General features: G+C 38.4%; 3 protein-coding genes and 1 long non-coding RNA gene across 5 annotated transcripts; 2 read left to right on the top strand and 2 right to left on the bottom strand.

The window, feature by feature from the left end:
* Positions 1 to 11606: 11606 nt before the first annotated feature.
* LOC120514605 lies at positions 11607 to 13214 on the bottom strand. The gene is made up of 2 exons (XR_005630495.1): positions 12904 to 13214; positions 11607 to 12450 (listed from the first exon to the last, which is right to left on the bottom strand). It is a non-coding gene; the product is annotated as an uncharacterized LOC120514605 (long non-coding RNA).
* Positions 13215 to 15415: 2201 nt separating this feature from the next.
* On the top strand, positions 15416 to 16759 carry id1 (inhibitor of DNA binding 1, HLH protein). Its single transcript, XM_039735081.1, has 2 exons — positions 15416 to 15905; positions 16313 to 16759. The coding sequence occupies exons 1-2, from the start codon at positions 15534 to 15536 to the stop codon at positions 16346 to 16348; spliced, it is 408 nt and encodes a 135-aa protein (XP_039591015.1). The 5' UTR covers positions 15416 to 15533; the 3' UTR covers positions 16349 to 16759.
* Positions 16760 to 34059: 17300 nt separating this feature from the next.
* Positions 34060 to 43246, bottom strand: LOC120514427 (MRG/MORF4L binding protein). Of its 2 annotated transcripts, XM_039734804.1 has the most exons (6): positions 43035 to 43246; positions 40422 to 40543; positions 40135 to 40216; positions 35732 to 35806; positions 35543 to 35579; positions 34970 to 35153 (listed from the first exon to the last, which is right to left on the bottom strand). In XM_039734804.1, the coding sequence occupies exons 1-6, from the start codon at positions 43168 to 43170 to the stop codon at positions 35075 to 35077; spliced, it is 531 nt and encodes a 176-aa protein (XP_039590738.1). In that variant the 5' UTR covers positions 43171 to 43246; the 3' UTR covers positions 34970 to 35074. The 2 variants fall into 2 exon arrangements, with proteins under 2 accessions (XP_039590737.1, XP_039590738.1); XM_039734803.1 differs by lacking the exon at positions 35543 to 35579 and having other exon boundaries at positions 34060 to 35153; positions 43035 to 43243.
* Positions 43247 to 66689: 23443 nt separating this feature from the next.
* On the top strand, positions 66690 to 96682 carry LOC120514258 (elongation factor 1-alpha 2). Its single transcript, XM_039734538.1, has 8 exons — positions 66690 to 66790; positions 70935 to 71155; positions 82212 to 82391; positions 85863 to 86159; positions 93343 to 93493; positions 93630 to 93886; positions 94634 to 94868; positions 96332 to 96682. The coding sequence occupies exons 2-8, from the start codon at positions 71012 to 71014 to the stop codon at positions 96457 to 96459; spliced, it is 1392 nt and encodes a 463-aa protein (XP_039590472.1). The 5' UTR covers positions 66690 to 66790; positions 70935 to 71011; the 3' UTR covers positions 96460 to 96682.
* The last annotated feature ends 47497 nt before the right edge of the window (positions 96683 to 144179 follow it).

Here is a 144179-nt window from a genome sequence, read left to right as displayed (position 1 = left end):
TATAACATTTATGATACAATTGGTTACATTTGTTTTGGATTTTCAGTTGGAGTACAGTCAGGTTAAGTTACTTGCTCAGGGTCATGCAGTGTCAGTAGCGGGATCTAAACCCACAACTTCAGAGTTTCAAGTCCAAAGCCTTAAACACTACACCACACTGCCTGCCTGCAACTGTGGGTATATCTATTATAATTCAATGTGGTATAACAATAAAATGTGAAAAGATAAGGGGGGCTGAATACTTTTTATAGGCACTGTACATCCTGGCGTCACCATCATTGTTGTCTGGCTATTTGTTTCTAAACACCAAAGCCCTTGTTTAAACTGAACTCACAATTTTCATTTCTCACACAGCTATGTTAAAAATCACAAAGGAGCGCCAAAGCAGCATATGCTATTCCCAGCCCTGCTTGAAAGTGGCATAAAAATGCTAAAATGTGTTTATTTATTAAGTAAAACACTTGCTGTAAAGATGCAAAATGGTATAAAAAATAAGATCTATATATTTATGTGCAAATTTAACTAATGTTTCCGGGCTCTTAAGTTTTTAGACTTTTTTTTTTTTTTTGCAAATTGGAACATTTTGTTAGCAGCCATCATACTCTGAACAATGCTGAGGAATCCAAGGTGGATTTATTACACAAATAAATACTAGGGAAGAATGAATGCAAGGAGAACACAAAGGAGTGACTAAACAAAGTATAGGACATCAAAAGCCCCAGCCTACAGATGTGTAAGTGTGACACCAGATGGAGTGGCTTGCTCACTTGTCAAACACTCCTGATCTCACCTGCTGTCTCTGTCTCGGTCCCCTGGCCTCTCTCTTCCTCCTTCCAGTTGAGCATTTGTTCCCTATTCACCTCTTGACTTCAAGATTAGTGGTTTTAGCGAGACTGCCTAAAGTCAATGGTCTCAAGACACTTCTCCCTTTCTAACATTTGGTTCTGCGTGGATGGCCCTGCTCTTATGTGCCACTGCAGCGTCCTCTACACATACAGGGCATACCACACCGTGTAGATAGCTTACATTTGTCATCCATACTGGTGAGTGCTTCCCACTCCTCCTTAGGGTGGTGCTCTGTGCCAGCCTTTTCTGCCTGCTGTTCCCCTGTCATTACAGTTTTTATTATAACACTTTAATTTACTATGTGCATTATGCATTGCCTTAATTCTGCTATTACTGGTGAAAAAGCTATGATAAGACAGACAAAATGGTATTAAGCCTGCATTACCTTCTCCCTCTTATACTGTGTGGCACAGATACCACAACTGACTGCTAATCTGGAAAAGGAGGAGGAGGAGGAGATGGTAACAAAACACCTGACAGTTTTTGCAGTGACTTTACACTTGACTTCTAGGCATTTCCTTTGTTTTGAATCTTAAAGTTAATCTGATAGATATGTTTTGGTGTTTGGTTTTAAACTTTTTTTAATGCTACTTTTCATCATCACAGCTTCCTATTTTACATCTTTTCCTTGTGACGTCTTGCTCTGGGAAAGCTGTGGCTGCAAAGTTAACGGAAACCTTTAAAAAAGGAATGTGTTTCCCTTCATTTTTCTTCTGCATGCATGATTCCTGTCAATCGTCGGTGACACACCATCTTGGTATTCAACATTTTCAGTGAAGGCCTAAGCAAAATTTATGATGGAATTTTAAGAAATCAATAAGGTCACATTATAATTTATTTTTTTTAATTTCTTCAACTAATATAAATTTAAAAAATGGATATGATGCAATTTCCTTTGCTTCTGAATAGTAAGAGTTCATTTTAAAAAAGAAGGAAAAAATATCCAATCAGGATATTATTTCAGGTGCTTCTCATGAACCTGAAAACTATATGTTGATTATATATTTTGGTTAATATTTTTTGTACTATTATTTATATCAAAATGTTATTTTGTTAGTTAATTTTATTGTCATCACCATTTTGTTCTTCTGTTAATGGCAGGCCACTATGGCAGGGAGAGAAGGACCAGGCATGTGTAAATATGAAATAATTAAATATTGTGCACCAATCTCCAATACATAAACCAAACTCAAAGCCTTACAAAAGTTTCACAACTTAAACAGATGAGTAAGAGAAATGCACACAAAAAATAATCTTTATCCAGAAACATGGAACACATTAGTGTGTCACCAACTTTTATACTGACGTCACTTTCTGCCACTTCCGGTAATGACAAGATAAAAACAGAAATCAGTTGCTAATAACAAAGCCTACAAAACAGTGGCACCTATAAAATGATATTAAATAATGTTAATGATTTACCAAAGTCTTAGAATCAAAATGAAATTTGAAAGTGAATGTAACGTTAAACAAAACATGCAAAAATCGTAACATTTGTTAGCAATATTTCATGCTCACAGCTATGTTGTTGACGCCTGCTGTGCGTATTGCTAACACATGACGTGACGCCAAAATTGCATGCAGTGTTAGTGTATCATAGCTATTTATGATAGCGGTGTGCATTGTTTGGAATCTTTAAATAAGTTCAAAGTGATCTTTATGATTTTCAGTCTATGCAGAGAAAGAATTTCTTATTTATGGTTATGCACCATATTGCAAACTTTTTTACCTGTCATTGTGTTTTAGTAATCACATTCTCTGGCTGTCTTGACTCAGATCTATCTGAGCTTCTTTTTTTAACAACGTCTTGTGCATTGCCCATTTTTTTCGGTTTTCATCAACTGCTCCTTTAAAAAAATCTTTTTTGTAAATATCAGCCATAGCCATTAAAACTTCTGGCCATAATGGTGTATAACTGCTTACTTGCCTGATAGAAAGCATATAACGTTCAAGTGTTTTGGAGCAAATTTTTTTGGATTACAGTTGAATTATGCAATCCTATCTTGCAGTCAGTGAGACCTTTTCATACTCTTGTCACATTTAGGCCTTCATGAAAGCCTTGTACCATCACTATATTTCATCGAGCTAGGCATATCATTTCCTGTTGTTTGTTACAGCTTAGATGAAGTACTTCAGCAATTAGTACTTTCAAACATTTTTCACTTTTTTGATATTGCAGCATATTTCCTCTGGACTATTACCTATGTCTTTAGTTTCATTTTACCGGCACTTCCTCCTCCCCACTGGTTAAGAATTGGCAGCTATATTGATATTTTTGAGATTAATGTATCTGGCACATTTCCACTCATTTGTTATGTTTTAGGAGAAGTATTTTCTGTTTGGGCATGAATCTATAAAATGCTGCTGTTCACACACCAAGGTCTCAGGATTGTTGATTTCCTTCTAAAGAGCTACAGTTGAAGTAAAAATCTCAGTAGCCATATTTGAAAGATTGGATCCCATCATTATGGGGCATTCTAAGCATTTCATTGTTCTTTATCCACCTAATATACTGAATTTTAGGCTATAAAAGAACCTAACACTGTCATACCACATGCACGTTAGAACAGGTCATCCATCTGAAGCTAAGGATGTTGAAGCTCGGCCAGTACTTGGGCGGGAGGCCATCTATGAAAAGCTTGAGTTGCTGCTGGAAGAGGTGAGGCCAGCAGGATTCACTGACTCTAACGTCTGAATGTGGATCCCAATGCCCTAGTATAGTGATGGGGTCACTGTGCTGTACAAATGGCGCCGTCCTTCAGATGGGATATAAAACTGAGGTCCTGACTCTCTATGGTCATAAAAGATCCTTGGGATTTGTTTGTAAAGAGCACATAACAGCCTGATGACCAGACTAAATTGTTGTCCATGGCCTAGTCATTCTGTAAACCCCCCAAATCATCCCCTGACTCTAATTGTCTATCTCTTTCACCACTTCATCACCTAACAGCTAATGTGTGGTGAGCATACTGGTGCATCATGAAGGTGAAGGCTACCCATTAGTGGTGGTTGAAGTGGCTCCCCAATCACTATGAAAAGTGTTTTGAGTAGTGAGAAAAGTGCTATATAAATGTGAATAACTGCTATTATTAGTTCACCTAATACTGTATACTCATCAGACTGCAAAAATCCCAACACTGATACAGTGTGAATGTACAAACTACACACAGATGGCATCAGTAGAGAAGGCCTCTCTATTAGGATTCACAGTGAGTCTGTGGGCAGTTAAGGATAAACCAATCAACTGCTTAAATGCCAAAAGAACACAAGACAACACGCAAACCACAAAGATGAAACTGTCTCCAGAAAGTCGAGTGAGAAGTAGGTGCCCTAACTGACGTTCTTATAATCTTCTGCTTACAGGACATACGTTATTAATGTTACCCTCCTCCAGCCTAAAATACAACCTGCACTGTTGCAAAGAAGTATATCTGTGCACAAGAATGCAGCACTGAGTATCACTGATGAGAGGACCCTACAAGGAACTGAAATTTGGGCACACTAACGTCAGCCTAAGCCTGTCCTCACATGACAACCCTGTTGCTCTTGCTTGTCTACTGGCACACTGTTGATGTGTCAGGTTTCAATCTCTGGGCACGTATCAGTAAACAAAGACAGGAGAAGCAAACCGGATTGACTCATCGCTTACCTGGAAATATGACGTAACACCAGGCTCTGAGCCCCCACTGCACAGGTGCACAGGTGGTAGTGGCCGCCTCGAGTCATGGACAGGTGGTGCTGTGGTTATTCAGACTGATGGAATGGAAACTGCCAGAGTGGCATTGCCTAATGTAACTACTGTACTATTAGCAAGATACTGTCAAATTCAATCTTTCCAATAGACAAACCCAAGAGTTGTTTTTTTTTATAGAACCTTCTAGAAGTGAACATCCTCCTAAGGCACTTGATATATTCAGAACCATGTTATCATTTTTATAAATGTATATATTTTACACCTGGAGCGCAGCAGGATTTGTTCACGATCCTACATTGAGATAAAAGTATGAACCACAATCAATCCTAAAGACAATAATTACTAAACCAACATAAACACTCAACAAACCTGGAATTACAACACATTATTTTGACCGAATTGTCCAGGTTCTGATGTAATGCTCACCTTTCACCTTAGTCAATTGATTAAAATAGAACATATAACCTGGTCAGCCTGAAATGCTTTTGCACTGAAGTAATACACATAACTGTAGATTTATTTTGGTCTTTATTTCCACAGTTATTATAATTATTTTTATTATTGGTAGACCAAGTACAAATCAACAGTGTTCTGACATATTTTTAAACAGACCAACCTGTGAACACAAGTGGGACGGTTGGCTGCCGACTGAAATTTACTACCTGTGTGTGGCTAAGTGCAGGAGTGAGCCCTGAGATGTTCTTTTCTTATGCCTATTGCTGCTGACCTCTGACCATCAAGATTTTGTCTTAAAGTCAAGAAAGAGACAAGTGTGTTTCAATGTTGTGCTTATGTGGATTAAGTGTGAACTGCTTTGTGTTTGCATTTCCATGATGCACTGATGTCCTGTTAATGGCACATTTTACACTTTTGCCTGATGCAATGTGACCACGTCTGAGATAATAGCTTGAAAATGGAAGGATGAATTCTTTGTGGTGGCGGCCTGCGCCACCACCACCTATTCAAAGCATCATGACGCACCAACATTGATGGACTGAAAGCCAGAAGTCTACGTGACCATCATCATCAGGTCCTTCCATGAAAACCCTAAATACAAAGAGGACTGTTTGGTTTATGTTAGGTAGAATGCCCAGAGGGGACTGGGCGGTCTCTTGGTCTGGAACCCCTACAGATTTTATTTTTTTTCTCCAGCCTTTGGAGTTTTGTTTTTTCTGTCCACCTTGGCCATCGGACCTTACTTATTCTATGTTAATTAATGTTGACTTATGTTTATTTTTTATTGTGTCTTCTATTTTTCTATTCTTCATTTTGTAAAGCACATTGAGCTACATTTTTTTGTATGAAAATGTGCTATATAAATAAATGTTGATTGATTGATTGATTAGCCATCCATTCATTATCCAACCCACTATATCCTAACTACAGCATCACGGGGGTCTGCTGGAGCCAATCCCAGCCGATACTGGGCACAAAGCAGGAAACAAATCCCAGGGCAGGGTGCCAACCCACTGCAGGGCACATACTAGGGACAATTTAGGATCGCCAAAACACCTAACCTGCATGTCTTTGGACTGTGGGAGGAAACTTGAGCACCCAGAGGAAACCCATGCAGACACACGGAGCAAACCCAGGTCTCCTAACTGCAAGGCAGCAGTGCTACCACTGTGCCACTGTGCTGCCCTAGTGGGCATTATACTAAATAAAAAAAAAGAATTCAAAGAGTGCTTTGTATGATCATTTGATGAGAACATGGTGACACTCTGAAAGGTTAATAGTAGAATAATCGTTTTGTGAGATCATGTGTATGTGCAAAAGTTTTAGTCAGCATTTCTTTTAAAAAGAATGAAAAAAAGTTTACTTCATTAAAAGAATATAAGAATTCCAACAAAAAAAAGAAAATAATGAAACGCTACAGAAATATGGAGGGTATTTCATTATTGCTGTTGCTTGAAGGTGTGACCCTGAGGCATTCATGAAGTGAAAATAATGCCTGATCAGCCAGAAGGTGAAACAAAAGGAATAATTATTACAAAAATAATAATACAGGGAAGGGGCGTAGACATGAGGAGGTACAAACCAATAAAATAAACAGAGAGAACAAACATAATGCTGTCCTACTAGGGCTAAGCAAATAGGGCTTGGACCCCAGCCCATTAAATAGAGTGCCTAGAGCACTTGCTCCCCTTTAATACAATAAATGCCTTCTCTGTCACACTTTCTGTGGCTTTTTTACAAAACCTCTGGCCTCTGTTCCTCATTTCAGTTGAGCATTTCCCTGTTATGCGTTAGCTGCTATTTTCTTATTGTTTGCTTATTGCTATGACTCCATCTTGATTTATACACTCCCTGACATTTTTGTTTCACATTTGTTAGATACATTGACGGTTTGTTAGGGCATGGTTGCTGAAAGTCTCAAAAAGCCCGTACTTGACCCATCTCAAGTATACAGTTACAGACCAGTCTCTTCTCTTTTTTACCCCAAAACCTTGAACATACTGTCTTTATCCAAGTATCTTTTTTCCTCCAAAAGAAAAAATTGCATAGTCCTAACCACTCAGGCTTGAAGAGGGGCCATTCCACCGAGATGGCTGTGCTGACTGTTGTTGACATGCAATGGCTGGCTAAAGCTACCATTATGTCATCAATTCTTAATCCTCCTTGATCTTTATTCTATCTTTAACACAGTTAACCATCCTCTTTGACCTTGGCATCACTGGGACTGGCCTGAGATGGTTTGAGTTCTTCCTGCATCATGTGCATCCTACCATGTGTCCCAGAGAGGAGAAGTGTCAAAGTTACAAGCACGGTGGGGTCCCCAATTATTGGTACTGGGCCTTCTCCTCTTCTCCTTGGACACAGCCACCTCATCAGACCCAGTCATACAGTCCAATTGATTTTCATAGCAATACTATACTGATGACGCCCTTGTCCTGTAGCACTTGTCTCAAAATAGTCCCCAGGCTGATGTTTACTCAATTATGCTTACTTGGTTTGTAACTCACCTTAAGTAAGAGCACCTGCTGAATGAGTAAATATAAATACAAGGCACACTTGGTGACGTCAGTAGCGTGATGGTATACAAACTGATGATGCACCAAAAGTAACTCTTCCAAAATTCTACATGACTCCTTAAAAAGAATTTTGGTATAATCGCTTTCAAATTTGACTCAGTTTTAACAATTTTTTCATTAGTTGTTTGACTTCCGGTGTTTTCTTGCTTATTAACCTGAGAACATTTTCTGACCATGACTTATGTCTTCCCCAGCTCCTGATGCATTGCAATCAATATCTGCCTGCATGTCATCTGTGCAATCAAAACACTGCCAAATCTTTCCTCCACTTGCTGGTGTGGTTATCAGATGGGGCTTTTAAGACCCAGCCAGGATCTACACCTGCGAGAAGCCCAGTTATCATTTCCAGGATAAGAAATAGCCTGCGGGAACTAACACAGCCATCCAGATAGAACTCATCCTAGAAGCCTGTGTGTCCCTTCAGTTCTGGAACCCAGTCTTTTCTTAATGGGCTAGGCCCCCCTCTCCATAAAGTCATGTTAAATCAAGTAAAGACTTGTATGACTCCTGAACCAGAGCGTGTCATTCCCCACTATCCACATTTACATCTCAGGAGTGATTGTATTGGAACATCACACATCTCATTTATGGTGGTCTTGTGTCCCTGACAATTTTGACATCTCTACAGCGAAACTAAATTCCTTCACTAATAAAAACCCCGTGCAAAGGAAACCCTGCAGGACCTTTCAATAATATGCCTCACCCACATCACTAATATTAAAAATGACTGCAGTGAAAAGTGATGTACATTAATAGTTAGTTTGTGACTAATTCTCAGGCAGCTTATATGTTTTCTAAAAACATGATAGCTGCTCTCTGGTCTTCATTGATGTATGAGATACGTGGTGCACCTATGCTCACCTCACTGCTGGCACAGTAATCACTTTACTGCTGGAAAAGGCTTCAGTTCCTGACTGTGTAGAATGGGAAGAGCACAGTTCTGAAAATGTATGAGTCAAGAGAACTAGCAGAACTTTCTTCATTCTCCACACGAGACCTGCCTTGAAACTGGTATTTCAAATGAGTGCACCAAGTTTCATTTCAAGTTTGAGAGTAAAGCAGTGTGTGATGGTAACCTTAAAAATAAACAATTCTGTAGTCTTTCTCTTTATGTAATGTGCTCCAATCTGCAAGCCATACTAAGATATAATGGTCTTTCATCCATGACTTAACCTTCTTAATCCAGTTCAGGGTCACAGGGACTGGAGCCCACCCTGGCACTGGGCACAAAACAGGGACAATTCCTAGTCAGACTGGCAATCCATCACAGAGGACCCACTTATACACACACTGAGTTCTTCAAGAATAGGACCATGACACATCTGTGAAAAATCTATCCTTGAATGCATGAACTCAAAGTTTACATTGCATATTATGAAAAACTTGTGATTGGCTCTGATCAGAGCAATTCTTCAATTCTCTCTTTTCAGGCTGTCAAGCAAAACATCTTAACATAAGGGAGGCATATTGAAAAGAACCTATATTGTTATATTCAACATAATACCTTGGGTAAGTAACAGAAGTTATTGGCCAGTTTCAAAATGCACATTTCAGGGTCATGGGGAGCCATAGCATATCCTTATATCATCAGGTACAAGGCAGAAATAAGCCCTGGGTGAGAACCCAGTGACACATCCATGGTTACTCACTCCAGGCCAGGATTTAGACATGCAAAAGAGACTTCAGGATGTGAAAGAAACTGGAGTACCAGGAGAAAAACCACAAGGACATGGACAGAACATAAGCACTAGCTAGGCTAGAAGTTGATATCATACAGTGCTGACTACTGCAACACTATACAGCCTATAAATGATCACAAATAAAATAACACGACATAAAAAAAAAAACTTGATAATTAGGATGAAAGTCCAAGTCCAGAGAATGTTCAGATTTAGGAAATGCATTTAGATTTGATGGTTACACCCAAAACTACTGCAGAGTTTTTGACACACCTTCTTTATCTAAACCTATGAAGTCAACTGTTGCTCCTTAAAAGGTATTTTGGCTGGACACCTGTTGTTCATTCTTTATTCAGGTCTATAATTCGGAAGGTTGGCTTTACTACCTTTAGATTTCTTAGAATGAAAGAACATACCCATTATGAATATAAGATGACAAAGCCTCTGTTGATGCAGACAGGAGGAGTAAAAGAAAAGAGGTACAAAGAAAATCTAAAGGAAAATCAAAAGATTCCTTGATGTTTTTATGAAAATTGGCATTTCAGCAATCCAAAACTCACAAACACATAATTTTCCTGGCAGTTGGCATGTTTTAAAACACACTTGATTCAAGGTTGCAAACATTTTTGTATAACGTCACATAAATATGTTGTCAGCCAAGGGAGAAGCCAGGTATGCACTGCTTCCTTGAACTCATGGTTACTGGCAAAGTCACAGCCTCTGACAGCATCTCTCACATAAACCAATGATAATCTATGGGACCAAGGTCAGTGGACAGCCTCTCTGATTGTTCCTCATCACTGACACTTCTTTAATTATTCTGAACATGACAATCTATTTGTAAATGCTTTATTGTAGTAAACCATCATCGTTGTACGACATTAAGAGATATTCAATGTTTCCTGAAAACTGAATAACTTCTCCCTGGTCTTCACTGGCGTATGAGATAATTAGAACACCTGTGCTCACCTCACTGCTGGCACAGGTATACCGAATGGCCAAATAAGCAAGTACAATAACAAGACTGTACACTAATTTTGCCAATAGTAAGTTCAGAAATTGTGCCATAACATAAACAAGCAAGCAAACAAACAAACAAATAAATAACTTTCCACCATAATACATTCACTGAATGAGAATATGTTAACGAGAAGCAGATCACAGACTGCAGCTTGGTAGGACAGTTTTTGTCAAAATAGACTTATAGTATATTAATAAGTTAAATTCACACATGAAAGTACAATATCACTTTCACCATGGTGTAGCTGTGATCAACACAAAAGAGCAATTCCTAAATCCAAGCACATGCTTGATATTTGTTTAGCTGTTTATACAGAATCAAACACTTTACTATCACAGCAGAGAGATAAGAAGCATTAAAGGCTTATTATAATCTCTAACTGTAAACTGTATGCACCTTTGCAGCCAATCCAATGCTTAGCTGTTGTTATCTGGAAAAAGCTGGTTGAGGAATGTAGTATTTGGAATGGTAACAGTCATTCTGGAATGATTATAGTTAGCACATATGAGTTCTCTGAAACCCATAGCATGGGGTCATGAATAACAACAGGTTTCTCTACTGCCAATCATTAGACAAGGAGATTTTAAAAAAATATATTATAATAAGAGAATTGAATTGAGAGGAATAGAATAAAAAAGAATATTGTTATTCCCATGTCTGTTTCAATGTTTTCTCCAAAGAAGAAATCTTACATCTTACATCTTGCCTGAAGAAGGGGCCTAAGTTGCCTCGAAAGCTTGCATATTGTAATCTGTTTGGTTAGTCAATAAAAGGTGTCATTTTGCTTGGCTTTTCTCTCCAAAGAAGAAGAAGAAGAAGAAATAATGCATGTTAGGTAAATGATCAATTCTAAATTGTCCCTGCATGAGTGAAAGTGGATGTGTGTATATCTACAGTCCTCTGTGCCTTGTAATAGACTGGACATTTTGATTGCTCTCTTATTGCATACAAAATGTCTAACACAGTACAACACCCTACTACTACAGAGATGGTGGAGAAAAAAATCCACATAGACAGGATGAGAATATGAAACTGGTAAACTGGAAAACAAGAGGACACAAGAAATAAGAATAAGAATATGGGTTTGTGAGGTGGAGACACTACACACTGCACCACCCATGAAATAATAAAACAATTAAATATAACATAATGTTCTGCAATCTCCTTAACTCAGTTTAGGGTGACCAAGGGCCAGAGTCTATCCCTTTAGCTTTGAATGACAAGCAAGAAACGAACATGGATAATAATAGATAGATAGATAGATAGATAGATAGATAGATAGATAGATAGATAGATAGATAGATAGATAGATAGATAGATAAACCATACATGAAAACAGTTCAAGCATTTAATGCAGCAAATTATTTATAAAAACTGTGAAAAAGAATAGCATTCTAGCAACATATTTTGATTAATTTTAAGAATGATTTACAAGATTTTAAAATAAAAAGTACAACACAGAATGGCTTTCTTCACAATGAAGCATGTCATTAAATCTCTTAAGATTGCACTTAAACATCACAACCCTAGGCAGATAACAGAAGCAATTATGGCTTTCCCTTCACCCCCTTGCTATAATGCGAGGCAGTAACGGCTGCAATATGCATTATTGGTCTCTAAGGCTAAAATATTCACAGCTGGCACAGTGTGGTTTGAATTATTCCAACATTGCAATGTTCATTTTAATTTCATCCAGTTGCAATAAAATGAGAATGAAGGGTCACTGATGGGGAAACACAAGGATCATTTTCTTACACATCAGTTAATTGCTCATTTAAACCTCACCACGAATAATCTAAACTTTTCTAATTAACCATTGTAAAAGGGCTGACCCGTAGGGGGTAGTTCTTCACTGTCCGTTAAAATCAGGAGCTAATATGTTTCACTTTTTTTTCCGCCTTGATGTGCTGTAAACAAGATTAAAAGGGCCCAGTTCTGTGGAGTTATTGTTGATGTCAGTAGGAAGTGCTGATAGCTTTTGCAGCTGAACAAAGGCTAGATGAGAGAGCAAAGAAGACTCCCAGACACACTGGCACCAGCCTGGATTTCTCCCACAATCCTTGCTCTGATCTCTCATTGTTCTCTCAGCGCCCTCAACTTTCTGAGCCATGACCTGGAGATGAGTAGCTGTTAGGACAACAGGATGCAAAACCCTGCTGGTGGAGAGGTGTCACTTTGCTGCACAAAAAATAAATAAATAAATAAAAGGAAAACAAAAATGTTGCAGAGAATAATACAATTATTTAACAAATCAATGAGAAAATCTAAATCCATCACCTTTCTATTTAGGTATAGATATTTATTTGGCATTGTTGACAGAAACAAAAGAATAGGATACTTAAGTTAGGAAAAGGGCATATGGAGCTTTTCAGAAAAAAGAGCAGAATATTTACCTCTTCATATAAAGGGCTTTTTTCATTCATTTACTAACTTTCACAAACACTGATCCAATGTTCCCGTGACTGCAAGAAGATAAGCAAATCTCCACAACCACTATCATTGATTGGATCCACTATTAACTTAATTGGTGGTACTTCATTATACATTAAAATATCAAAATACATAAATACAAATCCATTGAAATGCATGTTGCATTCAGATACTCACAGTTTATCTAGGTACTCCACTTACCTCTTACATCTCAGAAATACTGCACTGTGTGAGGGTGTCAGTAAGGACTCCTGTGATGGACTCGTGTCCCATCCCTGGTGAATTTATGTCCTGTGCCTTTTCCTGCTGGTGACAAGTAAACTGTAAAATTATTTAAAAGTGATAAAGAAAACTATGCAAATAAAACGAAATACCCAATACATATATACATTATATACAAATTAATACATAACCTATACAAAATATACAATTCATACAAATGTACTTGACATATTTGCACTATATATTAGCTTATAAAATTAATCAATATAGCAGCAAAACGCATACATATATGAGCAATTTGTTTTACCTTTAATAAAAGGTGCGTTATTATTTTCATTTTGGGACATGAAATAAATACAAAAACAGAAAACTAGAGCAGGCCACCAGTTAAAGTTTGGGAAATTTTAAGTGAAACGAGGCACATGTAGTAGAATTGTTTCTTAGCAGTACACACTTCAGAGATAGATAGATAGATAGATAGATAGATAGATAGATAGATAGATAGATAGATAGATAGATAGATAGATAGATAGATATTTTCCTCAAAACTAAAAAGCTGAACTCATAAATTGTGTTTTCAGTTGCGAGTAACGCTTTAAATAGCAATATTTAGGATATGATTATTATTATTAGAGTGTTACAAGGGGCTACCATCGACTTAGCCTTGCAGATTTGAACATAAACTTGCCGCCGGAGCCGTACGCTAAAGAATGTTTATAAAAGCGATCTCCCCTCTCCCTCCTTTCCCCCCTCTCTTTTATTTGACTTTCCTGTTTGAAGCTGCGAGGGAGAGCTCGCAGGTGCGCGGGGCGGAGAGCTCCGCTCGGCCGGTTTGTTCTCAGGCTTCGCGCAGCGCAGGTGAATGGAGGAGTGTTTGTGGTCTCCATGGAGACCGCCCGCGCGGCGCCAGGCTGACAGGCGTCAGGGAGTGTATGAATGGGTGACGTCACGAGGCTGGCGCCTGCCAGTCTGCCTCAGCTTGTTTAGACAATCCGGGAGGCTTCAGAGCGGAGCGATGCTGCGTACAGCGCTAAACACACACTGGGGAGAGAAGTGAAAGAATCTGGGAACCTATTCACCGAAAAGCTGTTTTTTTTTGGGGGGGGGTTAGGGTAGGCGGGGGGATAGAACAGCTCGATTTGTAAGTATAAAGTGGCCTTTAATATGCTAAACGCTGATGCATCGGAATTTGGCCGAAATGCACTACACATCTGCAGCACACCGCGTTGTCACAAGCTGTTTCGTTAATTGGTGCTTTGTCATCCAGTTCTTAAATTGTTGGTGTGCCAATCTGTCCCCAAGAAGGGCGAAAAAAAAGTTTGCTGTTTTTACAAACTGGGAAGAAAATTCTGCTTTTTAAAGCCCAATAACGCTTATGATAGATATTCATTATCAATAACTGATATACAGTATATATATATATACTCTAACATATATTAGCATACACTGTACATGTACTGAATAAACAAACCCTTTGTTTTTAAAGCGTCTTGCCATATTATTTGCAGAAATAGTCTACGGATATTGATTTGGTATTTTTATTTTAATGATGTTTACAAAATCACATGACGCATTTAAGTTTTTAATGGAGTTAAAAGTAGATTAAAGAATTACTTAACATTTATTAAACGATATATTTGCATTAGTTATTTTTAGTTTTTCAAGCGATCCTGCCCAAAATGAAACCGCCTAAAACAGCACGTGAATTTTCAAAATTACAGCACTGCCAGTTTTATTAAGCTTGTGCAATCTGCGGCACGTCATTACTATTGCTGTTAGCACAGCTGCGCTAGCCCTGGAAGAACAAAATGATGACAGAACATAACTGTCGATAATGCCCTAATCGGCTGCAAACTTGGGCAACAGCATTAATAATAAACTGGGCAATGTTTCAACACGCGATTGAACGCGGTAGGGATGAGTGACTAGACGAGTTAATTATTATTTAGTGCAATTGCCAATCGTCAGAGAATTTCGGAAACCCCGCTTATACAGTAAGGTGTAATTATAAGGGGTTAAGAGGGATGGATGGCACTTAAGGTTTTGCCAACATGTCGATGTCTCTTACGGGACAGAACTCGTCAATGTATAACTGTATATAAGCACATGGTGGGAGGGGGGCGTTGTCACATCTGATAAAGTGAGCAATTAAAAAGTTATTTATCTTCAGTAAGTGAAGCATTCTTACGACCACCATCCCCCACCACGCCTTCGGGCAAGCGTCTCCACCTGCGCCTTACCAAGCGCGGACAGCTGGGTTCCCACATTTCAGCCATAAAAAAGCGCTATATTTGTTTCCATTTGTAATACCATCTCCTGTTTGATAGGACAGTTGATAAGCATTGGTAAGCTCTTATTGGTTGAGACAAGCGCACCCGTACCGCCCCTCGGCGGCAGAAGCTCATATCCGATTGGTTAAAGGATTCGAGCACGACTTCACTTGACTACGCCTTCCCGAACGCCCGGGCTGATAAAAAAGAGAGAGCGGGTGTTGATTGTGCATTACAAGCTAGTGCTCAGTATAGACATATCTGGATAAGTGATAGCAGAGCTGCCGTTGCCTCTCCTCAAGTAGATTACTCTGTCTTTGGCGCTACCTTCAACTCAAGATGAAAGTCGTCGGTTCTTCTTGCGCTCTGAAAAGCAAAGTGGGCGGCAACAACGAGGATGTGGTGCGCTGTCTGTCCGAGCAGAGCCTCGCCATCTCAAAGTGCAAGCTCCCGTTGCTCGACCAACACATGCACGGATTCCTCGACATGAACGGCTGCTACAGTAAGCTGAAAGAGCTGGTGCCCACCCTGCCAGCTAACAAGAAGGCCAGCAAGATGGAGATCTTGCAGCACGTCATCGACTACATCTGGGACCTACAGCTGGAGCTCGACTCACCGGGACTGAGCCGCCCGCAGGGGGGCAACAGCGCACCGCTGACCCGCTCACCGTTGACCACCCTGAACGGAGAACTGGGAGGGATCGCAGTGGAGGTAAAGAGCATCCCATTCCGTAGATGTTTGTAGATGCAAAAGAATTAAACCACATGTCCCTCATTTTGATCAAATGTATTCTTTTGTAATTTTGATATTTGCATTCAATTCGGTGTCACTCTTTGCCCTTCTCGCTTGTTGAAAGACACTCCATATGATGTAAAACGTGCGTAGTTTGAGCAACATCGTTTAAAATATCCGGAAACGTATTTTTACTATATGTAAAACTGTCTGATGCCTGTTCTATTGCACATCTTGTTGCTTCAGAGGATGTTGCCTAAACATGATGTGCAATAATCCTAGAGAGTACACCTCTCCCTCGTTAACATTTTGTCAGCTGTTTTTATGCCATTGTCATGTGTTCTGCTTTTGGTTTTACTGAAGGTTTTTTTTTTTTTCTTTTTCAGAACGGCTGTACAGATGACAGAATCCTTTGTCGCTAATGTGACTGAAAAGTAACACCAGACTTTGGGGGCTTGAAGTGGTCAAATAATCAATAAGCTGAACGTCTTTTTGCTCCTTGAAGTGACTCTATCCCTGTTTTTTAGCATGGGGTTCCAGGCATGTTCCTGTATTTAGTCCTGTAGAAGACTTTCTAAAATTGGGAAGTGTCAAATAGTTCTCTCGTGATCTGCACCTGCTTATCAGTTTGAAACACCATCTCCTCCCCCTCCACTACCACAATCCTTGTCCATGTCCACTGGGATCAAGAGGACCCAGAGCAGTGGCTCTTTTCTTTCTCTTCTTCTCTTTTTTTTTTTTTTTTTTCTTTTTCGTTTCTTCAGAGACTGATGTACAGCTTTTCTGTGGCCACATTTGTGGGGTCTTGTTAAAAAGACTTTTTTTTTTTTTTTTGTTACGTTTACATGTAGATTTCTTTTTTATATTTGTAAAAAATCTTATGTTCTCAGATTCCTGAGATTTATATATTGTATTGTATATTACAATGCCATTTGATGCAGTCCTTATTGTTTTTTTACAATGTAATAATTGTGTTTTTATTAAAACAGAAATATTTGAAACATTTCTGGTGTGGTGTTTGGTGGGGAGGTACTGTAAATTATTTAGTGACACATTTGGGCAGGGCATTTTATTCAGAAATGTTGGGATTGATAATTTGAGTTTGTTGTGATGTGCTTTTTGACGAAACTCTTAAGATGAAAAGAAATTTGTGGCATCAAGGAGTGTGCTTGGCCCAAGGCTTTGGTTCTAGTTGGGCCAGAAGTTTGAAAGATAGCTTAGTGTGCCAAAATAAAGGGTTACGTGATTAATCTTAATCGCTTTGAATAGTGAAAAGAAATTTGCTCTAGGGGTTCATGAGATCTATAGCAAACTGAGTATGGAAATCTTTAACAAAAGCAATAGTTTAAAAATCAGACCCGGATCTGTCAGTTTGGGAATTGTGTACACACATGCAACTCCGATGTGTTTTGCTGTAATTGGCTTTTTTTGTGTGTGTGTGTGTGTGTGTGTGTGTGTGTGTGTGTGTTTTAATGCATATGTCAAGGCTTTTTAAAACTGAACATTTTTATTCTGGTTAGGGGTTGGTTCCAAAATCCTGCAGTTTATAGAGGGTCCACATGGTTAATTTTAAATGAGGCATATGTGCTTTGATATTAACTTTGGCCAAAGCTTTATTTTGGGCCTGTGACCAAACAAGTATAACCTACAGGTTTAAATAGATGTTTCTGAAAGCTCTTAAAACATTTGTTCTAAGGTAAATATCTATGGAAACTGATCTATCAAAAAAGGAGGCAGAAACCAACTCGGTATATCTAAGTACTTTGGCTTCCAATAGTAACATGCAATTAAAATGTAATGTTTTTACTATCAAGAAGGGGGGCAAGAGGATAGGGCTGCAATAACATGGTGAACTTCATGCATAATAATTGGAAAACGTTTTATCTTTGCCACTGATGTCCTGTGACCTGGACGGGGAGCTCTTGCTTTTGTTTTGGGTGTGTAGGAAATAACCAAAGAATCTCATCCATTGACCCTCCCCCACCTTGTACTCCACATTTTCATTATTATACACTTAACCTCCTTGTGCAAATCTACACAAATTTCATAACTTCTAAGTTTCCTGGGGGATTCAGAATGTGATTCCTAGCAGATTACTTCAACTAATAGTTCAGCAATACACATGGCAAGTGTGGCAAATCTCCTCACCTCCTGCCTCTGCTGATGATTTGATGGGAGACAATGCACAGACTTGCATACCTCTTAGTTCATCTGCTTTAAGTGGGCCTCCTCATGTCAGGCAGTGTGTGTTTATATATATATATATATATATATATATATATATAAATAACAGAGTGAATATTACTGTGGCAAAGTGGGATGCCTTTTCCTCTCAGTTAAACCAGTAACCCCCAATGTGACGTCACAGGGCTCCTTGTCTGCTGCTTCAGTCATTGACTCTTAAATGTGATACTGAACAGGTAAGTCAAAGGGGCACAGTGTGACTTAGCAGTTCTAATATTTTCCCAATATTACAGTCTGTTGTCAATGTATTAAATTCATATTTCCATTGGTAAGTACTTGCTGTCTATCCTTTCTGTGAAAGGTGCTATATATTGATTGATGAATTATTACATGGGCTATATGGTGGCTAGGTAGTTGAAATTGCAGCCTCCTAGCTAAATAAGTTTTATTTATATAATGCCTTATCTTGAACCCAAGGTCACTGTTCATAAATGAATTTTAAAATAGGTCCATAGAAAAGTCAATGTAAAAAAAAATAATAGAGATTATACAAATATAACAACTTAAAAAAAAAAAATTAACTAAAGGGGCCTGTGTTTAAATTCCAAGCCAGTCACTGAGATGTGAGGTTTACAGGCCTGTCTCTGGGTCAACATTGGCTTTCTTCATGGACTCCAGGTTCCACCCATAGCCTAAAGATGCCTGTTGGAATGCATGAGTGTTAACTAACCGTGATGAATGAGCTTGATGGACTGAATGGTCTCTCATTTGTCAAATTTCTTACGTTTTTATGTCCCCATTCAGGATGAACCTGATGCTACCAGAATAGGCCCACTCTGGCACATGTTGATATGGATAAGGTGGCTTTAAAAATGAAGGTATGACTGATTCATGGAAGAGGATGTATGATTTATATGCTCAACATGACCAACAATCTGTATTTTTTATTATTGTGTTCACTGAACTTAACACCAATATAAGAAACAGGCACTATACATAACATAAACAACCAAAGTGAAGCCAGCAATTCATGCAAGATCATAGCCTTTGCTCAGTTTGAAACATTGGACACAAATAGGTAAAAGTTTTATTTTTATTAGTAGTAACAGTAGTAGCCACTCTCTGATACTATGCTAAATACAAATGTATTAAAATGCAGAATTTCATTGTAATTAACAGAAAGCGCACGTCCACTTACCTGCTGTACTCCTTACTCTTGTCTATGCTTTCCTTCCCTGACACTATTGGTAAATGTCCTGTGGTCCCCCTCTGATCCCACACTTCACCACATTATTGCACCAGCAGAACAAAATGTGCAGTCATATGCCCATTTCTCAGAGGGAGCACTGTGGGAGCTCCACTACAGCAGCAGGGAAGGGCACATCAACTTCTCCTCACATGACTTGGTCATCTGGCATGATCTCGTGCCTCATGGATGCTGGCATTAAACAGCATAACTCCACAAAGTTCTCTTTATTACATATTTTATCAAGGAGGCCAACTTGTGACTCTGAACTAGGAGTCTAGGAGTGAGAGTGGGTGTGTGTGTGGGAGTGTGTTCTGCAAAGGACTGGTATCAGTGCCACAGAAAGCCAATGGACTGATGGAAATGCTGGGGGATCAATCAATCAGCCCACTTTACCATTAAGTTACTAAGTTTTTGTCCCGGCTGGACTACAAACGAAACCGTCCAGCAGCAGTGCAAAAGTGCAAGAAAATGCTTCAGCAAGGGTAAAACAACATTCCCATGGCTCCACGCTGGGAGGCTGCATCGAACCGGCTGGCTGGCGATCATTTAATGAAGCGCCCCTTTCAGGAGGCCCGGTTCAACGTGACACATTTCGGGGAAAGGGCCGCCAACACTGCCGATGCTTCCTTGCTTGTGTATCCTTTTAACATGTTTACAATAAATAAGATCAATTTCTGCAGTCGAGCTTCCGTACAGAGTGCTGCGCTCTCTCATAGCTCCTCGCTCTCTCGCTCGCTCACACACACACACACAAGCGCACACACGCAGTCGCTTCTTGGCTGACATCCCAGCCCATCTGCAGCTTGGCTCTCAGATTAGTGTTTGTTAATGTTTCAATCAGCTGTGTGCTCAGGAATGTGAAGCCATTTAACCTGAACTTCCCCAGGTGTGGAGAGGCGCCGCTCAGTCTGGGCCGGCCTGCCCTTCCCTGCCCTTGGCACAATCCGATCACACAAACACAATCACACACTGCCTTTGCTGTGAAACAACACTGCTGCAGCTGTGTGCATCGCACTGCAGGGGAATTGGAACAGCATTGCACAAGGGAGATAAAATAGATCTGACGAGGAACGGCCGGCCGGCCGCTTAACCCTTGCAGGGCCGCGCTGTGTGAGACCGAGCTCAGGCCGCGGGGGGTCGGCGCTGTATGAAGGCTGACGGTTTTATTCAGGAGCAGCCACATCTGGAGGGCAGGGATAACGGCGGTGTGCGTGCGCTGCCAGAGCCAGGCCGGGACTGCGGGTGAGAAGCGACGAGGAAAGGCGGAAGGAGCCCAATTTTGTTAAAGTTAAGCAATCGGAGGTTAAGATGTGAAATGACAGAAGTGCTGAAAATGATGAAGGCGGATGCCAGCTGTTACTTTGAAAAGAATTCTTCAACAGGAACGCGGGGGCACAGATGGCAGCTGCTTGGGGGTACATTTTAAACAAATGTTGGGAAATACGGCATTTCTTCACTTAGAGGGGACACGTTTCCTACTGGGGACATTCCGATCATGTTTTTGAATATTAATTCACACACACAAAAAAAATCATGTTGGGTTGAAAGGCCCACGCTCTGTTAAACTTTTCTTACACATGAATATATTGAAAGCCATGTTGATTCCTGACAGAAAGGTGCTGAAAGGACACACACAATTTAGTGCCAATCCCCAGTTAGCAAATATAGTGCAGTTTGGGACCCAGGGCTAATAATGGTCAGTTGTTGTCTGATGTTGTATTTTTGTGTGCATTTTAGGGATTTCTTATTTGGCAAGCAGTCGCCATGTGTGCAGAGGGTAAGAGACTATCACAATGATTATCACCCAGTTGGCAAGAGAGATTCACATTGGCACTAGCGATCGGAAACTGGGGCCACTAATGGGTGACACTCTGTCAGTATAATATGGTGCCCTAGAAGTGAGACCTCCAAGGACACAATGGTGAGAAGAGTGACAAAGGCCTGAGAGAAGGCCAAGGTGCAGTAACACAAGGAGCCAATAGAGGGCCCTATAACCTAATAGTAATACTGTAATGCATTATGTTTATATAAAGCTTTGTAAGATTCACCAAGTGCTTTACATAGACTGTGGGGAACCACTTCAACCATTACCAATGTGTGACACCACGATGGATGATATAACAGCAGGGATTATTGCATCAATATGCTCAACACACATTAGCTTTTAGGTGGAGAAATGCTGAGAGAGATACTGTAGTTATGTAATAATGGACAGGGGATGTTCGGGGGTCACAATGGAGGAGCCCATGATGGGTGATTTAGGCAGCACATTGGGAAACACCCTCGAGGCCCTGTAACTTGAAAGCCAATCCTCAGAGATTGAGGTAGGAAGTGGGACAGCCACCCCACCTGATAAACTGGGGCTCAGACCCGTACATTGGGGGTCCACAGGACCTGCTGGCTTTATTTTGTCCCGGAGTTCCATTGATACTACACCCCGTATCCACACAAAGAGGTGCAGGTTAAGTGTCCATTCCAAACCGACCATGTGTAAGGGTGAGTGTGGGCATTTGCATCAGTGGGCTCTGCAGTAGACTGGTACCTTGTCTAGGGCTGTGATATCAGGTATGCTCCTGCCCCCAATGCCCCTCAATTTCACTTCAGAATATGATGCTTCAATTTTTCCAGTGATACTTTGTTTTCTTCCTTTGTTCATCCCTCTCTTGTGTGTTGTATGGAAATAAACACCCTGCTTTTAGGCACCTCTGTGTCTTTGGAAATTTTCCAGATGTGGAGAGTTTTAAAACTTTCTAATAGTGATTGCAGAGAAAGGCCCATTCTCTCATTTATTTAACCTCAATTTGCAGTGCTACTTAAATCAATGCATGGTACCAATGTTGGACAACGTGTCACTCTGACACATGCTTAGACTTGGCAGTCTGACAGCAAGTCACTGAAGTATGGGAGGAAATTAACTCTAGAAAGAAGATCACATGAACAATGTAGGGACACAGAAGTTTCACACAGAAGGCATTCTGACTTGGAAATGGGCTGACATCTAGGAGATGTAAGGTACCCTCTCATCCATCCATCCATCCACCCATCGAATGACAAGCTGTCTTAGTGTCATAGGAATCAGAGTCTGGCAGAGTTGGGCAAAAGGTGAGAAAGCAACCTGAGCTGGAGCACCCATTCCATTATAGGACTCAACTCAAAAAGCACATGATCCTAAATGTTAGTTGTTAATGCATTAATTTCTCTCATTCTCACTAAAAGTGCCTGCTTTTGAAAATGATCTATCTATCTATCTATCTATCTATCTATCTATCTATCTATCTATCATACAGTGACTTTAGTGTATTATATAGTGCCTTTCATATCTATCTATCTATCTATCTATCTATCTATCTATCTATCTATCTATCTATCTATCTATCTATCATACAGTGACTTTAGTGTATTATATAGTGCCTTTCATATCTATCTATTTATCTATCTATCTATCTATCTATCTATCTATCTATCTATCTATCTATCTATCTATCTATCATAATGTAATTTACAGGTCAGGTGTGAATCTGTCCATCCATCCATACATTTAAAGTTCCAGTCTATTCCAGCACATGGTTACAAGGGGTGTGGAGCCTAGCCCAGCTGAAATGGGAGTAAGGAAAGACTGGTGCCCCACCTGGGTTGGGCTAGGAGCTGAAAAGGGCCACTTAAATAGACAGTCACACACAGACTCATAACATAACCTGCATGTCATTAGAATGAGAGAATCAAAGAGAAATATCTGGTGAAAAGCCTACATGGACTTGGGAGAACATGCCAGGTCCACAGTGATAGTGAACTGGGGGAATAAAAAACAGAGGGCATTAATGACTGGGCCAAGGTGCTTCTTTTGTGTTTAATATCTTGAATATGACCTCAAGAAATGTTATTTCTGACAGCGCTTGTGTTACTCAATGTTACCACAATTGTTTTATAGATAGATAGATAGATAGATAGATAAATACTTTATTAATCCCAAGGCGAAATTCACAAGTGTTTTGTTAAACACTTTGGCATAAAATGTCATATGAAAAGTGTTATAAAAGCATTGATTGGGAAAGTAATAAGATTTGTTATACAATTACACCTAACCGTGAATTTTACTTGTAAATATAAATGATCTAAATTAGGTAGTTTGACAGGCACTGTATAAAACAGAAGCAATGTGGTGCTGTAGATTCACATCACTCTCTAGTGTGTGAAGTTTGCACACTGTTCAGAGTTTGGGTGGGTTTTCTGCCCACATCCTCAAAAACAATCCAGCTAGGCTAACTGGCGACTTTAAACAGGGCCACATGTGAGGATGGGTGTTTGTGTACCCCACGTGGAGGACCAGCACCTTATCCTGGGTTGGTTACCTCTTGTTGCAAAGTGCTGCCGAAAACAAATTCAAGAATGTATGGATATACTGAACAAAATTAACACTAATTAAAAAAAAATTAGGAAATGGAAATGTCGATTAAGGTCACCTTTAATAAAAAAAAAAATAAACGATTAAAAGTATTCTGTCAAATACATTTAAAAAAATATAAACTTTGATTAGGAAACTAGCAAGATCACTCCACGTGACATTATTTATGATGTTCACTTTTACTTTGACAGAAATAATTAAATCCGGACACACATCCGCAAACAGAAGCCCATCTTCTAGCAGTGCTCGCTGCTCATTGATTTCTCCGTTCGTCTCAGTCACACTACAACATCGCCCTCTAAAGGTAGCTTGTGCAAATTACAAATGAGCCACCAAAGTCATTCATATTTGTCGCTTTTCGTTTTTTTTCCGCTGTCGGCCGTCGTAGATAGATAGATAGATAGATAGATAGATAGATAGATAGATCTTTATCAATTGATTACATGTTAAATACATTCACGCTCATAGGCTGTATGTGCTTCTTATTTAAAATTATTGCCGGATATAAACAAAAGTTGATTTGTTCTTACACTCATTGGTGTCTTTCTGCTTTATCATGGGTTCTGAGCTACCTTTGGCGTCTTTTTGCTTTGAAAAACTATCTTGTGAAGATGTGCAGCACTGACTTCCACCATTATGAAATGTTTTGAGCAGCTGGTTATGCAGAGCATTAAGTCCATTCTTCCCCCCTCCAATGACAGGTCAAACAGGTCCATAGAGGATGCTATTTCTTTTTTTGTTCTTTATTTCGCCTTATACAATTTCTTTGTATTAGGAATTTGTTAGTTTTCGCATACCCTTTGGGGTCAGAGCACAGGGTCAGCCATTGTACAGCGCCCCTGGAGCAATTACAGGTTAAGGGTCTTGCTCAAGGGCCCAGCAGAGTAGGATCTCTTTTGACAGTGACAGGGATTCGAACCGGCAAACTTTGGGATGCCAGCGCAGATCCTTAGCCTCAGAGCCACCACTCCGCCCTGCTCTCCATCCAGCCCTCACCCACCTGGACTCAAAGAACTCCTATGTGCGAATGTTGTTCTTAGAATTTAGTTCAGCATTCAACAAAATCATTCCCAAGTAGCTACAAAAACTCAGCCACTTGGGACTCAAGACCTCTCTCTGCAACTGGGTGTTAGACTTTCTTACAGGGAGGCCACAAAATGTGCGAGTCGGCAATAACACCTCTAAGGCCATCATGTTGAGCACAAGGGCCCCACAAGGGTGTGTGCTCAGCCTGTTGTTCTTTACTCTGCAGACCCATGACTGTGTACCAATCTACTGTTCTAATCACATTGTCAAGTTTGCAGATGATACAACCGTGGTCGGCCTCATCACCAACAATGACAAAGCCAATTACAGGAACAATGTGAGCCAACTGGTCCAGTGGTGTAAAGTCTATAATCTCTTCCTGAACGTGGGAAAGACCAAAGAGATTGTGGTCGATTTCAGGAGAGGTCATTCATAACACCTCCCACTGACCATCGATGGTGTAGCTGTGGAAAGGGTTCCTGGGGACGTACATCTCCGAGGACCTCTCCTGTTCCGATAACACCACATCACTGGCCAAGAAAACTCAAACCCACCTCTACTTCCTACGCAAACTGAAGAGAGCACAAGTTCCTCCACCCATCATGTGCTCTTTCTACCGGAGCACAATCGAGAGCATCCTCACTAGCTGCATCCCTGTATGGTATAGAGGCTGCACTGCCTCCTGTAGGAAGTCCTTGCAACGCATAGTGGATGCGGCCAGTAAGATCATTGGTGCCCCACTTCCCTCCCTCAAGGGCATTTTCCACACCCGCATCCCCCCTAGAGCCATTAGCATTGCTGGGGACTCTTCCCACCCCGTACATTCCTTTTTTAGCCCCCTCACCTCAGGGAAAAGGTACTGGAGCCTCTGGGCCTGCTCCACAAGACTGTCAAACAGCTTCACCAACCAAGCTGTCAGGATGCTGAACCCTGTCCACTATCTTCCCCCCTTGCCCCTGGACCGTAGCAAGAGTCATTAAGTACCAAGTACCCTTTCAGTTGGTATTATATAAGGACTCAATATTACATCTGCTGCTGTCTGTGTTTTTGTACAATCTCATAAGCTACTCTATAATGCACCTTATTACTTTTTACTGTAAGTGGCTTTTGCACTACTGATTATTGTATATTGTACTTAGTTTTACTTTACAAGTTCTTATTTTATTTATCTTATATGTTATATACTTTTTATATTTTATTTATTTTATGAAGATGAAAGAGAAACAGTATTTCGATTCTTCTGTATGTTCTGTACATATAGTGAATTGACAATAAAAGGCTATTTGATTTGATTTGATTTGATATAAACGTAAGACTGATAGATTAGTCAGGGACACCGATTTACCTTGTGCACAACAGATGGATTCTTGGATTCTCTAAATTAGGCTTTCATTTTAAATGTATAGATTTGACAGTTTTTTCTATTGATCTACACCCAATAACCCAGAATGGCAAAGTAAAGAGACAACAGGTGAACTGGAGAGGCAACAGCATGATATCCTCCAAAAGAGAATGGTGTGTTACTGGTTGACCACAGATAATTGCCATATCCTTATCCTTCCTGACTGGGTCTTCTCTAGTTTTGAATTTTGCTACTGTCCTTGTCACCACTGATAGCACCAGGAGACACCTGCAGCTGATTCATGTTGCATAGATAGTACAGCTTCTCCAGGATGGCCCATCCATATGTGCTGTCACAAGAAGGTTTGCTGGGTCTCCAACCACAACCGCAAAAGCATGGAGGACAAATCAGAAGATGAGCCATTACACAAGGAGAGCTGGGGGACGTGTGGGCCAATCAGTGGCATCAATGGCTTCGTCATCCAAGAACTGCCTCCACACTCTACCCACATGAGACTGGACATTGTCCTGCATCAGAAGGAACACAGGGCCCACTACACCAGCGTAAGGTATGACAATGGCTCTGAGGACTTCATCCCTGGTACCTAACAGCAGTTAACTTACAGTATACTAGCACGTGGAGGTCTGTGCTACCCTTTAAAATATGCTTCCCCAGACCATCACTGACCCACCGCTAAATTGGTCATACTGGATAATGTTGCAGGCTGAAAAATGTTCACCATGGTGTCTTCAGACTCTTTCACGTCTGTTACATGTGCTCAGGATGAACCTACTCTCAACTGTGAAGAGAACGGGGTGCCAATGGCGGAGCTGCCAATTGTGTATTTCCTGGCGAATACCAGTTAAGGGGCACTATGATGGGCTGTGAGCACAAGTCTCACTAGAGAACCTCATGCCACCCTCATGGAGTCGATTTCTGACAGTTTGGTCAGACACATGCACACCAGTAGCCAGTTGAAGGTCATTTTGGCCGTGCTCCTCCTGTTCCACCTCAAACAAAGGAGCCTGCTGTTGGGATGATGTCCTTTCATTGCCCTGTCCAGCTCTTATCGTGTAATGGTCCAACTCCTGGCATCTCCTCCATGGTCTTGAATGCTGGGTGACACAGCAAACCTTCTTATGACAGTATGTATGGATGTGCCATCCTGCTGGAGGTAGACTATCTGTGCAGGTACCACCTCATGCTACCAGTAGTGACAAGGATGCTAGCAAAATGCAAAACTCTATAAATATATATGCTGGTCAAAAGTTTTAGAACATCCCCCTTTTCTAACTTTTTGTTGAAATTTAAACAGTTAAAATGCATTGAATAACCTGAAATTGTACAAAGGTAAGCGGTAAACTCCCAGAGATTAAATAAAATATGGTTAGGTTACCAAAAACTGAAAAGTACTGTAATTTTCAGTGTTATAAAAAGGGCCCTTAGCAGGGAACAAGTAATGTTTTAACAATTTAGTTTTTCTGCAGCAATGGAAGTTAATGAAGCTTTAAAAGTTGATGCAAAGGTGTCCAGACTTCCCATGTGCTTAGGAGTTCATCCAGTATGATGTGCCAGTCAGCCTGGCTTGACACTGTGGAAGAACACTGAATGGGGTATCTTCATCCACTGTCCATTATCCTTCACTCCAGTAATTACACATTTCCTTCCATCCTTCAAAAAAATCATGCCACCAAGATGGTGGGTGATACTTAATGAAGTTTGCAAGCAAACAGAGTTCTGTCCATGGGTGAATTAGGTTCTAGCTTACTGCAGGGTAATCAAATTAGAACTGTCCAATCATGTTATTTTCTAACCCACCTTAATCCAGACTAGGGTTGTACTGGGGGGGCTTGATCGTATCCCAGGTAGCATAGGGTGTAAGGCAGGAACAAACCCTGGACAGGGTGCCAGTCCATCAGAATTTTCAAAGCAGCAGAAGCATCACTAAGTATTTACATATAAAGCATTTTATTCAGAAACTGTATATTTTATTCTGTTTGTCTGGCTCAAGTCTTTACTCAATGAGGTTCACAACAACAAGATAAGCTACACTTCCATCCATCTATTGTTAGACCCTGTTAATCAAAAAAAGTTATTCTTGACAGCACTGAGTGAAAAGTAGCCACCAAAGGTGTGGTGCCAGTCAGTTGCTGGGCCTACTCACTTAAATTGATGTCCTCAGCCGTGGCATTGACACACCTTGGCTAGTCTACTAGTAAGACAATACATGTCTCCATTGTCAGGACAAATGAAAGGTTTGACTACCAAGTGGCACAATAACATTTTAAAAATGTATTTATTTTACTTCCACCTTCTATGCAAGTTTGCATGAAGTAGCAAAATTGTACCTTATCATCTTACTGTATATTTGCAATCCATACCTAACATTGGAGATGCCATCAGCACAAGCAACCAAAATCAGGTGACCAGGCATCATGTAGATTCCCAACGGAGACCAACACAGCGGAGGTGGACAGGAGAAGCACTTCAAAGACCAATATTAACGTCAGCTGAGTGGACTATCATTATTATTTCAGTATTTTCATCTGACGTCTTTATCCAAGGTGACTTTACAAGATAAGGGTAACAGTACAGCTGTCTACTTTGATTCTTTACAACAGGCTGGTTAGGTGACCTGCTCAGGGTCACAGAGTGCGTCAGAAGTGAAGACTGAATTGGCAGCCTTGGAGTTTAAAATCCAGTGCATTAACTTGTCTGTCATGGTGGCACTGGGTTTAAGACAGGATCTAAACCAAACTGAACATGCCATGAGCCACAGAAACAATACACATGTTAAACCAGAAATCAAGTTAAATCAAATAAATTAAATCAAATCAAAGAAGTTAAAAAACAACAAGCAATGGAAGATAGCCAGCTTCTTTTTTTTTTAAAGAACATTTGAATAATTTTGACGAGAACAGGCCATTCAGTCCAACGTGCTTTCTAACCCTATTCACTCCTGGAATGGCAGCTGTTTTTTGGTGGTGAACTGAAAGCATCTTATGTGTGTGTCATTGAAAAGATGCATCGTCTTACACTTTTTGACCCAAGAGACTGTGACTCTCCAAAATGTAGCATATAAAATGCATCTCATATATTGCAGTAGCAAGTTTCAAAAAGATTTGGTCCCTTTTTAGTTACAGTCAGATTAGTATAGGACAGTCATGAAACCATCCATTTTGAGAGCTGCTTCTCCAGTTCAGGGATACTAGTTGGTTCCTATATCGCAAGCACCGGGTTCAAGACAAAAACAATCCATGGAATCAGGAAAACATCACAGATTTGGCAAATATCAAGCGTTAGTATGGGCCTATCAGAACTCCTGTCTGGTTTAAATCTGGATAGTCAAGAAAATGGCCTTGTGACTGGGTGATCTGAATTCCAGTAGAACTTGCATTTGGGTGCATTTGTAAACTCTTATCAGAGAATGTCAAGAAACACACACAGTATTGGCTGTTTTGTCTCTTTTTTAATAGTGGTGTATGTTTGAGCAGACTGTGTTCATGGATTTTACAGTCATTGCCTCCTTTCTGTAAATCTATAGCTCCTTGGAGTTGGCACTCAGTGAAGTGCGCTATATTAACTAACAAGGAATCAAAAGGAAAAGACAACACTAAATTCATTTTCAAGAAAGAACCCATTTCAAAACTCTCCTTCCGTTTTACAGACCCGTAAGTTGCAACCATTGCTTGTGCTCTTTTAACAGGTTTTAAGAGAAATGGCTTTTGATGCTGCTTTTAGGATGATCTGAAGACCCTCCGTTCAATCGTAAGTAAACAATCATTAATAACGTATCTATCTATCTTTTAGCCTTGACCCCCACTGTGCGGTGGGCCATACTAAAAGTCTATTGGCAAGGCTGTAAATTACAACTCCTTGTCTTTTAGCCTGGATGTTCTTCTAATTACCTCTTATAAATCAGAACCCTTTGTGCCTATCGTATCCATGTGAGTTGTGCAGTATTGCATCTCACAGTAAAAACAAATCTTGAGTGCTTTCTGTTGTTTTTCGTATAATTTCAGGTCTAATTATTTGCAGACGCTGTCCCCATATTTCACCTCAATTTAATCCATATTTGAGTCCACCTTGTTGCCATTTTGAGGGTGCTCACTACATACAAGCAACACTATATAATGCAGGGGTCTCCAACTCTAGTCCTGGGGAGCTACTGTGGCTGCAGGCTTTCATTCTAACCCTTTTCTTATTTAGTGCGCAGATTTGGCTGCTAATTAACTCTTTGCCTTAATTTTAATTGATGTACAACTTAAGACTCAGGCCCCTTAATTATTTCTTTTTGACTTAATTAGCAACCAAAGAATATTAAGACACAAAATGAACCAACACATAAACAACAACCTGTGTCCATCACACAATAACTGAAAATAAAGAAAGGTGAAGGCCTCAGTAATGTCAATCTGCTCAGCTCCACAAAAAATTTTGACAGCGCTCTTCAAAAAAGAAAATCAGCATTTGTGGAAATGTCTGCCATGGCAGAATGAGCGCCATGAAATTAAATAACAGGGTTAAATTAGCAACGAGAATTGGCTTCAAGTTGAGAAACTGAATGAAGGTTGGAGTTTGAGGCCCCAACTTAGTTGGTCATCTGTTGGCGCACTTCATATCAAATTTATGTATAGGTACCATTCAAGGAAAAAAGAATCAATTCAGCGGTCAGAGTCTCATGAAAAGTCAACCAAAATAAAGGGAAATAGTTCATTAGAAGCAAAAACTGGTCACTAATTAAGAAAAGAGTTAGAATAAAAACTTGAAGCCACAGTAGCTCTCCAGGACTGGAGTCGGAGACCCCTGGTATAATGTATATATAAAAAAATACACCAGCTCTGTCTAGATAGATAGATAGATAGATAGATACTTTATTAATCCCAAGGGGAAATTCGCATAATCCAGCAGCAGCATACTGATACAAAGAAACAATATTAAATTAAATAGTAATAAAAATGAAAAGAATTAAAATAAAATTAATGTTCGCATTTACTCCCCCGGGTGGAATTGAAGAGTCGCGTAGTGTGGGGGAGGAACGATCTCCTCAGTCTGTCAGTGGAACAGGACAGTGACAAAAGTCTGTCACTGAAGCTACTCCTCTGTCTGAAGATGATCCTGTCAAGTGGATGCAGTGGATTCTTCATGATTGACAGGAGTTTGCTTAGTGCCCGTCGCTCTGCCACAGATGTTAAACTGTCCAACTTTAATCCTACAATGGAGCCTGCCTTCTTAACAAGTTTGTCCAGGCGTGAGGCGTCTTTCATCTTTATGCTGCCACCCCAGCACACCACCGCGTAAAAGAGGGCACTCGCCACAACCGTCTGGTAGAACATCTGCAGCATCTTACTGCAGATGTTGAAGGATGCCAACCTTCTCAGAAAGTATATTCTGCTCTGAGCTTTCTTACACAGAGCATCAGTATTGGCAGTCCAGTCCAATTTAATCGGGATCTTGGAGGCCCGATTCTGCAGAGTCAATTCTGCAAGCATTGGGTATACATCAGGAGCCAACTGTGTGCCAGTCCTTCACATGGCACACTCACCCATATTCACAATAGCCAGAAACTAACTTGGCAGCATTAACCACAAAAATAGCATGTGTTACAATTTTTTAATTATTGATTTGTTTTAAAGATTTTATACAACTTTCGATTTGTTTAGTAAAGGTTTATATGTAAACACACAGTTAAATGAGCTATGCAGCATCCAGACACCTATAAGGTCACGCCAGATATGCTCTACGGTGTTTGTGTCTGTATAAACTTGCATTTACACAATGATGCTATTACAAACTCAAATATACTTTTATGCTGAAGATATTTTTAAGCAAATATATTTAAAAGAATTAAAAAAAAAATTTATATCCATCCATTTTTAGGCGCTGTTCATCCAGTGCAAAGCAAAGGGGAGTCACCATCCTTATCCTTGAACCACTGAGCACAGGTATGAACAAACCCAGTGGACACCAGTGCATGTGCAGGGGACACTCATACAGCATATCCAATTAACCTAAAATATATGGTTTTAGAATATGTGAGGAAACCTGGAGCACTATATTAAATATATATACATACATAAATATAGGGTGAGCCAAAATTATGTTAACATTTGAATGGCGGAAACAATTTATTTAAAACATACTTCACATGTGCAAGATGATTTACAGGAATGTCAACACACAAAAACCAACGAGCAACAGTACCATTTAAAGCCCGAAGACACTTTTTGCAGGGAATTGATGATACCACAGTCCGTATTCGGTCCTTCAGGTCATTGATATCACGATCTTTCATGCTATACACACACTCCTTCACCATACCCCATAACCAGAAATCACAGGGTGTCAAATCAGGGGAGTGTGGAGGCCATGGGAATGGTCGACCACGACCTATCCATCGACCTGGAAAGGCGTGGTTGAGATAATCCATTAGTGTTAACATAATTTTGACTCACCCTGAATATCTTTCTCTTCCAAAAATATCGAGACATTATATTACTAGGTTACTAAAGACTCTTGCTCACCTTCTTCCAATCTGTAATTTAACAACAAACATTATGAAGAAGAAAAAATGTAGGGATAAAAATGAGTGTTAACTAAATTCTGAAAGTCAAAACCTGAAACATGCTCCTCAATAATATTTGGTTATGCCACCTTTTGCTGCAACAACACCTTCAAGTGTTGATGTGGTTATTGGTTGTTTAGCAGCTATGCATACTGGTTAGGGATTATTTTTGCTAATTCCTCTTGGCATCTTTGCTTAAGAGAATTCAAGTTTCCAGAACCGCATTGGTGTCCATTTTGGAACAGTGCTACAGACTCTTATTTTTATCTGATTTTTGACAGGCTAGAGTGATACTGCTTTAGACCTGTGCTTGGGATCAGCGTTTTAATGAAAGTTGACTTTTCTTCCAAGCTTCAGTTTCCTAGCCAAATGGACCACCTTTTCTTGTATTGCTTTCTAGCATTGTGCTTCATCCACAGCCTTATACTATATGCAGTCATGGTTCTGTGGGTATGTCAACAGCGTTAGATTTGCACTTTGAATTTTCAACAAAAAGCCAAGTCTTGGTCTGTTAAAATTTGACCATTCTACGTAGGCCTTAAAATGGTTCCCTTTGGTTAATGTCTTATTTCTTGCTAGCCTCCCACACAGGCCAGTCTTATGATTAGTGGGCTAAGACACCGTTCTGCCACTTAAAGCCAAAGAACAGTGCTGGTATTCACAGAGGCTTCTCTGTGGTTCCTCACAAATCTCACTCGGATGATTAAGTTTGACAGATTTTTTTTTTTTTAGCCAGGGGCTGGGGTCAGGTGGGAAGTTAGCGTGTTGTGTGGAGGATTGTGACGCAACATCCTTTTCTAGATTACTGAGCCACCATAGCTCAGAGGGAGTTCTGAGCTCTGTTATATTGTTGTATCCTTGTCCTAATTTCCATATGTTATCACACTATCTGTAAATTATTTAATGATCTATAATCTTCAAGGCTTTCTTATGACCAAGGACCCCTGACCAGACTGGAGTGTTTATCAGACAAGCAGAGGTCAGTGGTAAGATTATTATATCCTTAGCAGCGGCATGTGAAATGTTTAGCTCTCAGGAGTGAATACTTGTGCAAACAGTAGATTTTCTTTTTTGACTTTATCTATTGACAACTGATTTTAATAAGAAGTCATTCTAGTGTGTCTGCCTTTATAAAGTTAAACAGAATTTAACAAGATATGTAAGGATCTTTTGGAATCCTGTAATAACCTGAATATTTTGCAGGACACTCCACATTTTTGTTAACAGTAAATGTTTGTCTATACTGGCAGAAATGGGAAAAATGCTTTTTTTTTCCCATGAAACCCACTAAAAATATTCAAAGGAAGTCACTAAATGAGGCTCAGTTTGCTTTCTTCTTGTGCTCCACATATTCAGTAACAGAAATTACCAGGCAGCCTTTCCAAAGTTTATTTAGGAAACATACAGAATGTGAATAGAATATAAAAACCTACATCACTGCAGATATCTTTACAAGATTCGATGCCACTGCTACTTAAAACAATTTGATTATCTACGAGATTAAATGCCTGCCCTCAAAAAGAACATAGATAAAAGACTGTTTTGTTATTTCATATACAATTTAAAAAGTTTTTTCTAAAAGTGTAGACACAACTGACCAAAATCCTAATATTTCCTAACAGCTTAATTATCTAACTGTGATGGATACTACACACATGCAGCAATGTTAAAATGTGGCTTTTTTTAAATGATCAGGGGCTTACTCAAACATGCTGCTAGGAATCAGAACATCATACTGCACAGAGTGCACACAATACTCAGATAAACTATCAGTTACAACAATATAGAGGTGTATTCTCACCATTTTACTGGCCTTTATTTAGTTTTCCCTTTAAAGGGAAAGAGCTGTAATTTAAAAGAGCTGGCATCATACTACGCACCAATTCCAAAGTGTTTTTTAGACTTGTATAACCCGACATCATGGGGCGACAGACTATGTGCAGCTGTCCATTCAGAGTTACAGTCACTCATGTTGTCAGTAGATGGCATAAAGTTAACGAGAAACTTATTACATTTGTTCCAAAAAGGATGACAGCCGGAAAGGATGAGAATGATTTCAAATTGTAGTTTGTTCTTGTCTTGTTAAATCTGTTCACCTCTTTGCCAGGCTTATAAATCATCACTAAGAACAAACAGCAAATACTGTACATTGCCACCATCATCCCCTAGTTGGCATTTTTCCCCAATTGTCCTTCTTTGTCAGATTCTGCAAACCAATTCTCTTTCCAACTCAAAAATGAGCGCACTACAGTTCCAGGTCTTCTGCTACGTCCTGCGCCGTTTGGCTCCACTCGGGCTGGAAGGATTGCTGTTTGCAGTTAGCACTTTCTCTGTGGCTCGATTCCGCTTCCTTTTATCTGCTGCCTCCTTGGAAGAACCCTCACTTGAAACCTTCTCTTTGTCTCTCTCCTTTTCTTTGTTGCTGACTTTTTCGGCCAGTTTCACAGAATTGATGCTCCCTGTAAAGACCAGTTAAACACTATAAACAACTCGAACATCCCACCAGCTGGCTGCAAAAGTGCTGATGCTTAGACATCTTCTCAAGTGTACTATGTCAGCCTCAGGTACTGCTACAGTTCACTTTAGCAAGTGTGAAACACAGTATTTGACCTCTACTCTTCCAATTGCAGCATATGAAGAAAATTAAGAACTACATCTATTCTTTAGGTCCAAAAGACCTAATTTTTTTTTTACACTTTAGTATACTCTCACTCCAGAAAATGAGAAAAACATTTGGGAAACTGAAAAGCCAGCTTCTTTTCTGTTATGTGATTGCCTGCTCATTTTTTTAAAGAGAGGTTACATCCTGTCACTGGAACAGAGTAAAATAACATCATCCTGCCCATACCTCTCAGCCTCCTGGCCAGCCAATGTGGGACACAGACCTTAAAAATGAAAGATAAATGACCAAAATGAGGGACTTGGCTTTTTTTTCCCCTTTAGCACAATGTGCTAAAGTCCTGCCAATGTCTAAGTATTCATACACACACATTCACTCAATTTTAAAAGAACTACATGATCAGGATTGAAAGTATACCTTCTTCTGAAATTGCCTGTGGTTCATTTTCTTCTTTGACATCTTCTTTTGTATCTTCCTCAGCACCAGATTTTCCTGCCAGAGTACAAGTGTATATTTTCTTTAAAGGTTCATTTTTAACAGATACAGAAAAATGGCATGTCGAGAAATGTTTAGTTTGGGAAATGTGTAACTCCAAATAACCAAAAGAACAAAACACAATTCAACAGAAAACATTTTTAGTTCTTTAAGAACAAGCAAATGATGAGGAGCTGTATTCATAAAGTTATGCAATGCAATATGTCTAATACTGTGACAAAATTTATTTACAAGACTGTGTAAACAAACAAAAAAAAGTGCATTAATTGCTTTTATTTACTTATTTTTATTTAAAAAAATCTTTCAAAAAGTGCCCTATACAAAGAGAAAAGCTTGCATATCACTTTGAAGCTTATCTGGGCCTATAATGTACTTTTTGAGAAACAAGTGTACTATATTTTTCACTGCTTTTTGAATATATATATTTACAGTAAGTGTATCAGTATGAGGGCGGCATGGTGGCGCAGTGGTAGCGCTGCTGCCTCGCAGATAGGTGACCCGGGTTCGCTTCTCGGGTCTTCCCTGCGTGGAGTTTGCATGTTCTCCCTGTCTGTGTGGTTTCCTCTGGGCGCTCTGGTTTCCTCCCACAATCCAAAGACATGCAGGTTAGGTGGATTGGCGATTCTAAATTGGCCCTAGTGTGTGCTTGGTGTGTCCTGCGGTGGGTTGGCACCCTGCCCAGGATTGGTTCCTGCCTTGTGCCCTGTGTTGGCTGGGTTTGGCTCCAGCAGACCCCCGTGACCCTGTATTCGGATTCAGCGGGTTAGAGAATGGATGGATGGATGTATCAGTATGTCTGTAGCTGAACCTGAAGTTATCTGATGTACTTGTCTTATCTAGAGTCCTAGATTAAGCAATCTGATGAATGGGAGTCAAATTTTAAAATGCATTAGCCCCATCCCCCCCAACCAATTTCAGAAAGTACACATGCATCTCAAAGAAGTGGCAGTATGGGGGTTCAGTGGGCTGTGTTGCAAACTCATTGATCCAACATACTGCATGTGAATCTCATGCACTGCCTGTATAGATATTTCTTTCAGGTAGTCCAATTTTCCAGTCAACTTTGCTCAGACTTGCTGGTTAGGCATACTCGTAATATCAAACCAGGCAGGACAGAAGTGTGTGCATCTGCAGAACATCGTGTTATAGACTGGCTCCCTGTCTAGGGTTGCTTCCTGCCTTGCACCCAGTGTTGCTGGGATAGGGTCGCAGGGAGTTGGAACCTAATTTGGTTAATGTTTATGCTACTCAAAGAAGTTACTAACTGAATTCTCTTGCTTCTTATTTGAAAAACCTTAGTCAATACTCTTCTTGACGTTTTTTGTTAGGGTTTTTGAATTGAGCCAAGACTTCTGCATGGAGGTCCGTGAAAGGAACTTCTTAACCTTTAACACAGAGGATGCTGCTAAGTAATGAAAGGTTTCTGCGGAAGAAGCAAGGAGTTTTGGTGTATCTGGAGTGGTCATATGCTAAGAAACTGTTTTATATGTAAGTAAGGTTTCCAAGAGAGCTTAAATTTTGCTTTATTTCCAAAATCCGATCTGATCATCAGTTCCACACTTTAATCACTATTGTATTTTGCATTAATTTAATACTTTTTACGCTTACCACTGTATTTTCCAGTTACAAAGTAATTACACATTTTTTTAAATCAACCCCTAATGAGAATTACCATGAATAAAATGCTTAAAGACACCTGAACCTAGCAATTTCATCTTTAATGGCAACCTCAAAAAAAAAAAATCCATCAGGTATAAAAGAAACAATGTCCTATGCTTGAATATAGAAGTCCATGTTCATCTTTATTGAGAGGACAGTAAACAGCAGTATTTTGTTTTAACGACCGAGTACACTTCACTTTTGTAAATGTCATGTTTCAAATAAGCAACACAAGTCAGCCGGTTTTATGCATTCTAGCACATTAATAATATACAGTATGATGCTCAACACAGTTAATGCGGATTTAAGCCCAAGCACATTAAAGAGCATTTTTCACAGATCAGCTAAATCTGGGTGATGTATAACAAGAACCAAATATAAAATGCAATTAGTGCCCTCCTGGTGCCATTCACTGTGGTATAATGCCAATACACAAGTTCTGACAAATAAAAAACAAAACATGACAGCTATAAATAGGAATAACACAGTACAAGAGAACAGAAAACACATAAAACCTGATGCATCTTTGGACCTTCCTCAACAGGATGTCTAACAGTTGGCGCAATTCATCCACTCAACTGTCTTTCAAGTTCTACACTAAACACACTCTCCACTCATGCTTCCATCTCCTTCTATCAACTCTAGCTTATGCGCTTCTGCCATTGAGCCTTCACTCCATTTTCTCCCTTCCACTACAGACAGAGTACCTCTTACAGTAATAATAATAACAAATTAAATGTATATGTTATTTATTTTTCTCACTACTCAAACCACCAATGTGTAGTACCCACCAGGATGATGCGATGGCAGTCATTATTGCCCCAGTATGCTCACCACACATTAGCTATTAGATAATGAAGTGGTGAGAGAGATGGCCAGTTACGGATAGGGGAAGATAAGGGGGCCACAATGACCAGGCTGTGGTGAGCAATTTAACCAGGACATAGGGACAAACCCTACTCTTTTGGAAACATGTTCAGAGACCTCAATTTCCTCAGAGAATCAAGACCTCTGGTTTATGTTTACCAAACAGTGACCCCGTCACTGCATTGGTGCACTGGGATCTACACACAGACCACAGGGTAAGCACACCCCCCTGATGGCCTCAACAACACCTCTTCCAGCAGAATCCTCAGTTATTTTCTAGATGATTGCCCATCCAAGTACTGACTGGGCCAGCTCCCATGACACAATGTGACAGGAAAATCTGCTACTGGGTCAACAGACAAGATTCCTCTTTAGCAGCTCCAAATATACATGCAAACTTCAGCGCAGTCAGTAGTTCTTTAAAGGGCATGTCTTCAATGCTCCCTCTTGCTACATATCTCTAATGGGCTACATGGTGTCATTATCCATTTCAGAAATATTAATAACTACACAAGGGTGTACCAGACACCAACCAGTCAAGCATGACCTTGTTCTTATAAGACGATACCATGGGTTTTTACATTTCAATCAGGGGGTTATCGGACTTCTTCTCAATCTTCCATAGCCGCTCTCTTTCTCAGCTGAGGGGAAGAAGCCTTTGGAATCTGACCAAGTGTGTTCTATGAAAATTACACAAGTTTCTACTGGGGCACTTTAATCTCCCTCTTTCACCTATGCTTGTGGTAGGGCTTACTTTTTGGGTCAACATATGAGGGTATACCATATTGATACCTGAAGCTGCTTTACAAATTATAAAGATATATGGTGTAAACCGTTTACCCCCTATGCACTTGTCTGTCAAAACTAAAATCCATCTTGCATACAAAATAAAGTACATCCCTTTCCTTCTTGTGGTCAATAAATTTATCATCATAAATTATTTCCATATTTCAAAAATAAAAGATGCCTTCTGTTAATTATATTTTAATTTTAAAGCATCATGAAAAATATTAATGTGGGGCATAGAGATGGGTGTACAAATTCTCAGAAGACCATCTAGTTCCATTGTCCTCTAGCTGTCATTGATAACTACTGTGCCTCTGAGTCGATTAGAGCCTTTAAAGCGTCAAGTCTATTAGGTAGCCACTAGGATAACACCTTAAAAAAAAGTATAAAAAGGTGGTATATATTACCACCTACCTAACTGAGGGTTACAACTGTTTTCTTACTAGTCTTAGTCCTTTCATTTAAAGGACAATACAGTCCCAGATCTAGAGTGCAAGCTACACTTTTACCAAGTCACTGTGGCCTCATTCTCTTTATATGCATAGGGGTTAGGCTTATTTGAGACCTGCAGAATCAGAGCATATTTATTACATAGTAAGTAATAACAAGAAAATAAAACGTGTGTGGGACAACATCCATCAATCAATCCGTCTTTCAAACCCACTTATCCAGAGCAGAGCTGTGGGGCAACTACTGCCTATCCCAACAAACATTAAGTTCAAGGCAGTAACAATAAATGGTTTGGACAAACACAAAAAACAGAACAAATTAGGATTTTCAGTTCACCTAACTTGCATGTCTTTGGATTCTGGGGGAAATTCGAGCACCTGGCCAAGGCAAAACTAGGCAAGGCCTGTGACTTAAAACCACACACAGCAAAAGTGCCTGTGTTAACATTTATGTTGCAGCACATAAAAGTGTAAAAAAAATGAATTTTTCACATAAACCCTTTCAATTTTTAACGTACAATTATGCTTCTGTGAACAAGCACTGAAAATGCCCACTGATCTTACCTTCTTTCACTTCCTGAATGATTTCTTCAGGAAGAACAAAACTTTTTTCAGAATTGGGGAATGGAAGGATTTCTGACTCATGCTAAAGAGGAGAAAAGATTGCTTGTAATTATTTCTTATTCAATTCAAAATGAAAAATTGCACCACATAGTAATATACGAAAATACAAAAGCAACCTGAAACACAGTTTCTAGTGAAGGAAATATGTATGTGGGACATGTTGCTCACAAAAAAAAATTCTGTAATTGTTTTTTTTAAAAAGAAATAATATTTACAGACAGACATACCAGTGCTTGCATGTCATACATTGTGCTCAAGTGGTCCCAAATCACTTTTGAAGACACCTGTCGACCAATGTTTTGACTAAACTTGTCTCGAATGCAGATCATATGAAAGTGGCGATTTACACCTAATATTGAAGAAAAAAAAAATATTCTTACAGATGGTTTCAGTACTTGATGGAAAACACAATCAGAGTTTAGCATGGGCATGAAAGGAAGAGAATGGTGAAAAGCTTATTTTACATAAAACTATTTTTAGTCAAGATATTTTGGGAAAGGAAAATGGACTTGTTAAAAATTATACAATTCATATATATTTTTTATTTGTGTGTATAAAATGTTAACTGTATTTTGAAAAAAAATGTATCAGCATCATGAAATATCAAAGATATAGACAATATTACTTTAACACTTTCAGGTGTCATCATATATTCCAATTTGTATACAAACAACATTACCACCATTAGAACTTTGAAGATCAATCACACTACCGAAAGTTACTTCCATATCACGGACGGGCATTTAAAAAATTATGGATGGTAGGTATCATAATCACACACTTTACATAAGACTGAATTCTGGAACTGTTAATTTTGTGTTTACAATGAAGAATCTTAATATATTCCTCTGGAATATCATGCAATAGATCAACACATAAACTACTATGCTGTCAATTTGAAATAAGAATTACTTTCATTAATAAAAAATGCATATACACAAAATAGCCAAAAATAAGAGTTTACTTCCCTTGAGTGGCTGCTTTAGCTGAAATTTTAGCCACAACTCTTTTCATATCATTACCATCTTTACACATGTGAATTATGCCCTTTTGTCCATTTCTCACTACGTTATAGTTGAAGCTCCCTCAAGCTACAGGAACTAGAAAATTTAACAGAAGCCTTTGTTTTAGATTTCGCCATTTTTTAAAGCGGCATTTGAGGATTTTTAATAATCTGGAAAGTTTTTTATCTTATTATTCTAGAGTTAATCTTACGATTGGTCCTAGAACGTTGCCAAAATAGCCTAAGCTCATGTGAAATGATCAACTGCGCAGTGGTGGACTAATTAAACTAGCACTGTAGCTACAGAATGTGTTGTCCCAAGCGTACAGTAGATAAACCACTGCTGCAGTGATGGATGAGTTTCCTTATACTTAGATGGAGCCAGAAAAGGCTCCAGCCTAGCCCTTCAACTTATAAATGGATTAATCAGGTTCAGTATTGGATGAATATTTAATTTGGCTCTCTCTAACATACCCAAACATACTAAAATGTTATACTGTAACATTAAAGCAGAAGAGTATAAATATTTTTACCACTATTGTTAAAAAGCACACAAAATCATATATAAACATCATGCATATCTGGTTAAAATGATTCATTTAATTTCACAAACCATATTTCAAACATCACAGAACAATGCATCTATGGGCTTTTCAATGATGCTCCTTAACCCAGATAATCTATCCAGCCTATTCCAGCAAGCATCAGGCACGAGGTGGGGACAATAATTGAGCTGCATGAACATGCACTAGTTAGGTGGATAGGTGACCCCCTGACGTATGCATGTGTGTTGTCAGACTGTGGGAGGAAACCAGAACACTTGGTCAGGGCCATGTTAACAGCATCATGGGCTCCTGGGAAAAAGCAGTGCGCTGGGTCCACTGCCTTGACAACAAAACAGAAACATACATAGCCATCAAAACCATTGTGGGCCCCTAAGCTAGTGGCCATACGTTAAGACTGCCCTGTACCTGGTCATGCAAAACTTCACGCAGGGAACACTCAGGATTTAAACTCTAGTCTTTATGTGGTAAGACTGCAGCATTACAACTGCAGCACCATGTCACCAAATAAAATAAAACCTTCATCAGCTTACTTAGCTCATCATTTTAAAAAGAACATATTGGTTTTACTACCATCGATGGGTACATACATACATACTACACTATGTGTTCATCGTATGTCTATCGCTTAACTTGTAAACTTTACTTTGATTGATCACTTACACAGTTTCAATAAGCCATACGAATCCACTTGCCCAGTCATTTCTTTTTGGGTCGTGGGGAGTGCGGATGCGTGGAGGTATCAACCCGTAACGGGCACCTGTCACTAAGGTGACAAAATCAGACACACTGAACACTCACCTAACTGCTGCGCTCCGGACACCTCAGCCTTTTTCATCACAGTCGGGTAAAAAGACATACCGTCTTAATACATAATGATTCTTACTCTTATTAAGTGCCGTCTTCAATTATTATCGTTGTTGTTGATTTATGCAACTTGATAATCAAACGGTAAAAGTTTCTACGTGTACTTGCTCCGAAACACATTATAATGTTTCACCAGACGAAACAGGACAAATTAGACATTCTCTACTATATGTGGTCGTCTGAATTACTACATTTTAGACGCCCTGTGTACTTCTTAACTAATACCTGATATTTATTGATTAGTCGTAACATTGCTTTATGCAAACAGTTTGTTAAAAGGAGTAGGATTTCAAAGTGTGCACTTGCAACCGAAAACAAGCAGAAAAGTGCTCTCTCTTTCGACTCATCGATTAACTCCAGCACCGGGGATCTACAGGCCTACCGGATCTTTTTCAAAACGGCCTTACCTACAGGTTTATGGCCAAGCATAGCATGGAACAAGCACACCTCAACCTCTTGACTCCAAATCACTGACTCCTCCACTGGGCTAGAGATTGGATCACTTGGCTTTTCTTCCGTGAGGATTGCTTCTGCCTCTCCCATCTCTGCTTTAATCCTTAGAACAGACAACCGGAAAGAAACAGAAGAAAAAAACAAAACAAAACATAAAACTGAAAGCGAGCTCTTCGACACAGTGCCACCTAGCGACCTGGCTGGTTATTTTATTTTTTTTTTCTCAAATTCATTTAGAACGGTGACTAATTTAAAAGCAAGCAGTCGTTCCGCCTGAATAGGATTGGTGGCGAAGTGGCTCGCAGTGCTCAGTTAGGGCGAGTTCAATTACACAATTGTTAACTCGATGTGGAGTTTGTTTGTTTGTTTTTTTCCAGTTTTTTGCGACTCTCCAAAATTTCAAACACTCTACACTCACATAGTGTGCAGCCAGTAAGGGGCCTCGGCTACGGTTAGTTCTTGTTCTGCACCTTGCAGAACTGCTTAAGTGGATTATGCAGTTTTCATGATGCAGGCATTGGGGTAAGTTCTGTAAACATCAGTTCTTACGGCTGCCTCTGTCCTGATTTCTTTTGTTCTTTTGCAGTTTCTTTCAGGTTTATATCTACTGGTATACTTGTAGAAGAAAACACAGTGACCCTAAACTTAAAGATTTGCTTTAGGTTCAGTACTCAGCACTGAATACTAAGTGTCATCTAAAAGGAGATACTTAAGCAACCAGTACTTCACCTGGAGAAATACATTGCACCTGATGGTGGCCTTTAAACTTATATACTTTTTCGTGCCATACTCCCATGTGTTATTTTCTCAGATTATTCAGTTTTCCTCCAAAGTCTGAGAGACGTCTATCAGTTATATGTGAATATGTTTATGAGTACACCTGGTGATAGACTATGTCCAGAGTTGATTCCTCTACCTGTTTGATACAACTGGGATAAGACATGTACCTCCACAATCCAGTGCTGAGGTAAAAAAGTTCATAAATGTATGAATAAATAAATCAGCACCATATTTTATATTTGAATATATAGAGGTAATAAAATACCAGGTGACAGCATTCTTTTACCTACTCCTTGTGACTTTAGCAGTAACAGTATTGCTATGTGTTCAGTTTACAGTGGATTTCTTACTTGCAAGTATATCTAGCATGCAACACTTAGCCGCACTCTTGACACCACGATAAACTTACCTTACAGAGCAGAATCAACAATTTGGCTTACCTTAGATCAGTGGTTCTCAAACTCAATCTTAGGGACTCCATGCGGCTGAAGGTTTTTGTTTAAACCAACTGCTATGCTTATTTATACTCCTTACCTAATTAAGCAAGCAGTTATTTCCTAGTATTCTGTGTCTTAGAATGAATGTAAAAACTAAGTTTGGTAAATTTTTACTAGAACGCCCCAAGCATCAGTAGATAATTTTGTGTTATTTATGCATGGTTTGAGGTTTTCATCATCATTTCCATTTTAACTCTTTGAGGGCTGAATATTTTTAGTTTTCTGAAAAGCAATGGCGTCACACAAACATCAACATGAAATGTCCGTTGTTGCATGCTGTGGCTGGCAGACTGTTTTTGCGTGGCTGGGGCAGCAGCAGTAGCCACTGTTGCAGTGCATTGCAATCTGGTTTCTACCTCTTGTCATTGTTAAGTGGCAGTCGTCCCAGGCGAACAGTGCCATAGGTGTGTCAGCTACTTGAACATGATCAGCACCACAAATACCTGGGGACCAATCAGCTGAAGCCAGAACCTCACAATCATCTTCAATCGCTTGTCTCAAAATCAGAGTCTGACAAGTCATAGTCCAGTTCAGAGAGAACAGGCCAAACGTCGTCCCCAGAGTGTTCTGCTTTACATCCACTTGGATCTCTGGCCAGGTGTCACGGCCATTTTTGCCCTTGTTTGTGCCTTGCTACTCATGGGAGTGCAGGAAATCTCGGTCAAAACCAACGAAGCTAACATTCTTTCTAGCAACAAGACTCCAACTAAAACATAACGGTTGGTTTTGTCACAGTTGACAGTTGATTACTATCGTCAACTCCTCCTTTTGACAAAAGTCAACATCAGCCCTGAAAGAGTTAATTTTCCAGGTGCTATGGGTATTTAATCCACTATTTATTAACAAGAAAGTTAGTGAATCTGACACTAAAGCAGTTCTTGCCTTTCAGAATTCAATACTGTTTGCTTGGATGTCTATTCTGCTTGTTAATTGTCATTGTTAAAATGCAATTAACAGAGAAAACTACATAGAAAAAAGCAAATTGATTAAAAAACAACAGCAACAAAAGAGACTTAAGCATTTAAAGATATAGCAAAACACAAATACTTCCTCACCTCTTACTCCCCTAGTTATATAATATATAATGTTACTGTCATGTCAACAAGACGGATTCATTGAAATTTCTTGGCACAACTATTTCTTACAATCGGATTGGGGATGAAACATAACTGCTCTTTTCAAAAATGCTCGGCAGTGGATGTTGTTTCTTCATCAATGTCAAAAGTTTAACGTGTCCAATTCAGTGTTGGTACGGTTTTATAGAATTGTTATGGAAAACTTCCTCAATTTCATCATAACAGTCTGGTATGGCAATGCATCTGCTCCCTCAGAACATACATTTCATTGTGTTATTTGGTCAGCATAAAAGACTGTAGGCCTGAAACTGGAATCCACTGACATGAAAAATGTCAGAACTATAATCAAAGACTAAATTCACCTAGGGTTAACTATTTCTGCCAGTCATTACTATCGAGGAAGTGCTACTGGTCACTGCAGACAAAAATGACACTCTTAAAAAATAAAGGTGTCAAAGTGGTTCTTTAGTGCGATGCCATAGGGGAACCATTTTTGGTTAAAAAAAAAAAAACATTCACATGATAGTTCCAGAAAGAATCATTATTTGTTTAGCTCCATAAACAAGTTCCACAGATAGCCATGAACAGATCACAAGTGATTCATGAAGTACCAATGGCTTACTGATTTTGAAAGGACTATCACTGCATAGAATTACTCAGGCTAAGTTCAGGTTTTCTTGATCTGTTAGCATCCTCTCCATTGTCTTCTACACATCAAAGAATTCTATTTTGCTCACACATTAAGAACCTTTAAAATCACTAAGATCCAATTTCATATGAACAGAACTATTTTCAGAATCTTATTGTTATTTTTCAAGCAATTGTTCCACAGGGAACCACACAACCCAGTAAATGCCATTACAGAACCAATATTTCCAAGAGTATCCTAGACATATAAACAGTTTCTTTCCCACTGTAGCCACACTGGTTAAGCATGGTCTCTGATTTACCTCTGTCTTTTGATGATTTCTAAATTCCTTCATGCACTCTAAATTGTGTTTTTATTTCGGTTTATTTTCTTTTTATATTATATACTTGACATATTACTGGACAGATGTGTAATTCTGCTTTACTATATTGTTTTATATAGTTGTGTTTTGTGCATTATACTTTTCATTATTACTGTGTATATTTTGTTGTTTAGTTGTATTTTCCTTACTGTGTGCATAAATGTAACACCAAGAAAAATTTCTAGCTACAATGGTTCCTGACAATAAAGTTCAAGTTTAAATGTAAAGAAAAACACACAGCTATCCTTTTCTGAATGCAGAATAAGAGAAAATAAGATTAACTAAATTGACATCAGTCAGGGGTAAAACGACTTACAGATTGTGAAGAAACTAGTTGGAGTAAAAACCTGACCAAGGACTGTGTATGTGAACCACTGCTTTAGTGAAAGAGCTCTAGTCACATTCCTATTTTACAAAGGCAACATTTCACCAGAAGGTGGCACTGTGGTCCAGTGGGTAGTACTGAAAACCAACATAAAAGGTGAAAGTGTTGTCTGATAAATATGAAATAACCAAAACAGTATCTTGCCAATATGTCTGATGTCCTGAATCTGTGGGTTATAATACGGCATCTTAATGTAAGAAACATGTATTTCTATTGTTGTTGGGACTCTTTCACAAATTCAAAAGACATTACAATACAGTAGGCATTAAATTGACAAAAGTGACATGTGAGCTGTGTGAATGCCTTTGTTTGTACTCTAGTTTCAAATTAGACAGCTAACCTTGTGCACCCACCTGTATGATTCCTGGACCCCTGAGTATATGTTTCTCAGGTTATCCCTTTTTCCCAGATTAAGAGGTGAGAGATATAGAAAAAATGGTGACCTTGGGGCCCTTAAGGTTTACCTTACAGTACCAGATCTCTGGTCCTATTAACTGGTGTTAAGACTAACAGGATAAGTGACATGTTCTAGGCCATTATCTCTCTAACATGTATTTAACATCCGTGTAATCGCCACAGTGACACCCCAACCTCTTAAATCAAAAAAGGTAAGACTCTAGACCAAATTAATATTAAATTAATTTAGATTATTATTAAAACACAGAATCAATGTACAGAGATAAAGGATTAAATACATAATATAAGTAATAGAAGTAGCACCTGGCATTGCACAGGTAAATCATTCTAAGGTCTGGTCTGTTTGTTGGCTAGTCTGGCTTTAGTGTATTCTGGTGATTTACTTGCTCAGAGCCACCAGGTGGCACTATCATTCAAACTGTAGTAAAAAGGAAAATAAAAAATCTGGGTTTGGAACATAGTCTACAGTCTTCTACTGATCAAAAGAAAGAGGTATGCAAATTTTGGCAGAGATTGGTCCAATGGCGTGAATTTGTATACTAGTGGAGATATATATATATCGGATGTTTGCCGACTTGCAGACCAACCACAGGCGTTACCTGGTAGGTAACCACCCATACAATCAGATTGTGATCAGACTACGAATGCCATGAATGTAATTACCCCTATCTAAATGCTGTCAAATAAACGAACCACACGCCATGGCGCAACGTAAAGAGGCTTCAGCTCTGATGTCTGAGGCTCGATCCCAGAGAGGGGGTGCAGTGAGTGTGTACGCCTGATGAGCCCAGAATTAGGGAGAAACACGTGTTGCGTATTCTTTGCATTATTTGACAGTAAAACTATTCAACCATTCTATGATCTGCTTCTCGCAACTGAAAGAGGGCACCGTGGCGGATGTTTGCCGACTTGCAGACCAACCACAAGTGTTACCTGGTAGGTAACCACCCATACAATCAGATTGTGATTCAGACTACGAATACCATATATACTGTATATTTATTTATTTAATATTATATATATGTGTGTGTGTGTGTGTGTGTTATACAGTACCTGTCAAATAATACAAAGTGTAAACAACACATGTTTCACCCTAATTGGGGCTTGTCCATTTATATATTGTGTAGGTCCCTGTCTTGCTGCCAAGGCACCTCTGATCCATCAAGACATGGACTCCACAAGACCTCTGAAGGTGTCCTGTGTTATGTGGCACAAAGATGTTAGCGACAGTATAATCTCACCAGAATTTTCACCCATAAACGCTAGTGGCTAAAACAAATGTTTTCTGAGATTTTCAGGTAAGAAATATAGAGGGTCATTTTTTAAGGTAGGGAAAACAGAAGTTACAAAGTAATTCTGACACTAGTGAGTGGGTCTTACTATGTGTTGATTAGCATATGTAAAAAATAATTTTGCTGTACTGTGTACATGCGACAAAAATTACCATAAAAATATGGTTTCTGCAGTTAGGGACACTTAATGTTAATTGTAGACTTTTATTTGCACTCCAAAAACTAAAGGTGATAATTATTGTGTTTGAAAATGCATTCCCAGACTCCCCTTCTTCTTGGTTTCCTGCATTTCAACAATGCCAATTTGACAAATGTTTTTCTGAGATACAAACAGCAGATAACAATTAATAGCACAGAAAAACGGAATCTTTCAGGCAGGTCAGTCGTGTGTTCATCACGTCTTGTCCAGTCACAATATGACATGGTAATCTTGCTTCCAAATATAGAGAGAGGCTCTCTGCCTGCAAACCAATCATAAAGACTGTAAAGCAGTAGCCAAATGAGACTAAGGGTAACACAAAGGAACTCTCTTGACATCAAAGATTGGAACAAGATGCCTGCTGCAACCTTACTGAATCAACTTACAGTCACATATTCAGTTTTGTCACAGTGTATGTATCTCACACAAATTTATCCATTTGCTGAAAAATAAGGAACCCTAATTTAGCAGAGGCAAAAATGTAGGAAGATGAAACAGATATTAAAAGAAGGAAATGAGCCTAAGTTTAAAGTTAGAAGATATGAATTTCAAAATGCAATAAAGAATACTAAATCTGAAAAAAGAAACAAATATATAAGTAAAATAAATACCATCAAATGTCAAGGCATTTGGCAAGGCCTTCAGTTTGCTCCTTTATTTGATAATGTTTTATATTCAGTATTTTACTAGCAACTATTGACTCTAAATTGTCCATTTTAGTGAGCATGAGTGTATGCTTGAGTGTGCCCTATGATAGACGCAGATGCCATCCTGCAGTGGCTCCTGATTTTTTAATTTTAGTCAAGATAGGCTATATCTTTTATATAGATATATATTATATATCTTTGCTAGCAACGATAAAGTGGCTGTCAAAAATAAATGTGTATTTTATTTTATATGATATTTGATATTTTTTATCATCCGGTCTGCAAGGATTTTACTAAGGATGTGGAAACCTTTGGGGTAGTGCAATAAAATTGACTTGTCAAGTAGAAAACAACTATAGAGGGAACGTAGTGCACAGGTGTTGGGAAATGTCCTGTGTATGCCCATGTGGTAAGACAAGGGCCACTGTGGGGAATGGATCCTGATTCAGACGTCAAGGCCTGACAAGACTTCAAGGGTACTATTCAAAGCTGAAGAGAAGTCTGAAGACCTTCAACCAAGTATGGCATTGTGTAGTTATGGAAGCTGCAGCCAGGTTATCTGTTATAGGACAAGGCTAAAAGGACTAGGAAGAGGTCCAGTACTGTCCTACTTGGTCACTGAGGCACAATATACTTTATTTAACTGGTATGAGTGAGAAACTTGGGATCTGCCATTTGGGCAGGGAAGTTAATATAATGTGTAAAGAACTGGACCCTAAGCTGCAAAGTTGCCAGTTCAATTCCCACCTCTAACTCACAGAGTGATCCTAAGAAAGTCACTTAATCTGTTTGTGCCCCAGCTGTAAACAACAGACCTGCCCTGTACCTTCTAAAACAGCCTAAGATAGCATTTATTGGTGAAAGTTATCATGTGAATGCTGGGTCTATATAAAGTAAACCATGTGAAGTATAGTCCAGCTTTATGATACTATAAATGTAGTTTGATTACACTGGATGCTTGAAAATTCAAATTATACTCAAGGAAATAAGGATTTTGGATACCAGATGTTGCTGGATGGTCTTCAAGGCTATTGTCCTGTTGTCGAAAGAAGCCAAGCCCATAGTAACAGATGTGACTCCAACATAAAGAATTTACAAAAAAAGACAGAATTTAAAGTTATAGCCATACTTTGTACTACTTTAAAGTACTTCACTTGTTCAAGGCACTTGAACCAGGGTGTGGGTGTCCCCTGGAATACCAGAAATTAGAAGTCACAGAAGGATCTGGTTAATATTCATATGAGCCAGTCCTGAGTCTCAGCAAAGAGTGAAGATAATGCATAAACTTACATGATAAGATGCTCACTGTTTAAATGCACATAAATTGAACTAAATATTTTCAGTTTGGAACAGAATATAAAACTCCTAATTGTTCTTATTAGATAGCAAGGGTCGATTTTGTCCTCAGACTTGAGTGGGGCATACTCCATTAGAAGACACACATCTCTATAAATAAGTCATTTTGAAAGTGGAAGATTTTAATACTAGCCATGTTGTCTAGGAATGGAGATTGCCTTGAGCATAATGTGGCAAATGTTAGCTGAATGTTATATGGAGCAGCAATATAAGAGTTTGCACGTTCTCCACATGCTTATGGGAGTTTTACTCTGCTTTCCTGCCACATGCCAAATACACGTGTGTTAAATTAATTCACAAATCTAAATTTACCTCATGTAATTGAATGTGGGGGTGTGCCTTGTGCCTTATGTTCCTGAGATGATCGCCAGCCGTCAGTGTCACTTCATTGTAATGGGAGGATTTTAGAACATGAATGAAAGAAAACTGAGCATCTTAACTGCCCCAAAATTTATCTTTGCCAAGACAGAAGAGATATCTCAGAAATAAAAGTCCAAATACTGTATGCAGATGGCGCTTGTTCTCTCTGCTACTTTCGTTACTTTGACTAAAAGAGGAATTTTGAAAACGCTTCTACATATTACTTAATTTCCACTTGATCCACAGCAGCTTGCATTTCTTAATCTATGTTTCTTGTGGTCATTTGTAGGTGTAAGTTGTAGATTTATTTTAAAATTCATTCTTCTCCAGGCTTCAGACCTTAGTGTGCCTTCTGTCAGAGAACTAATTTGAACTTTACAGCTTGATCTGTTTCTCAGATGTGGAGAAAGGTTACTCTATTTTTACTTGTACTTGTGTTTTGCCTTGTGGTGCGGACTTAGTTTAGCAGCAGGTGGGGGTGGAATTAGGGATGGACTGGTTGACAAACAGAGATAAAAGCACTAAATTGCAAATTTAAGTGTAGTTTACTTTATGAAGGAAACCAAATCATGCTTGTTGTTATATTTTAAGTTTCTTTATAGATTACAGCATGCATCTGGGGTTTAACACTGGAGTTGACAGGATTGCAGAAAAATGATCAAAACAATTTATTTTTGAGACTGAATGTGTCCCTGTAGGAAAAGTTGACAAATGGCTCCTCTACTCATCTAGTACGTCAGGATCTGCAGGCATTAACTTGAGAAAAGTACTGAATAATGTGAACATAATAATAGTGAATAGAGAACAGCATTATGTTATGAAAGGTTTAACAATATGGGCTGAACACCACATTACCATCTTCCCAGCAGTTTTAATATTATAATCCACAGTCAGGTCCCTGGTGTAGTGCATAGCGAGCAGTGATAGAGTGTCTGCATCCTCTTCAAAATCTAGTAGTAGTAGTAGCAGTATTAATGAAAGTAGTCCTCTAAAATCTGCACAGAGTACATTGAAATTCATACTTGAATGACCGACCAACATGGAACACATCATCAGACCCTTCTTACTGACCTGGTAATCAGCACCACATATATGAAGGAAATGTTTTGCCCATTATATCAGCTAGTGGTGTTTTTGGCATGGCAACATTCTGGTGGGGCCATATAAGAATTTTCCTACATGTGTATAGACTTCATTAATGTAAACATATTTTTTGACTTGAAGATGAGACTTTTGACTAATGAATAACGGGGAGAGGCAGATCTTCAATTCAAAAATCTGGTCCATGTGAATTTTGTTTCATGTTTATGATTTGCATTGATTTTCCTGGAAGTTGTGAGCAAATGACTGGATAACTGACATGTGGATTATGCAACATAAGTAACTTGAAATATTTTGCTTTTTTCTATTGATGCTATTGTATTTCATTGGTCACCATTGCTTGTATAATATCATAAACTGTTTTATGTCTGTTTTCCATGAAGCACAAGACTGACATTTTTCCCTGTAATGACTACAAAACAAGTAACATATATAAAATATACATTTTAGGAGTATTTCTTTAATGTATAAACATCACTAATGTAGACCTATTGACTTTTTCTTGTAAACTCTGAATCCTTAAAATATCCCATTGAATCAAACGGAATGTGTCTCCTAATATTACATAGCATTGTAAACTGTGTTCTGAAATTTTTGAGGTAAGGTAGTTATATTTACTTATCAAGGTGTGGATTAGGTCATGCAAGTGTTGTAAATTGTGCGAGTCCTAAAAGCACCAGTTCAAAAATACTTACTGAAGTGGCCCACTTGAGTGGGAAAAGCACTGTGAAAACCCCGACTAGAAACCCAATGGGCCGAGACAAATCTTTAAAAAAAAAATAAAGGGTTACTTTCACAAAAGACTGTTCAAGCCTAAAAGTTCAGAAGAGCACACAGAAGTTGCCTGAAAGTCCCAAAACAGAATCCAAAAATTAATGTCAAGACAGAGAAGGGGTTCAAAAATTAATAAACACAGCTCGGAACAGCTGTCGAAAAATAGAGCACAGGTTCAAAAATCCATGAAATCATAAAGCAAGGCAAAAGGTACAGGAAACACTCCACTCCTTAGCACATTTGCAATGAACTGCCGGGAACTATGGAAGGCCTTCCCATAAATAGGGTGGTGGGCTGTTCCTAGTGGTGATTGGCCCCGCCCCTTGGGGAACCACCTACAAAACACAATGAAACATAATCACAGCCACATTTACTTATAAACAAACAAAAAAGAAAAATGTACATAATAAATAGAAGAAACATAAATACAAATAAATTACATTAAATTAAACACTACAAACAGAAAACACCAGTCAAGGGGGACAATACTTAATGAAACATGACAGCAAGTTAGAATTTCACTCCACTCTGTACACATGCTTGTAATGACCCTATAAACCTATTAAAGTGAATGTGCAGTCTTTCTACATCAATAGAGGAATCTGTTAGTGGCAGTGAATGGTGATGGTCTTTTAAGAAAATGATTGCTAACCAACTGGAGGAATGGTGGAAGTTTACTAATAGTGAGTCAGCAGTACAGGGATTTCTTGAGGGAGAACCAGGAAAAGATGTTTAGTCAGAGCCAGAAAAGGGTCAAAATGAAAAGATCTGCCACACAGTGTTAAAGGCAAAATGAGAGGAAAAAACTGAAGTATAAAATCACAGACGGTAGTTGAAACCAAAAAAAGAAATTAAGTAGAGAGAATAAATATTACAATATAGAGTGTCAGAAAGGTTCATTTAAATCTGTCAACTTGGGTATGGAAATAAGCTTAGGGGTGACTAAGGATACGTTCCTAATGACAGGAAGGCAAAATAGTGCTAAGTAACCAAGATGGTGGTGAAAATGGAACAAAATAATTCATAACAGCAAAAGTTCTACTTCCATTAGTTTACTTTAACTAATAGAAGATTCAGAATCTAAGTGTCATGATTGGTATTTAAATACATTTTCTGGGCTTGATTTTGAATAAATTCTGGTTAAATATACTGTATGTCTCTTCTGGGGTTTTGAAACTCTGAGATTCTGGTGTCAGATTTCAGGTTTGATGAATGTATGAGGAATATATCATTTATTTGTGTTTTTGCTTTGGTGCTGCCATTTTGTGGATTCTGTTGTCAAAATGCAGATCCTTTTTGCGATGGGTGTCACCTTCAGGGTAAGAGGTTACATGTTCATCTCCTCAGCCATTTTGGATCCAAGTTTGTGGATAACAAATCTGTCGTCTTAGCTTTGTTGATAGATCTGGTAACTCTCAGAATAGATTTTTGGAAAAAAAAACAACTTGTGTTTTTCGAGTCATTAAGCTAGGGCTAAAGAAACCACCAAAATGAGTGCTCAGCTTTGTAAACTAATGCAAAAGAACACATAAAAAATGAGTAATGAACTCATTCATACCAGGAAGGTGCTGTTCATATAATGGAAGAGAAATTAAGTTGGGAAGGTTATGTGAATCTTGGCATACTGTGGATGATTGTTTAATTTCCGGAAGTGTTGCAGATTTTGGCAGCCCAACAGGGACTTGCAACTAACAAATCTGGGTTTGTTAGAAGCTGCTGAGTGTCCATTGTCCCATTGGAATTCCAGAAGGGGTGTTATCCATTGCCTGCACTAAACTGGATTTAAAAAGTACAAGTGTTCTGCCAAAGAATTCAATATGTCATTGTAGTCAATGTATTTAATAAGATCTGAACTACCTTATGCTTATGAAATAATATTCTATCATTTACAGCACACAGCCAAGATATCAAAGGAGTGGCTTCAAGACAACTCTGTGAATGTCCTTGTGTGGCCCAGCCAGAGCCCAGACTTGAATCTGATTGAACATCTCTGGGCAGATCTTAAAATGGCTGTGCACCGACACTTCCCATCCAACCTGATGGAGCTTGAGAGGTGCTGCAAAGAGGAATGAGCGAAACTGGCCAAGGATAGGTGTGCCAAGCTTGTGGCATCATATTCAAAAAGACTTGAGGCTGTAATTGCTGCCAAAGGTGCATCGACAAAGTATTGAGCGAAGGCTGTGAATACTTATGTACATGTGATTTCTCAGTTTTTTATTTTTAATAAATTTGCAAAAATCTCAAGTAAACTTTTTTCATGTTGTCATTATGGGGTGTGTGTGTGTAGAATTCTGAGGAAAAAAATGAATTTAATCCATTTTGGAATAAAACATAACAAAATGTGGAAAAAGTGATGCACTGAATACTTTCTGGATGCACTGTATGTGATTTTATTCATACTTATTTTTATTACATTGCTTGCCTTTCCTTTTTATTATACATTCTTGCGGATTTCATAGTTACACTTTTTCAGTGTGTAAAAAGTATTTCTTGGGCTTTGCCAGGAGATATCATGGTTTAACCAGCTCTCTGTCTCTGGCTTCTTAGTTTCTTTGTATTTCATTTGTTTTTATTGTTGTTTTTATGATTTTTTTTTGGGTTCCTGTCATTGGGCATGTTTTTGTTTTCTTTCATTTAGAATTGTTTAATTCTTTAATTAGTACTGTCTTGCTTGTTAATCATTTTGTATTGTTGTGTTATATTGATTTTCTTTGTGCTCTGTATGTTGAATGTAGGGAGACGCTGCAGCTGTATGACCACCTTTAATCTATATAAGATCCGAGATGCCTCAGCATTATTGCTCAGAGATTACCTGCTTGTGCTGTTCAGCTAACATTCTCGGATTCAATTTGTATTTTTATTCTTTGGAGTTCAATTTGGACTTTGTTTTCCTTTTTATTGCCTCTTGAAAAGCAATATGTAGAAACCATTTTGAAAGCATCTGTTTGGTTCTTTATAGCCAGGGATTTTAGGCATCAGGAGCACCATACACCCCTTTCCAGCCACCTCATGACCCGCCCTCTCCATTCTCTCTTAATCCGTCTACTGAAGAGTCACCAGAAACATGAATGTCGCTGTTGAGGTAAGTAAACTTCTTGATGAGGTCGACACTATCTCTACAGACAAACACACTGCTGATGGTTGTGCCCAGGAAGTCATTAAAGGCCTGGATCTTGGTTTATATTAGTACTCTCACAAGTCCAGGCACTCAGACTCCTTGCTAATATACTCTTCACCCTATGCTGCACTGTACAGTTTTGTTTGCCTTAATAGATGGTTTGATTATATTTAACTAAAACTTTTCTTCCAGATTAAAATTAATTAGACAGATTCACATAGCATTACATTTCTTCAGGAGTCCTGCACGAACCTTCTTGACGATCTGGTTGATTTCCATGGTGGCAATGTTAATATGAAAAATGTTCCTGTTTCAGATTTCTTATTTCTTCAACACCTCACATTTAAAATAAGGAGTACCCACTCAACAATTGTCCAGTAGCATTGATTTATTGTTTTATAAGCATAAATATATCATTTTCTTTGAAATGTAAATACCATCCATCCATCCATTTTCCAACCCGCTGAATCCAAACACAGGGTCACGAGGGTCTGCTGGAGCCAATCTCAGCCAACATAGGGCGCAAGGCAGGAACCAATCCCAGGCAGGGCGCCAACCCACCGCAGATGTAAATGCCTTATTATTGAATTATCTTGCTTTCAAATGCCTGATTGTTGTCAGTTTTCACATTTATATTGATTCTACAATGTGTGGGTTTAAAGCAGACTTTACAGCACTGCTGAACTTCCATAGTCTGTCAACATGGAGCTCCATTGCCAGTGGCATTGAATGAAAGAATGCAAGTCCTTCACACTTCTTTTATTTTAGGCTATGGGCTTTTTATAGAAGGAAAACAACAAAACATATGCAGCTGACCTGCTCTTCTCCTCTTGGACTGTCTTACAGTAGCAGCTAAACTGCAAAATATTGTTCTTAGAAGGCCATAGAGCAGACTCTGACTAGAAACAGCCAAGCCTTTTGATAGTTTACAAAAAGAATTTAAAAACGTGATTTGTTTTTTAAAATGGCTAATGCAGATGACAAAAAAGCAAGGTGTAGAGAGTGTAATGGGAAAAATATTTGAATGGTATAGTTTAACAGCAGGAGAGGAAAATTGCCTTGCTCTTGAAAATGGCAGCAATTAATGTTAAAACTGCTAGTTTTAACATGTGAAAAATAATGTCTTAATGTCAGGTTTCCAACAGAGCAAAAGGTAAAATCAGGAATGTGAGCCTCCTTTTTATGTACACAAAGGAAAAAATCCATTCTACTATACAAACTGCTTCACATTCTTACTCCATTCTCCACATTACTGCATGAATTATGCAGACCTGACTCTTCTCAGTGGCTTTCAGCCTCTTCTTAAATCACACAGAATAAATAAAAGATGACACAACTCCGAATCCACAGACATTTAAGAGATGAATGAGAGAGCCTAATCTTTCAAATAAGTGAAAGTCCTCTTATTCTCGGCCTGCAATGCATTTTGGGATGCGTAATGATCAGATTGAAAAGGGAATACAGGCCACCTAATGAAATTTGCTGTAATTGCTTGTTATCCCAATTAGAACAAACACCTATGGTGTCTTCCTGTTTTTTGCTTTATTTGTAGGGTCACGCCAAATTCTAAAAATAGTACATTTGTTTGTCAAGAGTTTAAAAGGAACTCTTTACCTTTCAGAGAAAATATCAAGGATTGTTTGGAGATATGAGGTTTAAGTGGTCAGCCAATTAAAGAATAGCTGGTGTTGAAGAGTATACTAAGAAAATGAAGCTTCTCATCTGTAAAGGTGAATGATGCCAGTGGCCCAACTTGTACTGCCTTTGAATACAAACTGAATCATATTAGTACAGCTAAAATCATAAAGCACAGTGTCACGCTTAATATGTATACTGCTCCCACCTCTTGTCCAAGTGCAACAGTGGTGTACATTTATTTAATTGTGTGTATTAGGAATCGTTCACATTCCACCTTCATTGAAACAAAAATTCTGCTGTACACTGGATTGGATTGCTTTTGTGTTCTACACCTGCATCCATGTCCCAATTCATTAATCCACCTTTCTATCCATTTCAGTGCTTTCCTCATATTGAAATAATAATGTGTTGAAGGCCTATAAGGAAAACCACAGGTGGGGCAACAGTGGAATAAGTATTAGAAGCACAATATTATTTGATCTAAGAGACGTACAGTAAAGCATTCCTTAATATTATCAGTTTTGTATTTAGCAACCAAGCATCAAACTAAAAATGATTTCCTCAAAAAGGAATATAAAATTATGGAGGAAAAGACACTCTAACACATATGCCTACTCACATTGCAATTAAGAGCTACCATCCAACCTAAAAGTATGAGTTTGTACTGTAGACTTTCAAGATGTACCAATATGCTAACCAGCCTGCCCCCAAATTTCCTTAAATTGAACCCTAGTATAGTAAAATGCCACTCTCAGGATTTTAAAGAGGATCAGTTCCATTAATGGTGTTGTATTTCGAGAGGTGTACTTCAACAGGCTTGCAAATACAGTATGTGCAATTATATGTAACCAAAACCCAAGAGGCCCGTATAGGCAACATGAAGGGTTATCTCAGGATGCTGTCACAAAGGCTTCCTGCCTATGCGAAATTTGGATTTCCATGACAAACATGCAAGCTGGTCTTCCTGGTATAGTTGTTTCCCAACTTATTCCCTGAGTTATTCAGGTTAAAAAATGTCTATCATTTACAATAACACATTTTGTATTGTTGCTCTGTGTTGCTGTGCTACTGCCTTCTGGTGTGCTTCATTATCATTTGCAATCTGGGACACCGTAAAGGAGCTCCCTATAGTGTGTCAGCTGCTTCTTGGTTGCCTCCCCAAAGATCTTTGCAGGCTCAGAAAGGCTAAACCTGTAGACTAGGCCATGAGTGGAGGATCCAAGCACTTTTTCACGTAGGAACATTTGCCTAAATTCTCTCAGCTGCTGGAATTCCAGTTTTGTGCCAGATGTTTATTTTTACTTGTTGGCAGAAAACAGAAAGTGTCAGTTGCTACTAGCTTGTCAGCTGTCTTCCCTTTCTTCTGAGAAGTGCTTACATTTTCCTTTCTACTCTGCCTGATTTTATTCTGACGCTGGACACTGCTTTTTCTTCTTCACCCCTGCCTGCTTGGGAGCTGTGAATGTGATGTGTGGAGACCTGCCCCACATCCCACATTCTCCTATGCTCATTTATACTGTCTTCTCTTCACCACAATGGATTGGAATGGGTATGTTTTGTCAAAAGTATTTACTTCTGAAGTTTCCAAGATCATTCTTCTCCTGAATGCTTTGTTGCAATTCACCAATTGCTGAACCACCCAAAAACAAACAGTTCTTAAAAATGATAAAAAAAAATAAAGTAATTTAACTCCTGACAACTAACTGCACCTAAGAAACATTAGTACTGTCATTCTTCTCATTGCTTTTCTGATTTTAAATCAGTGCACCAGGATGCACAACGGAAAAAAAGAAAGAATTTCAGTAACTAGAGGGATGCTATGAAGATGATGTTGATTAATATAAAATCACATTTTATAGTTGCCATAAGACACTCCTATCCATGCTGCTGTAATACAGTGTTTTGTTTATTTTATTTAGGGGACCACAGGACTGCACTCAGCCTTTACTTGACTCATTCACCCACAAACAGAGACATATAAACAGCAGTTCATTCAAAATGAAAATGAATGTATTATAAATAATGAATGAAGAAAAACAATTGAACAAATATTGTGCATGCAGAAACCTGATAACTAATTATTAACTAAAACTAGATACAAAAGAAATGAACAAAACACTAGGCACTCAACGAAAGATGGTAAACACTCATGATCCAGTTCAAACATAGTTCAGTTTCATAAATGTAAATACCAAAGATGAATAAAATTAGAATTCCTGTAAACAACCTTCTAATTGTAACATAAAGTTTTGTTCTTCTTCAATGCGTACACTCTGTGATGAATTGCAGAATTTGGGAAGGCTCCAAAGACGAAAACGATGTCAACATCAGGTGAGACCATATGAACAAGCAGGCACAGGACAAGAAGACAAATCAGAGAAGACTGTAATCCTTGGGGTGAATGTAATCAGCTTTTTACTGGATTGCTGTTCTTGTCCTATGAATACTTGTTCATGTGTTTTTCGCCTGGCTTGGATATGGTGTGCGCTGTGGTCATCTGTGAATCATCAATCGGATTTCAATAGTAGAGCAGAACAAACTTTGCATTTCATTCAGGAGGCTGATCACTGGGGAAATGTCATCAATCCTTTCACCTGTGAATCTTGACTGTGATTTGGACTGTCGTGAGTGCTTACCATTTATTGTTTTGTGTCTAGAGTTTGCTGGGTTTTTTTTTAGATGTGACTATAGTTAAATATGTTAGGGCTTATTTAGGTTGGTGTCAGTGTGCAAATTATTTGTTTAATTGTTCATTCATTCTTTAGTTAAATACATTCCCTTTCACCTGTTTATTGAACTACTGTGTTTCGTGTCTATGCATGCAAGTCAAGGCTGGCTATGCTTTCCTGGGGTCCACTAAATAAAATAAACAAAACACATTTTTTTAAACAGTGTGAATCTGAGTGACTCGCTGCTGGTACAATTTAGTTATCCACTTTGGGTTGTTGTTATTATGTTGTGAGTCTGACAGCAGCTCTTTTCAGTCATGACTAAGAACAGGCAGATTTAGAAAGTGGATGGATCAGTCTGTAATAAAGTCAATGGTAGATATTTATTTATTCACTTGGATTTATTTACCCTCACTATGTGTCACAGACACATTAAAAAGAAAAACGTATGATGGTCCAGAGCTTAGGGCACATGACATGAAGTCCATTTGAGTTTCCCCTTGAATGTACGAATCTTGGGCACTGTGGCCTAGTGATGCTGGACTATCTGCTTAATCCTTGTCAGCAAGGTCACTGCCCTAAGTAGAGGCAATACATAAAGCATTGTATCCTTGTAGATTTGTAGTGGGTAAATGTCAATGTAAAATGTACTGTCTAATTTGCTTCTGCTGTATTAAAGAAATAATTACTCCCCTCTGTCTCGGTTAGAAAATAAAGGATTCCTATTGCAACTAATGTGACTCTAAGCCTTGACTCTTTTCTCCACAAATACAGCTCCGCTCCTGGATAAAGAATTAGCTCTTGTGTTTTTCTGCAGTGATCACTGTATGTTAAGTTAGACTTCAGGGAGCCATGACTTGTAAATTTAATTTTATTAATACCGTCTTCCCCAACTAAGCAGATGTGCACCATTGAACTAGATTTTTTGAGTGCTTTTTTATTGTGTAGGAGTGAAACAGTCTAGAGAGGAGCAGAAAAGCATACTTGAATTTAGATGTCTAGTCTGGTCACCAAGCTAATGGAATAGTGTTATAATGTATCATTTCCTATTGGCACAGAAAGAAAAAACAAACCCATAATGTGTGTCACAAAAACACAGTCTATTCCTCAATAGGAAACTGCTTAACAAAAAGCAAGATAGTAGAGAAGAAAAAATAATAGCAATCAGATGCAATCGTTCAATTTGCATTAAAACATGAAAAATAAGAGAGGAGCTATTTGTGACACAGTACCAATAAGCAAGAATGTAGCATGTTGTGGTAGTAGCACGACATTAAACAAACATGATTGCCATGGCATGGAGTCACACAGGCACTTAAAAGTGTCTAGGTGGACTTCAAACTAAGTACTTCCCAACTGTTAACTCCCAAATGAATTAAGCAAACATAGTTGGCTTTTTAGAGTTCCTCATATTTGTTCCACTATCTACTACCATATATAAGACTAAATATAATCTTGTGTGATAAATTAATTCACAAAACACTTTCAAAGAGTTGGGGAATTGCCCCGTATATTGCTGTGGTGCAATATCGCTGGTCAAAAGATGAAAAAACATCAAACATTCGACATCAAAGGATGGGTGATCGTCGTTTTTATACAGTCAGAAAATGGCTACAGGAAATGTTGTAATAAGGGAAGTTATGTCATCAATGGGGAACGGAAGTGATGTGATTGGGGGAGGACAGGAAGTGATGTCATCATCTGGAGCCAGAAGTGATGTCATCGATGGAGGACCGGAAGTGGTGTCATCATCTGGCTGCGGAAAGTGATGTCATCTAGGAAGGACCAGAAGTGATGTCATTGCTGGAAGTGACGTTGTGGATGAGGAAGTGCATGAGGAGCCATTTTCTGAAGTACTGAATGTTGGAGGTGAGTGACTATTTATCTTCTTTAGTTCTGGAAAATTAGAGAGAGAGGCATCAATACCGCAATACAACTCTTCATCTGGTAACGAATTGCTCACCTCTGGGCTTGTTGACTGTCTCCTAAGCGCGCGTGTGTGACACTTGATTTTATGTGGCTGTACATAGCCGTGTCATGTCAGGTAGCATGTCAAGTGAAATGATCTCAGCTTATTGTTGCATGGTCATATGGTGCTGGTTATTGATGTGGACCACTCTATACACCCTGGCACTGTTCAATTACATGGTGAGGGATGCTGGGTGCTTTATCTGTGTGAATGTGGTGGAGGAAGGCACCAATACTGATATTGTGACAGCTTGTTACTGTTATCTGTGTATCCCAAATTTTTCCCAGTAGGTTCAAGAGATTTCCTGCAGCCATCACTGCCACTGTCACATCTGCAATGGCAATATGTATACCTGGGGTCCCCAACTCTGGTCCTGGAAGGCCCCAGTGGCTGCAGAATTTCATTCTGATCCTTTTCTTAATTAGTGCACTGTTTTTGCTGCTAATTAAGTTCTTTTGAATTAATTTTAACTTAAGATTTGTTCCCCTGAATTTCTTCATTTCTTTCCTTAAATGGCACGCAAATAGAAATGAAATGTGAAGTGAGTGAGCCAACAGAAGACTAACTAAGTCAGGGCCTGAAACTCCAACCATTTTCACTCCAACCAATTGCTTAATTTGGCTCTGATTCTTGTTGTTCATTAAACCAGTTCTTTAATTCCATGTCTTGTTGCTCCTCTTATTGTGCAATGGCAGACATTTCTGAAATTGTCGATTTTCTCTTTTCTAAGAGCACTGTTAAAATGTTTTCGGGACCTGAGCAGATCAGCATTCCTGATTCCTTCATCTTTCTTTATGTTCAGATATTGTATGATGGACACAGTTTGCTGGTCATGTTTTGGCTCATTTTATATCTCATTATTGTTTGGCTACTAATTACGGAAAAAGAAACAATTCAGGGGTCTGAGTCTTCAAGAGCAACTCAATTAAAATGAATTCAAAAGAAGTTAATTAGGAGCAAAAAACATCATTAACATCATTAATTAAGAAAAGGGTTAGAATGAAAACCTGCAGCGACTGGGGCCCTCTAGGATCGGAGTTTGGGACCCCTGATATACGTACATTGAGCTGAACAGCTTGCCATCACATAGGTCAAATAACTGATCTGTGTCAAACTCTGTTGGATGTGCACTTATTGACTAATAGGTCAGTGAGATATCCTTAGCATCAATAATAATGTTCCAAATCCACCATCTCCTGATCCTGTTGTTTTAGGGTGTGGCCCACCATAATCATGACAGACATGCGTATCCGGCCATGCTGTGCTGCCATGCTGTGCTACCACACTGAACTTATGAAAATTGAACCAATGCTTTTGAAAGAATCCTTTTTGAAAATTTTAGACCCATCTCTAACCTGCCCTTCTTAAGTAAAATTCTAGAGAAGGCAGTCATTATGCAGTTAAATGAGCACCTCAATAAACATGCTGTTCTTGATAAATTTCAGTCAGGTTTTAGAACAAATCACAGCATAGAAACTGCACTCGTTAAAGTAGTAAATGACTTGCGGGTAAATAACAGACAGAAGCCCTTTATCTGTTCTCATCCTCCTCGATCTGAGTGCCGCATTTGACACCATTGATCAAAATATTCTTAGAAATCGCTTTAGTCAATGGGTGGGCCTCTCTGACAGTGTCTTAAATTGGTTTGAATCCTACCTGGCAGGGAGAAAATTCTTTGTTAGTTGTGGTAATTACAACTCAAAGACACATGATATCTGATATGGTGTTCCACAAGGCTCTATCCTGGGTCCACTGCTCTTCTCAATCTACATGCTTCCGTTAGGTCAGATTATCTCAGATTACAATGTGAGCTACCACAGCTATGCTGATGACACACAGCTGTACTTATCAATAGCACCTGATGACACCGACTCTCTCGATTCACTAACACAATGTCTTACTGGTATTTCTGAATGGATGAATAATAATTTTCTCAAGCTAAATAAAGAGAAAACTGAAATTTTATTGATTGGCAATAATGGATTCAATGAGGTTATCAGAAATAAACTTGATGCATTAGGATTAAAAGTTAAGACGGAAGTAAAAAATTTAGGGGTGATTGTTGACTGTAATCTGAATTTTAAATCGCATATTCATCAGACCACTAGGACAGCATTTTTTCACTTAAGTAACATAGCAAAAGTTAGACCTCTTATATCACTGAAAGATGCTGAGAAATTAATTCACGCTTTTGTTTTCAGTCGCCCAGATTACTGTAACGCACTCCTCTCAGGACTACCCAAAAAAAACATAAATCACTTGCAACGAGTGCAGAATGCAGCAGCTAGAATCCTAACTAGGAAAAGAAAATACAAAAACATTTCTCCAGTTTTGATGTCACTACACTGGTTACCTGTGCAATTCAGAACTGACTTTAAAGTTCTGCTTATGGTTTATAAAGCCTTAAATAATCTTGCCCCATCTTATATATCAGAATGTCTGACACCTTATATTCCAAATCGTAACCTTAGATCCTCAAATGAGTGTCTCCTTAGAATTCCAAAAGCTAAACTTAAAAGAAGTGGTGAGGCGCACTTCTGCTGTTATGCACCTAAAATCTGGAATAGCCTGCCAATAGGAATTCGCCAGGCTAATACAGTGGCGCACTTTAAAACACTGCTGAAAACACATTACTTTAACATGGCCTTCTCATAACTTCACTTTAACTTAATCCTGATACTCTGTATGTTCAATTCTTCATAATAACTATTCATGGTGGTTCTAAAATCTGTACTGGCCCCTACCCTCTCTTCTGTTTCTTTTTCCGGTTTCTTTGTGGTGGCGGCCTGCGCCACCACCACCTACTCAAAGCATCATGATGCTCCAACATTGATGGACTGAAAGCCAGAAGTCTACGTGACCATCATCATCAAATCCTTCTGTGAGAACCCTAAATACAAAGAGCTGTTTGATTTATGTTAGGTAGAATGTCCAGAGGGGACTGGGCAGTCTAATGGTCTGGAATCCCTGCAGATTTTATTTTTTTCTCCAGCTGTCTGGAGTTTTTTTGTTTTTGTTTTTTCTGTCCACCCTGGCCATCGGACCTTACTCTTATTCTATGTTAATTAATGTTGACTTATTTTATTTTCTTACTGTGTCTTTTATTTTTCTATTCTTCATTATGTAAAGCACTTTGAGCTACATTTTTTTGTATGAAAATGTGCTATATAAATAAATGTTGTTTTTTTTGCCCATGAGACTAATTCAGATGTTGGGTTTTTGACTAATGTCAGATATGGAAAATCTAGATATTAAGAGATAAAGTAGAAATTATGTGTATTGGAAATGCAGTATTGATGGGACTAAAATATTGTTATGTTTTCACTTTTTCTATTAATTGTTAATCACATTGTTTACTGTACTTTTTCTTGTGATGTTGTACAGACTGTAAAAATAATTTCCCGCACGTTTTTAATTTTAATTAGAAACGTGAGGTACAATAGGTGAGCTTGACAAGATTTTTTTAAATTTATAATATTTAATGGACAAACTAGTGGCTCTCATTCCTGTGGCACATGTCTCTTCATAAGGAAATCAGAGTTGACTTTCTCTAGTTGTTCTGTTTATGAGTGTTGGAGATAGCAATGTCTTAGCTTTGGTCAGAGACTCTTTTACATTTGTAACCTTTGACTACAAACTTAGCCATCAGTCTAGCCCCACATATGGCATGTGATTATAAGGAGGCATCAGAGACTTTTAGAGCCTCTGTCTATAATTATACCTTAATTTTTCAACTTACCTCTTGGTTTTGTTCTAAATAATTAGCATTTTAAATCAATTTAAATGGAAATGAGACAGAGAAAGACCTGTTCTTGAACATGGACTCCATAAGGTTGAGAACCCCTGATTCAATGCATTTTGTTTTAACAAAGGCACTTGTGGTTATGTCCATTTCTGCATTTTCAAGTATGTTACCTAAATTATGTGTTTTCCTTTAAAGTAGTGAACAGTATAAATCAGAGGAATATTGATTATTTAAGTGGAATTTAAGAAGACCACTCCATGCAGCCTATTATTGTATTGTACTGGGGGTGTAAAAGGGGGTGGGAGCTCAGTCATTTTTTTCAAAACAGCAGTTTTGTTTTGATTGATTTGTATCTTTCTATAAACCCAGAGACTGAATTACAAGGAAACAAATTCGGCTCTGTCAGTACAATTGCTGTCCTATTTATGCCTTTTTTTATTCCCTGCTGTCGCCATTACTGTGCAGAACCGCTGGAGCTGTTCTACTCTGCAATCATCTCTTTCCTGCAGCAGTCATCTCACTGCAGTCTTTGCTTTGCCTTCTCTGCTACCGCATTGCTGTATTACAGGGGGTGCCAGCATTGCGCAAGGAAGACCAATACTCTCACCCCCTCCCAGGAACATAAAACTGACTGGTCTGGAGCTAATAGTCCCTGCTGTCTGAGATCGCAGCTACAGGTAAGAGACAATATGCCTAAACTGCACCATAATACCTAACATTGAGCACTGTTACTGTACTATGTCAAAGTCTATTAGAGATGTGTCTGTCACCTGCTTGGGAACAGTGCTTTTAGAATATTAAAGGGTAGCTGAGGGAGAAGGGGAACTAAAAGACATAATGTAAATAGTTTACCACCTTCAAAAGCAAGAAGGGTAACATCAGTAGTCACCCATTTGCCAGATTTTGTTTTCAAATGCTCAGATGCTAACATAATACAAGAAAAACTAACTGTAGTAATATAACTTGTATCTTTGAATTAATCAAAACAGGTTATTTCTGGAGTGACAAATGTATTGAGGAGTATTTCAAGTATAAGAGGTTATGATTGTAGTGCTTCATTTGGATTCCTGCTCACTGCTAAGCAGGTTAAACATAATTTTACTAGGTGTCAGACAGACAAGTACTGTATACTGTGCTGCCCAGTTCATATGGGAATGGTTGCCATTTTGAGAAGCAGAGATGCAGTATTTTTTTACACAAAATTACAGCAGAGCGATGATATTTGAGTGTGAAAGTGCTCATGTGTGTAAAAAGTAAGAAAAGCTGATTTGCGTCACAAGAGGCAGTGGTGTTTACACCTTTGAATGTTGTTTGTCTGTAGCCAAAGTACAGCTCATACAGCTAGAATCTAACAAAAACGTGTAACCTTGGAAGGCTAGCAAGTAGGCACAGAAACTGAAAAAACTCTGGTGTTACTATTATATTTCATTATTGGTGGAGTTTGTTACTTCAGTTTCTGAATTCATTTTATAGTGCTTTATGGTAATATCACTGTAAAACTACTATTATTATGATTAATGAGAGTACTAATGCTGATAGTATTATTATTACTATAACACATTTAATTGCAACTGTATATGATATATGTTATCTATCTAGCTATCTGTCTATCTATCTATCATATAGTGACTTGTATCTATTATATAGTGCCTTTCATATCTATCTATCTATCTATCTATCTATCTATCTATCTATCTATCTATCTATCTATCTATCTATCTATCTATCTATCTATCTATCTATAGTGACATGTATCTATTATATAGTTCCTTTCATATATATCTATCTATCTATCTATCTATCTATCTATCTATCTATCTATCTATCTATCTATCTATCTATCTATCTATCTATCTCTATCTAGCTCTAGCCTTACTTAGACATTTTTAATTTATCAAGCAATCTGAAACTAGATCCTGTATAAAATGATCCCTTGAAAGAACTGGTGTAACTGAGGTCATGGCTGTTTATAGATATGTAAGCCATGAGATGTGATTTTATTTTGATGATGGATTGTGAAGTAAATAGATTCTTGGTCATTAATCCTTTTTTATTTTATGTTTTAATTGAAAAGAAATTCTGATGGGAGCAAACCTCTTAGATATTAATTTTATATGTCTAGGATTTTGCCAGAGAAACATCAGGTAACAACACTCTAAAACATGCAAGTGTAAAAGACGATATTTAATCAAAAAATTTGGATAGTGAAAATGGAAGGTTGAGTTAAAGGTGTACCATATTTTGGTTCTGCTGGAAGGTAGCACTGTTTGGCAGTTCTAGAAATTATCAGGGTTTCCTCTGAACCAAAATACCTGATCCTAAAGTGACACATTAAACGTAATCATTTACGTAAAAGTTTGAATGTTAACTATTTGTTGTGAGGGCATATTAGACTGTGGGGTGGACTTCAGTCTGCTGGGGAATTAATCAAGTAAATTCAGAGATCTTGAGATTGGTGTGAAAGTCAAGTTGGATTCACACACAGACAAACAGAGTGATCTTTATTTTATTACAGATAAGAAAATCTGTTTAATTTGATTCCTGTGTAGTGTGTTCTTAAGTGTAACATTTATATGATTAAAAACTGAATGTAACCCTTAATATGCTGTCAAAATATTTGTTTAGCTGTGCTACTTACCATTATATACTGTAAGTATGAGAGCAGTCACCTGCATGTGCCATCCTGACCTGTAAATAAAATCAGTAAATGATGCAGTAGAAAAAAGCACAAAATTAAACCAAAGCACCAATCAAAAGCAGTGTTGGGTGTGCCACTACTGTGTTATGAGGGCAGCATCCCTGAACCGCTTTGCCTTCGCTTTAAGACTACTTTTTTCTCCAAATCCTGTCTAGATAAACACTGGCCTAGAGAGTTCATATCCACCTGTTTACTCTTTCTTTTTTCTCAGGTTTGCTCTTTGAGCTAGTTCTAAGGATGCAGTTTAAAGTTCAAGGGCCACCGTAGCAGAGAATCCTTGGTGCCAGTGCAACCTGGAAGCTTAATTTGTATTTGAAGAGATACCCATAAGCCACTCTGGTTTCTCAGGCCCTCTCCTTATAAAGCAGTATGTCAGTATCTATTGTATCTGCTTCACTTCTAGAGGCATTTAATGGTTAGGAGGGCTAAGCCCCTGCCACGTTGTCAACAGTCACAGGTTATTCTCCTCTAGTGGCAATCTACTGCTAGAGATATAAGAAGGCATACATGCACTGTAGCTGTCAAATTTCAGTCTTATAAGAAACTAATGTATACAGACACTGGAAAAAGTACCTTGAATATTAACCAAGCAAAATGAACAGGAGATGTCAAATGAATAATCATGCAGTATTGCAAACTTTCTGTCTGATTAGTCTTTGTTCATAAATCTAATGACAACAGTATGAGGGAGACAAAGACAGAATAATTTCTCAGGGCCTTGTGCCTTATAGGCACTTATGCTATTTACATTTTTAGTATCCTTTCTTATTTTTCAACTGTTTGAAACACTGCATTTTTTGAGGTTTTTAAAGAGAGCTTTCATCCGTTTTTGACATGTGGATCATGACGTTTACTAGAGCTGGTACTGGTTTCCATAACCAATTTAATGTCTGTGCTGCCAATACTTCTCAAATAGTATTAGATCTAATTCCATAGCCGGCAGGAGGAGTAGCCTGGTCAAAGTGGCAGTATCAGTGCGCTGGGGAGAAACAGAAAACTAGAAATGGCTGAAAAGAGCACTGACACAATGATGGAATTGTTATAAAAAAAAAGCAAAAAGCAAGGCAGGGTGTTTTCATACTGTCTTTTAATCAAGCAAGGATTAAAGATAAAGTATTGCTAAAATTTTTAAAAGAGTACATTGCTTCTTTAATACTAGGAGAGACTTTGCTATTGGGTGGCACAGTGGCACAGTGGTAGCGCTGCTGCCTCACAGTAAGGAGACCTGTGTGGAGTTTGCATGTTCTCCCCGTGTCTGCGTGGGTTTTCTCTGGGTGCTCCAGTTTCCTCCCACAATTCAAAGACATGCAGGTTAGGGCACTGGCGATCCTAAATTGTCCCTAGTGTGTGCTTGGTGTATAGATGTGATGTGCGTGCCCTGTGGTGGGCTAACGCCCTGCCCGGGGTTTTGTTTCCTGCCTTGTGCCCTGTGTTGGCTGGGATTGGCTCCAGCAGACCCCTGTGACCCTGTGTTAGGATATAGCGGGTTAGATAATGGATGGATGGACTTTGCTATTTGTTTTTATGTTACTTAAATGCTTTTCTATAAATATCCTGATGAGTCTGTAAAAGCTAAATTTGATTTGCAGTCAAGGTTATGTTTCACTTAGTGCACACTGCATGAATATGTGCAGCTTGAATGTAATGGATGGTGATAAATGCTTTTCATGGCCCTTAAATAAGAGAAAAAACAGGATAGGGAAGCCTCTATCTGTGGAGCCAACGGAAGCACATAAGTGAATCACTGCTTGAGACCCCAGACGTTGTTATTGTTCCCTAGCTGAGGAGCAGCTTGCTATAAAAGTACCTGTGAAAAATATATATTGGAGTTCATCAACAGAAGCACAAGAGCACCTTTTTTTTATTAATGAAAATATACTGTCAGACATATTCATCGAATAATAAACAACTTTTGCCACTTTTCTCAGTTTATTGCAATTTAGTTTAATAGTATATGGTTTACCAGAGCACAATATTGTATATATTTGCAAACAGCATAGTAAAAGATAAACATAAAGTAACATGTAGCAAAGTGGGAAAACATAATTCTGAACACAAGATGTACATAGAAATATACAGCTGTAGACTGTGCATTCACTTTCTTGCTATCTTTTCTTATGCAGCCTTCACAAACTGCTGTCCTGCTTTTATTCTCCAATCCCTCAAAGTAACATCTGACCCTAAAGAGAAGTACTGAAGAATGGGGAAGGAGAAAACTCACATCAACATTGTAGTCATCGGCCATGTGGACTCTGGCAAATCTACCACCACCGGCCATCTCATTTACAAGTGCGGAGGAATCGACAAAAGAACCATTGAGAAATTTGAGAAGGAGGCTGCTGAGGTAACATGGAGAATGAAAATTTCATTCTGGTTATTTCTATAGTCAGCACTGCACATTTATTTTTTTATCCTCCTGGGATCTACCAAGGTTAACATGAGCGTAGTAATGATTTCAGTGGGTTTGGACAAAAAGGCTTTCGCCATTTTAGTAGAAGAATGTGCTCTATTAAGTTTTCCTCTGAGTGTTCAGCTCATCATCTGGTCAACTCTCATCCTGTGCCTGTCAGATCAAGATCTGACGTAATCTAATGTAATGTTATTACTTGCTTTTAGGACGTGGCATCTTTCAGTCTACTGGTCTTACTGTATACAGTATATGAGGTTAATGTGGGTGAGACTTCAGAACACATCATGATGCCTTTTTTGTCTTTGAAGTATTACGTATACCAAGAATACCTTTCCCTTATAACAGAAAAGATACAACTGCTGATGTTGTGTAATAAAGTATTACACATAGGAAGTAAAAATGTTAGGTTTGAATACACAATGGAAGGTCTGAAAATCAAAAGTGGACTTCATGAGAAGGATTTAGGAGTCATAGTGGACTCAACATTATCAACTGCCAGACAGTGTTCAGAGGGTAATAAGGGTAACAGAATGTTAGGTTATATAGCGCCTTGATGTGTGGAGTACAAGTCCAAGGAGGTTCTGCACACACACTAGTGAGGCCTTATCTGTGTGCAGTTTTGGATTCCAGGCTAAACACAAAAACAAAGCAGAGAAGAGCAACTAGGCAGATTCCAGGGTTGAATTAAGGTTACAGGATATATATCAAAAACCTTAATCATTATGTCCAATATTTCTTATTGAAAAGTCGTACGGCACTAGGAAGAAAGGAGTTTGTGGAGCGATTTGTGTGGGTTTTCAAAGCGACTGTCCTTCCTGATTTACTGAACTTTAGTTCTACATGTAATGGATGACTGTCATCAGTTGAGATGATTTCCAGTTTCTTTAACATTGCCCTCTGCCATACACTAGTCAGATCATCTACATCAGCCCCAATAACTTTAGCTGCTGTGGTATTTGTGCTTTATTGGCGCTGACCCGACACAGACTGACACCAGAGGCACATATAAAACAAACAAAAACTTTTATTTTCTTCACCGGTGGAGCACGACTTCCCTGTGAACTCCACCAGCACAACACAGTCCCACCACAAATGAAGCACCCAAATCACCACATTCTTCTCCTCCACTCCTCTCAGGGCAGCTTCGTCCACCTTCTCCCAACTCTGGCGCCCTGAGTAGTGACTGCAGGCTCCTCTTATAGCCCACCCAGAAGTGCTCCAGGTGCTCGTTGACCTACTTCTGGCTGCACTTCCGGGTGTGGCTGCAGTCCCACCCAGACGGACTCGTTAAGCCATGCAGTTCTATGCAGCTCCCCCTGGCTGAGGCCACAGAGCCCAACCAAGATGAGCTGTGGGGTTCTGTGAAAGTGTCCCTGACGCAGCCCAGGGGGGTTGCCACCAAGTGTTCCGGGGGACGTAGCATGCATCCCATGGCTGCTCCCCCGGATCCAGTGTTGAAGGGGCGTCCTGGCTGGGCATGTTCCCCGGCCATCCGCCGCACTGCATACTTCTTAATCTGCTGGAGCTTTTGTGAGTTTTGGTTTGTCAGACTATTAAACCAAGCAATGAAACTGAAAGTGATCATAGACTGGATCATACTGCGATAGAAGGACAACATGAGGTCCATGTCTACTTTAAATAGTTTGAGTTCATGGAGGAGAAATAAGCGCTGGTTGCATTTAGAGAATAATTTTTTGTATTTGTATTCCAGTTAAGATTGTTATCTAGGTAAGTTTCTAAGTATTTATATTCAGTCACTATTTCTACCTCCTCCACCAGAACTACAATAGGTGAACATACAGATTTCTGTATCTTAAAATCAGATATCATTTCTTTGGTCTTTTTTACATTCAGAGTGAGAGAGTTTTAATTGCACCAGTTTAACATCGAGTCCACTTGGTTTAGATAGCAGCTTTCATCCTCCCCAGATAGACATCCTATGAGCCTGGTGTCATCTGCATACTTGATAATGGAGTAGTGGTCATCGTTCTGTCTCAAGTCACTTGTGTACAGAGTAAACAGTAATGGTGATAAGACACACCCCTGCGGACTTCCTGTGTTTGAATGAATGACTATTGAAAAAGTGTCCTGAACATTAACTGTCTGTGAATGGTTTAAAAGAAAGTTCTGACTCCATAGTGTAATAAATGAGTTTACATTCATACTGTTGAATTTCCCAATCAGTATATGAGGCTGTATGGTATTGAACGCTGATGAAAAATCCAAAAATAGTGCTCTGACATATGAACCATGCTGATCAAGAAAGGTGTAGATTTGATGTAAGATAACAAGCAGAGCATCTTTCACACTTCTGTTTGCACAATAAGTAAATTGATTGTTGTCTTGAAAAGACTTTGTTTCTGTCATTAAAATGTTTTTCACCAAATGTTCAAAGCATTTCATTGGAATAGATGTAAGTGCCACTGGTCTGCAGTCATTTAAACAGCTTGGGCTAGAAACCTTAGATACTGGGGTAATGATTGATTGTTTCCACAGATTAGGTATGATACCACAGCTCAGAGACCAGTTAAAAATCAAATGAAAAACTGGGGAGAGCTGCTTAGAGCAAGACTTTAAGAGCCGACCTGATATGCCGTCTGGTCCCACTGCACTATTTGTTTTGGCCTGCCACAAGCCCTTCTCCACTTCAGTTAAACTGGACCCCATCACAGAAGAATTCCTGGTGTTTTTATAAAGCATCTCCTTTATTTCTGTATTTTGGGTGCTGAAATCAATTGTTTCAAATCTGAGTTATGAGGAAAGATTAAAAGAGCTCTGCCTTTTCAGTTTAAGCAAAACAAGATCAATAGGAGACATGATTGAGGTGTTTAAAATTATGAAAGGAATTAGTACAACGGATCAAGACTATTATTTTAAAATGAGTTCATTAAGAACATAGGGGGCACAGCTGGAAATGTGTTAAGGGTACATTTCACACAAACATTAGGCAGTTTTTCTTTACACAGAGAACCATAGACACATGGAATAAGCTACCAAACAGTGTAGTAGCAGGCCCTCCGCCGGGGGGGACAAACAGGACACTGGTCCAGGGCCCTAACGGAAGGGGGCCCCTTCACACTTGATTTTTTTTATGCTGATGTTGTGCGCGTAGATATATATTCGGACAATTATTCAAGTTACATGTAATAGAAAAGTTAAATCATTTAGCTTACAACAATACAAGTGAGTGTTTTACTAGCTGCACGCTCCACGCAAGTAGATATCGTGCTCGTGTCGTGTGAAGCGCGCTTCTCAAAGGGGGCTGGCAGCGGCACGCTTCTCAAAGACAAAGAAGAGCCGACGCTGACGTCCTTGAGTTTGACGTTGAGTAGTATGTTTGTTGTACAGGGTACGTGGATAATGGATTGACTTCGCCGCTGTAATTGAATACTTCCGTTTCACACGCACAGGCGCTGTTCTGTCTCAGACAACAGCGATATTGTTCTGCACTATCGTGGATGTTGACGTGTATGGTGTAGCAGAAGTCTGTCTCCGTAGTTTGATAATTCATTCGCTTGGGTGTTTATTGTTGCTTTTAAAGCAGTGACGAGTGTGTGTTGGTTTTGTGTGTATCACTAAAGATTCTGGATCATCTGGAATTTTTGAAAACTTTGAAGTTTGATAAAGCAAGTTACTATACTGATTGTACACCATGTAGATAACCCTAACCGTTAGTATGTATTAAAATGTACAGCTGTTGCTCCTATTCATTGCATTGGTATAATTGTAGTGTTACACGTTAGATAATACATAGGCCTATCTCATTAAGGTATTGTTTCAATTCCGCTATGAGCTTCCGTTAGCATTGGCTTTCCTTCTTGCAGTCAAACTTTGATGTGCGAGAAGGCTTAACTCATCAGGTATGGTATTCATAAATGCAGTATTGTCGCTGTCGGATAAACTACATTTCGATCATTTTGTACACGTATTTGAAGGTTTTGGCATGTGGGGACCCAGGGGAAGGCAGAAGGGCCCACACGTACCCAGGTGTCTGGGGCCCAAATATTTCTGGCGGCGGGCCTGGTAGTTGACAATAGGACTTTAATGACTTTCAAAACTCGACTTCATGTTTTTATAGAAGAATTAAGTGGAAAGGACTAGCGAGCTTTGTTGGGCTGAATGGCCTGTTTTCATCTTGATTGTTCTCAGATTCTTCCATAACTTATCTCTTCAATATGTTTTAAGGAGTGGGGGGCATTCACCTAATATCAAAATGCACCAAAGTTTATCAATCATCTCACAGAAGAATAGTTGCCCATTTTGCCGTATAATATTCATCCTTCATTCATTTATTATATCCACTTAATCTAACTGATGGCATGATCAATAGGAATTTTTATATTACTTTCACTTTTTAGGATAGAATTGTGACTGAAAAATAGATAATTGGTTTTGTGCTAATGATGCAGAGATTACCTTTGTGTCACATGGATGTAACAATTAAACACTGGACCTTCCATTAAAACCATATAAAGTGAGGATGGAGCTTTGAAAATTGCAGGTGTTCGTCCTTGTCCAACCTTGTATTGGAATTTATCTCCTTCATTACTTGATATAGAATCAAGCAAAGCAGTTGTTATCAAGCACTCTACATAGAACCTGCATATGTGTCAAGACAGATGAAACCATGTTAGATTTTCATCTCAAAGCACAGAATGCTAGAGGGAAGTTATGATCAAAGGGAGAAAGTCAAAGTAGCAAAGCAATATGAGAAAAGGCATCAGGGAAGACCACATTGGATGAGACTAAAGATTGTTTTCTGCTATCTTTCCAGAAGTGTAATTCACACACTAGGTTTTCCAACACCATACAGTATATCTGCATAAGTAATCACCTCATGTATCAAAGGTTATTGGGACTCTGGTAAGAAGTGTCTGTTAAACCCCCTGAAAGTTATCATCTGGAGTCATCATGGAATCACTTCAGTCGTCAAGAGCATTCTACAAAATTCAGGTTCACCAGGAACCAATGTATCCATGTGATCTGTATCTGTAATAGGCAGCACATTCCAATTCTACATGAGACTTCCCTGTCGGCATTATATATCTTCTAGGAACATAGTCAACTTCATTTAAATCTCTCTCTGTGTCTTTCTGAGTCTAGTGACCAGGTGGACACAGAGAATCCCCTTTTGGACAGCATTTACTTTTGCAGCACACAGTGTGTTTTCAGAAGCTGGGTCCTGTTTGGTAGTGTCCCATGACAATCAGCTGTCAACTCTGTCCTTGGTGATACTGCACCAGGCAGGTAAGCTGGCACAATATTTACATTACATGGTTTCATAATATTTGGAGTACAAAACTTATACACACACTTATCTCTATGCCATTTTTGACATCAGGTATAGGGCTAACTAGCTCTGAAATATCTTGCCCGCTTTCTTCATTTCTAGATTTTGCTTATCATTGTGTCCAGTTCAAAGCTGATCTAAACTTTAAAACACTTAATGTGGGTACAGCTGAGGGTAGCTTCATGAAAGACTGCCTCCAGGGCTCTGGATACATTACAAACTTGATATCTAATTATAACCCTCAGAACTGCTACCCTCCATTGTAATTCTGCTCAAGGTGCCCCTGCTACCATTTATATGAAAGGAAATCTTTAAGCTATATTCTGTAAAGGTCCCAAAGTCGTCCGGTGACACTTTGCAGTATCGTACTGAAAGACAGTTATTGTTTTCCTCTGCCTGTCCTGGGTTTTAAGTAGACATTGGGCTCTGATAGTTTCTTAGAAGCTTCCACACCCTGGCAGGCCAGACACTAAACTGATATTCATCATAATAAGAAAGAAAAGTACTTCTTGTCACAAACCAGCCTATGGGAATTCTCATTTCACTGATCTGGTATGTCTCAGGTAACAGGAAAAACCTGTAAGATGTTTCATAGAGAAATGCATTTATTATTTTAGAGAAAAATACAGAAGGATCAGCTCTAATCTCCTGCTGTCTGTATGTGTGTGTGTCACAAAACAAGTGGCTTGTCTCACCGTCAAGGCAGGAATATGCACAGTTGCACATTTAAACAAAAAGATACATTTTCTAGTATAAAACTCAAAAAGAGAGCAAATAAATTAATAATGCAATGAATTCCTTATAACCATTCAGTTTTTTCATCTACACTGACACTTCTCCATTGGTTGCACCCTTCCTCTCATTTCATTGAAACTTTCCAATATTAAATTACAAACATGGCCAGTGCTCCTCATTACCATTCTTTGGAAAAAGGATAGTTAAAGATGTTTGAAAAAAGATGAAATGTAATATAACTGCAATAGCTCATTTTTTAGAATGATAGAATGAACTATCCGGGTGAGGACACACAGTTGACCCAGGGTGGTTGTGGTTGTGTGTGTCCCTGTAACAAATGATGCCCCTTCCAAAGTTAGTCCCTGCCTTGTGGCCTCCCATCATTTCTCTGTCTTGCTCTGTTTCCTGTAAATTATTTAACAGTCTTCATTTTCACACTTATTTAGTTAACGGTGGAGAAGATGCCCACTCCTAGTGCCGACATTTGTTGAGTAGATGTTGTGCTGTAGCGTGGCACAACATACATTTTTCAAAATTTAGAGAATAGGATACATATATTATACACAAGAAAGCAGCCTCTTTAACTGCTATAATGTCCAACTTCAATGTTTTTGTGTAAATTTCAGTGCAGTTCCTATAATCTGTATAGGAGGTTATATGGTTTTGAGACTCAAGGAATTTAAATATGGGATTAAAATCTGTCTGTAACCTATTTTGAGAAAGTTAACCCCTTTTTATCATGACACCATTTGTGTTTCCCATTCAGGCACCGATATGTTAAATTACTGTTTCTGCCTTCTCCGCTGAGATCTTGCCCAGAATTGTCCAGGGTGCGCTCATTTGTGATGTCCATCTGGTGATGATATAAAGGCCACCCAGATGTTTCTAGGATATCTGAGCTTTCTTGTTTTTCAAATCCCATCTATTGTTTTTGACTCCAACTTTTCTGATCACAGTTTGACTTTGACGGACTGTCTCCTTGACTGCCGGTTTTAGACCTTTAGCCTGTTCATTAAATCAAGTCAAGCTAATGACTTCCACCATTATAAAGAACTCTCTATTTTAGAGAAGGATTTACTTTTGGTGACATTGAGAAACATGAAGCTACCTATTAAAGAGTCTTGGAAATCTGCAGTCAAATGAACCTCTTTGACCCACAGGGTCCCCACACCCACAGAGGGCCCCACACAAAATCAAAAGCCTTTATCAAACTTGACCTTAATAAACAATTTATTAATTCAAATATATCATTTTGCTGAGATACTTTTCACTTATAATACATCAATGTCATCTTGAGATATTTTAATAAAATGAGACAAGTTGCACATTTGCTAAGAATGGCCCTGTGAGTGTGTTTAATTAAAGCTGATGGAATTAGGTTGTGGACAAATTGTGCGTGTGATTCCAATCCATGACAATTTCTGTTTTGATGGAGCTGAGTTTTACAGACCATACATTTCCCAGTGCACGTCTTTGAGCCACAACAGCATATAGAATAACTACAGCAGGCACCTCAACAGATCACCCCCATGCTTTTCTTTGTTATTGGAGTGTTTGGATTTTATTTTGAATCATCCTTGGTATATGATTACTACATGCCTAAGTGTACTACTGGTGTATATGGAGAGCTGAAAGTTATCTTAAGCATGGGATTTATCAAAGACCAAACTGAAAAAATTTACTTTTTTTTTTTCCTGTATATTTAATAATAAATAATAGTATTTAATAAGGTGCTCCAGAGCATATTTCCTGCAGGATTAATGGATACCCCACAGTATTGCCCAAGGCTTATATTGAAAAATAATTTTTAAACTAATCTTATCATTTTTTGTATCTAAAATACTGCATGTTAACTCCCCATTTGCCTTAAAAACACCCTGAATTCAAGATTTTCAAAGTGTAGAACACTGATGCTGGTCCATGCCAACTCCGATATTTCCCTCAGTTGTTATAAAGTAGAGGATGGTGGAAAAATATTTCATATAACTTTTTCATCTCATTTCACAGATTGCCAGTTAGGCTGAGATTTTGTGACTGAGGAGGCCATTTTCATAGGCTGTTAATCCCAGTCATGCTCAAGGAACCATTTTAGGGCTTCTTTAGTTTTGTGGCATGTAGCATTATGCCATGGAAATTCGGATTGACACATTTTTAGATATTTAAACATTGGTCTATTTGGAGCAAGGAACCCAGTGTGTATCTTGAAAGACACAATAATACACCATTACACTGCCAACAACTGAAGAATCAATGGTTTGGGACCTATGGATGTTTTCACTGTTTCCCCATTGGTGTGAGGCAGTATAACTTCAGATTCCTCAGAACAGATTGTGTTCTCCAGAAGTCAAAATTTTGTGATTCTTAGCCCATAGTAATCACCATGCCTTATTTTTATGTGTGGAACCTATTTGGGTTGTTAGGTGACATATTGCATTCCTAACAAGGGATAACTGTCTACTAAGACTCTTTCAATGCTTTTGACCTCAGCTATTAAATGACTAATTGTCACCCTTTTGTTACTTAAAATAAGTAGGGCTGCAGCTCATTAGCACTTTCCATAACTTGTCTGTTTTCAGCTACTAGACTTCTGTTGGCTACATATTTTATAGGAGGTTGCCTATTCTTCTTACCTTTTGACAAAGATGTAAATGAATACCCTGGTTTACTGACACACTTATGCTGACACATCTGGCACCCACTGTCATACCATACTTAATGGATACTTACATTTCTTACCTTGCATGTCTGTCTCTGAATTGAAAATTGGCACAATCTGTGAGTACCTCCCTACTGCGAAGTTGTCCAGATGATTAAGCAGAGAGATGATGATTGATCCACCTAAGAATTTACTCAGGATCGTACTGGCAACAACAGTTTGATAAACAGAAAAACACTTACTGAACTTTGTGTGAATATTGTAATGATAAGCAGATATTTCCAAAAATGTCAAAGAGCCCATAATATCTATAATGTATAAGGAGGAAAGAAAAAGAATCTTTAATGAACTGGTGGATACAATGATCACACTTTTCTTTAGGTATACATTATAAATCAGTTATTAACAGTCTATAAACATTCTATTAACTATGATATCAATAATAATAAATTATCATTAAAAACAATTATATTCTTTACTTAGGTTACTGTTATTTTTAATCATTTAAAAATAATCTTATAATATATTTAACTACATTCATACTGTTAATTGCTGCTATAATAGATATCTTATATATAGATATCCTATATCTATAACAGATACCCTAGACATTATTTCATTTATGAACAGAATGTTTGGCTTAAGTTCCAAAAGGACTTAGGAATTTCTAAATACCATATTTTAGATGTAACTTCTAAAATTATTTTAAAAATTAATTATTAAATGAAAAAATTAACAAAAGCAGTATACTACTTAATACACCTGTTTTATGAGAAATGCAATCCCAAATTAATCAGTTGTTTAATGAAGGAATATATAAAGGCTTGTTATTTTCAAAAGTAACAATGGATGTCACAATCTAATTTTATTTTAGTGCTTTCTACTTATCTACCTACTTTCAAACTATCTAAATCCAGATACTGGATGGGGGATTCAAAATTCTGGATGTTTTAAGCAACAGTGCTTATGCTTGTGCCTCTGTCTTGCTGAATTTTACAGTCGTTTCAAATATGTTACATCAGTAATGCATTATTATAGTTTAAAGAGCTTTTCACAGGAATGCAGTAAATTAGAATTATCATTTTATTTTTTATGAAGCTCTTTTTTGCACTATAAGAGCCATTGTATAAACTAGAAAATTGTCACAGCTTTGACCAGTGGGCCTGCAGTTTTAGAAATATTACTAATTCCCATCTATTTGTTCATTTGCTATAAACATAGTGCCACCAGTTGCTGGTGGTTGTCCCAGTATCACGGTACTGGCAACCAGCCCAGGACAGGGTGCCAATATTAGAAATATTACTTACAGAATTAATTTTATATTCAAAAGTTATTTACTTGGGAAAAAAAACATTGTACTCATGTTTAACACAATTAAAAAGTTGAACTTATACTTAATACTTATTTGCAACAGCACATAATATCGTAAATGTGCAGCTCATTAGAGTGTCGCAGTGGTAGCGCTGCTGCCTTGCAGTTAGGAGACACGGGTTCGCTTCCCGGGTCCTCCCTGCATGGAGCTTGCATGTTCAACCCGTGTCTGCGTGGGTTTCCTCCCACAGTCCAAAGACATGCAGGTTAGGTGCATTGGCGATCCTAAATCGTCCCTAGTGTATGCTTGGTGTGTGGGTGTATGTGTGTGTGTGCGCCTGTGGTGGGCTGGCGCCCTGCCCAGGGTTTGTTCCTGCCTTGCACCCTGTGTTGGCTGGGATTGGCTCCAGCAGACCCTGTGACACTGTAGTTAGGATATAGCGGGTTGGATAATGGATGGATGGATGGATTAGAGTGTAACAGAATTTAATGGACGTTCAGTGAATAAACACACTCAAATGCCCATCATTTAGGCCCTTGTTCTTTCATTTGAATAAGGTCCACAAACCATTCTAATGCAGGCCTTAAAGAAGACCAAATATCCCCATCTTGTTCTTAAAGCACAATAGTTCAAGTCAGGTCTCCAACCACATAAACTGAGCACAGCTAGCTAATGATATGTGGAAGGTGTTCCTCCATCTTATGACGCTTGAAGCCAGATAAGAGGAAGACAAATTTTTTGTGTAATGTTTTTTAATCCCTGTGTCTTTGAGTTTAAAGATTATTGTGCCAAACACTATGTCAGAGGTTTTTTTAATTTTTTAATAAATAAATAACAAATGTGGGAAATTAATGCTCCTCCAATATATCCACTGGAACATATCTAGTTTTACTCCTTGCAGTAAAAATGTAACTGGTCATTTCACTTACAGTATGATTGTCATATGTGTCTGATGTTCTTCAATTTTTTGTTTAACTTGTTTTTTTTTTCTTATCAGATGGGAAAAGGCTCCTTCAAATATGCATGGGTATTAGATAAACTGAAGGCTGAACGTGAACGTGGGATTACCATTGACATCTCTCTGTGGAAGTTTGAAACAACTAAATACTACATCACCATCATCGATGCTCCAGGACACAGAGATTTCATCAAGAACATGATTACGGGAACTTCACAGGTAAAGTCACCTAGCTGTTTTTAAGAGTTATGAATTTAAGAGGGAAGAAAGAAATCTATATATTTTAAATGGAGACAATTTTTTTGTTGGGATACTGATTTTGAGGCAAGTTGTGTTGGTGCTTATCATCTCGACCATCATCAGTTTTTGGTTACCTCTCACAATCTAAGCACATGCTTTCAGGAGTACTGGAAACTCTAAAATGGCTCATTATGGGCATATTTGACTGTATTTGTATTTAGCCTTAAACTGATTCCCCACAGAGAAATGTTTTCTGCCCTCTGTCCAGAAGTTCTTTTAATTGATCATTAGATCAGTCCAAATATGTCCTGTCTTTATTGGGTCAGTCTTTACTGTTTCTTAGATCCATTAACAGCATGTACCATGGCAACATGTTTTACAGAGGAAAAAAAATATTTCAATACACCATTAAACACCAGTTGTTTTTTTGCATTCTGTAAGTATTAAGAAAGGAAAATAGAGAAGTTAATGTGTCTGACTGGATTAATGTGTATTCATCTGTGGTCACAGTATAATTAACATCATCCTGGTTAGAGTGCACTAGTTTTATGGTGGTACGTTTGGTAGAGGCAGGGTTTAAGGAAAGGTTACTGTTCTTCTTCTTGGTCCTGGTCTTGGAGGCTGTGAATGGAATGGGAAAACAGATTATGCTATTTCAAAATTTTCTTGAAATTGGTCTTTGTAAGATTTGCATTCAGATGATGCATTTGACAGCAGCAGACCATTGGTGATAAGCCAGCTGAGGTGTAATGTCTATTTAGATTAAGACTATGGCAGCTAACTTCTAAACGTGTTGTAAATTGTTGACATTTGACATAGGTAGACTATTATAAAGAACACTGCAATAGCCCAAATGAGAAATAATTTGTTTGGAAAAGTACTTTAGCATCCGAGTTTGAAAGGCAGACTCAGAGTCTGTTGATATTTTGTAAATAGTACAATACAGTGGAACCTCGGTTCACAAACGTCTCAGTACACGTACAACTTGATTCACAACCAAAAAGTTCACCAAAGTTTTGCCTTGGTTCACGACCACACACTTGGTATATGAACAAGCCAGTTTCCCTTTCGGTTTGTGTGCGCCGATGATTTCCGCACGTGTTGCATTGTTCTCGGTCAGACGTGACTGCCTGCTGCTGAGAGGGGGTGCGTGCTGCTGAGAGAGAGAGAGAGAGAGAGCCTGCACGTGCGTGCCTGCCTGGCTGGTTCATACGCGCCGATTACTGTATTTAAGCAGAGCCGCTCCCTGTTCATTGTTCTCAGTCAGATGTGCGTGTTTTACCTACAATCTCTTTGTGCTCTACTATTTCATGTGCTTTTGCAGTTAACTATGGCTTCTAAGCAAGTGAAAAGTGGTGAGAAGAAAGTTTTGAAGAAAATTGAAATCAAAGTAAAGAAAGAAATTATTGAACAGTTTGAGTGTGGCATTCGTGTTACTGATCTTGCCGCCGAGTACAAGAAGTCAAAATCTACGATTTTGACTATTCTAAAGCAGAAAGAGTCTATTAAAGCAGCTGATGTTGCAAAAGGAGTTACAGTGTTAACCAGGCAGAGGCTTCAAGTGCTGGAAAAGGTGGAAAAACTGTTTATCAGTTTACTCATTTACCAATTTGAGAACCCTCGTGCTTTCAAGCAGCACAATGTAAACAAAGCCAGACTTCCAGTAATGTGGAGGGCAAACACGAAGGGTTGGGTCACAAGGGCTTTGTTTTTGGAATGGCTGCAAGAGGCTTTTGCTCCCACCAGCTAAACAGCTAAAAACACCAGAAACCCAAGAAATCACAATAGAGAAAACACCTGAAGGAAAACATCCCTCCATGGCGAAGCCAGACTCTCCCTCAAAATTGTAACCTTCTTTCCACCCTTTTCCTCCTCACTTCATGCCAGAACTCGACTCATGTAAGGTTAGTTTTCTTGGTGGTTTATGGTTTTTGTATTACGGATTTTTCAAAAGTTAATTTTTCAGTTTGTAGCGCGAATTGTTACAATGTTACTTTTCTCTTTTTTCAAATGTTCGTTTTTTTCCCTGTGCTTAAAACTCATTAAAAAAAGTGTTTACATGGAGTGGTTCATAGCGTGATTTGTTGCAATGTTACTTTTCTTGGTGGCTTATTAAATTACAGATTTTTCAAATGTTCTTTTTTTTCCCTATGCTTAAAACTCATTTTTAAAAAAATTGTTTACTGTACTGTACAGTACAGCGATCGGGCTGTAAGGCTAATAGCGTGATCTCCTGCAATGTTACTTTTTTGGTTGTTTGTGGTTGGTTTTAAATAAATTTCGGATTTGTTCTAATGTTCCTTTTTTTCCGCTGTTCTAAAAACTCATTTTAAAAAATGTGTTTACAGCGATCGGGCTGTAAGGCTAATAGCATGATCTCCTGCACTGTTACTTTTTTGATTGCTTGTGGTTGGTTTTTAAATTAAAGTTCGAATTTGTTCAAATGTTCCTCTCTGTTCTGAGAGAGAGAGAGCGAGAGCCTGCTCGTGCAGCTGAGCAGGGAGCCTGGGTGTTTTGTGTCAGTGTTATTCAATGTTTTTACATTAGTTTACTATTACACTGTGCATTCTATGGTGTAATTAACTATATTTGTGCTTAATCTTTACATATATTTACATATTTATATATTTACATATATATTTACATACAGTTCGTACAGTCTGGAACGGATTAATTGTATTTACATACAATCCTATGGGGGAAATTGCTTCGGTTCCCGGCCAACTTGGTTTACGACCAGAGTTTTGGAACGAATTATGGTCATGAACCGAGGTTCCACTGTAAATGAAATGCTTTGAAATCAGCAGAACGATGGGATTCAGGATGTCAAGCTACTGTCAAATACAAGCCCAGTGCTGGTCACAGAGAATAATGGGATCATTTTGCCAAGGAGCTGTTCCAGAAGCATCCTTAGATAAGATTCCAGTTTATTGTAGGCCTCATTTACACACACCTTGCTAATGCAAAGCCTCTTTATGACAGTCAGTAAATCAAACCAGACATGTATTTGTTTTTGGCTTTCTCACACAGATCAGGCATTGAAATTTCATTGTTAACCCTACATTTTCCAAATAGTGTGTAGGCCAATATTTGTTCACAGGCTTGACATGTGACTAAATTGTAAAAATGTATAAAGTGCTGAGCTTAAGTTATTAGCTGACCTGCTCTTTGCGTACAGTGATTTCTGAATATAACTACTTCGCGACTGACAGGTTTAGTTATTCATTTATGCTCTCCTATCAAACCATGTAGTTTAATTTTTTAGTTTTTATTCACACTTACAAAAAACTTTTTCATGAATTTTTACCAGTGCCAAAGCTGACATGGTCTTAACTCCAAATCAGAAGGAAAGTATAGCAAAGCATACATTAAATAGTGCATGAGAGAGCCATTCCTCTTCTTGTTCTTCTGATACCCTTAATGAAGTAACCTTGCTTTCTGTGTTCACAGGCAGACTGTGCTGTATTGATTGTTGCCGCTGGTGTAGGAGAATTTGAGGCAGGAATCTCTAAAAATGGACAGACGCGTGAACATGCCCTTCTGGCCTACACACTTGGTGTCAAACAGCTTATTGTAGGAGTTAACAAGATGGATTCCACGGAGCCTCCATACAGCGAAAAGCGTTATGATGAGATTGTCAAGGAGGTCAGTGCCTACATCAAGAAGATTGGCTACAACCCTGCCAGTGTGCCCTTTGTGCCTATCTCAGGTTGGCATGGAGATAACATGCTGGAGCCTTCACCCAATGTAAGTCTATCTTTACTTATTATCCTTTGGTGGTCTGTGGACTTTCCAAGCATCTGTATGGCTAAACTAGTGTTTACTGTTTGTGCTTGCTAGTCTCTTTAGCTGTAACTTGTTAATCTCTTTTAAGGAGATTAGGCCCATGTCAATTATATCACAGATACCTAAATAGATGAATGGCTCAATAATGATATTCTGGCACCACTTGGACCAAGGTGGCTCTGAACTCCTGGATATGATGTACTATCAGCATACTAAATTATGTACACTTTATACAGTAAAGAGAGACTTTAAAAAATGCTTACAATTTAAATTAAAACAATTTAAATTTAATTTCACGTGATTATGCAAATTATAAAACTCAGTAAAACAGTTTTGGGAGATTTTAGACTTTGTTGTGGTGGCAAACAAGGAATACTGCTCTATTTACCCTGGTTCACACATCGATGTTTACCTGTGTTCTTTTCAGTAGCTACGTAATCCATGTAATCCATTGCGCTCTGCTAAAATCATTTGTATTTATGCCTCTTACACCCATCACCGTGGAGGAGTAGCAGCGCAGTACATTTCTTTGAAAATGTGACATGCCATTTATTTTCCACATGAAGACACACCAAACCATACCATTGTGCGCATTACTTTGTTTTTTCCACAGGAAAGTCTCACTAGATGAGAAGCCAGCCCCCAAGCCCAGCTGTTATCTAGCAACCACTCTTTCCTATTTTTTTTTTATTTCTGCAGAACAGATTGAGGATATGTTCTTTTCTAGCACTGCGTACCTTCAAGTTTCTTTTCTGTCTCAGAAGCATGTTTAGGATTGTGGTCACCAAGATTGTCATCATAATTGACAAAGTAGGGATCGTGACACCACAACATGTTTGGTGGCTGAACAAACTGTTTTCACATGAAAGAAAATGAGTCTAGCAATTTTTTTCATCACTAGGGATTTTTATTCAGATACTAAGTGACAGACAGACAGACATATGCAGAATTAATTCATGTAAATGCTTCCAGACAGTGAACTAAATAAATTGCAATTGCACTTTAACTTTTCTGCAAGCAAAATGTAATTTTGTTTGGCAATTTTTTTTTGCAAAGTGAAATAAGACTGCAAAATTCAATTTTGTGTGAATCGTTTCACTCATCACTTCTTACTATAATGGTAAACCCTTCCAAATATCAACCTAAGGTTAGAAATTAATTTTAAGATCCAGTGAAGTAAGTGCCTTGCATATTAAAAAATCTTTACTTTGCTAAATTATACATTTATCTCTTGTTTTAAATCATCTTAGATGTCATCAATTATTTTAGAATGTTAAAAGGCCTTATTTTTTGGAGCAATTTACATCAGCGGGTGAATGTACTGTATATTAGATGCAGATGAAAACTTGCAGTGGTGCACACGTTTAGTAGTTCAACATCTTTTTTTTGTAAAATATTATAAAGGAGTCTGAGTTTTTGCAGTATACACAGAGTACACAGCAGATAGGTTTGGGATACTAATATCCTTTTAAAAGCCTAAATTGCAAAAAAATGAAAAAAAGATTTGCATGGTATAATGAGACCAGTGCACTGTCATCTACTTTGTTCTTCCATTGAATAGCAGCAACTTCCTATAAGCTTAGAGTTGAAAGGGTTGGGGACAGGGATAGGTTGGTGTTCTTCCTCTTGGTTACTCTGCTCTGGACTGAAGGCAGACAATGAAGGCACGTAAGTGGCTGTGTCACGCCCAAATCCCCTAAACATTCATTAAATACATACTCTTGCAATGTCATGTAAAGAAGTAAAATGATGCATGCAGACTGCTCTCATAAAAAATAGAGGACAAAGATTTACCTTCTTTCTACTACCATGCTGTCTAATTTCAGGTTCCAGCTCAGTGTGGCTTTTTTCCATTATTGTAAAAAAAAATCAACCAGAAGAACATTGTATATGTTAACAACCAAAACACAGAACATGGTGCTGCTGGCTATTTGGATCAGAATAAAACAAAAAATAGATCTTTATATTGTTATATAAAATAGTATAGTTCTAAAATTGTTTAGTCCAATGAGCTGGTTTTATTTTTTTTTTCGCTTGGGATTTTGAAAATGCTCTAATAGAAAAATATCAAGTCCATAATATTACAATGTATGGATCTAGGTATTTTTGGTAGTATTCTATACTTTGTATACTTAATACTTATTATTTATTTTTGGAATATGTTTATAACCTTACCAGTATTGCTTAACTGAGTTTTGGGTATGTATTCTTCAATTATGTTTTGGTTTAGAGCTGAACGAAGATGCTAAAAGGAAAATCTCTGCATGCTGCTGATCTTGTGCTCAAGCTGGAGTGGATGATCTCATTTGTGAGATGTCATGCTGTCATTAGAAAGAGATGGAGGCACAGACTACTTGACAGATTTTAACAAAAAGCCAATAACAACATAGCAGATAATTGTTTGCTAACTCAGTGCTTCCATCAAATGATCATCAAAGTTACATAAATGTAGCTTTGTGCAATATTTAACCATGCGCTGAACAATCAGACAGCAATAAGAAAATGAACATTTATCAGTGATTAGTGAACTTCAAAATAAGTGACCAAATAGAATTCCTTTGACCAATGATAGATAGATAGATACTTTATTAATCCCAAGGGGAAATTCACATAATCCAGCAGCAGTATACTGATACAAAGAAACAATATTAAATTAAATAGTAATAAAAATGAAAAAAAATGAAAAAAATTAAAATAATTTCTATATAGTGATATCTGTCTATATCATTATGTTGCATGACTGCTCTCAAATTTGGCCCAGTTAAAGGCTATGCCAGTTGCAGATCTGGTGTTAGGCTGATGCAGACTCCTAGACTGACAAATGGAACAAAGCAGAACAGCTCAGAGCAGAAAAAGGACAAATAAGTCTAAAAGTGCCCTGCGGTGGGCTGGTGCTCTGCCCGGGGTTTGCTTCCTGCCTTGCGCCCTGTGTTGGCTGGGATTGGCTCCAGCAGACCCCCTTGACCCTGTAGTTAGGATATAGCGGGTTGGATAATGGACGGATGGAGAATAAGGCAAACATCACTCAGATACCCCCTTCTTGACTTAGAAATAGAAATTTAAAAATAAATGAAAGTTTATTTAGCTCTTCCAAAAAATGGGAAATCCAAGTTTGTTGTGCTGCCAACTCACAGCTTCTGCAAGATCCTGGTTTGATTCATCTATGTGCATTTTGGAAGTTCTCCCTATGTCTTCATCACTCTCCTCCATGAACAGGCCAAAGCCACGCTGTCAACTCAGATTACAGTGCATCCGGAAAGTATTCACAGCGCATCACTTTTTCCACATTTTGTTATGTTACAGCCTTATTCCAAAATGGATTAAATTAATTTTTTCCTCAGAATTCTACACACAACACAAGTCTAAAAGTGGCCAAGTAGCATGGAACTTACCATTAGGACATGTTGATCAACTACTATAATGATGTCTTAATGAAGTATGAATCTAAAGGATGAGTTATTCAATTTAATGTTTCCATCTTGTCTTCCTGCAATATAGAGCAGTTTGTTGTCTGCAGAAGGAATATCCATTTAACCTTTTGTAAAAATAACATCAAGCATTGTTAATGTAGACTAAAACTGGGATATGTCTGTTATCTGTTATAACATAAAAACAACACTGTTAGTAGCTAGTTGATCAGACGTCTGCCTCATGTCCTGATTGAGCTTGTGATAACATTCTCATCTAAAAAGCTTCTTATTGATGTACTGAGTAGTTTATTAGTTGATTTGGGAATTTATTTATTTATTTTTATTTGATATTCTTTATCAATCCCTAAGGGGAAATTGTCTTTGCGGATGGCCTTTTTACTGTTAGAAAAATTACATTTTGTTTGTTAATTTTGTCTTTTGATAAATATCAGTCCAACCATTTGTTTTCTAAGCCCAAACTCTCCAAAATTCACGGTGGTGAGAGCCTATTTATACAGACAAACATTGTTTCAAAATACCTTTTCCTACTTATACTATTCTGTCTGGTATTGTAAAGTTAAAAATCTATCATGTAGCAGTAGGAGATACAGTTAGTTTTAATATCTGAGCTGTAAAACAGAGCTGTGGTCAGGCTTCCTAAAATCCACAAGGGACATGTTCCCCAGAAGCAGGCAACAAAGAGCTTAACAGCCGATGAGCAAGCATTTTGGAATAAATGCAGACATATCTTACTTTTTATAGCTGGACTTAAAAAATATATTGATTAAATATCAAACATGATCTTAATGCACAACAACCCCCTAAAAAATAGCTGAATCCAAAGTCAGGGAAAGATGATCCTGCCATAACACAAAATTGGGTATATTAATCATTTATGCCCATCTACCTTTAGGTTTATAGTCCTAAACTGCTTTTTTGGAGTCACATGTAAATTTGCATTACCAAAGAATTCACAACACAATATGTAAGCATGAGCTTTGTTGGGTTGAATGGAAAAAAATTTTCTTATCGAAAATGTTTATAATGTTTGAATTAAAATTACAATATACATATAAAGCACAATTGTTGATTGATTGCTGGTTCTTTACGCACAGCTTTGTTTTTCAATCCAAAGACTTGATGAAATATGGCAAACAGGTACCTCTTACCGTAAGTCAGGTTTCTGGAATATAACATTTGGTTTTGCCTTTACAATCCACTGCTCCACCCAGGGGGACAGTGGGGGCAGCTCAGGAATGGAGCAAGTATATATATATATATATATATATATATATATATATATATATATATATATATATATATATACTACAGTAGGATCTTTTAACAGAGAAACAGCATCACACGGTTTATGTTGTGATGATTAGTCAGCATGCCTTTCAACGAAGAAATCTGGGTTTATTCCCGTCCATTATATTTAACCTCTTTAATCAAGCATTTCCTTCACTATTTTTTCATGGTGATAAGCAGCCCCAAGTGCGACCATATTGTCTCCAAAGTGATTTGTCATAATTAGGGTTCTTTCCAGAAGAAGGAGAAGATATAATATTGTATGTAAAGAATCTTTCCAATACTGAAAGCAACAAGTTTAAAGGTAACAAAGTGTTTCTAATATATAATTTATAATTGCTTCTTCCTTTCCCTTTTCCACTTGCGTAACCAGGCAATGCCCAGTAACTCAGGTAGTATTCCTGTATATAAAAAGAAGAATAAATGAAATTAAAAATAAAGCCCTCTTTTTCCTCTTTTCACTGTGCATTAGCACCTCATCATTCAGCCTGTGGCAAACCCACCTAGGCTCCTCGTTCATAATGACTGTTTTTCTTGTAATGTAATTTCAGTTTCTTGAACAGAATTTATACATTTGAGAGTTTTTTGCCAAACATTTTGGTACTTTGGGTTTATTGTGAGCATCCACTGTATGCACCATGTCTCTTGTCTAGTGTTTTAACTGCTACCACATTATGATTGCTGAACCTGTCAAAATTAATCTCTCTTTAGATATTTTTTCCTAATGTGCTGTGCCATTTCATATTTCATGTCTAAGGTGAAATAGAATTCTAATTCTTTGCACTTTTTAGACTTCTAATTTTCTAGTGAGCTTTCAGTTTGTTTATAGTTTCAATCTAACTTTCTTTGTTTTTGCTCTTTTGCTTCAAACGTTTTGCTCAGGCTTGAAGAGACAGATACACACTGTCCCTATTTTTTTAAAAAAACCCACTGATGCTACAGAAGGAATGACTGTGCATAAATAAATATTAATAGCCTGGGTTTAAATTACAGCTTCTTGGACCTTGCTGTTCTGATCAAGTTTCCCACAGCTGGTCTGGCAACTAACAGTTTTAAAATGTGCTGCTGTGTTGTGGAAAATAAGTTTAATATTTTACCTTAGGAAAAGTAATAATAGAAGGAGATAAAAAAAATAATTCAGAAAAAGTAATGGATAAAAATGAGTTCCACAATGTGCTCTTTGCTTTCCTTTCATTTTGCTGTTTAGTGTTTCTATTTTCAGAATTAACTGCATTGAAACCAGAATACTTTTTAAAGTAATGCATCTATCTATCTATCTATCTATCTATCTATCTATCTATCTATCTATCTATCTATCTATCTATCTATCTATCTATCTATCTATCTATCTATCTATCTATCTATCTATCTATCTATCTATCTATCTGGCATATAGTGGTTTCACATCTATGTAACTAAAATTATTCCTTCTGGTGAGGGCTGACTCCTCCATACAGAAAGGACATAAGGCTCTAACAAACATTGCTCCAGCTTCTGTTTCTTCTAACAGTGATGATTATTTCTTATATTTGCAAGAGCTCTGTACACTCATTCTAAATATGGGTCATACTTTTGATTCATCGGTGCTGTTTAATAAAAATGAACAGCATGCATCCCCAGTTTCCTCCTGTCAACAGTTTCTATGGCCTAATAGTTGATAGTCTGTGATTATCATTTTTCAAACTGAAGTGTTCTGAATGGGCTTTTAAGAAAATTGGCGCTGTCATTCTGAACTGCAGATCATTATTTTATTTATCCTTCAGAGAGAGGATCCTCCTATCATTCCAGCTGTTAAATTTCAAGTTAGATTTTTTAAGCACTGAATTAATTCGAATTTTTTAGAATTTTTCTTTAAGCTGTTTACTTTAATTTGGTCAAGGAATTTTAATTAATTGCACACTACTCCCTCCAGTTGTTCCATTTAAACTCTCTGAATTGTCATCCTTTCTTTAATTTTAACATCCTCTTTGAATTCCCATATCCATAATATTCATGCTGAATTCATATTTTTAAATTATTTTACCCTCTGCATGTTCTTTACATACAGATTTGTTATCAATTTAGATCAGCATCTCTTTTCCTTAAGCTGTCAATGCTGTTTTTCAATTCATTGCTTTATTTTCAGCCCTGCAGGTTATTACATTTAAGGATATGATTCATTTGGTTTAGTTCAGTCCTCAGTGAACTATACTTAAGTATGCTATACATTAACATTTTTCTTAGCTGATTTTAACTCTTGGCTCCAATATGTTTACATTCAACAAACACATTAATTCAGATTTCATTACACCTTCTTACAATATATTCCTTATTGCATTTTTCCAGTATGAATCAACTGTGGCCTCAAACTGTTCACAATATGACTGTTAATTCCTTATTTAGCCCCCACCACTCAACTACTTGTTGTTTGCCTCATTCTTTACTAGATGCCCTGGTTCAAAGGCTGGAAGCTGGAGAGGAAGGAACACAGTGCTGGTGGCGTCAGTCTCTTGGAGGCCCTTGACACTATCCTGCCCCCCACCCGGCCCACTGACAAGCCTCTTCGGCTGCCTCTCCAAGATGTGTATAAGATTGGAGGTGAGCAAGCTTCCTTTGCTGGAGATGATGCACATTTTGTCAGTAATATTGTTGCTAATTTGTGTTTGTTGTACCTGAACAACAGTACAAATTGTCATCTTACAAACAAACAATGGCCTGTTACTTTGGTCTGCAGGCATAGGAACAGTTCCAGTGGGCAGGGTTGAGACTGGAGTTCTGCGGCCAGGAATGGTGGTGACCTTTGCTCCTGTCAATATAACCACAGAGGTGAAATCAGTTGAAATGCACCACGAGGCTTTGAGTGAAGCCCTGCCTGGTGATAATGTAGGCTTTAATGTCAAGAATGTTTCAGTCAAGGATATCCGCCGAGGAAATGTGTGTGGAGACAGCAAGAATGATCCCCCCCAGGAGGCGGCTCAGTTTGTTGCTCAGGTGAGCTTTCCTTCCATTTTGACTAACCACGTTTCCAATCTTTCCACTTAAATACAATCAGCTACATCCCTGTCTTTGACCAACGACAATCTAAATATGACCTCACACTTCAGTTGGCTGCAGAAGCAGGTTTTATTGATCCTTACATATATAGGTTGATATACCTTTAATACTGTAAGTAATGTTTTAAGCTATGTGTTTTTGTTATTTTATGAGTTAAGATACCACCAAGTCAAACTGATCTTGCTTATCCATTAATCAAATGTCCTTTTATTTCACTGTATAAGGCAGCCAACTGAAGCTTGACCTGTTATTATCAAGATCGTGTGTGTTGTGGACCCCTGCCCCTACAAAGCACAAAAAGGCAGCAGCCCTCAAAAAAGCCACACAAAAAGACTAGACCTACCTTTATTCCTCTTAAACAGGCCTCACCCCAGGCAGCCTAGCACTAAACTCAAAAGACAGACTTCCAGCCTGCACAGGCCCAACATAAAGTTCTGCATAAAGGAGACAGTGCAGACAACTAACAGAAGACATACATTAAAAAATACAAAATAATTAATAAACATGATATAGAAGAAAATCATAATATTACAGAGAAGAAAAATGAAGCCAAAACAGAAAAGTATACAAAAAGATCAAATAAACAGAAATGTTTAACACAGGAAAATTAACTCTAGCTGAAACATGACAGTATGTTTCTATTCACTTTTTCAACATTATTCTGGTCAAACTTTTTTTCTATAGGTGATCATCTTGAACCATCCTGGACAGATCAGCGCTGGCTACTCGCCTGTGATTGACTGTCACACGGCTCACATTGCCTGCAAGTTTGCTGAGCTAAAAGAGAAGATTGACAGACGTTCTGGCAAAAAACTTGAAGACAACCCTAAATCCCTAAAGTCTGGTGATGCCGCCATTGTGGATATGGTGCCTGGTAAACCCATGTGTGTAGAGAGCTTCTCACAGTACCCACCTTTGGGTGAGTGATTTCACTGAGCCTTTATCTTCTGCCACCTAACATACAAATAATATAACATTCTCAACCTGATTAATCCAATTTACAATTATAGAGAGGCAGCGTCTCTATAGGTACCTTAATTGAAAAGTCCATTTACACGCAAATCTACATTCACACTCAAAACGATTTATTTTAGAGTCACAAATAAACCTGACCTATCTTTGGGATGCCAAACTGAAGAATCTACTTTAATATTCATGCAGACGAAGAGAGAAAATCAAAAGCAACTTTTACTTTCAAAGTATTTCATTATAATATCACACTTTGTTCCTGGAGGCTTTTAGTGTTAAAAATGGAAAATCTATCCACACATTATCGAATCAACATAATTCAGTTTACTTTCATGGAGCTAGATCCAATTCTGGCAACATTAGGCATAAGTCTTGAAGTTTCTACAAATTAGATTTTCTTAGTATAGTTTTTCAAGCATTAGCTGAGGCTCACACATTGAGTTATTGTTAAGAACTGAACTGGTAACTTTCTGATTTATAGTTGAAAACTTTACCCATTACAACACATGTTTTATATATTTTATTTTGTTATATTTATGAACAGAATTGCTGTGTGATGCTTCTTTTGCTGCTGAATGAACTATCCTGTTGACAAGTATTAGGCCCTTTAAATATTTTTATTTCCTCATTAGTTGAACTTTGAGCTAAAGTCCACACAGAAAAACAAAATCCAAAATATGAAAAATGACTAGTTAGAATGAGCTTCATATGGTAGAGGAAGTCTGCTTAAATTATTAACCCAGTGATAGATGAGCCTCAAGAGTTTGTTATCATCAAGCAACTGGAGATGTCACAAAAAAAAGGATGTGGCAAAGTATGTGAAAATATGGCATGAAAACTGGAGACGGCTAAACTCAGGCTCCCCTCACCTCTTATGGCCCCTCTATAGCAGAAGCACCTTAAATCTAAATGTGCACGTTTTTAGATTGGTGCAGTTTTAAAATGACTAAATCATGTTTGTGTATTGTTTGAGTAAATTTTACATCTCTGAAAATTATTTTTAAAATGATCTGAAAAGGAACTTTGATGTGTCTCATGGAATTGGCATCCTAGGTTTGAATCCTTTTTCTGCAGGTTGTCTTTTTGGAGTCTATATTTTCTCCCTATGTGTGTGGGTTTTTCTCCTACATCCCTATAAATGTTTAGGTTAGGATAACTACCAATTCCAAACTGGCCACTCTGTTAGTATGATTGTGGATATGTGGGCTCTGTTCAAAACTGTTGTCTTTTGGAATGACAGGCTCCTGCTTCCTTGACCCTGAATTGGACTAAACAAGGTTGACAATATTATATTATGCAGTTAATTATATATTAAAAAAACAAATGTATTCTCTCAGTTTAGCAGTTACTTCTGTGCAATTCCCACAAGATAGCTAGATCCAAAAAAATATTCTCTTATTGTCTTGGTTGCAGGGCGCTTTGCCGTGAGAGACATGCGACAGACAGTGGCAGTTGGGGTAATCAAAAATGTGGAGAAGAAAGCTGCAGGAGCGGGCAAAGTCACCAAGTCTGCCCAGAAGGCCCAGAAAGCTGGCAAATGAATCGAGCTCCACCACATCAAACCATCCTGCGCACAACATCTGCAAGACCCCAGATGTCCCCTCGCTGTAGGACATGCCCACACCTCTGCTTGTAAAACACTCTTTGTCAACGACTGGATGTTAATTATTAAAGTCCAATGGAAATTCTTTAAAAGGAAAAGCATGTTCCAGCATTTGTGAGGCTTCATGTTAATTTTACCAAATAAACTATAATAAACACTTAGAGTTGTGTAATGGGTTTTATTACTTATTGAACAGTTTAAAAACAAAGGGAATAGTGATCTGCTTTTGGACCACAAAATCATAGTGGGCTGCTTTCTTTTGTATGAGCATTTTGCCTCTTTTTTGTTTCTTGTGGCCTGGATGGTGGCTTCAAAGTTTTTGGTTTTGTAGACGAATCTTGGCTGAATCTTCAAATAAATCGTAGAGAATTTGGGCAGTTCATAAAACTAATCTATATGATGCTATTCTTTTAGGAAGAACATGCTCAAGCTTTAATTCTGTTCTTGCTGTTATATAACCATAAAGTGTCATACAGAGGTGTAGCTAGGGTTTTCAGCGCCCGGGGACAACTGAAGATTTCATGCCCTCTCCTGTTTGCCAAAATGCAATGGGGAAGGGAAAGACATTTTAAAAAAATGTATTTAAAATAATAGTATTTTAAGAAAAAAAATTCATATGAGTCTCCGAAAATGATAACACCGCCTCGTGTTCTTTAAAATGTAAATCTGTCATTAGTTTTTGTAAGAAAATTTTCTGCATTTAAAAATGACTTTAAAGAAAGTATATAGCAAATTATAAAGCAAAATAATTACATATTTATAAAAAACTGCATTACTTACAATTTATTCATACGAAAATATGATGGGGAAACGTCTAGACTTTCGCAGCCATCCACTAGAATACTTCACCACAACCCAATCAATTTTCTGTCAAACACATAAACACAAATCACTTGGCACACAGAAATGGCATTTGCAACAATTTAGACAATGATACACTAATGCCTCATGTCAGTCGCGCAACCAGTTTAATAACGTCAAAAATGTTTCTGGGTGGGAGTCAAGCATGTTAGAGTAATGGAGGGGATCAATTATTGTCTGTTAGGTATATAGAACTAATACGTGCTTCGAAATCAGAAAGAGACAAAAAACATAGGAAAAAAGATATCCTCATACTGATGGAGTGATGGACTGAGTATGCAAATGTTTTTATTTACTTTTTAGTGCATTTAAGAATGGAAAACATTTCATTCTAAAATTTCATAACATCAATTTGGTGCCCTCTGGATGCTGCGCCCGGGGACAGATGTCCCCCCTTGCCCCCCCTAGCTACGCCACTGGTGTCATATGACCTACTAACATTCCTAGATCTGTGATGGTTATGCACTGTGCATATAAAGTACTTAATCATCCAAATATAAGTCCAATGATTGCGGAGTAAAATGGTGCCAGGTAATAGTATTCAAAAGTAAACAGAATGAAAATGGTAGTGAACTATAGAAGTCATCACAATGACAAATTGTTATATTCTGAATCTTCAACAGGTTTTATCAAGAAAGGAGAGGGTGACACAAAAACTGCACTTTCAAATCCAAGTGATTTCAGTGTGCAAAAAAGAAGTGACTAATACAGTGAGTAGTAATGTAAAAGCAATGACTAAGAGTGAATGAGAAAAGCACAACAAAAATAAAAATATTGTACCGTCAGCACTGAGCCCCACAACGGATGGATTCTCTGCTCGTTACATGTCTCTTTGAGGTAGTTTGCTCTCCTTAAAAGGATTGCTTGCCTTTTGCTGCACTAGTTGGAAAACCAGCCTGTGACTGTGAGAAGGTGCCGTTTTATAGGCTGTCCTTCTAGTGATGATGTAATGCCAGCTCATTGTCTTGGTGACTCATTCATAGTGAATGTAACTTGGCCAGCGCCATTGCAGAGCCCTCCCTTCAAAGTCACTGTCCTCAGCCACCAATTCCAATTCCTTGCAATGGAAGACAAATTCATCAAAATGGTGGGGTAGTCTTCTCTCCCACTTCAGTTGTGTAGACGGGGTTGAGGTCACATCAGCAGGGACTGGGAGCACTTTGTTATCAGATGGAGCAACAGGGATGTTGCATACTGCACTGGCAGGTGGCACAACCAGGATTTTAAATGCTGTGCTGTTGTTCGGTGCGGCTGGGGTGTTCAACGCTGGTCATCTGTAGACAAGCAAACGATCCTCGTTGTGTGGAGATCCAGATGCTCTATTCTCTTTGCTGTTTTACTTACTGAATTGGTGCTGAAAATCGTGTTCCAACTCTGGATCTTAGCTCTGAGACTCTCCCTTCACTGCTGATTCAGAACGTCTTTACGATCTGCCTTTTCCTTTGTCTGTGCATTTTTACCACTGGCCCTGCTTCTCCCAACTCACTTGGGGTCAGTTGCAACTTGATCTACCACGCTTTTCCCCTGTTCCATGAGCCTGAAGCTCCTCCAGTGTCTGCTTGCCTGAGTTATTGAACCTTAGCAAATCGAGAAGCGGTGGTGGAGCTGCAGAGGTGTCAGTCTCTCAGCTGTCTCCATCCCTGTACTGCTGCTGCAAACGGCACTCCAGATTACGGATCTGAGCCTTAAGACTCTCCAGCAACTCCTCCGAAGAGTCAAGCAGATTCGTTTTAGGTCTCCAAAGCACTTCCATGAGTCAGAATGTAGATCCTCTCAATATCAAACTTCTGACACCAGTGTAGCTTTGGAGCTGTGCGCCACAACGGATCAATTCTCTACTCTTTACATGGGTCTTTCGGGTGGCTCACTATCCGTAAAAGGCCTGTTTGCCTTTTGCTGAACTAGCTGGAAAATGCATTTGTGACTGTACAGAGGAGCCATTTTTATAGGCCATCCTGCTATTGATGATGTAATGGCAGCTCATTCTTTTGGTGATTCATTTCTGGCTGATGTAACTTGTCCTGTGCTACTGAAATATACACACACTCTCTCAAATATACATATAATTATTTCATCTTCTCCAAAAAAAAAAAATCAATCAAAAGTGCTTAACCGCCACTAACATTTCAACCAGGTTCGCCCACCAACATCACCAGCTACTCTAGGAAGATCAACGGCTCACGTCAGGCTATGAGGTTCCTGTGGCCAAAATTGTAAGCATATAAGGAAGCTTATTTGTATTGCTTATGAACTTTCCAGACTTTTTTGGATTATTCAGGAAAAGAGAGTTAAGGCGCTCGCTAATGACTTTCAAAGCATACTGAGATGTCACTTGACTCAGATGTGAAGCTGCTTTGTCCCGGATCACATGTCCGTTCACGTGCTATTGTCTGCGCCACGTAAACCTCGCAGCTACCTTCAACTATTCGGATTGCTTCTCACTTCACTGGAACCCCGAAATAAAGACTGACATGAAGACGATGACAGTTGCACATTTGTACGCACCCCTATTGACCACTCTCCTGTTCTCAAGTCAGCAAGTAAAAACTACACACACACATCTCCACAAAAACCAGTGAGCCTTCATCCTTATAAGGCTTTATGACATTTATGTTTATTTTTACTTCACCGATTTTTTACTCAAATGTTCACAGGCTTCTACAGTTTAATTTCTGGCAGGCTTTGGCATTTTCTCAGATTCAAGTTGTTTCCTAAGGCCACATAATAAACTGCATGCCTTACATGTGATTTAAAAGTATTTATATTCCTTAACCTTATGAAGCCGCCATATTGTCAACTCTACTACCAACTTTTGCAGTTTTTAAACTATTTTGAAAAGCCAGATGATCAGGAAATGTCTTATGCGGCATATCTTGTTATTTGGGCATCAAGAACCCAGTGCTCTAACCATAATGGATGTTGGATTGAATAAGTACAGTACAGTGGATTCACAAAGTGTTCAAACCCCTACTTTCGACGCACTTTATTGTGTTGTACATTTAAATTTAAACTGATACATTTGCCCAACAACTTATACTTAATAACCCATAATGACAAAGTGAAAATCTGCTTTCAGCAAGGTCAGCAAATTTACTAAAAATCAAAAGCTGGACTCTCTCATTCATATAATTGATTCAGTATATTGTAGAAACCCTTATGGCAGCAATTGCAGCTTTTAGTCTTCTGGGGCAAGTCTCTATAAGCATTCCATACCTGAATTTGGACAGTTTCTTCCATTCTTCCTGACAGATTCCCTAAAGCTCCATTAGATTTGTAAAGAAGTATATGTAAAATGACAACTTCAGGTCTCTCCACAGATATTTTACGAGGTTAAATTTGAGCTTTGGCTGAGTCATTGAAGGGTAATCAGAGACTTGTCCTAAAGCAACACCAAAATTGTCTTGGATGTATGCATTGGGACGTTGTCATGATGAATAATGAACCATTGCCCCAGTTTGACGTTGCATGCACTATGGAGAAGGTTTTCTTCAAAGGCCAGTCTGCTTTTGGCTGCATTGCTCCTTCTCTTAATTCTGACCAGTCTCCCTGCCCCTGGGAAGCAACCCCACAGTGTGATGCTGCCACCACCAGCATTAGGCAGGTGATGAGCAGTGCCTGGTCTTCTCCAGACATAGTATTTGGAGTTCTGTCATAGACCATAGAATCTTTTTCCTCATCCTCAAACTAAAAGTGGGCTGTCATATGCCTTTTACTGAAGAGTGGCTTCTGTCTAGCTGCTCTACCATAAACACCTGACTGATGGATTGCTGCAGAGAAGGTCATCCTTCTGACAGGTGCTCCTTTCTCAAAAGAGTTCTTCTAAAGTGTTGTTAGAGTGACCATTCTGTTCTTGGTCATCTACCTGTCCAAGGCCTTTTTTGCCTGGTTACTCAGTTTGGTCAGACATCCAACTCTAGGAAGAGTCCTGGTGGTTCCAGACTTCTTCCCTTTCATATTTACTGAGGCTACTGTGCTCTTGGGATCACCCAAAGCTTTAGAAATGGATTTATACCCTTGCCCTGACCTATACCTCACCGCGATTTTATTGCTGAGGTTTACAGCTAGGCTCATGGTCTTCATGCCTTTGGTTTTAGTCCTAACATACATTGTGTATTGTTGGATCTTATATACACAGGCCCGGGTCTTTCTGAAGAGTGTCCAATCAATTCAACTTGCCACAAGTGGATTCCAAACTAAATCTGGACACATATCAAGGATAATTAAAGCAAACAGAATGCACCTCATCACAATTTGGAGTGCAGCAGCAAAAAGTCTGAATATTGATATGTATGAGAGATTTCAGTTTATTTCCAAATAAATATGCAAACCTTTATGAAAACATGTTTTACTTTGTCATAATGGGTTATTGAGTGAAGATTGATTGTCAAATGTATCCATTTAACATTAAATTTACAACACAATAAAGAGAATACAGAATACTTACTGAATCCACTGCATCTGTGTTTCCCACATCTGTGTGTTTTTCCCAGCACTGAGAATATTTCTCAACTTCTTGTTATAGACTCTCATTTAGCCACACAGGCCCTTCCCATGCCTATTTAACAACTGCGTGACTCCAGAATAAATGTTACAGGTCATACAATTAATTTAATACTGTAGACAGACATTTAAAGTGTGAAATGGGTGTTCATTTAACAGCTCTGGCAATCCTAAAAGCTGCTTGCGCTCTAACCATAGACGGATAGAAGGATAGTGGAGGCATCAACAGTACAAAAAATGAGGATACCTACAGACCTGTTGGCCATATGCACAAAAGTGAAGTTCTGTCTGGCCTACAGATTTGCTGGCTCACTTACCCACACAAATGTGGCAAAAAGCAACATTTCTCATTCCAGGGCAATCTTTCTGAGGTTGCACTTTCAGCTCACAGGAGATCATCTTCAAGCTGGTATCCACTATTTGCTCTTTTAACTTTCAAGAACTGCATATTTGCTTATGTTTCTTTTCAGTGGTAAACATCCGCTTTAAATAGGTACTGTTTGTTCTCTAGATGAAATATCTTTGAAAAATTAAGTTTCCATGGTTACCAAGAAAGCTCTAAGATGATTTATTGATGCGACTATGTTGCACATACTATATACAGCAGTCTGAGCTGTCAGTGGGATTCAGTTCCGTCTGCTGTGGATCAAGAGCGTAGCGGCCTCCCACCTGACAGAACTGGCTGCCTAGCAGAAATGGCTGGGAGACATTGAAGCGAGACAAAGCCCCCAAAGTTTTATTCTGACCTCGTTGACTCTGTCAATATTATAACATAAATTACATGCAATAAATGCCAGATATCCACATCTGAGAGCCAGTATCTCAACTTTGTGAGAATACATGTACATCATGTTTTCTGGACCTGGAAGAGCCTCTAAAGACGACACCTTAATAATTGTAAGGGTGGAAATGTGCCTTTGCCCAAAGTGACAAAATTCAGCTGGATGAACTTTGATTCTGGGCCTTGAGAGCCACACATTAATCCATCCATTCTTTTTTTAAATAATTAAGGTGCTTCTGGTTACATTTCACACAAGATCTTCAGACTCTTCCACTGTCAGCTTCTGTAATCATCAAATGCTGAGAGATAGGAGGATCTCAATTGCTTTATTAGTCCAAGCCCAATGAATGAAAGTTACTCAAACTCTATGCACAATGCTGTTATTTTTTATGAAGGTAAACTCTTTATCAGACTGGTGTTGTGGATGGCCAGGACCCCCACTTGGCAGGGATGCATTTATAGTGGAAGGACCGGGGGACAGAGCGTGCACTGGGCATTATTTTCCCTGGATCACTAGATGGCAAGGGTTGCTACGGTGCCATGGATTCCTGAAATGCTTCATGGCAGTACGGGACAGCCCCTTTTGTTCCGGGTTTCAGGTGCTGCAGGTGCTGCAGGGGATGTGGAGTCCTTCTTTGTCGGGCTTCTGCCTTACCTGGAAGTATTCCCAGACCATGCTGTTGGGGCACTGGAAGTTGAGGTCTCAGGGTCAAATTCTCCAGATCCCAAAAACCTGGTCCTGGGGAGGCCTAAAGCTAAGTTGCATCTGCAGCCTTTCCAGACAAGGAGAACCCCCTGGATCTTAATCTTGATGAGGAGGCACAGAAAATGCACACATTGAAAGATTCTCAATCCTGGGTCCTAGTTTTCATTCCAGCCAATTTCTTAATTAGAAGCAAAGTATTGCTGACAATGTGAAATACATTTTGAGTTCAATTTTACTTGACATGCTTGTTAAGAATCAAAATTCTTAATTGCTATTTTTGCTCTTAAACAGCTGTATGAACATGTTTTAATTTCATCTAATTATCTTAACCAGCCTCCAGTTAACAATTTAGTAGAACCAACAGCTCACTGGTCGACTTAGTCCCATTTTCATCTGAGTCTTCATCTGTTTTAATTAAACATTTAGAATGAAGTAAGAAAAAAAGTAAAGAGCTGATAAATACTAGTTTGTGCCGGTGAACAAAAATATTTGAAGGACTTCTTCTGTAAACAAAACCTGCAATACACTAAAGATGTATGTGTTATGTTAACAAGCCATTCAGCTAAACAACAGATATGATAATGGCTATGATTGACATCAAACCTGCGTCCACTGTGACCTGCCAGTTTTTTGTTTTTTAAATGGCCTGTGTTCACATCAACCACTAGAGGGCAGTGGTGCTTCTATTAAAGCTTTACTTGGAGTCATGTTTTGCTACTTTTGTCCCTGCCAAAATGTGAATCCTTTTACTTCATGCAACATTGCATAATAATGATATTTATTACAAAATAAAAACATCAAACATGTCAAGAGTAAAGGCAGGCATATCTTCTTAATTATTTCTTTCTCTTTCTAAATAATCAAACTAAAGTGGGAATAAAAAATAATTTCCCAAAAGATTGATTCATGTACTGTATTTTGGAAAATGAGCACAGTCCATAACTTAATGCATTTAATAGCAAAGTAAGATATATGAGATCAATGTGAGGTAAAGTGGAGATGATTTTAGCCAAATGTGGCTATTCATTTTGTAAACACCTTCATTTTGTGCTATAACATTAGCCAGACATCCAGGAAAATTGAACTCCCATCTTACTATTCAAAAAACCTTAAAAACAGAAAAACCCTTTTTTTTTTTTGGTATACTATAATGAATTAGGGAAGTGCTTTACTGTTTGAGATTAAATAGAGCAAACCTATACTCTCATTGTGCAACCTTTCTTAATTTATTTAATGTGAACATTTGCCCACTTTTCGTATTTCTTATCTGAATTTCCTTTTTCCCAACCTACAGTATGTATTTGACATTAACAGTGTCAAGCAGTTCACTGAGGCTCTTTTGATATCCTTTATCAGTGTGACTCTTCCCTACCATCCACCCACCCAGTAACTTTCCATTTACACTGAGAACCCCAGTTTGTATCTGGTGAAAGATAGGCGCAAACTCTGAATGGGTAACCCCACCAAAAACCTCTTAGACAGAGACAGACAGGACGTCCTATACACACCAATGTGGGAACGAAAGGACCAGTTTGTGTGTGGGGTTCACAAAAGGGGCACTGGCAGGCCTGCCACATCTTGCCACACACATAGAGAAAGGACAGCATATAGCATGGCAACCTGGTGTTACATTTTAAGGGGGCAAAAGTGAGATGGAGGAATACTGTGTAATGTGCCTCTCTATAAAACATGGGTGGCTAAGAAAACCAGTTAGATTGTGTATCTGGGTGAGCCACTGAATAAACAGACATGTTGGTAGTAATAATGAATGTTTATCCATCCATTATTTAACAAACTATATCCTAACTACAGGGTCACGGTGGTCTGCTGAGCCAATCCCAGCCAACACAGGGCGCAAGGCAGGAAACAAACCCCAGGCAGGGCGCCAACCCACCGCAGGGCACACACACACACCACACACCAAGGACACACTAGGGACAAATTAGATGCCAATGCATCTAACCTGTATGTCCGTGGACTGTGGGAGGAAACTGGAGTACCCGGAGGAAACCCACGCAGACACGTGATCCAAAAAAGGCACAAGGTCATTTTAGGTAAAATAAATATAATACTGTAACACTTCCAAAAAGTGTAAAAACACAATCCAATGACAGGAATCTAACATAGAACAATTTGCCAAGGCAAAAAAAAAATTTGGACGTTAAGATCAGTATGCTTTGCACCCTAGGAACCAAGATAGAGACAGAGATTTTGGGAAAAGATTCCACCTAGTAGACCTTGGATTTTAAAAAGGGCGTGCAGCTTTGTTTGTTTTTGTAATAAAAGCAAAGCAGGACATTGTACAAGATAAAGATCCAACATCTTTTTAAGAGTTCATTTTACTTTATAATGACAAGGGATTACCAACCAGTTTTACAGCATATGATGTTTGACTTTGAAGGAGGCATCTCAATATTAGAATTGCACAGCATTAATGTGCATTTTCAGTACGTAGAATTCATAATGCTTAGTGGAAGTCAGTCAGTCATTACCTAACCCTCTATATCCTAACACAAGGTCACGAGGGTCTGCTGGAGCCAGAAAAGGGCGCAAGGCAGGAACAAATCCCTGGGCATGGTGCCAGCCCACCACAGGGCACACACACCAAGCACACACTAGGGACAATTTAGTACTTCCAATGCACCGAACCTGCATGTCTTTGGACTGTAGGAGGAAACTGGAGCACCTGGGGGAAACCCACGCAGACACTGGGAGAACATGCAAATTCCACGCAGGGAGGACGTGGGAAACGAACCCAGATCTCCTTACTGCGAGGCAGCAGCGCTACCACTGTGCCACCATGCCGCCCAGTTAGAGGACGTGCTCTGTAGAAATTGTATATAAAGGTGACAAAGCTATTTCCTGTATGCAGTTACCTTTCTTTTTCACACTAAAGAGAAGTTTAGTGAAAATAAGACATCAAAAATTAACTTTACAAGTGAAACCGAATCTGGCTATATCTAATATATAAAGCAGCGTTGATGTATGTGTGTATGTTTGTTTATCCGCCATACAAATCTGCACCAAGCGTCCGATTGCCACCAGACTGGGCATGGGGCTCCTTTGTAACAAGGAGAAGGTCATGGAGTATGTTTGGTTCAGAAAAATGTTCATGGTTAATCGCAGGGCACATTTTAACCGACAACGTTCAGCACACATCCCCGTACTTAAGATGGCCACACGTTGCAACAGAACTTCACCACGGCGCCATCTAGCGACAGCTTTGGTCCCTGTGCGTCACTCTTTACCCATGTTTCTTTAAATTGCCAAGAGATGGCGGAAGTGTCAAAGTATGAGAAGGCCGACTGCTTTGATCGGGTGAAGGAGAATTGCCGTATTGATGTAAAACGTGAACGACCCAGAGCGCATGACCGGCTGATACACGTGCATTTCCGCAGGTCACACTCCCACTCGAACTGATAGTGCTGTATTTCATTCGCCAAAGTCTATTATATGGCAGCACGTTTGAACAGAGACTCGCCTTAAAAAGACAGCATCCTTCCCTCGCCATTTTCCACACACGCAGAAGCAGTTGTATGTCATTTCTCTCTGTAGTTACCATCTCCAACGTCCGTTAGATAGCAGCACGGTTCAACACAGACGCTCCTTACCGTGTAATACCATTCGCCTTTGTGTCAAGACTCTCTATCCAAATATTACTGAAGCAACTATCATAAAGATGTTTTCATACCAAGAATACCGCTGATTCCAAATGATTTACCCTTTGATTTCAAACTGCTCCAATTTCCTGTTCGTTTGGCTTTTGCTATGTCAAATAATAAGGCTCAAGGCAATCATTACAAGTTGCAGGCATCAACTTCAAAAATCCATGCTTTTCACACGGACAACTCTACGTAGCATGTTCTACAGTGGGCAATCCTCAGAATTTGTTTATTTTTTCACCACAAGGGAAAACAAAAAATATAGTGTATCCAACGGCTCTGGAATGAGCACTTATATTACCTCTTACAGTAAAATGTGAATCAGAAAACTGTTTGTACTATTTCTATATTCTGTTTCTTTCATTTTGGAAATTCACCAGTTATAGATTCCCAGGCAACGGCGGGTACTCCTGCTAGTTCTTCAATCAAAGCACATATGTTTATTTGATATTTGGACTAAAGTCTTCACATATTATATACTTCATATCATTATTAGTATAACACGGAAAAAGTTTCTGCTTTAGGTATGTGTTCAACATTTCTTGCCTTGCATTTCCTTTCATCCTACACTTACCCAGATTTTTGTAAACACGGAACACACATGAAATTCACGTATTCCAAATAATGAATTACTGTATTATGTACCCTATACAACTCCAAGCACATCACACGCAAATAAGGAGCCTTGGCTTAAGCTGGGAGACCTTTTTACCAGCGAGTTGAGCCCCGTCCTTGATGGGACAGCAGGCTGCTTGCTGCTTGTGCTGATCGATACATTTACAAAACAAAAGACGCTGATGGAGAGGTGCGAAGGAATTTAAGATGGGCTGAGATTACACGTTTTTTCGTAGGCTTCAGGAATTCTAGTGTTAAGGATATCATAAAATGGCATTGTCTTTAATTTATTTATACTCTGACATACGTCTTAGCTAGTTATAAACTACAATGTCATAAATACTTGCTGAACAGGACATTGAATCCTGACTGCACATCTCCCCGAACTTTTATTCCTACATCAAAGCTAAAACACAAACACTTAGCATTTGGGAAGCAGATGTGGGTATCTGGACAACCTCCCAGCTTTTAAAGTGGAAAGGCCAGTCCAGGACACAGTGAAAATTTAGACATACAGAACACTCTTGTTAAATGTTAAAGCAATGGGAGCAAAACTGTTTCTAGCTGACTATTGCAATGCTGGCTAATGATATTTACAGAAAAAGCAGGCACTGTTAGGGAAGGACAGCTAATTCTGTGTAAGTACCAGACCAACCTAGTACCAATGTGTCAGGTCATGTCACGGAGATTGAAGACTTGACACACTCTCAGGAGTGCACAAAGCCCACAGAAGCCATCAATCTTTAAACTGATTCATTTTTTTATTCCTTCCTGCTGTGCCAGTGTCAGGCCTTACCCTAATTCTAATGATAGCATGGAACAGCAAACAAGAGCAAACACTGGGAATAATGAACCACTTTGAAAATATTTCTATTGCTACTTATACTAAGAATGATAGTAATAAAGTTGTAATAAGAATAATATCAAATAAAATTGATTTGACATAGAATTTTTAATACCGCTTGTTTGAGGCTGCCAAGACCAAAGGCCAGGGTTGAATTGAAGAACTGCAGATTCCTCTAAGTCTGCTCATCTTCTTCTATTGAGAATTACAGTAATTATGAGAGAAATGGTTATTTTGAAAATTTGCTGTGTTTGAACTTCTTGTGAACAAGGAAATCCCAATGCATATCTTTTACAGTATATATGACGGCAATGTGTATATTTTGATACCGTGTCTACCTTGGTGCTAGCAGTAGCAGATGAAGGATAAATCATTTTAAAGAATAAGCAGAGACATCAACCTTCACTCCTGTAGTGCTGACCTGAAAACTGCTTCTTATGAGAGCAGCAAAGAAAAGGTTTATGAGAACATTAGAGTAAATAGACATGTGATAATCAGAAATATGGCAGTGGAGTTTGAAACAGGCATTGTGTGATCCAGCGGTTTATTTACAGCTGGAATTAATTTCTTCTGTAAAGCAGGCTTTAGACTTTGGGAATGTTGACAAAAATGCATTGATTATAATGGAGATTTTATATAGATGTATACAACTGAACAATATGGTGAGTTCCTTTCCAAATATTTACTAAACCATATGATTAATATTTACATAATATTTCTCATGAGTTTTATAATTACTTAAATATATTGAAAAAAGGTTGATTTTGGACTAGGATATAAAACTATATATAGATCTATATATCATATAGTGACTTGTATCTATTAGATAGTGCCTTACATATCTATCTATCTTTGTCATATAGTGTCTTTCATGTCCATTTATTTCTTTGTGTATTTAAAAACAGGTGGTTACATGACAATATGCAAAGAGAAGTTTGACTTTTGTAAACAACATGGACTCAAAACGGTAAGTGATTTTTTTCGAGACCAGCAGGTGGTGCAGTTGTCCTTTAGGAGTAGGTGAGTACTGAAACCAGAAGTCCACTTTGCATCCAACTGTTACTTTATTCCTACTGTTAGGCAAAGGTACAGTAATAAATACTTTTGAAGAGCTCAGTAATATTTCATTATTGTTTAATTCTGTAATTCTTTGTGCTAATTTCTCAGGATTTAATGTGAAAATGTTTTTCTTTTTTTTTCAAAAAATCTGTTTTTCTCTTGTTGCATTTTCACCGTTGGTTTTTCAGATGAAGTTTTAAAAAAACACAAACCTGTGTGTTATTGCTTAAGCCTTTGCATAATGTGCTTTCCCACTAAAAGAAAGTAAGTCAAATCATCCATTTCAGTGCACAAGGAAAGACAGATTTAACAGGCTACAGTTTCTCATGAGGCATTTAGTTTTTTAAAGTACACTACCATTATTTAGTGGTCCTACTTGGTGAGTTTTAGATCAACAGTGATACTCAAGAAATCTTTAGCACATTGAAGACAACATTGAAAACAATGGTGTGAAACATCCAAAAGTGTGATGTGGTAAGATTTGTTTTTCAGTTACGCTTTGTAGAACAATTGTGCAGATTCTCAAAAGAAACTTACAGCAGCTAAATTTTGGTTTGGCTGAACATTTATTTCTCTGTTAGAGTTAGCATTACAGAGGCTACTGACAGTGCAATTATACAATATTAAACGACTGTGAGAAGTTAAATAAAAAAGAAAGTGTCATTTGCAACTCTGTAGCTAAAGGTTGCATAAAGAAAAATTTTGTCCCACATCATTTTTTTCCAAACTTTCACCACATCTTTCTTACCATGTATGCATATACATTTATTTATTCCAAGTAAACTGCAAATCACTGCAATAGACTGGAGTCCTCTTTAGGGCTGTTTTCAGGTGGTGGCGGGCCTTTAATAAACCAAAACTGGTTTAAAGAGTTTTGAGAATGTTATGCAGGGCTGAATTTAGACTTGATAAGGCCCTAAGCTATTTGGGACACGGGGCCCTTTATAAGTCCAGATATTCTATGTAAGTGCCAAATATGATTTGTTTTGAGAGCCCTAAGCTATAGCTTGTGTAGCTTATACGTAAATCCTGCACTGATGTTATGTTAAATTAAAAGTCATGAATCCATTAACAAAATGCTACAAGATACAAGATTTTAAAGTATGTAAATAATATCAACTGTATAGAAAATAATTTAAATTATTTATCCTGCAGTAGTTCCTACCCTGTGATTGCTGGGATAGGCTACAGCTGCCCTAAGACCCTGTCCTGGAAACAGATGGATGGATGGATGGATTACATTATAAAACAACAACAACAACAACAAAATATTAAAATCAAAGCTGGTTTACAATGAAAAACAGCTCCCCTATTTTGGCAACTAAACTGATCTGAGGAGAACAATAGACGTTGATGTCAGAAACCTACTCTTTGCATATAGTGTGACTGGCTGCTAGAGAGACAGAAATCTTATATGCTCAGTAAGTCACTACCATGTTTCTGAAGTTGATGTGGGCTAAAACTGGAAACAAGAGGAGAGAAATCAAGAGAAGACATATGGTACTATTATATGATTTTTTTAAAACAGTTCTGTTATATTATCAATGTAATAAAGCATTTAGAAAGAAGTTGGGTGTCCTGCATAGAGGGAAATGCAGTATTTCAGCTGTGAAACAGACCGCTGCTTAAACAAGGAGCTATGTTTAGGACTTTGTCAAACAAGGGTCAGTTCTTTTGTGGTTTTAGTAGAATGACAGTAATACAGAGTTTTACAGCAGGGTGTGGTTGTCTTCAAGATAATAGATTGCCTGTCGACTTCAATTAACCATAATGTCTCTAATGTACGTATGTAGGTCCTGTTTGTAAAGCTGTATTGGAGACTTAAACAGAATGTTATATTGATTTTAAAAAGCACACACGTGGATGAGTCATTAATTGTTTACCTAAAGTATTATACAGATTTCTGACAAATATGTCTATCCATTTCTGTGACTCAAACACTGAAGTCCCCTCTAGTGAAAGCCTTCTTAGAAGATGTATCTGCAAAGTCTGTCCAAAAAAGAAAGCTGTATTATACATCAGTCCAGCCTTCTATGATCTATGCCACTATGGAAGCCTCGACCAAAAATTCTAACTCAATCAAGAATGAAAAGCCTGGAGTTGTACAGCACCCTGTTTCAGAGTCCTGAAGATGTTACCTACTTAACAAGGGTTACACCTTGTAACCACAAGGGGGTGCCAGAGAGCCCCCAATGTCATAGACAGTAATGCCCAGATACTCTTCCAACTCAAATAAAAGATTTTATTGAGCCCCAATGCCTTCTTCACAGAAATGATAACACTTACAATCCTCGTTCCTCCTCCAAGAGCGTAGCCCACTGACACCCGAATCTGACTCATTAAACTAAGGTAGCGGGTTTTCTTTTAAAGTTGGCCCAGGAACTGCTTTTGGTCTCTTCTCCAAGTTGTCCGGAGTACTTCTGAGTCATGTGGGAACCAGGGCAGTCTTCCCCTGACAGTGCCCTCTGACAGTTCCCAAAGACCCTGACAGAGTTCTGTTTCCTCACTCCATTTCCCATGTAACCCTGTGGGTGTCCTAATTGGGTTTAGCCCCTATCATGTGAGAGAATGCTCTGCTCCTGGCGAGTCCATTCTCCCAGTCTGAAAATGATTATCACCAGGCCAGGTATGAAATCTTCCATTATCCTGGCCAGGATGCCTGTCCTTTCTCCTGGTCACCCACAACCTGTAGAACCTAATGACATACTATTGGGAAAAGAGACCAGGGCAAACTACATACATTACAGCAAGCATGAACAAAGAACAAATAAAATAGTGTGAGGAAAATTACACAATTCACAAAAAATGAAAAACACTACAAAATGAATATATAATCATTGCATCATCCAAACATACAGTAATGATAATGGTGTATTAACGTAACCTTCTGCTTCACCGCTCCTCTGTAGCTGTGAGTTCAAATCCCAATCCCTGTTTGTGTGGAGTTTGTTCATTCTCCATGTACTTGTGTGTTTTTTTCTTCACGGAATTCTTTTCCCCAAATTCAAATAAAATGCAGGCTAGAATAATTAATGATACTAAGTTGGCCTTGTGTGTGTTTATTTTAGTCCTTGCAACAATATAACAAATGAATGAATAAGATGATCTGGAATGAGTGATCATGTCCTGTGATTGGTGTCGCCGTTTTGGTATAAGTGGCTTCACATAATGAGTGAAAGCTTTGTTAAACTGTGTAACAATGTATACTAAAAAGGGCCATTGAGCAGCCTGGAGAGGTCTAGTTATTTACTAATTCTGTGAACGTGTACAATTGTGAGAATACTAGGCTATGACCACACTATCATGTTTTCATTTAAAAATGTAATTTTTAAGTGAGAACGATTTATGTCCACACTAGCATTTTCATATTGTTTATGAGAGTATTTTAGTCCATGCTAAACTGACCCAAAATGCATATGGCATGATTGTCAGCCTACACTAGGCATGCACACAGCATAGATGTCCATAACAGGCCATACGCTGTGTAATTTTGGCATGGTTTTTAAACCTGATTTGTAGTCGCTGACTGATTTTCTGCGTCAGCCAGTATTTCATCTTCATCGGCTGTCCCTTATTTCAGTTTGCTGACTTGTAGTGTGAGCAATCTCACAAAGTTATTTTCTAATGTCACCATCAAATTTTTTTAAATTCATTGTGTAGTCTGAACATCCACATTGTCGCATGTCAGTCGAGCTGAATATGCTTGTGCAGTTAAAGCACATATAACAGTGGCCACTGTATTGTACAGTGTGACCAATGTCGCAGATGGCTGGGGGGGGGCGACCCGGCTGGGACACTCAGGAGGACCGGAGGAGGGCTCACGCTTCCCTCAGACCATGTGGGGGCGACCACCCTGGTACCTATGGCCGCCCCAATGCCTTGGGAGGGTGGGTATGGCGGAAGTGCTGGAGGGAAGAGCAGCAGGGACACCCGGAGTGCTTTTGGGGATGCAGCCAGCACTTTCGCCACACTGGGGAATGCCGGTGGAAGATTTCCAGGAAGCACCTGGAGCACATCCGGGTGATTATAAAAGGGGCCTCCTCCCTTCATATGATCACTTGAGTCGGGTGGAGAAGGATGAGGTCTGGGAGGAGGCAAGGAGGCGGCCTGAAGAGAGAAGGCATTGTAATGTTGGCCAGGACTTTTGGGGACTTTGGGGTTGTGTGGCATTTATTGTAAATATTAAGAATGTATATTAAACGTGTGTTGGGTGACTTTGACGTGTCCGCCTGTCTGTGTTCGGGCCAGCTGTCACACCAGTCACTTGACCGTGATTTCTAAAAATCACATAAAATGTCATTTAGATACATATAGATTTCAGAAATCTTCATTTTCACCAATCCACATTGAAATGGCATTTTTAAAAGTATACGCCTCTGGAGGGGGTTTTCAGAAGTATTTCTTTCCGAGGGATATAATTGCCAGTGTAGTGTTGGTGAAAGGCAAAAACGGACACCAATGTTTGTGTTTTTAATGAAAAATATTATATTGTGGCTAGAAACTAAGTAGCTGTATGTTTTCTTTGAGGATATCCTTTGGAACAAATCTGGAGTTGGGCCGAGCTAAATCTATAGGGTGTCCCAAAATTCACGCAAGAAGTAATTTTGATAGAGAACACATGTTTTTAATTAAAAATGGTAAATTTTTAATTGATTCATAAAGTATACAGTATAGGGTTATGTATGGAATAGCATATCGGGTAAATGGCCTCCACGGCTTTGCTGGCACATACGCACTCTTTTCTCGAAATTTCCATGACCGTTTTGCATAAATTTGGCTGAATTTCGTTGATACAGCGCTCAATTTCCTCTTTCAAGGCGTGGGTGGTTGTGGGCTTGATGGCATAAACCTTAGACTTCAAAAAACCCCAAAGAAAAAAGTCCAACGGTGTTAAATCGCATGATCTGGGCGGCCAATTCTGATCACCAAAACGTGAAATTACACGACCAGGAAATGAGTCATGCAGTAATTGAATTGTTTCTCGGGCTGTATGGCATGTGGCACCATCTTGTTGAAACCACATGTCGTCCACATCCATATCTTGCAATTTAGGCACAAAAAGCTGGATTATCATGTCGCGATAGTGAGCACCATTAACTGTTATTGCCTGACTAGCCACATTTTCGAAGAAGAATGGTCCGATGATGCCTCCAGACCAAAATCCGCACCAAACAGTGACATGTTGTGGATGCATTTGTTTCTCAACAATCACTTGTGGATTTTCTGAACCCCAAATGCGACAATTTTGATGATTAACGAAGCCATCAAGATGAAAATGAGCCTCATCGCTCAAGATGATTTTGTTCGAAAAAGTTGATGAAGTTAAATCACTATTCCGACCATATTTTGTACGAAAATTGCGAACTGTAGCTGCCAAACCTTCATTATTTTTAAAATGTTGCTCAACAATGAAAACGTGTTGTTCTTTCGTGTAGCTCTCCATTTTTAATAACCCTGAACTGTGAGCTGTCACGCTGTCTTTTTTCTTCATTGGCAACACTTTACTGCACAAATGGCGCCAAATTCAAATCTTGCATGAGTTTTGGGACACCCGATATATTATGAAAAATCTGTTTCAGGCTTTTGAGTCACATCCAAAGGTATGCTTTTCTTGTTCCCTGGCCACATTGTTAGTGACTCCTTTTTTTGTTTCTAAGCATAAAGTATGGGCACAAGAAGTTGGTGATCCATGAATTTGTGTACACCTCTTTGCAATAATTGTGTGCTCTGAGTAGTACTAGTAGTAGTGTTGTTATTTGTACAGAGTATAGAGAGATTCCTACTTGCATGTTCGGGACTGGTGCTGGAGTGTCCAAAGGCAGAAAGTGAAAGATTTATTGGTAACTTGAAATGCATGACTATACAGTATGTACTGCTGGCTGAGCCCATGGACCACCTGAGACTCCATATGTTCTCCTTTAATACTAAAGGAGAGGAGAATGGGATCTGCATGGATATTTGCCAGATACAGCATCAGGGTGCAGTTTCTGTTTAACATGTGAGCACAGGGCAGATGCTTCACTGCCAGTCTCTTCTAATTGGAGAGGGGAGAAGGGGAGTGAACCCATACCTGTTTTTTTTTGCCCTATTTAATCTATTGATGATAAATAGGTGCAAGTGGAAACAGAGTCCCTCCTTTTCAAACTAAATCCTTTCATGTTCTGCCAGAAAAGGTAAACAAACACCTTGCCTGTGAGTAAAAAAAAATCCGAACACAATGTGAATGACCCCGCCAAGTCGCCACAGAGATCTACAGGGCACAGCCAACACTGTCTAATCTTAGCCAGCAGACTGTTATTTCATAATCACAGGCTTCTCAGGTATGTGAATGTGAGAAGCACACAGCTACTGTTAGGACATGCCATTCCGAGTACCACTCATGAACGATTAGGGGTGTAAAATGGAGCTGGTTGCTATGACAAAAAATACACATCAGATGGATGGGAACAATCAGGGTGGAGGGCGTGAGAAGCGCTGCACAGCGCAAACAGACATTAAGCGAAAGGAGCATTTTATTTCTCTGTAGTTTGGGCCTGCAGCAGTAATGGAATTAGATTTTGTTTTGTGGTCCTTCTTGTTGTTTTTTGTTCGTTTTAAACTGAGATACAAACATTTAAATGCGTGGCACTTGTTAGTGATACATGTTTATGAATATTGTGCTGTTTATGCCAAATGCCCTAAAAGGATATTAGATACAACTGCCTGTTTCACATAACAGATATTAAAATTTTTTTGCGTGACTTAATTATTCAAAAAATAATGAAGTTCATGTCAAACCCTTCTAATACATGCATTATTTGATATGCATAGTCAAAGTGGGCGTTAATAAGTGAAGTCACATTTTTACATTTCTCACAAGCACACATATGCATTATGCATACCGCATGTATGAACGTTTAGCACTCCTCAGTTTGGTATTGGTTATTCATATGAGAGGATATACTGAACCTCACGGATTTTATTAACTTCACTTATTTGATCTTATTAAAGTTTTAAGTAGGATACCGAACAAATATATTTGTGATAAGCAAGAACTGCTGCATTCAGAATGATCATTTATGAAATCAACAGTAATTACTTGATTACAACATATAAAAACAGAATACGTTTACATTAATTCATAATTTGCTATTTCCTGTTTCTATAATTCATATGGCTCAATTTCATAGCTAATATGATAAATACAGCATTTGCAGAAAGTGTTTTTTATAAGCTAATAAAAAATCATTTAGCAACTCTCAATGATTGTGTGTTAACTTAATAATAGATCTAACTATTGAAGAGTCCACTAAATTAAACATAATATTTGTATTGGGCAGCACAATAGTGTAATGGTCAGTTCTGCAGCCCCACGGCACCAGAATACCAGGTAGAAATCCTTGTCCGGTCACTGCCTATGTGGAGTTTTGCACATTTTCCTCATGGTTGTGTGTGTGTGTTATACAGTTTTTTTTTTTTTTGTATAGCCCAAAATCACACAAGGTGTGCCGCAATGGGCTTTAACAGGCCCTACCTCTTGACAGCCCCCCAGCCTTGACTCTCTAAGAAGACAAGGAAAAACTCCCAAAAAAACCTTGTATGGAAAAATGGAAGAAACCTTGGGAAAGGCAGTTCAAAGAGAGACCCCTTTCCAGGTAGGTTGGGCGTGCAGTGGGTGTCAAAAGAAGGGGGTCAATACAATACAATACAATACACAGAACAGAAGAAATCCTTAATACAGCATAAAAATAAAAATTTTAGAAGTACAGAGCAGAATGTAACAGTGGATGACATCACATAATAAGATTTGGATATTTTTAGAGTCCTGGAGACCTCATCTATCAAGCTGCCTCTCCCATTTGGCCATTCCACGGTTGAAACAGTGCTGGGCCATCCAGTCCGATGAAAGGACCCCTCTTTCCCATGATTCCTGTGATCCTCCATCAGGGATGATCTTCTTTCCAAAATTGTGCATATTAGGTAATTGGCTGCTGTAACATGGCCCTGTGCTTGTGCATGTGTGTGTGTGTGAGTGTTCCCTGTGATGGACTGCTGTTGCCCCATCCCTCCTTGTATCCAGTGTATCAGGACAGGCACTAGCCCCTCAGTACTCTGAAGGGGGTAAATGTGTTAAAAAATGGATGAATTATTATTATTATCAACATTATTATTTTCCATCCATCCATTTTCTAACCCACTGAATCCGAATACAGGGTCACGGGGGTCTGCTGGAGCCAATCCCAGCCAACAAAGGGCACAAGGCAGGAACCAATCCTGGGCAGGGTGCCAACCCACTGCAGGACACACACAAACACACCCACACACTAGGGCCAATTTAGAATCACCAATCCACCTAACCTGCATGTCTTTGGACTGTGGGAGGAAACCGGAGTGCCCGGAGGAAACCCACGCAGACACGGGGAGAACATGCAAACTCCACGCAGGGAGGACCTGGGAAGTGAACCCAGGTCTCCTAACTGCGAGGCAGAAGCGCTACCACTGCGCCACCGTGCCGCCCATTATTATTTTTATTATATTTATATTTTTATTATGAATTTCTTCAGCTCTTATGTGTTTATGTGATTCTGTTTCTTTTGCCATTTGGTTATTGTGTGCCTGCTATGTTTGGATTTATTGTACAGCACTTTGGTCAGCCTTGATGTTGTTTTTAAAGTGCTTTATAAATAAATAAATAAATAAATATTAGATGTTTCTAAAGCATGTCACAATGCTCTTTTTCTGCTTAGGGTGAACTGGTGCTATTACTGTAAGAGTGCACCCCAGCATGCTGTGCTCTTTTTCCTTTTAACCAAAAGCAGTATATTAACTTCTCCAGTTTCTGTTTGTATTAAGCAATTAAGTTACCAATCAATAAACTAACAAACTAAAGTGTCAATCAATCAATTAACAAATTAGCTACAGCATTCAAATGATTAATCAATTATTATATATTATACAGCTTTGATTCAAGCACAAGTCAATAAATAAGGTTTTTCATCAATTGGCAAACCCGCTTTGTCCAGTTCATAGCTGTGAGGACTGAAGCCTATCCTAGCATCACTGAGTGATGCAACTAAACCTTGAAAGGGTGTCAGTCCATCACAGGGCACATTCATGCACACTAGAACAATTGAGGTGCCCCTGATAACCCAACACATGTCGGATAAGGTCTATGCAGAACAAAAAAAACACAAAAACATACAGATATGGTGATACCATTCTGGTATTTGAAGGTAGGAGCTGGGAGCCTGGAGTGCCTACTATGTCACCTTGTTGTTCTGTGATGATTTTGTGCTTTTTCTTGATTCTTTGCAAAAGATGCTATGTAAAATATTGGTTGGGCATTTTCTTAATTGGTTCATTGCTGCTTGGGTGTATTGAAGGTTTTGTTAGTTGTATTTCTGAGGCACCATGAAACATTAACCTGGAGTTGTTGTCTTTGAAAAATGACTTATGCTCTTGATAGAGTTATGAAAGAAAAAAAAAACACAAGAAAAGGGTGGTTAAGGATAAATACCCTTAAAGTTAAGCTCAATAATTGGGTATTTTTTAACTAACATATAATTGAAGCCATTGGAACTCTTCACAAGAACATTCTAGAAAACATCATATAAGAACTACAAGCACTTCTTGGTACAGCCCACAAACCAATGAAACAATCTGAGGAGTAGTGATAGAACCTGGTACTCAACTTCTGAAGAAAACTGAAGAAAAGAAAAATAAGTCAATGCAAAAGCCCCTTATATGCATTATCTGATATACATGGTCAGAGTGGGAGTAAATAAATGACACCTCATTTGTATCATTCATTTTCTACACTCAGTCCAAAGGGGTTGTCTTGCCAGCCTAAAAAAACAGTGTGGATGGACATTGAAGGACCATCCACATGCGCTCACTCATAAAGGGCCAACTGGTCCAACAGACATATTTTAGGAAGGTGAGAGGAAGTAGCATATCCAAAGAAATCATGCATGGACAGAGGAAAAACAAGCTCATCTATTCCAATATGCCCTAAAAAAGAGGCACATGAATTCTAAAGACACTAACGATAATTTCCCAGAGAAGCCAGCAGTTAGCAAAAAGACATCTGATTCTGCATTTCTGCTGCCTGTGCTATTAAGGCGAGGCTCAGTAATTTCTTTTATAGATCTCCAAAACAAGTTGCCTTGAAATAGTTCTCAAAGGAACTAGCAATTATGCACACCATATTAATCTAACAGCTTAAGGCAGAACTCCATTAGTGCTATTATAGATTGTCGTGTACAGCCAAGACTTCCTGAATGTTAATGGTTTTCCCTTTTTCTTTAAACTGGTGGGAGAGTAATCACTTTCTCTTTTGTACTTTTTGATATCTTTTCTGACAGCATTAGTAAAAATGACTCCTCTGCACTTAATTGTCAAATGTGACAATTAGTATGTTCAGTACTGTTGAAGTGTTGTTTGACAAGTAGAGTCACAGGAAATTCTAATTTCTGGCATTTGTGGTCACAGATCAATATGAACAAACAATTAGCATTCATTAGAGAATACACTCATTGACACTTATCTTTAACCCAATGTAGCTGTATTGGTCAAGGTATTTTAAATACAGGTGACTCTAATGTTGACACAAAGCATGTAGCAAAGCACCAAAAGCCCTGTAAACTTAAGTCTCTAGTCTTAAGGACAGGGCATTCAGAGTTACCTAGGGGCTAAATTGAGTTTTCAGGCTGTTTTACCACCAGATTGTAAATCGCCTAGCTAGAAATTTTGCGTAATCTGCAATGGCGACTCCTAGAAAACATTCCAGAAAACAGGATTTGACCCAACCTGAATGTCTCAAATTAATTAAAACAATACTGGTATTAACCGATCGTGTGTACTTCTTGCTAAACACACTGAGATCTAGGGTATTTGACCCCATCTCCAAACCACATAGCCTGTTAGCAAATGTCCCTGTGCTGAGATCAACACTACACTGAATGACTGAATCCTTATTTCCACAATAGCTTTTAAAAGAATCTTAGCATGAGACCAAAATAATTTTCTTGTAGCAGAGAGGATTCTCAGCTTGACATACAGTATACTGTATATAGATATTTTTTCTTTGCTGTGCGTTATTGTTGATGGCAATCAGCAGTACAACAGAAATATTTTTCAAGATTGATGCTTTCCCATGGCGCTCAAGGTCTCACAGATTGCAAGCTGGAATACCAGTTTCTGTCTCAAGAAAAGAAAAAGCCATCCTCCCATTTCAATTGTAATATAATGGCATTCTTAACTACAGCGGCACAATTAGTACGGTCAAATCCTGATTGACAAACCTCCTTTGAGTTATTCAGCTCTCATGGGCCACATGCTTAAGTCTATGGCTCTGTGTAATTGCGGAGCAGTGATGCCTGACCAAGGGGTTCTCAATTAATGTGTCCCCTGAGGGCTGCGTGGGTTTGGCTCACCGGGGGTTAATGACTTCAATCAGATCTCATTGAATTCTATGATAGTGAGGAGCTAAAATGATTCATGCTTAGTCCGTTAGTAGAGTGTGACCTAGTATTTGAAGAGCTGGCACCTCCTCTAAGTACCTCTAAACTCGTCTTCCCACCTCCGAGCACAACTCATGACCCTCTTTGTGACTCCGAGTCATGTCTTTTGACCTCCTATGTTGGCCTTAGCTTGTTACTGTGATGCCAAGTGAGTATCCTCACCACCCAATTCCCACAATCACATTTCCCATCTCAGGAAAACTGTGTAATTTGTCTCCCAGCTCAAGGCCCTAACTCCTGTTTCAGTCACTTGTAAGACTATGCATTAATTTACTCACTCCCTGTATGACCCTGAGTCTCATCACCTCCTAGATAAGGCCCTGACCGTCTTTGTGAAATGCTAAAGTGAGGGACCTTTGGCATCTTGTTATACTGATATTTTCCAGCTGTTGAAGGTTATTTCACTTAAAGAAATCAATTTTTAATTGGGAAAATGTATATAGTAATGAAGGTCTTCTCCCTGTGTACAGTAGGTGGCCAAAGCAGGACTGAAGTTTGTCTCGTTTACTGTTTTGTTGGTAAATGGTATGAATACTGCAGTTGGATTTGGCTGTCTAGTCTCATAAAAAATTGTAATACTTTAGACATTAACACACAGTATGAAGTTTGACACACGAGAGGTGACTATTCTGTCCATCAAGCTCATATGGTTAACTAATAGCTAAGATGTCCCAATATGTCATCCAGATAATTTTACAAAACCGTTTCCACTTTATCTACATCGATTTGTTCCAGATTCCTATGACTCTTTGTGTGAAGAAGTGCTTCTTGGTTTTAGTCTTAAACTAGCAAAATACCCGCGCTTCGCAGCGGAGAAGTAGTGTGTTAAAGAAGTTATGAAAAAGAAAAGGAAACATTTTAAAAATAACGTAACATGATTGTCAATGTAATTGTTTTGTCACTGTTATGAGTGTTGCTGTCATATATATATATATATATATATACACACACACACACATATAAAGATATATACATATATACATATATATACATATCTGCATATACACATATATACATATGTATACATATACACATTCACTTATATATACATATCAACATATATATACACATACATATACACACATACATACATACACACATACACATATATATACATATATACATATCTACATATATATACATATCTACATATATCAACACATATACATATACATATCTACATATATATATACACTGTATATAGAAATATACCCGCGCTTTGCAGCGACAAAGTACAGCTTTTAAATTTTTATTAAGAAGAAAAGAAAACCTTTTTAAACTGGGGGAAAATATACCAATAACTATTTTTTAAGGATCTATTTGTATACCACATTGTCAGTTCAGCACTCCGGTTGTAATATGACCAAGCTGTGCGAGCTCACTCTTGAGAATGTAACGTATAGTTTTGTCCAGGAGAAAAGCAAGCTTGCCTCAAATCAATGGCAACCTTTTGTAGGGTCTGTCCCTGAGACTTATTAATTGTCATCGCGAAGCACAGCCTTACTGGAAATTGGAGGCATTTGAATTGAAATGGGAGATCAGAGGGTATAACGGGGATGCGAGGAATTCATTCAGAGTGTGGCGCTCTGCTGTTGTTTTGTGTAGCTGCCTTCACAGAGCTTCTCTACTGTTTTATAAACGAACGCCATATAAGGCCGTCCTTTCTCCTTGCTTCGCGGTTCTGTACTGTTTTATTGTTCATTTATGACGATTGTTATAGTTATTGTGTAGCTATTTGAGACATACTTTACTGTTCAGGTACCCATTTCCTTTATTTAATCTGTGGCTTCTATGATATTTTTTGTTTGTTTATTACGATTATAGTTATTTATTGATTTCCCTCTTTGGCTGACTGCCTGCTCATATAAGGCACTCCGCTGATTTTTTTGTGAAGCAGCCTTTACACAGCTTCTCCGCTGTTTTATAAACGAACGACATATAAGGCCATTCTTTTTCCTTGCTTCGCCAAGGAAGCAGCCTTTTTATTTAATCCAAGGATTCTAAGCTGTTTTATTGTTCGTTTATTACGATTGTTATAGTTCTATTTGTATAGCACATTGTCAGTTCAGCACTCCAGTTGTAATATGACCAAGCTGTGCGAGCTTACTCTTGAGAATGCAACGTATACTGTAGTTGTCCAGGAGAAAAGCAATCTTGCCTCAAATCAATGGCAACCTTTTGTAGGGGCTGTCCCTGAGACTTATTAATTGTCATTAGCAGAGCCTTACTGGAAATTGGAGGCATTTGAAATGAAATGGGAGATCAGAGGGTGTAACGGGGATGCGAGGAATACATTGAGTGTGGAGAAACTCTAGAGATAGCGTGTGTATTAACTTGTGGATTTTTCTGTGAGTATTTGGTGGCAGCGTGACGAACTTGCTTCCGTAAGACCGCGTTAGCTGTGGAGCTCAGCTTGGAGCAAATTCTTTTCCTACCTTGTCAATTGTGTAATGTGTTTTTTGAACAGGTTTGATGCATGGAAGTGATCACTCGTACTGCGTTCAGTCAGTTCACGTGAGCTGCTGTCTTGTGTGATGTTGTGATGTCCAGGGCTTTATTTAATGTTAGCTAAGACCCGGCACTTAAAAGTTTCTAGCTACAGCAATTTTAACTCCATTCGTCGTAGGCATGACAAACGGCAGCGGGAGTGTGTCTATAAACTTAATTTAAACTTACGGTTTACACCGTGCTTTGTTTCCGCAGTAGCTGTACTTATGAATATGCTTCTATGCGTTTTTTCTTCAGCACTTTTTGGAGCGTTTTTCTTCAGCGCTCTTTGGAGCTCTTCCTTGTTTTCTATGTACTGCGTTCACAGTCAGTTCACGTGATTACGTGGGAGGCGTGATGATGCGAAACGCAACTCCGCCTCCCACGGCCATCGAGCTGCAGTCTATTACAGAATATGGAGAAAAATAGGTTCCAGTTATGACTATTACACGTAGAATTTCAAAATTAAACCAGCTCAACTTTTTTAAGTAAGCTGTAAGAAATAAACCTGCCAAATTTCAGCCTTCTACCTACACGGGAAGTTGGAGAATTAATGATGAGTCAGTGAGTGAGTGAGTGAGTGAGTCAGTGATGGCTTTGCCTTTTATTAGTATAGATACATTTCCCCTAAATTTCGACCAGCATCCTCGAGCACATGATTGCCTATATAATCAAAGTAATTCTGTTAGATCAGTTTTATCATGGTCTTTGAGAATTGTAAAAACTTGGATCAGGTCCCCATGCAGCCTTCTCTGCCCAAGACTAAAGAGTTTTAATTCACTTACTTTGTCAGAGTGGGGCCTGCTATTATGTGAACAGAGTACATCTAGCTATTACACTTTATAAGGGGTCATACTCAGAAGTGTATGAAGGCCTGTTGTGTTTAATCTTTTATTTTTGCACCCCTTTACTAAATATCTGTTTATTGTTTTTAACATAAATTATTCAAATTCTAATGCACAATTTAAGTTGAACAGGACCTTGCTGATGAAACTCATTGCAATTTTCTATACTAAGCAATGGGTTTAGACTATCCATCACTACATTGCTGATACACTTAGGTTGCTATGCATTCTGAGCTTCCTGTAGATTTTGTAAAACAAGTTATATTAATACATGTAGAATTAATGCAAACTGGTTGCACGTTGTCACTCCAAAGGAAAAGTCAGCAGTTCATCATCTTGTCCACAATTAAATCACTTTTACAGTGAGCTATACATCAGTCAGTCTCTATATTGCCATGAAACGCAGGCACCATCTCAAAGCACTTGATATTAATAACATTGCTAACACATCTAATATTGGATACGAAAAGCATGATTGATCATGCTGGCTAAAGTACAGCTCAGTGAGATTTATATGCCTGGATCTTACTTGATATTTCACATTAATTATTTAGTTTTTTGATTGCCAACCATTACCCGAATATAATTTTGTTTTCATTGTTTGCCTCTTTAATTTTAAAGCTCCTTCAGGGTTTCATTCGACAAAACATTTTTCATTACAAAGACAATCTTTTTGTGGTAAAGTTTTAATTAATGGAAGAAAACTTTAGATAGACATTCTTCATGTGCTCCGTGTCTTCTCAGGCATTGTGGATCACAGCAGATATAAAAGTGTAAGGACTATTTTAAAACAACAGAAGAAAAGAATAAAAAAGGTCCCTCTCTTCTCCCAGATTACTTCTCTCTTTGAAGTATTGTTCCTATTAAGAGCAAACTACCCTAGCCTGTCTCTTACATACTGACTTGACATTTGCAGTAAAGAAATGCATTTTGAGAAGAATGTCATGCTGCAGTTCCCAACCTCTTCTAGTGTGTATGTGCTACATACAAAGAGAAAAATTTCAGAACACCTAAACACGCCCATGATATGATTTAACTCGTGAACTTGCAGGCCATACTGGGAGAGATATTATCCATGCTCCAAGCAGGATGTCTGCTTCTGAGCTGAAAGCCAGTTTGTGTGATAGAATCCTTCAATGAGGACCCTTTAATCAGAAATAAACTTCATGCTAACACTAAGACTTCTATATAATACATTATTATAAGCAAATCAGAGAAGCAAAATTATTTCTTAGCCTGAGAATGCTGTAGAGCTGGAGTATCACACTCAAGACCCATAGACATTTTTAAACAATATTCTAAACATGTTACAAACGGCCTGCGGTGACTGCTATGTGTCTTCTGCAGTACAGTGCATCCGGAAAGTATTCACGGCGCATCACTTTTTCCACATTTTGTTATGTTACAGCCTTATTCCAAAATGGATTAAACTAATTTTTTCCCTCAGAATTCTACACACAACACCCCATAATGACAACGTGAAAAAAGTTTACTTGAGATTTTTGCAAACTTATTAAAAATAAAAAATCGAGAAAGCACATGTACATAAGTATTCACAGACTTTGCCATGAAGCTCAAAATTGAGCTCAGGTGCATCCTGTTTCCCCTGATCATCCTTGAGATGTTTCTGCAGCTTAATTGGGGTCCACCTGTGGTAAATTCAGTTGATTGGACATGATTTGGAAAGGCACACACCTGTCTATATAAGGTCCCACAGTTGACAGTTCATGTCAGAGCACAATCCAAGCATGAAGTCAAAGGAATTGTCTGTAGACCTCAGAGACAGGATTGTCTCGAGGCACAAATCTGGGGAAGGTTACAGAAAAAATTCTGCTGCTTTGAAGGTCCCAATGAGCACAGTGGCCTCCATCATCCGTAAGTGGAAGAAGTTCGAAACCACCAGGACTCTTCCTAGAGCTGGCCGGCCATCTAAACTGAGAGATCGGGGCAGAAGGGCCTTAGTCAGGGAGGAGACCAAGAACCTGATGGTCACTCTGTCAGAGCTCCAGAGGTCCTCTGTGAAGAGAGGAGAACCTTCCAGAAGGACAACCATCTTTGCAGCAATCCACCAATTAGGCCTGTATGGTAGAGTGGCCAGACGGAAGCCACTCCTTAGTAAAAGGCACATGGCAGCCCGCCTGGAGTTTGCCAAAAGGCACCTGAAGGACTCTCAGACCATGAGAAACAAAATTCTCTAGTCTGATGAGATTGAACTCTTTGGTGTGAATACAAGACGTCACGTTTGGAGGAAACCAGGCACCGCTCATCCCCAGGCCAATACCATCCCTACAGTGAAGCATGGTGGTGGCAGCATCATGTTGTGGGGATGTTTTTTAGTGGCAGGAACTGGGAGACTAGTCAGGATGAAGGGAAAGATGACTACAGCAATGTACGGAGACATCCTGGATGAAAACCTGCTCCAGAGTGCTCTTGACCTCAGACTGGGGCGATGGTTCATCTTTCAGCAGGACAACAACCCTAAGCACACAGCCAAGATATTAAAGGAGTGGCTTCAGGACAACTCTGTGAATGTCCTTGAGTGGCCCAGCCAGAGCCCAGACTTGAATCCGACTGAACATCTCTGGGCAGATCTTAAAATGGCTGTGCACCGACGCTTCCCATCCAACCTGATGGAGCTTGAGAGGTGCTGCAAAGAGGAATGGGCGAAACTGGCCAAGGATAGGTGTGCCAAGCTTGTGGCATCATATTCAAAAAGACTTGAAGCTGTAATTGCTGCCAAAGGTGCATCAACAAAGTATTGAGCAAAGGCTGTGAATACTTATGTACATGTGATTTGTCAGTTTTTTTATTTTTAATAAATTTGCAAAAACCTCAAGTAAACTTTTTTCATGTTGTCATTCTGGGGTGTTGTGTGTAGAATTCTGAGGAAAAAAATGAATTTAATCTATTTTGGAATAAGGCTGTAACATAACAAAATGTGGAAAAAGTGATGCGCTGCGAATACTTTCCGGATGCACTGTATATACAGTAGATTGTATTCATATATAATTTACATTTACACCTTGCAAAAGTATCTCCAGTGTCCCCTTGCATTAATCTGCACAGTCGGCTACTAACTACTATTTAATAAGGCTAGCGAGTACATATATAACCCTTGACACATATTTTAAGGAAGTCACTGCGCACTTGGGAGATTCTAAAGGACTGGAAAATGGAAAATATCATCCCATTATATAAAAAGGGTGACAGGGCAGATCCAAACAACTATAGGCCAATAAGCTTAACCTGATTCACAGGAAAATTAATGGACGGAATTATTAAGGTTAAGATTGAGCAACACATGGCAAGAACAGGAGTTTTTTTCTGAACAGTCAGCATTGGTTCAGAAATGGGAGGTCATGTTTTATGAACATGCTGGAATTCTATGAGGAAGCAACAAAAGGATATGATCAAAGTGAAACGTATGATATTATTTATCTTGACATTGAGAAAGCATTTGATAAGGTGCCACATGAGAGGTTGGCCATCAGACTAAATGAAGTGGGAGTTTAGGGTGATTTTTGTAGATGGGCGCAGAATTGGCTCAGATACAGGATGCAGAGGGTTATGGTGCAAGGAACCTTATTAGAATTGGCTGTTGTGGTGTCCCACAAGGGGTCAATGCTAGGGCTATTGCTATTTTTAATATATGTAGATGATTTGGATAGGAATATAAGTAACAAACTGAATAAGTTTGCAGATGATACCAAGATAGGTGGCTTGGCAGATAATTTGGAATCCATTGAATCATTACAGATGGATTTGGACAGCATACAGGCTTGGATAGATTTGTGGCAGATGAAATTTAATGTCAGTAAAGGTAAAGTGTTACACATAGGAAGTAAAAATGTTAAGTTTGAATATACAATATGAGGAGGATTTAGGAGTCATAGTGGACTCCATGAACTTCCAGACAGTGTTCAGAAGACATTAATAAGGCAAACAGAATGTTAGGTTGTATAGCACAGTGTGTAAAGTACAAGTCTAATGAGGTTCTGCTCAAGCTTTATAATGCACTGGTGAGGCCTCATCTTTAGTACTGTGTGCAGTTTTGGATTCTAGGCTACAAAAATGACATAGCATTGCTAGAAACGGCCCAGAGAAAAGTGACTAGACTCATTCCAAGGCTACAGGGGATGAATTATGAAGAAAGATTAAAAGAGCTGAGCCACTTTAGTTTAAGCAAAAGAAGATTAAAGGGTGACATGATTGCTATGTTTAAAATGATGAAGGGAACTGGTATTAGTGGATTGAGACTGTTACTTTAAAAGGAGTTCTTCAAGAACACAGGGGCAGAGTTAGAAACTTGGCAGGGGTTAATTTTGCACAAACATTTGGAAGATTTTCTTTACACAGAGAACCATAGACACTTATAAGCTACCAAGTAGTGTGGTAGACAGTAGAACTTTAGAGACTTTTAAAACTTGACTTGATGTTTTTTAGAAGAATTAAGTGGATAGGACTGACAAGCTTTGTTGGGTTGAATGGTCTGTTCTCGTCTAGATTCTTCTAATGTTTAATGTTCTAACCTAGGAAACTGGCTGTTCGCATTGACCCAACAAGAAAAACTGAATACACAGTAACATGTGTTACCGCAATAAAAAACTTTGGTGTTTAAGTGTAATGCATCAGATGTGACAGTCTCGTAAAGGAAGTGGTAGGTTGACATCAGACACAATGCTGCTGTTACTCCACTTATTTAAAGCTGTTCAGTTGTCAGGGCTGACCATCCTCCTGTAACTTACCTGAGTTGATTGCTGTATGTGGATAGAAAACGTATTAGCATTTCAACTTGTCTTAAATGTGATTGCTGTCTGTTTCTGACTAACTCAAAATGTGGCCTGTGTGATCCATCACCAGTGTGTTTACAGCCATTTTTTATGATATGGTTAGGTGCCATCCAATCATGATATATGTTAATGTAGGTATAGGTGCATGTACTTTGCTTTATGTACAAATGTCTTGCATGCACACGGATTGCTGTTCTCACTCAACTTTATGTGTTGTTGTAATTTTTTTCACTCAGAACTGATTTCAGTCCTGAGGCTGCTGTTAGCTTTCCTAAACCGTTCCAATGTCAAATAAAAGAAAAAACGATAAAGAGAGAAGACAGTTTCAAGAGAGGTGAGAGACAAAAATATATGATCGAAGTGAGGTAGAGGGATCCTTGTGTCTTGTTTGGAAAGAAAATCTGTCTGTAGTTGTTTGTTAATGTATTAGGGCCACAGCTGGATATGTGACGCATAATTTTTGCCCTTTATTAAAATTGAGTTTGACACCCCTTGTCTTGAGTTTTGTGTTACAGTCAGGGTTTTTTCCCTGGGTTATTTATATCCCATTACTGTTTTGTAAAGTGTTTTTCATTTTTTTTAATATTACTGCTTCTGTATTTGTATTTTGCTCTTGTTTCAGATATTGAGACTTTTTCACTTTGGATTGTCTCTGGGTTTTCTAATTATGTAATTGTTTCTTCAATCAGCTCTTCAACTTATAAAGATTCTGGTTGAAACTTCTCCCAGCCAGCCAGATGCTATATGTTTTGCCTCTCTAGACTGGTATTTTGGTATCGTTTGGTACTTTTTAAAAAAAAATTTGGAACTTTAAATATAGGGCCACTTTTTAGGCCAGTTAAGGCCAATGCCTACAGGGAATATTTGGATGCTGGCAGCCTGTGGTAAGGCAATTTCTGGGTAAGTCACACTCCTTTGCCATGTTTCTGACTGCATTACACAACATTTTAACATAAAATTTTAAAAAGTGTAATGTTGTACACATTCAGATCTCTACAACAATGAAAAAAATGTATATTGGCATTTCCTTAAAACAACAGCAATGTTAGTAATAAAATTTATTACAGGTTCAGAGGAAAAAAATGTAGACATTAATTACAGATCATGTGTGAACCTTTTTACAAGAGCCTAGCTGACGTACATGGCATTGCTAGAGTATATTTCTATAATGGCTTAAGGCATCAAAGCAAATATTTGTGTTTTTATCATTGCTAGTTGAAATACATGTGTCCCATCTATTATCTACACTGCCTTTCTGATAATCAACAGTTTCTCTGATCTCATGTATCCATTCTTGAAATTATTAGGATACTTATCATCCTCACTTTAAGATTGTATGTACCCTTTCTTCAAAAAAGGATATTTTTTCTGTATAACAACTTCTTCCTATCCTTATATCATTGTATCATTCTTGTAAATTCCTTTAAATATAAAGAGAATGGATGTATTATGGACAATACTTTCCTCCAAATGTTGGGACATTTGCAATTGCACTAAGGGTTAGTTGTTTTTCTGTCTATTGCACATATACACAGATTATATCTGCTTCTGAACTGAGAACATACCATATACAGCTGCCCATGTCACAAAGACGCTGGATAATAAATCAATCTTTACAATTGACAGAACCACTTTGACATGATAGTACAGTTTTGGTTTTGTGCCCTCACCATATTACAACTTCATTTCTCAGTGGAAGTTCTGAAAGGCCATAAAGTTTAGATTTTAAGTCATAGCAACAATAATATTCATGCAAAATTTCAGAAACTTTGACTTAGTTGTTTTGGATTGATGCGTTTTTTGATCCTCAACCAAAAGTACAACCACCCTTCTTGATTAAATTTTTGAAATGCAACATAGACTGGATTTTAAAGCTACAGTTAACTATATATACAGTATATATATGTACAGTATATATATATATATATATATATTGTAAAAGAAAGATACACAAATCATCAAGGTTTGGGGTTTTCGGCCCCGTATACTGTAAGAAATATTCAAAACAAATTAAATTGTCAGTGCAGTATTGCATTTCCCTATACAGCCGACAGTCAAAATGGCAGAGGGGGGAGCATTTATGATGAGGGACTGGAAGTAGAGAGAGGTTTGCTGGGAAGGAGCCGAGATGGATGCTGGGAATGCTGACGTCATCAGGAGTCGACAAAGGAAGGGCGGAAGTGACGATGCATCTTTCTTTCTGCATGATTAAAGAGAGAGAGGTTAGTACCCCGCCATTCCCTTCTGGCATGCGACTTCACGATACCATTTGGGTCTGTACGCGGCCCCCTAATCGCATGTGCGTGATATATATATATATATATATATATATATATATATATATATATATATATATATATATATATATATATATATATATATATATGCAAAAGTGTGATTATAAGTTCACTCTAATTAATAATGAAGTTAAGAGGACGCAGGAACAAGCAGCCCCTCTTGTATGAAATCTTCCTGCTCATATCCCACAGAAGAAGAAGCCATACTCATAGCCAGCCTGGCTCACCAAAATACATAAATGGGGATCACTGAGTAACACAAGCAATAAAAAGGAAAAGACTCTAGGAACATTCCTGGCAATATTTCATGCAATTAAATTCAGTTTATTTTTGAATAGCACTCTTTACTGAGTCCTATACACTCTCGTGCATTCTAAGCAAAGTAAATAACGCTCAACAATCCTTTATCACTGTTTTTCTTTTAATGGTGTCCATTGTTTGCTTATTAAAAGTGTAAAAGCAAACAAAATTTTTTTTTCAACATAATCCCAGTAAACACTAATATGCATGTTATATAAGGCAACTGTTGAAGTAGCCTGCTGAGACCCGAAACACTTAACAGGGAACTTGAAACTCTGCTACAGAATAATATTTAACATTTATCATTTTATTATTAACTGAGGCAGATTTGCAGTTTCCTACTGAATCGTATATAAGAATATTGAACCTGTTATTACAGTGATGAGAACACACTGTGTGTGCTTCAGACGATGTGTAACCCTGCTGTTGCATAAATATATATTATTATATGTTTTACTTGCAATAGATTAGCAATTTTATTTTCTAAGCATAACACATTTTTCTGACAGCTATTTTAAGACCTATAGAAAATAAGGAATTTGATGGCACTACAGGTCGCAGTTGGGGGCACAATGATTAGCAATGTTGATACCCAGTTCCATGGCCCTTGGTTTGAATCCTGACTGTACTCTTGTCTATGTGGAGTCTACACATTCTTTCCATGACTATATATATATATATATTTCTAGATGACCTTGTTTCTTCCCATATCTAAATGTTTGCATATTAAGTTAATAAGTGTCTTCAAACTGGCCAGTGTGTGTCTATGTCTGTGTGATTATCCTCCATAGTGGGCTGGAATTTGAATTTAAAGTATATCCTGAATCAAACCAGCAGCGGGCAAGAAGAATTCCAGTCTCGTGAGTCTGCAGTAGAATAAATAAGTTCTGAAAATGTAATAATTTTATAAGAACATTGGTTAAAAACAAAAATTTACTGAACCCAAGATAAAAATATACTTGATGAAAGATTATTACATTTAAAGTAAAGGACATACCCTGTAGTCCAGAGCTGGAGATTTGGTCTAGAAAATGGATGGATGGATACAGATTATAAATACTGTTATTTATAATGGATATGCATGTAGAGCACTATTATACTCCTTTTCACCTAAATGGAAAATCAAAGAGTGATTGAGATTTAGTTGGTGAATTTACATTACTGCCATGGCTTGGAAACGCAGGCTGATTGAGCTAAAGAACACCTTTAAATCATTAAGAGCAGTACTGATATTATCTGTGAGGACTATGCCATCAATGAGTAACAGACTTGTACATTTAAAAATGAATATATATATATTATTAAGATAGATATATATTTTTTTCTGAATATGGAAATTAAGACGAGCATAGCTGACTGTTGGATAGAGCCCTTCTGAAAATGACCCGGCCACAAACAGCAAAGCACTGGATTAATTATCCAATATAATTTCGACCAAAAGAGCTGTTTATATTTTTGTTGGACTTGTGCATTAAACTGGATGACCCTGTTGATGTCCCAAATATTCTTTGCCTCTTAGACCTGTCATTCCTACACCCATCCACTATAAATACGTGAATTATAATAAATGAACAGCAACCCACACACACACAAGAACTTTTGACTTGAATTAGAGAGGTTCTGCTGTCAGTCACAAGCTTGCAGGTGTCAGTAACATGTAATTGTAGGTTTATCCAAGTTGGTTCAGCAATGTCTTGTAGTCTCTTGTGATTGTGACTGCTCAAACTGCAAAGATATAAGTCCTTGATAGGTGACATAATTTTCCCATGTGAAGGTAATGTGTAAGAATTGTCAGACCTCAATGAATGATGTGTCTCAGCCTTGTGTTTTCAATTATTTTTAGATGTTTGCAGCCAGGTACTATCCATTTTGCAATAAATAGTGGTAGTTAATGCTTTAGATTTTGTTTCACTCATGGATAGAAGTCAGGTTATAAATTCATGGATTGTCTGACTCAAATTTTGCTACTTAACCTTACAGTTTTGAACTGGGGATTCATGTGTGTTTTGCTTTTTAGTGACAAGCCAAGGATGTTGTACTTCTGTGATATTTAAATTCATCTGCACGAAGCTTACAAATATTGATAGTTTTGTCCTTTGAACTATCTAGGAGAGGTTTAAATTCAAAAACAACCATCTTAAAAATGTCTTTCTCTGCCATCAAGTCAAGGCCTTTCAAAATTATTGCACCATTTGGTCTGGGCCCCTTTCTAATTCAAACCCAGTATGAAGAAACAAAGCATGATTCTTGCATCTCAGGTACTCCTAACTGTAATCTCATTGCATGATTTTGTATGATAGTAGACCAGTTAATCAAATCAAATGCTTAACTACAACAGACTATTGACAAGTATGTGACTACTGTAAATGTCATGTGATTTCTCTGAGTCAGGGGTTTTTAACATTTTTTCTTGATGTACCACCTCCAGGAATTAAAATATTTTGAAATATTCCTTTCAGTTGTAAATAAACTCTTACTAGGCACAACTAAAAGTGAGATTTCTTAACTCCCACCCTTCCCCCTTATATTGCACTTGTGGATTTTAACAATTGATTACAGGGAGTTTTTTGTGTAGCTGTGTATGTCTTTTTCTTATGTACATCAAATGTTTTTTAATGAATTATTATTAAATGTAGGAAGAGAAGCATCGTTTGATAAGGAATACAAATGCAAAAGCCTAAAATTTCCATATTTGTAATTTACAAAAATTATACAGTTACATATGAATCCAGATCAAAAGAAGCAGAAAAATAACAAGATGCACATGACTTCAAGTGAATAAGAGAAAGGCAGGTCACTAACTGAGACTAATATGTAGTAAGTGAGACAAGAAATTGTTAGAATATACCAATTCAATTCAGCTTGTGGGGTGTCACACACGTGCAAGTAGGAGGCAGCTAAAGGGCCTGAGTAATTGTAATAAAATTTCCGACCAGGAGGCGGCAGAGTGTGCTGACTGTCTTTCTCAGATCCCTACAGACCTTTTCCCAGGAAATCCTGCAAGGTTCCAGTGCCTCAGAAGACATCACTTTTGGTGCTGACCCCTTTGCTGACATCACTTCCGAACCAGAAGACATCACTTCCAGTGACGGACCCTTTGCTGATGTCACATCCGGTCTAGAAGACATCACTTCCGATTCTGGCCCTTTTGCTGATGTCACTTCCTGCATGGGCCTTTAAAGCCTCCATTTTGATCTATGGTAATCAGTTCTGTTTTGGACTCTGTTTTATGCACATCGTTCTCCAAAAAACTCAACTTAAAGCAATATATGGGTGGCTGCCCCAAATCTTTATGATGTCTTTGTCTAATTCTTATCACAAGGGGTTAGGAGAATCTCCCATACACTAGGCACTAATATATAGGTAAACATTTAATATAATTTAAATAACTAGGAAGTAGCTCTTGCCAACTTTTTGCAGCACTGAGTACATTTCCTTTCTGTAGATGTACCAAGCAGATGGACCCCAACTTGTATATGCGCAGGAAGTTACATTCTCCATTTTAGAATGTAATCCACCAAACTACATTTATTCTAGTCAAATTAAAATGTTTCCTTATACATTGCTTACTCTTGTTTCATATGTGGGCTTGTATCATATGCTGGCTACCAAGGTCCCTATAATTCAAGTAATTCTCCAGGTGGTGTCCCACAAACAGTATGTGAATGTTTTAACAGGACACCTCTTCAACAGTTTCTACCATAAAATAACTGAGCCTGCCCCAGCTCAATAGAGTCAATGGGTTAAGTACTCGGTCTAGAAATTTATCTTTTTATCCGCCCTACTCCAAACTCAATTTACTGGACTCTGCAGAATGCCTGCCTCTATCGGAAAGACATTATAGGCCTAAAGGGGATGTTCACTGACAGGTGTATATTTTGTGCCCACAAAACACATTTCACATCCAAATGCAAGTTTCCTAGACAGGTGGTCAATAAGCACTGAAAGCGTGGAGAAGATAAAACTGTGACCTTCTGAGAAAAAATGGATGTTTATGATGCAGATTCTGGGAAATGCATCATTCTGACAGCAAACAGCAGTGTCAGCTATGCGCCGTTTGGTAAAGATAAACTATCTTTGATTTAGCATGTACTGGAAAGCATGTCTTATTTAGTTCAGTCAGAAATGCCAAGTGGTAACTCTGGCCCTGCAAGGCTGAAGTCTGAGCCAAATGAGAAGAGAAATTTATATTGTGCTTGTCATAGTGGAAGCCATCCCTGAGAGATACTGAAGTGTATAATTGGAGATCAAGCAGCAGGACAAACTGAAAGGTTGCAGAGACTACACTGCTATCGGGACCAGAAAAGGCATTTATTTTATCGCTAGATATTGTAAAGGAAAAATAGTGACTGGAATGAACTTCAAATTTTTTGGTCATCAGAGAAACTTGCTAAACAGGAGGTCAATGGAATGAAATGCAATAGGGGACAGTTAAGGTAATTCCGGCCCTCTAGGACTACAGATGTCAACAGCAGCTAAATACTACAATCTGTTAGGCCTATGCAGGGAATTGTAGTCCCCTGAACTGTCCTGCAATAATGAATATTTGGAGACATTAGAGTGAGCCCCAGACAGATGGTCTACTTACTTTACGGCTACTGATGCAGAATTACTTGCTAATTAAGGACCTTAAGAGTGCATTTGAACCATCATTTTGAGAACATAAGAGATGGATAGAAGTAAAAAGCTAGAACTTACCTGGAAAAGAGATTAAGTGGGTAGAAGACACCAGAAGATAAGGGCTAAAGTTGAAGGAGTCAAATGATTATTTTTATAGACTCCCATGATAGCTTGTGTACAGTATGTACTCTTCATTATTTTTGGTTATATCATTATAAATAAACTAATAAACCACTTTTGTTTTTCCCTCTCCTGGTTGCAGTGTCTTCAGGTGAATTTAGTTTCATTGTTTTGAACTCTGTGTCCCTAGTATTTTTTCATTTATGACAGAATGGTCTGAAAAGAAAGGGATAAATGCCTAGTGTGTGTTCCACCCCTGTGCTTGCACACTGGAATGTGCAGGACCTTTCTGTAGAGCTATCAAAGAAAATAATAACTCCAGTGCAAAAAATGTACCCTGCCCTGCAGAGTTTTACAAGAAATTCTCCGCTTAGCTAGCTCCCCTCCTATTAGCAACATTTACAGAAGCCAGAGATAACCAATCTCTTCCACAAACCTTTCGCCAAGCACTAATCACTGTCTTTCCAAAACAAAATAAGGACTTATTACAATGTGCATCATACAGACCAATTTCACTTCTGAATAACGACGTTAAAATACTCTCTAAAATCATAGCTAGAAGGATGGAGAAAGTGCTCCCCTCGGTAATATCACAAGACCAAACTGGATTTATTAGGGGCCAACACTTATCTTCAAATCTTCAACGCCTGTTTAATGTAATATACTCACCAACTAAATCAAACACCCCAGAAATATTATTATCATTGGATGCAGAAAAAGCATTCGACATGATTGAATGGAAATACCTTTTTACTATTTTGGAGAAGTTTGGGTTTGGCCCAACATTTGTGCATGGATTAAATTACTGTATACTAACCCAGAAGCTTCAGTTTGCATCAATAACATTTGCTCAGACTACTTTAAACTAGAACGTGGCACAAGACAAGGATGCCCTTTGTCACCACTGCTGTTTGCAATTGCCATTGAACCACTGGCAATACATTGTCGAAATACTGATCAGATAAAGGGGATTAGCAGAGAAGGACTGGAACAGAAAATCTCATTATATGCAGATGACATGGTACTGTATATATCGGACCCAGAAAATTCTGTGCCTGCAGTCTTAGCAGCACTCACAGAATTTCAAAAGCTCTCTGGTCTCAGAATTAATCTGAATAAAAGTGTACTCTTTCCGTGAATTCGCAAGCATATAATATTAGATTAGACACCCTTCCTTTTATCATTGCAGAACAGTTTAAATACCTCGGGGTAAACATCACAAGTAAACATAAAGCTCTTTATCAACAAAATTTCGTGTCTGCATGGAAAAAATTAAACAAGACTTGCATAGATGGTCAACCCTTCATCTCACACTAGCTGGAAGAATTAACACTGTTAAGATGAATATTCTTCCTAAGCTCCTTTTTATTTCAAAACATACCAATATACATTAATAAATCGTTCTTTAAGCAATTAGATTCAACAATAACCTCATTTATTTGGAATTCTAAACATCCACGCATCAAAAGAGCGACCCTACAAAGACAAAAGGCAGAAGGCGGCATGGCTCTACCTAACTTCCAGTTTTATTACTGGGCGGCAAATATACAGTCGATAAGAACCTGGACACAAATAGAAGAACATACACAGGCATGGACCGCAATAGAAGTAAAATCCTGCAGTACTTCTTTGTATTCCTTGCTCTGTGCTCCAATAAACACACGCTATCGGCAATACACTAATAACCCAATTGTGCTCCACTCACTTAGAATCTGGAACCAATGTAGAAAGCATTTTAAGACGGAGAAGCTTCTTTCTGTGGCACCCTGCAAAAGAACCACCTCTTTCAACCCTCACAAACATATGCAGTTTTAATATCTGGAAAAATTTGGAATTAACTTGCTTAGAGATCTTTATATAGACAACGCCTTTGCATCCTATGAACAATTACATTCCAAATTTAACATTCCAGCTACAAATTTCTTTCACTATCTTCAAATCAGGAACTTTGTTAAACAGAACCTTCCAGATTTTCCTCATCTTGCACCCTCATCCACGCTGGAAAAATTATTGCTCAATTTCAAGGAGTTAGACTCCATCTCTACAATATATAAAATCCTTTTACAATCCCTTCCTTTCAAAGATCCAAGAGGACACTGGGAAAATGACCTCTCAATTAATATATCAGAAAAGGAGTGGAAAGTAGCAATGCAGAGAATTCACTCAAGCTCCATATGCAAAGCATACAATTATACAACTCAAAATTATATATCGAGCACATCTGTCTCGACTAAAACTCTCCAAAATGTTTCCAGGGCATAATCCAACCTGCGAACGTTGCAACCAAGCCCCAGCCTCACTAGGTCACATGTTCTGGGCCTGCACCAAATTAACATTATTCTGGACAAAAATTTTAATTACCTCTCAGACAGTCTTGGACTCACAATCCCTCCTAACCCATTAACAGCTGTGTTTGGGGTTCTTCCAGAGGGTCTTAAAGTGGAGAAAGACAAACAAATTGTGATTGCATTCACTACACTGTTGGCACGCAGACTTATTCTGATAAACTGGAAGAACCCAAACTCTCCTCTTTTAAGTCAGTGGGAAACTGATGTGTTATATTATTTAAAATTGGAAAAAATCAAATACTCAGTTAGAGGATCTGTACAGACTTTTTTCAAAACATGGCAGGATCTAATCAGTAATATTTTAAAATAAGTTTATAAAGCACAGAGAATTTATTAACTTAGGTATGTTTACAGCCTTAAATCTTACACCGTTTGGTTTGCTCTCTCTCTCAAGGGTGGGGATCGATCTGTTCTTAGCATAATTCTTTTTTTTTGTAAAAACTTGATTGCTATGTATTGATTGTAATAAAATTAATAAAAAAAAAAAAAAAAAATGTATATGCAAAAAGTAGACAAAAAATTTTAACTGGGAGTTGTTTGGCTTGTATTTAAAACAAATCTGTCAAAGAGGTAAGCAAAATTTACTTGGCGAGATTTCTTAATGTAAGCTAAATAATCATGCATACAAATTTTTGGATCAGTCAGTAATCCTTACAATAAGGAAGGCTAGATTTAATTTCTTGATTTAAATACTTATTGCTTAGCTTAGATTCATTTTTTTGCAGTGTATGACCCACACATACACATTATTGGTTGAACGTAGCGGCAGCATATTCCTAAAATAAACTTTTTAGATTTTTAACTCCATTTTCTACACTTGCTGTATTTTGCTTTAGGGTCATAAGCTGATGGTTTAGTTAAACAGTCAGCTTTCAATCTTTTTATATACCAAATGAAGTGAAAAAGTTGTCATAATGTACTGATGATTATACAGTACGTTTCCCTGTGTTGACACACCACCCACCTAGACACCTACATTGCTTTGAAGCTCTGTGAGTGCTCAACCTTGCCCTCATCTTCTGACAAAAATAAGAAAAACATTCTTTAAAGGAGATGAAACAATCATCTTGACATGTCACAGAATCACTAAAAATCCATGTTCCACCACCTCCTGACACTGTATATTTCCTTTGTTGTATCTCCACCTCCCGTTTCTGCTTATGCCAAAAATCGAAATTTCTCAGGGTTGCATACTGCCCGCTGTATTATTTCAGTTTTTTTTTCAAGCAAATGGAATGATGAGCAGAACTTGGTTTGAACGTTTTAAACCACCTACACCCCCAAAATTCCAGGTCAGCTACTCTTTCATACTTTAAAATGTATATGATTTGTGATAAAGTTGTTTTGGGGTTTAATAAATCCCAGACATTTTTTAATTTAATTTTTCAGTTGCAAAGCCCTGGCATCATCTGGTTTGACTTCAGACTAAAACATATCTCAAGAAAATCTACCCATTCATTCTCTCTGTGTGTTTAAAATGCAACCTGTTATAATAAATCCCATGCCTTCAGTACTTTTGTATTTCAACATCTGTTGAACACATTTCTCTGATTCCATTTATGTGATCATCAGTTTCAGTCTGCTAAATCCACCTGGTCTCAATTTTGAAAATGTTTTGGAAAAAACATACATACATACATACATAAATGAATAAATCGATAAAAAAGAGTTAGTGAAATGGTACAATTCCTCCCGTTACAAAGGCAAATGCAGCACAGTTGGTAACTGTAAATCAGACATGTAAGATAGCAACCCACAAACTGTAATGCCAAGTATGAAATTACCGTATAATGAAGAATTTTTACCTTGGTGTACTGATAAAATATAAGCCACAGGCTGACGACATAATTAGTAATTGCTTAAGCAGTGCCTGCAGGTTTGCAATTGCAAGAGGATTTTTTTCTGTAATTGCTCACAGATGTGGTTTCACCTGAGTTCAGAGTCTTTGACTTTCCTGCTGTAAAGCTGCTATCCTTGAAATGCCTTGAATTTTACTGTTTCTGTAAATGAGACAGGATTTGAAACTGAAAGGAAGATACCTAAAGGATAAAGATATTTTATTGCTGTCGTGTGCATATACGGAAAACATCCCAGGGTAAATAGGACTCATCTCCCCCACTATTGGCCATGTGTCTTCAGATTGTATCGTCAACTATGCAAAATATCAACTGTCCTCCTGGGAAGACACACCTCTAACTACCCATCTTTAAATTGTCCTAACTATTTCATCACCATGTTATATTTTGCCCTGGAGTGTGCCACAGTGATTTAGCACTGCCACCTTACAGATCCTTTGTCCTGGGTTTGAGGCCCATACCTGTCATTGTCCATATGAAGTCTTTATGCTCTTCTTGTGTCTGTGAAGCCATTTTTCAGGTTTTCCCCCTACATCTATGAAGATATGTCTTTTAAGGTGGCTTAGTGTGTCCCTATTATAGGCAGGTTGAGTGTTCATGGATGTTTCCTGGCTTGTGTCCAGTGCCAGGATAGGCTGTGGCCCCCCTCAACTATGATTTGGATTACGTGGATATAAGAATGTTGTGTTTTTTTTACTTTGCCCTTCTACTTGCATGTGTAGCTCTTGTAGTAATAATAATAATAATAATAATAATAATAATAATAATAAAGAAGAAGAAGAAGAATAATACATTTTTTTATATAGCACCTTTCCCAACGCACTTCACAGAGTTTAAGAAAGAACGGCAGGGTATACAGTATATAGCATTGTACTAAACCAGATAAATAAATAAAGAAGAGTACGATATTAAATTCAGAGAAAAAACCTAACAGACAACATAATTGATGGTCTAGCACACACACACACACACACAGGTTACATGGGCATCATGACATAAAGGTAAACTGAAAGAAGGACAATAAAGTCAGGAAGAGCTAAAAGCCTTCCTAAATAGATGAGTTTTGAGTTGTTTGGAGTCAGCTTATCTAATTAAATTCGGTAGGTCATTCCCGAGTCTGGGCGCTATACAGCTGAAGGCCCTGTCACCCATGGAGTGTAGATTAGTGTGGGACACAACAAGATTACCAGAATCAGAAGACCTTAGTGGGCGGACAGGCACATAGTGATGGAGAAGGTCACTGATGTAGTTTGGTGCAAGGTTGTTTAAGGCTTTGTAGGTTATTAGTAGGATTTTATATTTGATAGCAAAATACCCGCGCTTCGCAGCGGCAAAGTACTGCATTAAAATTTATATTAAGAAGAAAATTTAACCTTTTTATACTGAGGGAAAATATGCCAATAATTATTTGTTAAGGATCTCTTTGTATACCATGTTGTCAGTTCGGCCCTCCGGTTGTAACATGACCAAGCTGTGTGCTGAGCTTACTCTTGAGCATGCAACTTACAGTTGGCCATGTGAACAGTAATCTTGTCTCAAATCTCACAGCTTGGATTGCTGCTGTCATAATCAGTTTGAGTTTCATGGTTTGTTTCAATTACAACAGTATTTGCAGGATTTGCTGTATTGAAGTGACATTCGGCATCTGTCAAGCGTTGTAAGCACACAACCGGTTTCAGCGATAAAATCACATCCAGCTTTTGAGAGTTTAAACATTCATAAAAATCAAAGTGTCCACTACTGAAATCGTTACCTGTGAATCTAAGATGTTTAAGAGGCATTGGCGGTTGTCGAAAGGTGTAAAATATTTGGCCATTTTGGTACACTTGAAAGCGACAACCGAACAATTCAGCGGCAGCCATCAACGTGTTCCTCCGGATATCAAAAGTGAGCCTGATATGGCCGTGCAATATGTAACAAAGAGAATGGAAAAGGTAGGTGGTATCTCCGGGCATGGAAACCAATCGGTAAATGATAGTTCTTTGATCGATAGTAATCATCTCGATAGACATGGTAAAGGGGGTTGGAATGATAAAGGAAATGGGTACCTGAGCAATGTAAAGTAAGTGTAAATACCTATACAATAACTATAATTGTAATAAACAAACAATAAAACAGCGGAGAAGCCGAGGATTAAACAAAAAGGCTTTAGTTATCAGTAGGGAGACGTGAATCCCGTGGCGAAGCAAGGAAGGGAATGTAGAGACTGGAGCGACGGATGGCCTTATATAGGCAGGCAGCCAACAACGTGGGAGGCGTTGGGATGGGGGACCCAACACCGCCTCACACGGTGACCGAGCTGCAGGATATGGACATATATATGTATGTAAGTAGGATTCAGTTAGCGTTGGGAACCCATGTACCAAATTTCTTGAAGATGGGCCCATAAGTAACAAAGACTGTTGAAAAGTTCAATATGGCGGCCGACAGTGGAATCATACCACCGAAATAAGTACGTACATTGGTTTCGGTTAGTGCAGGGAAGCCGCCTACCAAATTTCGAGAAGATGGGGCCATAAATAAGAAAGTTCAACATGGCGGACGTTGTTGACCGTTATGACCATTATGCGTAGAATTTGGAAATGAAACCTGCTTAACTTTTGTAAGTAAACTGTAAGGAATGAGCCTGCCAAATTTCAGCCTTCTACCTATATGGGAAGTTGGAGAATTAGTGATGTTGGAAAATTCAATATGGCGACTGACAGTGGCGTCATACCACCGAAATAAGTACGTACATTGGTTTCAGTTAAAAGTTCAATATGGCGGCTGACAGTGGCGTCATACCACCGAAATAAGTATGTACATTGGTTTCGGTTAGCGCAGGGAAGCCGCCTACCAAATTTCGTGAAGATGGGGCCATGAATAAGAAAGTTCAATATGGTGGACGTTTTTCAAAGAATTTTAAATGAAACCTGCTTAACTTTTGTAAGTAAGCTGTAAGGAATGGGCCTACCAAATTTCAGCCTTCTACCTACACAGGAAGTTGGAGAATTAGTGATGTTTGGAAAATTCAATATGGCGGCCGACAGTGGCGTCATACCACCGAAATAAGTACGTACATCGGTTTTGGTTAGCGCAGGGAAGCCACCTACCAAATTTCGTGGAAATGGGGTCAGCCTTCTACCTACACGGGAAGTTTAAAAATTGGTGACGTTGGAAAGTTCAATATGGCGGCCGACAGTGGCGTCATACCATCGAAATAAGTAAATAAGATGGGGCCATAAATAAGAAAGTTCAACATAGCGGACATTGTCGACCATTATGACCGTTACGTGTAGAATTTCGAAATGAAACCTGCTTAACTTTTGTAAGTAAGCTGTAAGAAATAAGCCTGCCAAATTTCAGCTTTCTACCTACATGGGATGTTGGAGAATTAGTGATGAGTCAGTGAGTCAGTCAGTCAGTCATTGAGGGCTTTGCCTTTTATTATTATAGATTCTGTAAGACACAGGGAGCCAGTGAAGAT

Source organism: Polypterus senegalus, chromosome 14 (genome assembly GCF_016835505.1).
Source record: "Polypterus senegalus isolate Bchr_013 chromosome 14, ASM1683550v1, whole genome shotgun sequence".
Lineage (NCBI taxonomy): Eukaryota > Metazoa > Chordata > Cladistia > Polypteriformes > Polypteridae > Polypterus > Polypterus senegalus.
The sequence above is the reverse complement of the archived record's forward strand: the minus strand, read 5'-3'. Positions and strand labels throughout refer to the sequence as shown.

Bases quoted from the DNA above. Each gene is read 5' to 3' on its own strand.
- id1 (XM_039735081.1), top strand. From the start codon at position 15,534: ATGAAAGTCGTCGGTTCTTCTTGCGCTCTGAAAAGCAAAGTGGGCGGC. The intron at 15,906-16,312 runs GTAAAGAGCATC...TTTCTTTTTCAG, and splicing joins TGGGAGGGATCGCAGTGGAG to AACGGCTGTACAGATGACAG.
- LOC120514427 (XM_039734803.1), bottom strand. From the start codon at position 43,170: ATGGGAGAGGCAGAAGCAATCCTCACGGAAGAAAAGCCAAGTGATCCA. The intron at 40,544-43,034 runs GTAAGGCCGTTT...CTTCAATATTAG, and splicing joins GCTTGGCCATAAACCTGTAG to GTGTAAATCGCCACTTTCAT. The intron at 35,807-40,134 runs GTAAGATCAGTG...GTACTCTGGCAG, and splicing joins CATTCAGGAAGTGAAAGAAG to GAAAATCTGGTGCTGAGGAA.
- LOC120514258 (XM_039734538.1), top strand. From the start codon at position 71,012: ATGGGGAAGGAGAAAACTCACATCAACATTGTAGTCATCGGCCATGTG. The intron at 82,392-85,862 runs GTAAAGTCACCT...CTGTGTTCACAG, and splicing joins TGATTACGGGAACTTCACAG to GCAGACTGTGCTGTATTGAT. The intron at 93,887-94,633 runs GTGAGCTTTCCT...TTTTTTCTATAG, and splicing joins CGGCTCAGTTTGTTGCTCAG to GTGATCATCTTGAACCATCC.